Source organism: Coenobita brevimanus, chromosome 32, assembly GCF_032717465.1.
Source record: "Coenobita brevimanus isolate Jiangsu-jjx chromosome 32, ASM3271746v2, whole genome shotgun sequence".
NCBI lineage: Eukaryota > Metazoa > Arthropoda > Malacostraca > Decapoda > Coenobitidae > Coenobita > Coenobita brevimanus.
The window spans coordinates 8,653,771-8,797,949 of record NC_136985.1 but is presented as its reverse complement, the minus strand read 5'-3'; the positions used below and the strand labels follow the sequence as shown (position 1 = coordinate 8,797,949).

Below are 144,179 nucleotides of genomic sequence, written 5' to 3'. Positions count from 1 at the left end.
TACGGGACTTTCGTTCAATCGTTGATTCACTGGCGAAAGTGACAGTGTCCTGTCTCTTGGTCTCTTGGAGACCATGATGAGTTCAATGTCTGTGTCAGTGTTGATTGTGACCAAAGTGTTATTATTCTTAGAAGGGAAGGGGTATATTTGATAGACTGTGAACAGATCGTCAGTTATGAATGGTACATGAACTATTACTGATCCTGGTGTTAGGGTTGCTTCTAAATATGGATAATATAACATGAAATTCCTATCACAGAACAATGGCTTCAAACCATGTTTATGTATGCCTTGACTAATTATCTGACATAGATCATAAACTGAAAATAGGTCAGTTGTGATCTTGCCATTAGCAGCATTTGCAATTCCTTGCATAAGTGCCCTGTAACAAACTCTAGTGATATCTAACTGGAGTATAATTGTGTCAATATGTTCCGTGATGACTGAGAAGTGTTGGAAAAGTGTCATGTTTCCTTCCATGGCATTTATTTATTCCTCACTCTGGTGAGTTATACTTTCTGCCTTTTTAGATTTTCACGATTGTCATCATCGCTGTGTTATGACCGGCAACGAACTTGTTTTGATATGGTAGTACCTGAGCTATTTTATTAAATTTGTTGTTTATTTCTTGAAAGTCTTCCTCTGTAGCCAGTCCAAAGATGTTCCCCAGAATTGCAACACCCAGGTCAAATAAACCGCGCCTTTGGCGAGTACATGTGATGTTGTCGTGTCAATCAATGCCTCCGTTCCATGAGATGGGATATCTTGGACCATGATGAGCATAATTGATTTAGCCTGTTCTATCATCGATTTCGTTAACTTCACGATTTCAGTCACTTCCTTTGTGTTATGAGCTTCTGAAACATAGCCTTCTATCATAAAGTCCGGGGTCCTCAGTGGTTTGGCAATATTTTCCAAATAATTCAGTAATTCGTATAAATAATCCAAACTGATTTCAGTACTCATGACATCTTTCACGATTGACGTCCAGGCCGTTGGAATTATGATGTATCCTTGCCGTGCTATATGTTGAGGGGTAAGTGAGCATATCCTCTTGCAATGTAGAGGAAAATTCATGGTATAAGTCCCCTCATCGTTCCCTACCGAAAAAAAAAAAAACTATCAATTTGCTAATCCAATCACGCTGTGGTCAATGATAGTATGATGTGCGTTACGGTTGGCTCATGGAGAACAGTAACTTGCTTGTTGTTTCACTCATAGAAGGAGTTTAAATCGAAATCTGAATCATGTAAATGCTGTATTGTAGCATTTTTTGTAACAGTTGCTATGTGACCTTAATTTATTTTTGTAAGTACTGTTATCTCCTTCATTGGTTTTATAAGTATTGTTCGATTTTTCGGTGGTATCCAAGGTTGTATAATTGCTGGCTAATTCCCTTGGGACCCGTTTTAAATGATCAACATGAATTAGTTTTTCTTCGCCACTTGACGGTGACCTAATTAATACTTTGTTCGCTGTCTTTTTAATTACTCTGTATTGGCCTTCAAATTTCTGGGATAATATATTGTCTTTCGTATGAATGATACTATAGACAATGTCTCCTAAGCTGATAGGTGATTCTTTTGCCTTTTTATTGAATGCCTCCGTCATTTCTTCCTTGGACATCAATAATTGTTTTTTCACTCTTATATATCCTGGAATTCACGTAAACGGAGTTTAGGATAATCATCGTATTGTATATGGGCAGATTTTCACTTATGAGAATTTCATACGGTAATTTTTTATCTGTCTCATAGATAATAAAATGTGGTGTGTCTCCTATAGACTATAAAGCCATAAATTGATGCTTCTTCTCTGGGAATCCAATCATCCCATCTTGCATAATTTTCATTGAGAATGTGTCGTAGTACATCCAGTACTTTTTTGTGTTGTCCCTCTACTAACCCACTGGATGCTGGGTGATGGGGTAGAACGTTAACCTTTTTGATACTGTATTGTTTACATATTTCTTGTAAGAAATCAAAATTAAATTCATCTCCATTATCGCTTATTAGTACCTTTGGGGTCGTGAAGTGACATATGATATTATCTATTATTGCTTTTGCTACTGTTCCTGCTGTTTTATCCTTAATTGGGGCTAAAATTACTTATCGGGAGAAATGATCTGTTGCTACGAGTAGTTATTGGTTATTAGTGTATGGTAATGGTAACTTGAGTAAGACAACTGCGACAACGTCTCACAGTTGGTATGGTACAGGGTAATTACCTATAGATGCAGGTGTGATCGGGTAGCCTTTGTGTTTTGCACATGATTCGCATCTGTCTCTATGATTGTTTAGATCTTTTCTTAATGTTGGCCGGTAGTATAACAGCTGGGCTTGTTTAAATGTCCTATCTTTTCCTGGATGTCCTGCATGTGGACTATCGTGTATCGTTCGTAATACTTGTGGTATCATATCATTAGGACCCACTAATTGTTTATTATTTCTTTGGCGTTTCGATTGTCCTGGGTTGATCCTGTATAAGACATTATTGACTATTGTGAATTGTTCGAGTGGTGTATGTAGCTTTGGTAACTGTATGTCGTCTCCACCTTCTAACTTGAATATAACTTAAGACCACGTTGGATCAAGTCTCTGTGCTTTCGCAATTTCATCATGGTTTGGGATGTTTTCTTTGAGATCTAATGCCGCGACATGAATTGTCGTCGGGTTCTTGGATAATGCATCAGCTACTAAATTTATTTTGCCTTGTATGTAGTGAATATGTACACCTCCGGACAGAAATTCGTGATACACGATAATCTGCCGCCAGTGGTCAGGTTAATCGCACACGTCTACCTCCACTAACTCCCCCTCCTTACCCCCCACCAAAACACTGATTTGTTAGGCGGATGGATCGGAGATATGAAGCTTTGCTCACTCTCACGTCTTGCCGCATGTAATGTTATTTTCATTTGTCTTACTATTAAGTGTATTATCAAGTGCATAGATCCATCTTCAGTTCCATGAGAAATGATTATATCTAAGTTTCAGCAGATTTCAATACAATAACCTTAATGTATAGAGTCTGGTTTCCAAATAGTTATCCAACGTGTTCTAAGTGATAGACTAAAATCCATGTAGCAGATAAAAGCTATATGGCCAGATAAGTCCCTCTCTTGCCTTGTCATGCGGACAGCCACATATACACTCACCTACTTATCCACCTACCCACTCAACCCATCCAACACAACCCACCGACCTCACCCCTGCCACCCAGACAGCCCATCGATCCCTGCTATCCACTCTGCTAACACACGATTGCCACACACGAAGTTCACCCAACAATGCCACTCAACTCATTCACTCATTCACTTCTTCACCCTGAACCCATCCAGACACCCAACCCAACCACCCACTTAGATAATTCCGACCACGCAATCGTCTCAGCCACCCTGGTGACCAATGGTGCCAACTCACCCTGGTGACTCACTTTGGCCACACATCCCGACAACGTATCTTGCCCACCGACCCCTTCCACCCACCCTCACCACTCACAAATTCCACCCACCCTGGTCACCCAACAATGACATCCATCTCATCCATCCACACAATCCTCTCACCTCTCCCTGAACACTCCCTCCCTGCCCATCCTCCCATCCTGTCCACCCATTCCTCCCACCGACCCACCCACCAATCCACCCCTCTTACCCAACCCCATTCACTCCGCCACCCCATTCACCCATTTGAACCCGACTTATCCATCAAACTCATCTTATCAAAATCTAACTTACCGACCCCTCCTCGACCACCCACACATCCAGCCACCTACCCACCCAGCCCACCAAACGCATCCATTCACTAACTCACTTACCCCTACAACCCACCCAAAACCACTCCACACACCACACCCAACAACTGTCCCCCCCCCCTCCACCATTACCACTGTCCACCCACCCTGTCGATGCACCGCACTACCACACCCACCAACTCAACCTCATCAACTCCAACCACCCTACCAACTTACTCACACACACACACACACACACACACACACACACACACACACACACACAGAAAACATGCATAAATAGACAGAAACACACCTATCTCCCGAATGTGATCCTCGAGATGACCTCCCATTATTTTTCGATGTAAGGGTATAAAGTGAGAGTTGATGTTGAGTAATTATTGTAACTAGAGAATGTTATTTTTTTTGAGTAATCGATTGTAAGGGGAAAGACATCACACTGAGTCTATCACGAGTCTGTAATAATTAAAATCTTAAATTACGTATGCCGTCATCCCCCCCTCCCCTTTGCATCACTCACGCAGTTTTGGCGTCTCACTCGCTCACCGGCCGTGATAGATGGCAGTTGGTCGGTACTGTCGTCATCCTCACTCCCCCCCCCTCCAAGGAATTCTGTAAGTAATTTGATATTAATGATATGTCTGATATGTTGAAGTGCGAACAGTGATATCTCACGAGTGATAATAGTGACGAAATTAAGAAACTGACTTGGGTAGAATCAAGTGTTGTCATTCCTCAGGAAATGTAACGGTGACGCCATTAGCCTTTGGAGGAGCGAGTCCTGTGTTCCCGCTCACCTCCCCTACATTTTTGAGCTGGATAGTGAGGTATTTCCTATATATTTGTGTATTGTACTTTATATTATTATTTAGTAACTGGAATACGAGAATGCTAGTTAGTTCTGTCTGAACCTCAGATAAATGTGTGATTTTTGTAGGCCAAGTATCAAGTACCCAGGAACTGTGAATTATTTATTATTGTGTTGAAATGACTTGGTAATTCAGAACTTATTAGGGCTATGTTGTGAGCAGATGTTCAATAGTTACTTTGTGAGGCACAATGATGTTGATGCAGTGATGATTTTCATGGTTAGAGTTACAGTTATTCATGCTTACTGTATTTGTTACAGTACTTTTTCTTCCATGTTATCCCTACAATAAGTATTATTTTGAGCAGACCTATGTGTCTGTAGTGCCATGTGTTATTCTGTTATTACTTGACATGCCGAGTGTTGTAACTCATGTTTCTTTATTATGAGACCTTCCTGATCATGTGAAGGGATTACTTGCATTTGGGAGAATAGTTATACATTATACATATTAACTTCTAGGGGGTCCCAGTGTGGAGGTCGAAGTACCTGAGTGAGTCAAAGTTCAAGTGTGGAGGTCTAAGCACCAGTGGGTGAGTCAAGGTCCCAAGTGTGGAGGTCAAGGTCGGCAGTGGCAGAGGACTGGACCAGTGAAATTTGTGCTCAGAGGGACGATTATGAAGAAACACATTGGACTGGAACAGAGGAGTTAAGTTTTGTGGATTTGATATTAGGACCATATAGAGATATATTTTTCGAACAATGTGCCAACTGGTTCATGTTTAATCTGTAAAACAAGTAGCTGGGGAAGATTTCTACTTTTTGGTCTTGTTAATACACATTCCCTCCCACTCGAACTTTATTGTTTGTATAACCCTTGAGAACTGGTGGTATAGAGCTTACCTAGTAGTTTATTAATGTACAACTTAGAAGCATTCTGGGAAACTGCGAAGGTTGGGCTTGGGTTGGCCTAGTTGGAGACTGGCCCCGTCATTTTGACATGCTACTACTCTTAACTTAGCCACTTGAAATGTAATAAACGCAACCGAAGAGGCCGCTAATGGGAGAGAGTCTCCATCAATCTGAGTTCTTGACCGTTCCAACACACAGTGGTCATCAATAGTGACCTGTTTTTTGCCCCTTTTGACCATGTAAAAGTCTGGATCGCAGAGGTGTCGATACAGTTAACCATCACGATTCAGGGCGTGGAGTGCCACCAGCTGACTGGATATACTGCCAGCACCTTCATGAAACCCTTTGAACTCACGACCATTTTCTATGACAACCATAAGGCAGTAGGTACCCAAGGTACCTACTGACACATGGCTCAGTCTGTACACAGCACTGGTAGAATTTAGACTGATGTCTTCCTTAACTTCCTCATCTTATTCCGACTGCATCATCGATCCCCACGAAAGTTCTGTCTTTACCGCCAGGGAAAGGGCTCAGTGAATGAGTAGGTGTGTGGGAAACTGTAAATAGTAAACAGATATGCATAAGTGTGTTTTTTTTATACCTAAGTGAAATGTAAGATATAAGTTATATCTAATGTTATGAAATAAGTATTTTATAATAAGTTTTGCAAGTGCATTGAAATAAATGTTACTGTTTATGGTTATTTGTGAAACAATGATTGGAATTACCTTGAGTAACCTTATCTAGTACAATGAAAGAAAACGAAAAGAGCATTGGAGAGAAAGATCACTTGGTTGTCTGTAAATAATTTTTTTCCCTCGTTACTCAAAATAATGGTGAATATGTGAGCATTAGTGTATTAGTAAGTTGTGTATAACATTAGTAATATTTTCACGATGCCTCTGATTAGTACAAATTAGTTATAGTTTCTGTACAAGTAGTTACCTCATACTCAACCATACTTCGTGAAAGAGCCAGAACATTTACTTCTCGAAGTGCAATTACCCGTAATCATGATGTCAAGTGCAAATATAAGTTCTGTAGTAGTGGGAAATTATTATAATTGACGCAAGAAGCGAGTACAGAAAATATAGAGGTATTCTTTTCCTATACATCTACGGGGCATAATGGCACTATGAAACGGGCGGAAAAAACTATGGGGAGCCACATAGATAGGGTGATGACTCATCCTTTCGATGGTGAGTAAGGAAACGTCAATAGATTGAGTGGAATATTCCAAGAGGCCGAGCAGTTTTACGATCACCACTCCAGTCAGTGTTGCCTTTGCTAGCCAGCGAGTCCAAGGTCACTGGCAGTGGCGTGCACCCGGATTAGCCCGCCAAAACACGGAAAGCAAGTAATCTTTAACGTATCCCTACTCACTGACGGGACCACCTGCAGACTTTGAGATAATTTCATTTGAAAGTGGAAGAGTTGAAGAGTCTTGTGTATACTTAGTTTCTTCTCTAGTTGTAATAATTTGGAAGATATCAGGGTTTGAAATAAGGGTACTTTTCCCAAAATCTCGGAAATTCCCTGTAAGGAGGAGTGGACAATGGTGGGAAAGTCCCGGTGGATAAGGGTTAATACAGACTAAAATAGGTCATGGCGACCAATAGATGTAAATACTGACCTCAACTTCTGATTCTCGATCCCTCGTCACCCCCCTCCCCCCAAAAAAGTTCTCGAAGATCAGTAGATGAATTAGTGGGTGTGTTATTTGGTGAAGAAATATGTGTGATTGCTGTTTCGTCCATCCACGAATATGTCTACCTTTAAGGATTTCTAAAATACCGTCGTCAATTTTCCATAATATGGCTAACCCTAGCAAAGATGGGTAGCACTGCTATGGTCCATTCACAGCAAGAAGTCCGTTCAGGGTGTGGCAGAATTTGGAATTCCCCCGAGTGCGACGTTGCCAATTTGACCACCAATTATCGGATTCACTCTGTCTCCCTACCTACCCCCATCACACCTGCTTCTCTCTCTCTCTCTCCCCCCTCTCTCTCTCTCTCTCTCTCTCTCCCCCCCCCTCTCTCTCTCTCTCTCTCTCTCTCTCTCTCTCTCTCTCTCTCTCTCTCTCTCTCTCTCTCTCTCTATATATATATATATATATATATATATATATATATATATATATATATATATATATATATATATTATTTATTTCCAATTTTTTTCCACACCACTTATGAGGTAAAAGTCTAGGCGCGTTTTATTTTTAAGAGGTTTCCCCTGTAGGCCTAATCCTCTCTCTGATCTTTAATCATAATTTTCTTCGTCATCAGAACTTTCTGTTATATTGACGAGAGAGAGAGAGAGAGAGAGAGAGAGAGAGAGAGAGAGAGAAAACAGGTGGGATGGGGGTAGGTGATAATCCGATAATTGGTGGTCAAATTGGCAACTCTACGGCGTGGCAACATGGGAAAAAAGCACTGCCACGTGTCATAGAATTCATTCAAATCGTTGTTATAATTCTAAAAAGTGATACTCAATGTACTATATAGCTTCCTTTACTATATACAGAATATAAAAAACAATTTCAAATAGCACATAGATGGGAAATAAGAGAGAGGCATGTACTACGGCTGATTTGACAGCATCGCTAAAGGTGATTCACCAGGTGGGCCCCACCCTGAACGGACTTCTTGCGGTGAAAGGACCATAGTTGCATGTAAGCACAATTTGGCTTAACATTACAAACAGAGGGAGGCTTAATGTTGATTTTGTTGTCAGAGGCTCATCTTTAGGTAAGTCCAATGGACTGCAGAGTGAAGGTGCCCTTCTCTTGTAGTCCACAATCTTCCTTCCTAGTGAAAAGGAGTGAGTTGCAAGGTATTGTATACACAGAGTGTGGATCCTCAGTGTCAATGTGTGAATGTGTCCCTCTCCATTCTCTTTCGATAAAATGATATTAATGACGAGGTGGGCGAGTCAGCATTTAGTTACCTTTAGAGTTAGCTTCTTTCACTTCTGTTGGATGCAGCAGGGAACTATACCCCCAAAATCGTGGAAATAAATGCAGCCTAAAAAAAGTGAACGCTGGCAAACGTGAGTACAATCCTCCCATATCCTTACCCCATTACCCCTTCTCTGTCCTTCCTTTGCTCAATGCTGGTGTCGGCAAGGCAAATCATTCTCTCTCACCGTGCAATGCATGAGCAACCCGTGCACCAGCATCTTCTCGAGTCTGTGCTACTACTTTCACGGTTGCATCATAAGCCTGCATCTTGGAGGAAGTGCCCTTGTTTCATTTTTTTTGTGTGTGTGTCATTTGTCTTTCCTGGCTTCACTATATAAATTTCTGGTTTGCAGCCCCACACCGTGCACAGTTTTTCAGTCGATATGACTGCCGTGGTTTGCTTCCGCCATGCTAGGCTGTCGGGGATTGGACTGCTGCCTTACTATACAACATCTGAAAATATGGATTTTAGTGTGGCTGCTGGCTCCTCATGGAGCACAGATTTCATCAAACAGGGCAAGCTTCCTCTATTGCATGGTGCTCATCCTAGACTTTACTCTCATGGAGCTACGACATGTTTTGTTCCATTTGTGTTATTTTTCGTAGTTACAAGCTTTTTGCTTAATTCCCTTAAACCCCAAGGTCCACACAGTGGTCTGTTTGTCCAAGGATGACGAGCAATTTCCATCACGCTATACTTTTCCTCTCAGGCCAGATTTTAGTTTTTTACTCTTCATAATGTCAATATAGTGTAGTTTTTAGTATGCTGTTTGAGAATGAGGTTCACAACTTTTTCACTGTATTCTAGCTGGGCAGAATTCTCCTGTAATGCTATGTTTACCGAGGCCATAACTGGTCTAGCATAGTATGTAGTGTGTGGCTTGCAGAACTGCACAGTTTTCAGTCTGAATGGGCACGACGAGCTATTTCCATCATGCGATGCTCTCCCTTGTTTTCCCAAGGCTCCATTCATTGTTTTCTCCTGACGGATAATACAGTATTTAGCATTAATTTCAAGTTCATTTGGTCTTTCTGGTCCATGTGGCACACAGTGTTTACACTGAGCAAGTACTGTGAACTGCTGTCACTGCTTTAGCCTGGGGGTCAGGCCCCAGCCATCACAGACGCCTACAGTGGTGAGGTAATTGCCGTACCTTCCACTGAAGAAGACAGCATTGTGCAACGAATTGTTTCAACATTGATGGTGATGCTCTCCTTTTCCTGGGCCAAGTGGGAACTTGACAACCACGACATTTGGAATGGGTCATTGTCACCAGCCTACTTCCTGCCATGCCTGGAGGAATGGACTGACTCTTACAAAGTTCCTTAGAGGGTCATGCTTATTCAGTTCCCAGTGTCAGTGAAGAGCAGTGGAACTGTCATCTAACTACTCAGGTTCTGTGCTGGTACTCTCATCTCAGTTTCAACAATAGTTTAAATGACTTGCTATTATTCTCCATTGCAGACAGTGACAAACTGCATTAACGTGAGAAACATTGCGTTCATCAGGACGGAGTGAGTGGCAAGGGAAGCAATCATCTGGGAGGCTCCCTTTTCTCCTAACCAGGTCCTGGATGCATACTCAGAGGAGGCATATACTCGCCTCCCAGATACCATATACCTCCCGTTCTCTGCTCTAAGCTTTCTCATCCAGTGGAGATCTTCTTCTTCTGATCACTACAAGCTCTCCAAGTGCACCAGACTGGACGAGAAGGCACCACCCTCATCACTGAACACATTCGGCATGATAAAAAGGCACAAAGGCCCCTACTGTTTAAAACTTCACAGTAGCAAAGGAGTGTCACACAACAAGCACTGAACTAGAAGGCTTACCCACCAGTCAACATACTGGCCTATTGGTCTTTACCTAGCTCATCGTGCCTTCCTCAGACTAACAAAGGTGCTGGTGCATCATATGGTGACAGAGGGGGGTAAACATATTAATGCATCTCACCATCTGGGTTCTCACAGCAGCCACCAAGGAGGAGTGTCCAGAAACTTCAGGCTAAGTAATCAAGTCATCTGGGGAGCTCGGCTTTAAAATCAATATGGAAAATCTTTGTTGAACCCTGTGAAGCAAGTAATCTGGTTAGGTCTGGAGTAGAACACCAGGCAAGTATGAGTTTGTTTTTCACCGGACAGTGCATGTTGCCTTCGGGAAAACTGTTTAAGACAGTTCACGCAAACCTGAAGTCATGAAGACATGGAGAGCCACTGCTGTGGGCACTAAAATTGGCAGGTTGTGCCACTACCACCTACCACGGGAGGTAAAGGTGATCCCAGGAGAGAGGATGTTGCACAGGAGACATGCTCCATCCAGTCCCTGCCAGCCCCAGGAGGCTACTTTGATGATGGATGGTGCCAGACTCCTACAATTGTAACCAATACCTAAGGCTTGGGAGGGCATTCTGTCATGAGTGGGGCACCAACAACTGGGAGCTTGGACAGAGACATAATGTGTCAAGCACATAAGTATCAGGGAATTAGGGGTAATGCAAAGGCACAACATACTGGCGGTGCATTCCATGAAATAGTATGGCATGTCAAGGCCTGAGCCCTTCCTGGCACAGTCAGAACAAATCCAGTGGCTAACTCACCATTGCCGTTGTTCCCTTTTGGCCCAGAATTTTCTGGGGAGAAGAACCAGAAGGCCAATGCACACTCCAGGTTTAAGTTAGCCTCAGTTGAATCGACTGTCCGGAGGGTTATATTCAACTCATTGGTTCTCAGGTATGGCCACATGCAGGTGGACCTCTTTGTCACCAAAAACAGTGCAGTTACTGCTCCACCTACCCAAGGTGCACTGTATGCCGACAAGTGGCCCGAATGTGATAGAGGAGGACTGAATGAATTCGACACTTATATACCTGTTTCCCTCACCTGCAACCAAAGTTTTCCTAAACGTAGTTAGCGATTTCAGCCTTGATTGTGAGAAATCTGGTCCTAGTACCAGAGTGCTGCAAAAAGTAAGCCCCAACCTATTGCCTCTGGGGACAAAGTGCCTCACCAACCCCTAACAGAGAATCTCCGAGCAACACTGAATTTTTATGCATGATATTTCTCTAGTGGGTTCTATCCTCTGCCGAATTTCCTGGAGCATATGCTATGAACATTGTGAGCCTCCACCAATCCCTCTGGACTACTTTCCTCGGTTTCTGAGCCGAATACTGAGGCCCTTTAATAGCAGAGGCCCAGGTCCTGTCATTACCTCCACCAAGGAGGTTATGTTTTACCATGCATTGGTTTGTTGGTTTGTCTGTCTGTTTGCCTGTCTGTTAGCAGGATTACTCTAAAAGTTATCAATAGATTTTGACGAAATTTTGTGGAACTATGGGCCATGGGCGAAGGATTAAATGATTAAATTTTGGTCCAGATGCGGATCCAGAGTATCCCATACAAATTTCTTTAAAAGTTCTCATTGAATTTCAATGAAATTTAGTAGAAAGGTGCGTCAAGGACCAATAAAGATTTTATTAAATCTAGGTTCGTATCCGGATCCTGTATCCACAGATCCGGATCCAATATTACTCAGAAACTTGTGAATGGATTTTGATGAAATTTAGTGGAGGATGGGCCATTGGCCAAGGAAGAAAGTGTTAAATTGGGGGCGGATCTACATCCGGATCCGGAGTATCCCGCACAATATCTCCAGAAGTTCTCAATTATTTTCAGTAAAATTTTGTGGAAAGGTGGACCAAAAAAGAACTGATTAAATTTTGTGACGGATTCAGATCCGGATCCTATATCCACGGATCCGGATCCAGATCCTTCTTAATGGCAGTGGCATTGGCGAAGGTATGTGATCTGTGAGCGCTTTCTAGTTTCTATCGAGTTTGGTGCAGACAAAAGGCAGAGTAGGGACTGCCTTAAATTTATACACTGTTCCCAGCATGCACTAACTTTGCACAGGATGGATTGGCGGTGTCCCTAGTGCCATCTCCAAGGACGCTTTCAAAAAACGAGGAAGAAGACATCAGGCTTGCTCCTCTCAGAATCCCAGACTGTAAGATACCTACTGTCCACCATCATCTATGCCCAGTAGCAGTGCTTAAGCAGTGCCCGGAAGTTTCAATAGGTGAGGACTGGAGAAAGACATTGTTCTGTGCAGATACGGGTGCCCCCTTTTTCAGTGAGGGCACTCTTTGCTTAGCAGAAAGTCTACTAGTAGAGTCTATTATCACCCATGAAATAATAGCGGAAGTAGACCTGGTAAGTGATCCGTGAACACACGGTCTTCGGGGAATAGTGGCATCCCTGGCATTTCTTCATACCAGTTAGGAGACGCCTGCGCAATGTGCACCAGCCCACCACTGGGTGAGGAGGGCAGTAGGCATCCAGTCATCACCAGAGGTAGAGCGGTGCACCTCCCTTGTGCTCTTTATCACAAGATTATTTCTCTGGTTCGTTTTTTATCTTGGCAGACAAAGAAAAAAAGAATTAAATCAGTGCAAGCGAATGACAGTGAAAAAATAAAAATAAATTATGGGTGATATAATGTGAAAAGGTGAAAATTAATGTGTACCAACTGTACGTCTCTTGTGTGCTATGCGATCCATCAATGTGATGACTTGGCCGTAGGACCCCTTACCATGCACATACCTTCTGTCATATCAAGCACTGAAAAATTTATCTTTTACACATGTTATCCACATAAAAAAAAGAAACCTTGGAAAAAAAAAAAAGTGAACATGTCAGATGAAATGTCCAGTGCTATACCTAGCCTCCGAGCTATAGTCCGTGATCCTCAGTGTACAGTATGTGTTCCTGTCAAGCATTAAACTTTACAGTATAGACACTGTGTTGTTTTATTACCTCTTTCCATCCTTTTGGTATGGAGCTACTGTAACTAAACGCAAACTCCCCAGCCTTGTCTTAACACCAGCTTTGAAGATGAAAAGACTCTTTATGTCAGGGGCGAGGGAGGTGTTCGCGTTTATCATGATTACCCACCCCACTTCACATCCTCCTCAAAGGTGCTCTGGTGTTATGACAATGACCTGTCTTGCAAACAGCTGCATTGAGCAAGCGAAGGACAGAGATGGGTTGAGAGGGTAAGAGTATGGAGGGGATTTTACACGCATTTGTTAGTTTTGTCAATGTTTTGGCGAACATCCTCCTTGGCATAAATAGGGATTTCGTCTTCAGCTTCAAAGCCAGTATTTATATAAGTGACAGCAACTAGAGGAAAACATAATTATTAACTTATTACAGAAGTGCATTACTTGGATATGAACCTTTACTTAAGATACAACAGCCGTACATTAACATACAATGGGAGCCCTTTGAAATGTTTCTTAATATATTTCCAACGCGATATATATTTTATATAAACTATATGGTAGGTGGGCGTGGCCACCATCCATTTCCTCCATGTAATGCATCTTTCTGGTGACTCTAACTGAGTGACAAGCCAAATAGTTTCTTCTAATCTAGGGGAACATATACCATGATGGGTGGTAACTGTTTAACCAAATCAACGCTTTCTGGTCTATTGGATTTTGGACAAGAATCATAAGGGTTCAAGTTTGAGGGTTGTTTCGGGATCACTGCTAAAACAATGCCTCTCAGGCTTATCAGAATTTGTCACCCTTGCCTTAAATGCCTGTACTTAGTATCGTGGCACCAGACCCCTATCTACTGATGATGAAAGGAGTATTGTATGACAGATACAGGAACTTTCCACATTGTTAAAAGGCTGATTGCCCTCACAGGTATTGGCCCTAAGGATGATAAAGCTTGGTCTGCTGCTGATCATCTTCTTTGACGCTGCATGTGATGCAAGGAGCTCTTTGTTTACACCTCTTGCAGATACATTTGCTTAAAATATGCACATTCAGTGCACACATATACCCTAAGTCTACTAATACCAAGGCGGATCACTTCCATCTAAAACGGGTCCAAGCTGGCGCAGGGGGCGGAGCATCGGAGTGACGTCAGCTTGCACGAAACCCAAGTTCATTTGACGCCTGACCGTGGTGGTGAGTGGATGTATGCTGCACTCTCCAGATCATGACACATTTCCAGTCCGAAGTGAGGGAAGGGACTGAAATGTGTGAAGGAAAGTGTAGGGTGTAAGGGTACCTACTGCAATGTTATGCGGTTAAACGAGTCCACACTTCCCCTTCTTCGTTTTCCCTTATTATAAATGTTTAATTTGAGTCTGCCCTTTTATACATTTTCTGTTACTTAATCTGACTGACGTCACACACAAGCTACGCCTCCCTGCGCACTGAGAGAAAGTGAACCGACTTGATATTACTAGACTTGGCACATACCTATATGCATATATAATAATTATTACATGATAATCAAGTAATTTTCACTCACATATGAGTCGGCCTCACACTATACCTTCTTGGGCTCAACCAACACATACCTAATTTCCCTTGTGAACCTGTTCATTGGATCCTTTACCCCCACTGGCCTGTTTCCTCAGGAGGTTTTTTTTTCCCTCATGGCTCAGTTATCTGCCTCTTACTCACACCTGTTTTTTTTTGCCACTAACTCATTTGAACTTATGTTTCCCTTTTACCTGATCAATCTCTGGATTAATTTTCGTCATGGAATTATTTAAATTATGACCTGTTTACTACATAGAACTATTTCTGACCTGTGGGGACATTTTTCCACATTCATATTATCCTGAATGGACTTTTCTTTCGCAAGTAATTAAGGGTCCATAAGAGATCTTTATTCCCATAGGTCAATTTCCTTTCCACAGAATAATAGTAATGGTAATAGTAATATTAGTACTAATACTAATTCTGATGATGATAATAATAATAATAATGATAATAATAAAACTAATAATAAGAAGAAGGAGAACGAATAATAATCATAATCTATCTGTGTATCTATCTATCTATCTAATGCCAGACGCCTTAATCCCGTAAGCGGTGCCCACAAATAAATAGCCTCCATATCGCCCTGTTCTCCGCCATTTCATTGCCCTGCTTCCAGCTCACACACCCCCTCTCTCATATACCTCTCCACTCCATCCCTCCATCTCATCCATGGCGTCCCCATCCCTCTCCCCCCTCCATCTCACTCACACACACTCTCCTTGTCAGTCTCTCGCTCTCCATCCTCTCCACGTCCAAACCACCTCATTGTGTTTCTCCTAACGCATCTTATCACATCCACATCCACACCACAACGCTCCTTCACTTTCTAATTTGCTAGTCTGTCTCTCCACGTGACTCCATATAATCCTTTCAAATAACTCATTTCCCCTATTCTCACTCTTGACTTCTGTCCTTCCAAAAAGGTCCAAGCTTCACTTCCATACGTTAGAGTTGTTATCACAATACTGTCATGTAGTAACTTTTTCACTTCCACGCTCACTTCCCTGTTTCTTATCACTGCTTTCAAGGAACCAGCAACCTTTCTTCCTTGTTGTACCCTTTCAAGCACTTCAGCCTCGAAACTTCCATCCGTACTCATCACACTACCCAAGTACTTAAATGAACATAATAATGATAATATTAATAACAATAACTAGGACATGGCAAAATTGTCCAAGGAATATTTTGATAAAGAATGACTTCCCATAACCATTACCTACTAGAATCCGAGATATAAAGGAACCTTGAAGTCAAGGTCACTGATATTTTACCAGTTTTGGTGGCTGTACCTTTAATCCTTCATGGAAAATCAAGTGACATGCAAAATATAGGGAAAAACTCCGTTTTGTTTTGTTTTTTTACCCCAGCCGATCTCAGAGAATAATCAACCGAGTAGCATCATATTTCTTTCTGCACAGTGCCTGCCTTCAGTCTATGTTTCAGTAAAATTTTAGCTTCCTGGCTTAAGCGGTTCTTGAGATAGGATGGCTAAATCACTTTTCTATGTTCGGGGTAACTTCCGGAGAGCCAGTTGACGGATTGCCGCCGTTTTTGCACAAAACAAGTGCAGAGCTCTTTAAGCTAACCAAGGTACAAGACTCTAGGCCAAACAGAATTTGAAATACCGACTTTCCACTAAAGTGACAATAATAATAATCACTAGAAAAATAAAACTTTCCACAGGGTTGTGGAAAGTCCTAATAAAAATCATTTGCCACCGGGATCTATCTTTAATATTTTATAGACTTATGTTTGCATTTGGGCCTAATTACCGAAAAACCTATTACTTCACGGGCCAGTTCCAGCAACGAATCATTTATCCACGATTCTCTTCCAGACTGGACCAAATATACAGACACACACACACACACACACACACACACACACACACACAGATATATATATATATATATATATATATATATATATATATATATATATATATATATATATATATATATATATATATATATATATATATATATATATATATATATATATATATATATATATATATATATATATATATATATATATATATATATATATATATATATATATATATATATATATATATATATATATATATTGTTACATAGCCTATGATTTCATCATCCTTTGTGTAATTCTAACGTACAGTATGCTGCATGTTTGATCACGAGCGTGTTCTACCTCACTCCCCCCTTCTACCCTTAAAGTAGAGTAAGTCGTTCTTTCTGTTGTTCAGAGCAGGATTGTCAACTCTTTGTCCCCTGTGGCTTCATTTGCGCGTCCTTCTTACAAGTTGTATCAAGCTCTGCCGGCCCCTATATAATGAGCTCAGTCTCTACATTAATTGCCACTTAGATCTACTCCTCATTTTGTTCACATCTCTGTCCTCCCCTGTACAGTTGTTATTATTGTGAGTGCTCAGGAAGTCTCCAACCATCTAGCAGCTGTGTAATTTGAGTATAACTGTTATTGCATTTTTTCTTGTACTGTGTAGCATAAGGTGTTAATTCTTAGGACTAGTGAGGTTTTTGTGATTCATGTGTTTTGGGTGTCAGCCATTATTGATAATATTTTGTATCTGTAATAATATATCTTGCATTCACTGAGCATTATCCGGTTTTCTCATTTTATCAAGGCTGACTTAGATAAATTTACTCTTGCTAATTTCGTGTTAATAGAGGCTATTGCAGTTAACCTTATATTTAACCTGTTTTTTGCCATTACATTATCCTTATGAGTCCTGAATGTTTAGTTGTTAGTTTGAGCATTAAACTTTAACTTGTAATTTTACCTAACTCTTTTGTTTTGAACCTGGAACTTTGCGGGACAGTTTTCTCTGTTCCGCAACATAAATTTGGCGACTTCTTATCAGGATATTATCATAAGGATATTGCTTGATATTTTGTGACTGTGATTTATTCATGATGTCTACCATTACTACGCTTGATGAAGCCAAAGATTTTTGTCAAATGTGCAAACAGTGTGTGATGTAGAAAACAGAACAAAGAATGAACTTAAGCTTGTTGCTCAACAATTGGGAATTGCTGTTCACTCTCATCATTCTAAAGATCAAATTGTTGACATGATTAATGAAAGCTTGTTTAATGTAACCCCTCCAAATGAGCAAACGCAGATTGAATTAGCTAAATTACAGCTAGCCCTGCAGGAGGCTCGTGCTAAGGAGGCTGAATTTCAGGCAAATGCTAAGGAGGCTGAATCTCAGGCTCGTATTCAGGAGGCACAGGTACAGGCTCAGGCACAAATTGAACTTGCTAGGATTCAGGCAGACCATGAGTATCGCATGAAACAAGGTGGAACTGGATCATCTAGCTCTGATGATTTTGATGTGGCTAAAAATGTTAAATTTGTCCCTCCTTTTAATGAATCTGATTTAACAAGGTATTTTCAGTTGTTTGAGAGGGTAGCTACAGGTTTCAATTGGCCCAAAAAGTATTGGCCAGTACTCCTTCAAACTATTCTCACCGGTAAAGCTCATGTAACTTATGCATCTTTGCCTCAGGATCAATCTGATAATTATGATGTAGTTAAGAGCTTGATTCTTAAGGCCTATGAACGTGTTCCTGAAGCCTATAGAGTAAAATTTAGGACAACTTATAAGCAAGATAAGCAATCCCATGTTGAGTATGCAAAAATCAAAGAAGATCTGTTAGAGCAGTGGTTAAATTCTAAGAATGTGGATTCTGATTTTGACAAATTTAAGCAGATGATTTTGCTGGAGGGCTTCAAAAGGTGTATTAATAAAGATGTAAGCCTATATCTTGATGAGAGAAGAATAGATAATATGTCTGATGCTGCAGTTTTAGCTGATGAATATGTTCTCACTCACAAGAGATATTCTAAAGAAAAAAGGAAAGCTGAGAGTAAGTACGTTGCCTCTACTCGGAGTACAGGTAACAGGAAAGAGAATAAAGATGATGTTTCTCGGGAAGTAAATACCAGCTTCACCTCTAGATTTCAGAAAAGTAAATGTACTTATTGTAGTAAGCTTGGTCATACTACGGAGAAATGTTTCAGAAGACAGTGTGATGTGAACAAAAAGGAGTCTTTAAATATTCAGTCAATTGGTCTAGTGTCCACCCTTGAGAGTTCCCAGAATTCTTTAACTGAGTTAACTGAACCTGCTTTGAGGGGTAAATTAAATTCTCATGATGGAGCTCCTCTTTTGAGCAGTAACGTGGGTGACACTCTCAAGAGTTCATGTGCTTATTTCCTGTCTGATGGTTTTGTCAGTCCTCTGGACAGTAATGACAGGAAATCAGTTAAAATATATCGTGATGCAGGTGCTTGCCAATCCCTTATGCTGACCAATGTTCTAGGCTCTAATGTTAATTCCTCTGATGAAACTGTAATCTTACAAGGTGTTGGGAATAATTACTTCTCTGTCCCTCTGTGCAGAGTGAATTTAGAATCTGGTTTTGTTAATGGTTCCGTTATGGTTGGGTTGGTTGAGACACTCCCAATGTCAGGTGTAACTTTCTTACTTGGAAATGATATTGGTGGAAGTCAAGTGTGTCCAGCTCCTCAGTTGTCTAGTGAGCCAGTGGCTGCGGCCCAGGATTGTGATGTCCCTGATGTGTTCTCTGCATGTGCTGTCACTAGGGCTAAGTCTAAAGTTACTGGTGACTTAGAGGATAATGATGATGATGATGATGTTATCCTAGCTGACACTGCTCTTGCTAATTTGGACCACTCACCAGATGAGGCAGTACCCCGTAGTGTTGATAATTTGTCTCGTCAAGAGTTGGTTGAGTTGCAGGTTGCTGACCCTGAGTTGAAAGGTCTAGCTAACTCTGCTTGCAGTGAGGAAGAGTCAGCTGGTGCTTCTACTTGTTATTATATAAAGTCAGGAGTACATATGAGGAAGTGGAGACCCCAAACAGCATCAGCTGTCTGTGAATGGGAGGTTGTACATCAAGTTGTCATCCCTCGTGTTTGTAGGCAGGATATCATTAGAGTTGCTCATGATTACAGTTTGGCAGGACACCTTGGAGTGAGGAAGACTGGCACGCATTTTGAAACACTTCTACTGGCCAGGTATCTTCAGGGATGTTTCCTGGTATTGTAAGTCTTGTCACACCTGTCAAGTTGTGGGGAAGTGTAATCAGACCGAAAAGGTTGCACCTCTAGTTCCTATTCCTCCTTTTGAGGCGCCATTCACCCGTGTGTTGGTGCATATTGTGGGCCCTCTTCCTAAGACTTCTTCAGGATTTTCTTATGTGTTGACCCTGATTGATATGGCTACTCGTTATCCTGAAGCCATTCCACTTAGAAATATCTCAGCAAAGAACGTGGTTAAGGAAATGCTAGGGTTCTTCACAAAGTTTGGTCTGACCAAGGAGGTACAGTCAGACCGGGGAAGTAATTTCATGTCAAATGTTTTCAAGCAGTCTCTGAAAGAGTTGGGCATCACCCAGATCACGTCTTCAGGTTACCATCCCCAAACCATCTTAGGACCTACTTACAGATCTTCAAAACTAGAGGAGATAGTAAATACATTTGGAAGGAAATTAGGAAAATGTCACAGTCCAGCCTAGTAATAATTGGAGGGGATCTTAATCTGCCAAGGATAGACTGGCAAAATCAGACAGGGGATGCAGAGTCAGTAGAATTCCTAGAGGTAGTACAGGATAATTTCATTTATCAGTATATCAGGGAGCCCACCAGAGGAAATAATATACTAGATTTGATTTTAGGTAAAGAAAATGTCATAACTGTTATGGAGGTTGGTGGACGACTTGGTAATAGCGATCATAAAGAAATTAAATTCACATTTATTTGGGATGTCTGATATACCGAAAATCCCCCCACCGTTCCTAATTTTCGTGTAGATTTTGATGGATTAAGAGCTTAATTTAGAACGGGATTCCATAGGGAGACCAGCTACTTTAGGGACAGCCAGGTTAGTGGGGAATCCCAAGTCATAGGTGAGGGTCAGGAAACGATTGGGAATCTGCGCCAGGTCTCTGGGAAAAGTGAGAGTGTAGTTCAGGTGACGGGGATTAATGCAGGTCCACTACCAAGCAGCAGTTCGGCCACTGAGAAATATAACGAGTTAGTAAATATAATACATGGAGGCCAAGATAGATATTTCCCTTCAAAACCGTTAAGAACGAATAATTCAGACCCAAGATGGTTAAACAACAGATTAAAATCTCTCATAGGCCAAAGGAAAGGAATATGTAGAAAAATTAAAAGTGGAGAGGAACATTTATGTAACTGGTACGCGATTTTGAATAGAGAAGTAAAGAGGGAGTTATGGAAAGTAAAGAGAAGTTATGAAATTATGGTTGCTAGTGAATCAAAAGAACACCCCAAGGGTTTTTATCACATATACCGTATGAAAAATAAAGATAGGATACGACCTCTCGGAAGAGAATCAGGTGTCATTATCAGTGAAGGAAGAGAAATGTACTTCATCTTAAATTATTTTTTATCAGCATTTACCAAGGAAACTGTAGACCTTGTCCCTCAAGCAGCAAATATTTACATCCACTGCAAATTGACTTAGGCCCTACACACAGAATTGCTATGGGAGAGTTGTCCATCTTTGCTTTGTGTTTCCACCTCTACCAAGTGAATTTTTTGGGCAAGAAGTAACTGGCAACTCCTCTGGGGTTGGAGGAGGTGGTGAAACACTCAGCACGTCAATGCTTGCCCAGAAGCGAGAGTCGAAGTATTTGTTCCCGTTGTTCAGAACTTGCACCTCCCTCTTTTTTCGTATGCATTATTGTTTGTCCTGTTCTTTTCCAAGAGCCAATTTGTAATGCCTGGAAAGTACTGCTTGAGGGATGAGAGGGTCCATGTCATTGCACGGAGGCAGGATAATGTCCCTGTCATCAAGATTTGTGAATGTACTGGACGCACAAAGTCGACCCTCATGAAGATTCTTGCTGTAGTGCATGGCCTGCCACCTGATGTCGTACCAGAGCACAAGCATGGCGGTGGTAAGAAGAGGACGACTTCTGAAGAGGGAAGTAATCAAGAATCCTCGACTAACAGCATTAGAATTGAAGAGAATGCATCCCCAGCTGTTACAAGACGTCTCAATTCGAAGTATCCAACACCGCTTGCAAAAGGAGCTGGGTTTGCCGAGCCACACCACAGCCAAGAAACAGCTTCTCACTGATCACATGAAGAAGCAGCGCATTCAGTTTGCGAAGAAGTATGCACACTGGACATCGGATGAGTGGAGAAAAGTCATGTTATCCGATGAAAGCACATTTCAAAGGTTCCATGTGCATTCTGCCAAGGTTCATCGTCCTGCCTCCCGTAGTCGATATGACCCTGCTTACACAGTGCCGACTGTTAAGCACCCACAATGAGTAATGGTATGGGGGTGTTTCTCTGGTGAAATGGGAAAGGGAGGCCTCTGCTTTCTTCCTGGGAACTTGATGATGAATGGCGGCTTGAACATTAAAGTTCTGAAAGATCATTTTTTAAACTTTTTTGTTATTCATAGGTGTGACTTTTTCATGCACGATTCAGCTCCACGTCACAAGTCAAGAAAGGTAACAAAATGGCTTCAGGATAATCGGATTGAGGTCCTCAAATGGCTGGGCAAAGATGAAGAAAATCACGGCAGAGAAGAAGACACCCACTCCGGACAACCTCAGGACTGAACTGATAAATGTTTGGTGCAAAGAAATGTCCTTAAATTACCTTAGAGATCTAAGTGACTCCATGCCAAAACACGTCCAACTGGTTCTGAAAAACAAGGGTAACATGATTTCATATTAACCCACTGAGAACAATAGGCCTCATTTGGGACTTACCAGAGTCGAAAGCGATAGGCCTCAAATGAGCGCGATTTTCAAAAGCGTACCAAACTGCGCCACGAGGAGTAGGAGGCTGAAATTTGTATGGGAAATAGAGGCAGGTGGCAACTCTCCATACCATGCTTGCACTGCCCCATATATGATCAGAATACGCGTGCGCGGACACCATGGAGCGCAAAATAATTTCCCTTCCATGACGCCACCTACCCCGCACCAGGCACTAGGGGATCCACGCATACAGACACACATACACACACACGAGAGAGAGAGAGAGAGAGAGATAAACGGGATCTGCACACACACACACACACACACACACACACGAGAGAGAGAGAGAGAGAGAGAGAGAGAGAGAGAGAGAAAGAGAGAGCAAGAGAGATAAAGGGCATTTTTCTGAGAGACAGAGAGAGAGAGAAAGAGAGAGAGAGCAACAGTGATCAAGGGCATTTTTCTGAGAGAGAGAGAGAGAGAGAGAGAGAGAGAGAGAGAGAGAGAGAGAGAGAGAGAGAGAGAGATAAAGGGCATTTTTCTGAGAGACAGAGAGAGAGAGAAAGAGAGAGAGAGCAAGAGAGATCAAGGGCATTTTTCTGAGAGAGAGAGAGAGAGAGAGAGAGAGAGAGAGAGAGAGAGAGAGAGAGAGAGAGAGAGAGAATAAATATAGGAATGGCAAAGGATCTTCCCTTTGAGTGAAGAGACAAGGGATAAACATTCGTCCCTCTTCTCTCTCTTATTCTCAACTCCCTCCCTCCTCTCCGGAGAGAGAGAGAGAGAGAGAGAGAGAGAGAGAGAGAGAGAGAGAGAGTTACGGGTAGGTCTAAATTGTATAATAACGTATGCTTTGTCGGCAGTGCGTAAGGTAAAGGTAATTTATCGTAGTTTGAGAGAGAGAGAGAGAGAGAGAGAGAGAAAGGGTTAACGATACGTTAATCACATGATCCTTGCCAAGGCCATGGTAAATATAGGCTGTTTTTCCCATACAATGACCTACCTCAATCACCGCGGGTGGTGGGTGGGTTGCTGCGCCACCAGCTGTTCATCTTCTGGCCATTTTATCTCACCACCATGTGACTTTATGTGGTCATATATATATATATATATATATATATATATATATATATATATATATATATATATATATATATATATATTGCCGGATGCGCACGAACATGTCCAGGACAATAATGTGTGTTTTATTCAATTCTGTGAGACTCGAAATTTCAGCCAAATCGTCGCTTGGTGCCTGGTACCTACAGAAGCATGGTCGCTGTCCACGGGTTAATGAATGGCATTTCATGAACAAAAATTGTGATATACCATGATTTTTGTGTTTTTTAATACCTTGTGGGGGTAGGTCCTAAGTCAATTTGCGGTAGCCGTACGATGATAAAACGGAAAATAATCTTAATAAAATAACCATTACTAAGGAGGATGTGTTGAAAGATATTAATAAGTTAAAATATCAAAAATCGCCAGGTCCGAATGATATATACAAAAAAATTATAAAAGAAATCAAAGAAGACTTATGTCACCCACTTTTAATGTTATTTCATGAATTTTTAATTCCAGCAGAAGTTGCAGAGGCGTAGAAGACTGCAAATGTAGTGACCATTTTTAAAACGGCTGATAAGGCATCTGTGTCGAATTATGGTCTGACAAGTCTAACGTCAATAGTAGGAAAAATGCTACAGTAGAGTCAGTTTTGGCAAATATGATTAGAGGACAGTTAGAAAGACATTATCTTATAAATGAAAGTCAGCACGGATTCAGGCAAGGACGATCCTGCCTCACAAACTTGTCAATCTTCTTGGAAGTCTATCAGGTAGTAGATAGCAACAAAGCTTACAACATTATTAATCCAAACTTTAGTAAAGCTTTTAATAGGGTCCCACAAGAAAGGTTAGTTAGAAAGGTTCGAGCACACGGTATAGAGAGCGATATCTTAAAATGGATATAATCCTGGCTGAAGGGAGGAAAGCAGAGAACATTAATCAATGGAACTAAGTTCATTTGGGGATTAGTAACTAGCGGTGTACAACAGGGCCCAGTACTGGATCCGTTATTATTTATTATATATATAAATGATCTAGACTTAGGAATCACTGTCGGAATTAGGAAAATTGCCGATGACACTCAAAAAAGGCCGGATCATTAACTCGATTAACTGTTGCCATAACTTACAAAGGGACCTGAATATATTGTCCAAATGGTCTAAAACTTGCCAATGAAATTTATCGTTGAGAAATGTACAGTGCTTAATGTAGGGAAGACCATTGGAGATACTAATAGCGCTTGGAGAACAAAAATATTAGTAAATCGGAATTAATACACACACACACACACACACACACACACACACACACACACACATATATATATATATATATATATATATATATATATATATATATATATATATATATATATATATATATATATATATATATGTTGATGGCCAGGTAGTTGAAGTACTTAGAGCAAAGTACTGGAGTTTACATTCTGAAGTAAAAAGACTCGTTAGACGTGATAAGAGGAGACTATATGATGAAAAGGCGATAGAGACAGAAATTAAATTAAGTAAAAATGACGGTCAGAGCACAAGAGTAGCGTATCAGGCCATAAAGGAGTTAACTGGGACTGAAAGGAGAAGGAAGGAAATACCTGTACGAGATAGAAATGGTAATTTGATGACTAAAGATTTGGATATAAAAGGAAGATGGAAAGAGCACTTTGAATCTGTTCTAAATAGACCAATCCCAGCTGAAGAGGACATTTTGCCAGCCGAGAGAGATTTGCAGGTAGCAAAATCTATAAAGGAGTTAAAGAATTTTAAGGCTCCAGGTGAGGATGGAATATTCCCTGAAATGCTTAAGATGGAAAATGACGAGTTGATGAATGCGCTTTTGAAACTTTTTAATGTGGCTTGGGATAATGGTGGAATTCCAGAAGAGTGGAAAAATGGAGTGATTATAAAAATACCAAAAAAGGGAGATTTAAGTGTGTGTGGCAATTGGAGGGGGATAACTTTGACACCTGTAGTTGCAAAAGTCTTTTCCAAAATCTTGTTGAACAGAATAGAGCCAGTAATTGATAAAATTTTAAGAGAAGAACAAGCGGGATTTAGAAAGGGTCGAGGTTGTAATGATCAGATTTTTATTGTAAGGCATCTAATGCAACAAGCTAATGAGATGAAAATGCCACTTAACATGTGTTTTGTGGATTTTGAAAAGGCGTTTGATAGTGTTTGACGTGGAGCTATGTTGAAAATTATGAGATTCTATGGTATACCGGAAAAGTTTGTAAATATTATTAGAAGCCTGCATGAAGGTACTTTTTGTAAGGTAATGGTGGGTGGTTCTTTGAGTGATCCATTTCAAGTTAGGTCAGGAGTGATTCAAGGAGTTGTTCTTTCGCCATTGTTGTTTGTTTTGGTTATGGATTATGTTATGAAAAAGGTTGTAAGGAGAACAGGTGCAGGAATTAACTGGAAAGAAAATAAGAAGCTGATGGATTTGGACTATGCTGATGATATTGTACTGATTTGCGGAAGTATTTACGAGATGCAGAGGGTGCTCGATTGTCTGGTGGAGGAAGGAGAAAAAGTGGGATTGGTAATAAATTGTGGAAAGACTGAAATTATTAATATGAACGTGGAGAACCAAATCGATTGTGTAATTGGGAATAATGTGGTTAGAATGTAGAAAACTTTAAATATCTGGGAACGATTGTATCATCTAATGGATCATTAAACAATGAAATTGAGGAGAGGATTAGACAGGCTTGGCGAGCTGTTGGAATGTTAAAATCTGTTTGGAATAATAATATGCTTTCGGTACATACTAAAGTGAAAATTTACAAGTCCATGGTTAGACCAATTTTAATTTACGGGCATGAGTCATGGTACAGTACAATTGCAACAGATCAGAAAGTATTAGGATTTGAGAATAAAATACTGAGAAGGATTCTTGGGGTAAAGTGGCAAGACAGAGTTACAAATGAAAGAGTAAGGGATATTACGAGAGTGGAACCAGTTAATGAGTATGTGAGACTGTCTCGCTGGAAGTGGCTGGGGCTCATATACAGAAAAGAAGGTTGTTTAATACAGGATGTGCCAGAGTGGATTGCTAGAGGAAGAAGAGGTAGAGGTAGGCCGAGGGAAACCTGGTTGAGGACAATGAAAAAAGAAGAGGGAGAGGAGTGTTGGTGGGACCTGAAGGAGATGGCAAGAGACAAATATTGGTGGAGAGAGTTCATTGAGGCCCTATGCATCCCGTGGGGTGCCACAGGCAATGATATATATATATATATATATATATATATATATATATATATATATGTATATATAATATATATATATATATATATATATGGCGGGGGGGACACAATCTGGCCGCACTATGGAGTGGTACTACTACTCTGCGGCCAGGTTGTGTAGGAAGAATACTGCCACCGTATTCCCTGCGTGTCGTAAAAGGCGACTAAAAGGGGCGGGGTGAGGGGACTAGGGACCTCCTCCTCTGTTTTTTAGTTCCGAAAAAGAGACAGGCCAGAGAAAGGGATGGGGGATTGAGTTATCCCCGTACCTTATTCTTTACCAACATCCACGGCCTTACCACAAATTTAAACTCAGTTTATTTTTTCCTTCAGTCCATATCCCCTTTGGCCCTTTTCCTAACAGAACCACAAATCTCACCCTCTACCGATATATCTCCATTATGTTTTCCCGGTTACCATCTCCTTACAAACTTTCGAAACAAGGGCGGCACCTGTTGTTATATCAAATCCCAATATGCAGTTGATACTATTTTAAACTTCACTTTATCCAGTTTTGATTACTCATTATATAAATTAAATTGCCAAAACATTACCAAATATATCTGTGTAGTTTATCGTTCCCCCAATGCTTCTTCGGAACCCAGTGTATTTGATTCCATATCCACTCAGTTGAGTAACCTTGACCTTGCCCTTGGCAATGAAATTACCATTTTGGGTGATTTTAACATACACAATGTTGAATGGTTATTGCATTCTGCCCGGACTGACGACGCTGGTCTAGAATGCGAGCTGTTTACGGAATTGTTTAATCTCACCCAGTTGGTAAAGCAACCAACCAGAATACCTGATAATCCTGACCATAATGCCCATCTCTTGGATTTATTCTTGACATATAATCCAGATCAATACAGGATAGAGGTACTGTCACCACTTGGATCCTCTGACCACAATCTCATCAAAGCCTCATTAGTTAACCCTCCTACACCTCCCCATTCCGAACCTGTCAGGGTGACCCGATGGCACTTTGACAGGGCAGACTGGGATGGATTTAGAAATTATCTTGCTGATGTTCCATGGCAGTCTTTCTTCTCTAGTGATCCCAATTCTACCCAGTCCCACATTTGCGACTTGATGCTAGCTGGTAGGGATTTATTCATACCAAGTCAGCAATTCACTAAAACATCAAACTCTCCAAAATGGTTTGATGGCAATTGTGCCAGAGCAACAGCCCAAAAGTCATTAGCATATAACTCTTACTTAAAATAAAAAACATCTGAATCACTCTCCCAATTTAAAATTGCTAGAAATCATGCAAAAGCTGTATTAAATCCATCTAAATCAAACTTTCTTCAAAAGCAAGCATCAAAACTACTTAACAACCCTAATGACAATAGAATATTCTGGTCAACTCTTAATTCTTTCAATAATAACTTTAACAAGTCATCTTCCATTCCCCCACTAAAATCTTCACATGGTAATACTACAAATGACCCACGTGGGAAAGCAGATATCTTTGCTAGTACCTTTGCAAGAAACTCTACCATAGATGATACCAGCCAGAATGTCTCAGTACTGGAACTTGATTCTCCCGAAATTGCCCCACTTAAAATACAGACAAGATTCGTAAAATCCATCCTAGACAATTTACCTACCAACAAAGCTCCAGGCCCAGATGGAATTCCGCCAATTGTTTTGAAAAAGTGTTCCCCTGAACTTGCCTCTGTCCTAGCTAAATTATTCAGACTATGCATACGTACTTCTTTATTCCCAAATTCATGGGAAGAAGCAAATATCCACCCAGTTCCGAAGAAAGGAAGTTCGTCTGACCCCTCCAATTACAGACCAATAGCTGTCACATCTTCTATTGGTAAGGTATTTGAAACTTTAATTAATAAGCATACTGTTAAACATCTTGAATCCAACAACTTAATTAGTGATAGACAATACGGTTTTCGCCACGAAAGATCCACCATTGACATACTCAATCTCTTAACTCATACCATCCATCAATCAATTGATCTTTTTGGAGAAACTCATGCAGTAGCTCTTGATATCTCTAAAGCTTTCGACAGAGTATGGCACCGTTCCCTGCTGTCCAAACTCCCTTGCTATGGACTAACGTCTTTTGTTCCTTTGATTTCTTCTTATCTTAGTGACAGGAAAATAAGAGTAAAAGTAGATGATGTATAATCGAATTTCCACTCAATTAACGCCGGTGTGCCGCAGGGATCAGTTCTGGCGCCAACCCTATTTCTGGTTCATATTAATGATCTCTTATCTGTCACTCACAGTCCCATTCACTCATATGCAGATGACTCAACACTACATAGTTCATTCACACTCAGACATCCATTTACAAAGTCTAATATCTCTACCTCTCAACTCAGTACAGCCATCTCCATAAATCAAGATCTATCTACAATCAGTGAATGGGGACAAAACAACCTTGTCTCTTTTAATGCAAGTAAAACTAAATATATACAGTTTACTAATAGACAGATATTACCAGATTCGTACATTACCTTCAGTGCTACTAATATTCCCATCTCCAAAAGTATTGAAATTCTTGGTGTCTCACTTAACAGTGCCCTCAGCTGGACCTCCCATGTCAGATCACTTGCTAAAACCGCCTCAAAGAAACTTGGATTATTGTACAGAGTCCGTAACTTCTTTGCCGACGAGCAGTTAGCTATAATTTATAAGAGTCATGTGCGCTCTCAGCTTGAATATTGCTCACCCTTGTGGAATGGTTGTGGAGAGGTTGCATTAAGACAACTAGACAAAATTCAGAATAAAGCTGTTAGAATCATTAACAACCCTGCCATTACATATAAACTACCTCCCCTGCAAGTAAGAAGGAATGTTGCCTCCCTTGCATTATTTTACATATATTTTTTTGGCAAATGCTCAGACGAAGTTGCGTCCATGGTGCCACCTCTCCATGCCTTCCCTCGTGCTACACGGGCATCTGGTAGCGCTCATGACTGGAATGTCACTCAACCATATTGCAGAACTTCTGCCTATCAGAATTCTTTCATTCCCCGAACTGCATCTCTCTGGAACTCGCTTCCCCAGAGTTGTTTTCCTCCAAATTTCAACCTACAACTGTTCAAGTCTAACTGTTACAGATATTTTATGAACAGAGGACACCAGTAATCTGGTGTATGGATTTTTTTTTTTCATTTGTTTTTCCTTCCTCCGTTCTGTTATTAAAAAAAAAAAAAAAAAAAAACTGAAGATTGGGCCTATGAATGTGCGTGGATGTAGTACGAATGAGGCTAAAAGGGAGGAGATTGGGAGAATGTTTGTGAGGAAAAAGTTGGATGCGTTAGCTTTGAGTGAAACAAAGATGAAAGGGAAGGGTGAGTCTATGTTTGGAAGTGTGAATGGAAGATTGTCAGGTGTTGATAGAGGAAGGGCAAGAGAAGGTGTGGCCTTGTTCGTGAGTGCGGAAGTACAGCAGTGTGTGACTGAATGGAAGGAGGTGTCATCGAGACTGATGTGGGTGAAAGTGAAATTTGAACGTGAGTTGTGGGTGTTTGTGAGTGCATATGGGCCTGGTAGTGAAAGGGATGAGGAAGAGAGGGAGTCTTTCTGGAATGATGTTGATGAGTGTCTGCAGAGTTTTGGAGAGAATGTGAATGTGGTAATGATGGGAGATCTGAATGCTAGAGTGGGAAATTTAGCATTTGAAGGTGTAGTTCGTATGCGTGGTGTGCCTGGAAGAAATGAAAATGGGGAACGAATGATAGGGATGTGTGTTGAGCGAGAGATGGTGATTGGAAATACCCTGTTTGAGAAGAAAGATATTTATAAGTATACATGGGTGAGACAGGAGGGTGGAAGGGTTGTTGATAGAGCTTTGATGGACTATGTGGTTGTGTCCAGGAATGTAATAGGAAGATTGTTGGATGTGAGAGTTCTGAGAGGGGAGGGTGGAGGTATGTCTGACCACTACCTGGTGGAGGGAAAGTTAAGAGTAGGTAAGAGATGGGTGAGAGCTAGGAGGGTTAGGTGTGGCAGGGAGGTTTTGAAAGTGAGTGAGTTGGATAAAAGAGAGAAAATGATAGGGTATCAGGAGAAATTGAAAGATGAGTGGAACGCAGTGAAAGATCAGGAAAATGGCAGTGTGGAGGAGGAATGGAAGTTGTTTAAGAGTGCTGTGGTGAGGCATGCAGAAGAGGTGTGTGGTGTGAGATGTGTGGGTGGTGGTGTAAGAAAAGGAAGTGAATGGTGGTGCGAGGAAGTAAGTATGGCTGTGGCTGAGAAGAAACGTGCATGTGAAGTGTGGCTGCAGAGGAAGGATGAGGTGTCATATGATAGGTATACGGAAAAGAGGAATAGGGCAAGAAGGGCTGTGCATGATGCTAAAGTGGCAGCAGATGAGAGGTGGGGTAGGCGGCTGACTGAGAATTTTCAACAGAATAAGAAAATGTTTTGGAAGGAGGTGAAAAGGGTGCGAAAGGGAGAGTCTGGGAAGGAAGAATGAGTAAAAGCAGAGGATAGAAGGATGTTAATTGAGATGGATGCAGTAAGGAAAAGATGGACAGAGTATTTTGAAAGACTGTTAAATGTAGAGGAGGAAAGAGTGGCTGAGATTGTGGCGGATGGAAGGGTGCAAGGAATGAATGTGTTGGGAGAGTTGAAAATTCTTTGATTACGAAGGAGGAAGTGGAGAAGGCAGTAAAAGAGATGAAAACAGGGAAAGCTGCAAGTATGGATGGGTGTGCTGTGGAATGCCTGAAGGGTGGTGGAGTAACTATTGTTGACTGGTTAGTAAGATTGTTGAATGTGTGCTTTGTGAAAGGTATGGTGCCAATTGACTGGGCAAGTGCTTGTGTGGTCCCGTTGTATAGAGGCAAGGGCGATAAGTATGACTGTACTAGCTTTAGGGGTATAAGTCTCTTGATTGTTGTAGGTAAGGTGTATGGTAGAGTGTTAATTATGAGAGTTAGAGAGGGTACAGAGGGAGTGATTGGTGATGAGCAGTAAGACTTTAGGAGAGGGAGAGGATGCGTGGATCAGGTGTTTGCTGTGAGGCAAGTGTGTGGAAAGTATTTAGCAAAAGCAAGGATGTGTTTTGGGAATTCATGGATTTAGAGAAAGCGTATGATAGAATTGATAGGGAGGTTTTGTGGACTGTTTTAAGATTGTATGGACTTGATGGTAGGTTACTAAAAGGGGTGAAGAGTTTTTATGTAAATAGTAGAGCGTGTGTAAAAGTGGGAAATGCTGTGAGTGATTGGTTTCCTGTTAGAGTGGGGCTGCGACAGGGATGTGTGATGTCGCCTTGGTTATTTAATATTTATATGGATGATGTTGTAAGGGAGGTGAATGCAAGAATTTTTGGTGGAGGTCTGAGTCTGGTGAATGTTGATGGTGGAGAGTGGAATCTGAAGCAGGTGCTGTTTGCAGATAATACTGCACTGGTGGCTGATTCAGAGGAGAGATTCAGACAGTTGGTAGAGGAGTTTGAAGGGGTGTGTGAAAGGAGGAAATTGAAAGTAAATGAGAATAAGAGTAAAGTGATGACGTGTACAAGGTTGGTAGATGGTAGGGTGATGAATATAGTTTTGAATGTTGAGTTGCTTAAGGAGGTAGAGTGTTTTAAATATTTAGGGTCACATGTTGCTGTGGATGGAAGAATAGATGCGGAAGTGAAGTTCAGAATGAGAGAAGTAGGAAAGGTGCTGGGAGGAATGAAGAAGGTGTTTAGATGTCGTTCGCTTAGAATGGATGTAAAGAGAAGGCTGTATGAGGGTGTTGTGGTACCGACTGCATTATATGGGGCTGAAACATGGAATATGGGTGTAGCAGAAAGAAAAAGTTTGAATGTAATGGAGATGAGGTGTCTTAGGAGTATGTGTGGAGTGACGTGTATGGATTGAGTGCGAAATGATGAAGTGCAAAGGAGAACTGGAGTGTTTCAGGAGATGGCTTATAGAGTTGAGCAGAGGGTGTTGCGATGGTTTGGGCATATGGAGAGAATGGACAATGAGCGATTGGTAAAAAAGATAACTAGATCTGATGTGAGAGGTGTAAGGCTGAGAGGGAGACCACGAATAGGATGGATGGACAGTGTGAAGAGAGCGCTGGATGTAAGAGGGATGTCTGTCGAGCAAGGAAGATTGGCTGTGGGTGACAGAAATAAGTGGAGAGAAATTGTGAATGATAAATGATGACGCAGCCCCGAGGGGATATTCTCCCGCATTTGGTCTGATCAGCTAGTCAGGTCAGGTGCAGGTAAGGGGATGGGTCTATTATGATGTGGCAGGGGTAAACCAGCTCTGCTGTCGGGCCCTACTGCGGATGTCACTGATTGCACTGAGCAGTTGACCCGTGTGCGGTGTGGTGCGGTGAGGATCTGTCCCTTCTCCCCTTTGGGTCTAAGATGTGAATGAATGTGTTTGAATGGATGAGTAAATGGGGAGTGTGTCGTCCTGTCTCGGCTACCTCCCTTTCCTTGAGGGAAGCAGCCTAGGTATATGTATGTATGTATGTATATATATTGCCAAACACCTTAATCCCTTATACGGGGTGGCCATAAACAAATCGCCTCCACGTCACCCTGTTCCCCGCCATTTCACTGCCCTGCTCCTAATTCACACCCTCCTCTCTCATATACCTCCCCACTCCATCCCTCCATCTCATCCTTGGCCTTCACCTCCCTCTCTCCCCTTCCACCTCACTCACATACACCCTCCTCGTCAGTCTCTCACTCTCCATCCTCTCCACATGGCCAAACCACCTCAGTGTTTTTCTCGTAATGCTTCCTGTCACATCCACCACCACACCACAATGCTCCATCACATCCTCATTTGTCAGTCTGTCTCTCCATGTGACTTCACTTGCTCCTCACAAAGAACTCATTTCCACTGCTCTCACTCTTGACTTCTGTCCCTCCAACAACGTCCAAGCTTCACTTCCGTACGTTAGAGTTGGTGTCACAATACTCTCATGTATTCACTTTCATGCTCACTTCGCTGTTTCTTATCGCTGCCTTCAAGGAACCAGCAACCTTTCTTCCTTGTTGCACCCTTTCAAGCACTTCACCCACCAAACTTCCATCCTTACTCATCACACTCCCCAAGTACTTAAACGTTCTCACATTTTCCATTTCCTCATCATCCAACCTCACTGTACATTCACGGACTTCATCTCTCTCGAAGACCATAACTTCATTCATGTTCAGTTTCTGTTTCTTACACACTCTCCCAGACTCATCCACCATGCCTTACAGCCGTCTTCAGTTAACAACACAGTATCATCTGCAAACAGCAGTACAGGGAGTTTCCAAACACTGCCCTCTCTCATTAGGGCCACTCCAACATCCACTGCCCTACCTTGTATCTCTTTAATAACCCCATCCAAATACAGATTGAACAAGCATGGAGACATGACACATCACTGTTTCAACCCAACCTTCAGATAGAAAAACTCACTCAGCTAACCATCCACACGCACTGCAGCCTTAGCACCCTCATACATACTCTTCACAACACTCAACAACTTCCCATCTGCTCCATATATTCTTAATGCTTTCCACAATCCTTGTCTATCCACCCTGTCATATGCTTTATACAAATCCATGAAGGCCGCAAACAACTTCTTTCCCTTCTGTAGAAACTTATCTACTAAAGATCTAAGAATGAATATCTGATCTACACAACATCTTCCCTTCCTAAAGCCTCCCTGTTCTTCGCCAACTAATTCATCTGTTATTTCCCTAACTCTGTCAGTAAGTATCCTACCGTAAAGTTTTCCTATTACACTTTTTCCCCTTTCCCTTTGTACAAGGGAATAATTATACCTGACTTCCAATCCTCCGGGACTCTACCTTCCTCCCAGGCCAATTTGCACGTCTTCCACATCCATTCTACTATTATCTCTCCCCCATGCTTCAGCATTTCACCACACACTCTATCAATTCCTGGGGCTTTCCCCATTTTGACTTTATTGCTTCCACAACTTCCATCCTACTGATTTCTTCCTGTCTTCTCACGCCGCTCCTTCTCCCAGCCATTCCCCAGCCACTTATCCTATCATTACTTTTATTCCCTATGTTCAACAATTCCTTAAAGTGTTCTCTCCATCTGCTCACTTTTTCTCCCTTTTCCACTATTAATGTGCCATTTTTATCTTTCACTCCTCTACTAACTTCACTGCCACCCTGTCTAACTATTTTTTCCTCTTTTCAGAACATTTTCTTACATTCCCTCCACTTTACACTCAAATTCCTTCCAAATTCCTCATCCACTCTCTTCTTACTCTCTCTTACTAATCTTTTCACCTCTCTCTTCCTTTCTACATATAACTCTTTCTTCCGTCTCTCAACTTCCATTCATTATATGTTTTCTTCTTTTGTCCTACAGCCTGTCTCACCTCTTCATTCCACCATGCTGTTCCTTGCACCCCCTTTCGTCTTTTCTTCACCCCACGCACCACCTCACATGCGCACATATTTCTTCTGTGAATATCTTGCACAAACCTTCCACGTCCCCCATCTGCTCCAATTCACATTTACCCAATCGTTCCTCCACTTGTCTCTTACATTCTGCCTTTTTTCTTCATCCTCTTGTAACCTTTCCACTCTCATTACATCTACTCCTTCCTCCCGTCCTCCCCTTCTTCTATTTCTCCATTTTACTTGGACCTTACTTACCCATTATTTTCATCATCTTCTTCCAAACCAATGGTAAAAGAGTGGATAAGGTGGCTGAGAAGACATACGTACTCCACAAGGTTAGATGTGAGCTCTTCAGAACCCACTGATAACAGGCACGAGCTTTCGTAAACCGAATTTAAAAGAAGACATCTTTATTTTTCGTATGGTTCTCACAAGCAGCATTGTGGACACACCTACCTAAAGCACACTCCTCATCCCATCAAGGCATATGTCACCCGCAAAACTTTCCAGACGTTCGTGGAATTGAGGAAAGGCCTGATATATAGTTGTGAAATACTGTTCTGCATCATCAGCCTTTTGAAACTTGGGAACACTACAGTCGAGACGACAGTGTTCTGCAAACTCTCCCGTCAGCCGAACCCAAACACCATGGAGGTACACGTTTCATTAGCACAGAGTTGCATGCTTTAACCACAATAGGGTAATTATCAATACCATTCAAGTAAGACAAAATCTCACATGAAAAGTTCTGCGAAGAATCACGGGATACTAGTGAGATCAATAACAGATAGAATACCAGTTTGAACATAAAATGCGTCAGGTCTCCCGTGCTCAGAGGAACCAGATCCAAATCCTCGGCTAATAATGCCATGAGATCACTAAAAGTGTTACATATATCTTCACCCCACAAAGCATGACGCCCATTTACGTCCCCTAGAACAAATGGCCAAGGAAGCTGGCGAATGAAGCAGTCAAAACACAGAGGGGCGTGGAGAGGGTGGGGGGATAAATAAAGAAAACAGAATATGTAACTCCTCCCCAGGTGTATTTGAACAGCCACAGCCTGAAAGAGAGACCAGACAGTACAGCAAAGTAGAGGACAGCCACCTCGAGTACCACAGTCAATAATAGCCCCTATGATTACCACACACTTCTTTTTCCCATTTCCCTTTGTACAAGGGAATAATTATACCTGACTTCAACCTCCTTTGGGACTCTACTTTCTTCCCAGGCCACTCGGCACATCTTCCACAACCAGTCTACTACTATCTCTCCCCCATGCTTCAGCATTTCACCACACACACTCCATCAATACCAGGGGCTTTCCCCATTCTGACTTTCTTCATTGTTTCCACAATTTCCATCCTACTGATTTCTCCCTCCTTCTCCCACCCATTCCCCAGCCACTTATACTCGCATTACTTTCATTCTCTATGTTCAACAATTCATTAAAGTGTTCTCTCAATCTGCTCACTTTTTCTCCCTTCTTAACTAGTAATCTACCATTTTTATCTTGCACTCCCCTACTAACTTCATTGCCACCCTGTCTGACAGTCTTGACCTCTTTCCAGAATATTTTCTTACATTCCCTCCACTTCACACTCAATTTCCTTCCAAATTCCTCACCCATTCTCTTCTTACTCTCTCTTACTAATCTTTTCACCTCTCTCTTCCTTTCTACACATAACTCTTCTTTCTCTCAACTTCTTCCACGCCCCTGTTTCTCATCCATTCATTATATGCTTTTTTCTTTTGTGCCACAGTCTGTCTCACCTCTTCATTCCACCATGCTGTTCCTTTTTTTTTTTTTATGCGAGGAAGAAGGAACCAAAGGCCATGAGCCCGCAGTAACAGTTCCCTCCAAGAGAAAAACAAAATATAATAGAGAGCCAAATTCAAGATCTGATCATTTTGAGATGCCTGGACACACTGCGTTTGAAAGACTGGAGATCATAGGCAGCAGGAATTACAGACAGAGGGAGACAGTTCCAGAGCTGACCTGTTGCATAAATGAAAAACTGGGAGTAACGGTTAACTCTTGCATTAGAGAGTTGGACAGAAAAGGGATGAGAGTTTGCTGCCAGACGGGTGCTACGCGCCCGTTGTAGAGGTGGAGGAATGCAAGCAGACAGTTCAGAGGAGCAGTGACCATTAAAGTAGCGATAGAAAAGAGATAAAGATGCAACAGTGCGGCGAAGAGACAGAGGTTGAAGGGAGTCAGTAAGAGGAGAGTTAATGAGACGAAAAGCCTTTGACTCCACCCTATTGAGAAGAGCTGTATGTGGGGAGCCTCCCCACACATGAGAGTTGTACACCACACAGGGGCGGATAAAACCCCTGTATAAAGTCAACAATTGTGCAGGGGTAAAGAAAGAGTGGAGTCGGCTTAGCACACCCAATCTCTTGGAAGCAGATTTTACAAGAGATGTAATATGATCTTTCCAAGATAAGTCCCGAGTAAATGAAACCCCAAGCATGTTCAAGGATGATGCAGGATTAAGCTGAATATTATTAAACATTAGTGGGTATACCTGTGGAAGATTTTGTCGGGTTGATAGGTGTAAGAACTGAGTCTTAGATGCATTAAAGACAACTATATTATTTTTACCCCAGTCAGAGATACGAGCCAAGTCAGACATTAGGTGTGCCATAGCCTCATCCCTTGTTTGTTGAAGTAACTGTTGAGATGGGCGTTGCGGGAACCGAATGGAAGGGTGAAGGGTGGAGTCATCAGCGTATGAGTGGATAGGGTTAGATGTACAGCTTAGAAGATCATTGATGAATAAAAGGAAGAGAGTTGGTGATAGGACAGAGCCCTGAGGAACACCACTGTTGATAGATCTAGGAGAAGAACGATGGCCGTCTACAACAGCGGCTATAGAACGACCAGAAAGGAAGCTAGCGATGAAGGCACAGATAGAAGGATAGAAACCGTAGGAGGGCAGTTTGGAAATTAAAGATTTATGCCAGACTCGATCGAAAACCTTTGAGATGTCAAGTGCAATGGCAAAGCTTTCGCCAAAGTCCCGAAAGGAGGATGACCAGGAGTCTGAAAGGTAGGTGAGAAGATCGCCAGTGGAGCGTCCCTGACGGAACCCATACTGACGATCGGAAAGAAGGTTGTGATAGAAAAGATGCCTTAAAATTTTTCTATTAAGAATTGACTCGAAAACTTTTGAAGTACAGGACGTTAAAGCAATTGGATGATAGTTGGAGGGTTGGGAGTGGTCACCCTTCTTTGGGACTGGCTGAATGAGAGCAAACTTCCAGCAAGAAGGAAAGGTACAAGTTGACAGACAAAGGCGAAAGAGTTTGCCTAGGCAGGGTGTAAGCACAGAAGCACAGTTCTTGAGAACAACAGGAGGGACCCCATCAGGCCCATATGCCTTGTTAGTACTGAGGCCAGTGATGGCAGAAAATACATCAACTGAAGAAATTTTAATGTCAGCCATGAGGAAGTCAGAGGGGGGAAATGATGGAGGAACAGCACCGGAATCATCTAAGGTGGAATTGGAGGAGAAAGTCCGTGCGAAGAGATCTGCTTTTTCAGTAGAAGAAATAGCTACAGAACCCCTTTCGTCTTCTCTTCACCCCACACACCACCTCACATGCTGCACATAGTTCTTCTGTGAATATCCTGCACACATATTCCACATCCCCCATCTGCTCCAATTCATATTTTCCCAATCGTTCCTCCACTTCTCTCTTATATTTTGCCTTTTTCTCATCCTCTTGTAACCTTTCCACTCTCCTTGTAAATACTCCCTCCTTCCGTCCTTCCCTTCATCTATTTCTCCATTTTACTTGGACCTTGATTCTGGTGGTGGTCAGAAAGTCCAGTCCCCCAACCTCTATATGCTCTTGCATCCATTTCACATCTTTGCATCATTTCATTCACACACACAAAATCAATCATTGCCTTCATTTCATTCAGTTCACCGTCCACCCTTCTCATCACTCGCCATGTATACCTGTGGATCATTTTGTGCCTGAAGAGGGTATTGGCTATCACCGACCCCCTCCCGGGACAAATGTCCACTAAAGCACTGCCATTCTCATCTACCTCAGCAGGCACACCCCACTCACCAACTACTCCATCCACCTTCACATTTGCTACGTTACCATTCATATCTTCAATCAAAAACACTCTCGCATTCCTTTCAAACTTTTCCATGCACACTTCCACATTTGTCCAGAACTCTTCTCTCACTCTGCTTGCATGATCTTGCGTTGGCGCATGCAGGCACACAATCGCCCAAATTTCAGTCTTACCCACACAATCCTTGAGCCAACTGATACATACTCTCTTATATTCTCCTTCCATCTGTTACTCACAACAATGCACACTCCTTCTTTTCCCCTCTCATTCTCACCTACTCCTGCACATATACCCCATCCATACTCCCATTCTCTCACACTCTCACCTCTCCATCTAGTTTCAGTTAATCCACATACATCCACTTTCACACCCTCAAGCACCTTGACAATCTCTCTATTTCACCTCATCATTTGCACCCCTTACATTCCACGTTGCCGTTCGTATCATGTCCTGTATATATATATATATATATATATATATATATATATATATATATAGATAGATAGATATAGATATAGATCTATCTATCTATCATCTATCTATATCTCTCTATGTATCTCTCTCTCTCTCTATATATATATATAATCATCATCATCATCATCAGCCATTTCAGTATCCACTGCAGGACCGACTTATCCCGACCGAAGTCGGGACGATACAGCCAATGTACCTCTACCAAGTGGCTTAGGCTGTCTGGTAGAGATTGTATGTAGGGTTAGAAGTGCTTGTACGTGTAATTGTGGTGTTGGAGTTGCTTTGGATGTGTATGTAGTCTGTGAACCAAGTGTAATCGGCCCACGCAAGCCGATTAGGTGCAAGCATACTTTATAGTAAGCGACACTGGTTCAACCACAGCACCCCTTGTGTCCGCCAATGCAGTACGTGGCCGGGTGAATACTCCCAAAGTTTATTACCCTGGCGGGGCGCGAACCATGGCTTACCCACGTACGAAGCGCACACTCTACCATTGTACCACAGAGGCTCCATGTGTGTGTAGTCTATGACTGCTAGATGGAATTTATTCTCAGTTTCATTCCATAAATGCTGGCGTACCTCAGGGATCAGTCTTGGCACCAGCCCTCCTTCTCATTCATATTAATGACCTCCTATCTGTCACTCACAACCCAATACACTCTTATGCTGATGACTCGACCCTTCATAGTTCTTTCACATTTAGTACCTCCTTTACACAATTTGATATTATAAATTCCCAAATAAACACAGCAGTTTCTCTGAACCAGGACCTTTCTAAAATTAATCAATGGAAACAAACAAATCTGGTCTCATTTAATGCTCAGAAAACTAAATGCATAAATTTTTCCAACAGAAAGAATCCCTAAGACTCTCACATAATTTTAAATGATGTCAGTATTCCCATATCCACTACAATTGATATCCTAGGTGTTACTCTAAACCCCAACCTAAGCTGGACAGCTTATATTAAATCCCTTGCTAAATATGCTTCTAAAAAACTAGGACTTATTTACAGAGTTCGTGAGTTCTTCACTAACGAGCAGATGGCCACAATATACAAAAGTCATGTGCATCCTCAGATCGAATACTGTTCACCACTGTGGAACGGATGTGGAGCGGTTGCATTGAGGCAGTTGGACAAAATTCAAAATAAAGCCATTACATTAATCAATAATCCTGCCGTGACGCAGGACCTTCCTCCATTATAAGTACGTAGAAATATTGCTTCTTTAACATTATTTTATCGATATTTTTACCGTAAGTACTCTGACGAACTGGCTTCAATTGTGCCTCCCCTTCACATTTTCTCCCGAAATAATCGGGCACCTGGGAGCGTTCATTAACTCACACTCTCTCCCACAATGCAGAACCTCTGCTTATCAAAATTCATTTAACCCCAGAACTACTACTCTCTGGAATTAACTTCCTGGGAGTTGCATCCCACATACATTTAATCCTCTCGAATATAAACCCAATTGTTATAAGTATTTTGTGAATGGAGGATGCCTTTAGGCACATGGACTTACATATTTTTTTCCCTTGTTTTCCTTCCTCCATTCATTAGTTATAAAAAAAAAAAATTACACCAAGTGTAATCTGCCCAGGCAAGCCGAGTGGATGCAAGCATACTATATAGTATGCGACACTGGTTCAACCACAGCACCCCTTGTGTCCACCAATGCAGTACAGTACGTGGCCGGGTGAACACTCCCAAAGTTTATTACCGTGGTGGCGCGCGAATCCTGATTCACACGTGTATGAAACGCACACTCAACCACTGTAAGACAGAGGCTCCATACATATATATATATATATATATATATATATATACTTAACCAAGATTTCTGGCAGGGTTAAGTGTCCCAAAGATTCCCCTATCCAAAATCACTAACTCATGGCAGTCGTTTCAGAGAGCCTCGGAGGGCCCAATCCCTGCCCAGGGCCCCAACCAAATGAGCAGACTCGTGTGGCCATGTGAAATGTGAGAGGTGTGAATGAGGGGAGCAGGAGGGTCGAAGTGGTGAATGTGTTCAAGAGTGCGAGATATGCTCTCATGGGATTGTGTGAAACGAAGATGAAAGGGTTCTAAGTGGAGGAGTGGGAGGGTGTGAAATGTGTAAGATCGGGAATGAATGGGAGAGGAAGATGTAAGGAAGGAGTTGCCTTGTTGATGAATGAGGTGTGGCTGAGTGGAATGAGACACTACAAATGTCTCAGCTTGAGGTGTATATATGTCAGTCTCAAGTTTGAGAAGGTGAAAGTGGCAGTGACAGTAGCGTATGCACCGTGTGAGGACAGGAGTGAGAAAGATAGATTTTCGGATGAACTGGGTGAAGTAGTGGGAGAAATGCCCAGGAGCTATAAAGTGATCATGATGGGGGATATGAACGGAAGAGTAGGCACTGGTCCAGAGGATGACATAATGGGTTCTTATAGAGTACCAGGAGAAAATGATAATGGGTATCGACTAAAGGATATGTGTCAGGAGAGGAGGTTGTGCATTTGTAATTCGTATTTCAAACTCAAAGATGCACATAAATATACATGGTATAGAGGAAACAGGGATAGTATTGAAAGGAGCCTGGTTGATTATGCGCTCGTAGAGAGGTCGATGATGGGAATGGTTGCTGATACAAGGGCTGTGAGAGGACGATGTGGAGGTCAGTTAGATCATATGATTGTGATATGCAAGATCAAGCTAAGAGGAATGAGGTGGATCAGGAGAGAGAGAAGAGCAGTCACAGAGAAAAACTGAAAGTTGAGAAGCTGAGGATCAAAGAAGAGGCAGATGATTTCAGGACCAAAGGAGAGGACAAGTTAGAATCAGTGAACTGGAATGAATTGGATTTGGACAGCCAGTGGAATGCATATAGGGATTGCTTAGTTTGGAATGCTAAAGAAGTGTGTGGTGTGGCAAGAGTATCAGCAAAAAAGAAGGGTACAGCATGGGGGGGTGAGGAGGTTAAGAGAGCGGTGGAGGAAAAGAGGAAGAAGTGGCTAAAGTGGTTACAGGATAGGTGTTGAAATAAGAACTGAGTATATCGAGAGCAAGAAGCATGTAAAGAGACTAGTGAAGAGGAAAAAGAAGGAGGTAAATGAAGATCTGGGAAGAAAAATGAATGTGAACTACTGTGAAAATAGGAAGTTATTCTGGAAAGAGGTACGAAAATGTTGAAGTGAAAGTGGAAGGAAATGTGATAGTGTGAAGGATGCAGGTGGTAGGTTACTAACCCATGAAGATGAAGTAAGGATCAGATGGAAAGAATATTTTGAAAGCGTGATGAATGGGAATAGAAAGAGCAGAGCGGGTGTAAACATGATTGGGTTTGGGGGTGTGCAGAGAAGGAATGCAGTGCCAGGAGACGTGACACTCTCACAGGTGAAGAGCGCTGTGAAACGGTTGAAAAATGGGAAAGCAGCTGGGGTTGATGAGGTGTATGTAGAGATGCTTAAGTGTAGTGGAGAGAGTGGAATGAAGTGCTTGTTGGAGATATGAAAGAAGGCATGGATGAGAAACTGTGCCTGCAGAGTGGAAAAAGGCTGTGATTGTACCCCTGTACAAAAATAAAGGTGAGCAAAGTGAGTGCAAGAATTATCGTGGCATAAGTTTATTGAGTGTGGTAGGGAAGGTATATGGAAGAATTATTATAGAAAAAGTAAGAGAGATATGAGAAGTCCTAGTGAGTGATGAACAGGGTATCTTTAGGAGTGGCAGAGGATGTGTGGATCATGTATTTGCAGTGAGACAGATAGCAGAGAAGGCTTGTGAGAAGGACCACAAGGTGTTTATGGCATTCATGGATCTGGAAAAAGCATACAACAAAGTAGACAGAGAGGGATTGTGGAAAGTTCTGCATATGTATGGTGTAGATGGTAAGCTGCTAGGTGCTGTCAAGAGATTCCATAATGGTAGCGAAGCATGTGTAAGGGGTTAATGGGCATCTATGTGACTAGTTCACAATCAGTGTGGGCTTACGACAAGGTTGTGTGATGTCCCCATGGTTGTTCAATATATATATGTGGATGGGGTGATGAGAGAAGTGAAAACACGAGTAATGGAGAGAGGGATGGCGTTGGTAATGAATGGTGATGGGTAGAATATCTCAGATTTGTTGTATGCTGATGATGCAGTACTGCTTTCAAATACCGGACAGGAACTTGGCAGGCTAGTGCAGAGTTTTGCTGATGTCTGTGAGCGTCACGACTTGAGAGTAAATGCAGAGAAGAGTAAAGTGATGGTTACTGAGAGAGAAGGTGACTCCCAGTGTGATGTCACAGTGAATGGAGAGAGACTGGAATTAGTGAGAGAGTTTGAATACTTGGGTACAGTGATAGAAAAGAGAGGAAAATGTGCAAAAGAAGTTGAAAATAGAGTGACACAAGGAAGAAAAGTAGCTGGTGCAATGAAGGCCTTGATAAGAAACAGAGGCTTCAGTGTTGCAGCTGCACGAGGCTTACATGAGGGAGTGTTAGTGCTAGCTCTAACATATAGGTGTGAGACTATGGTGTGGCATGAAAATGAAAAGTCAAGAGTAAGAGCAGTGGAGATGGAACTGCATGGGAAATGTATGTGGAGTACAGAGGATGGATAGGATACGAAATTGTATGATTCGTGAAAGGTGTGGAGTGAGGAAGTCGGTGGACACCAGAATCGAAAAGAGTGTCCTGAGATGGTATGGTCATGTGGAAAGAATGGATAAGAACAGAGTGGTGAAAAAGGTTTATCTGAGCGAATTTGAAGGAAGGAGGAGGCAAGGTGGGCCAAGGAGAAGGTGGAGAGATATGGTGGATGAGTGTTTGAGGAAGAGAGGTTTGGAAGTCGATGAGGCTAGGGATCTGACAATAGATCGAGCTGGCTGGATAAATGTTGTGAGGAGAAATGTATGCTCAGGGATTTTGGCACCCCTTGTAAGCATGGCAGCGTCCGGATTGACTCAGCCGGATACGTTTGTGTTAAGCTGCAGAATGTGGTGAATGTCTTTTGGCATATCCGGTAGAGCCAGGATTCCGTGGGCTTGAATGATGAGTGAATGGAAGTGTGACCTATCTGGATTGGGCAAGTTTGAGCAGTCTGGACATTGCTATTCCTCACCCTGCCCCTGGATGGGAAAGGAGGTCCGGATGATGATGATGATGATATATATATATATATATATATATATATATATATATATATATATATATATATATATATATAAAATGTGTGTGTGTGTGTGTGTGTGTGTGTGTGTGTGCGTGTGTGTGTGTGTGCATATGTATGTATATTCATTCTGATTTACTAATTTCTTTGTTATCTAAGCTGTATTAAGTATCTCCAATGGTCTTGCCTACATTAAGCACTGTACATTTTCCAACGTTTAATTTCATTTGCCAAGTTTTAGACCATTTGGACAATATATTGAGGTCCTTTTGTATGTTATGGCATTCGTCAGCCGAGTTAATGATACGTCCTATATTTGTGTCATCGGCAAATTTCCTAATTCTGATAATGATTCCTAAGTCTAGATCATTTATATATATAAATATTACGGGACCAAGTACTGAACCCTGTGGTACACTGCTAGTTACTTATCCCCATTTCGATATAGTTTCATTTATTATTACTCTCTGCTTTCCTCCCTTCAGCCAGGATTATATCCATTTTAAGATATCTCCGTCTATACCGTGTGCTCGAACCTTTCTGACTAACCTTTCGTGTGAGACCCTATTGAAAGCTTTACTAAAGTCCAGATGAATAACAATGTAAGCTTTGTTGCTATATACTGCCTGATAGACCTCCGAGAAGAATGACATGTTTGTGAGGCAGGATCGTCCTTACCTGAATCCGTGCTGATTTTCATTTATAAGATTAAAATTTTCTAAGAGTTCTCTAATCTTATTTGCCAAAATTGACTAGATCTAGCACTTTTCCTACTGTTGACGTTAGACTTATCGGACCATAATTCGACGGAGATACTTTATCACCGATTTAAAAATGGGCACTACCTTTACAGTCTTCCAAGCCTCTGCAACTTCTGAAATTAAAGAGTCATCAAGTAACGTTAAAAGTGAGTGGCATAATTCTTCTTTAGTTTAGGTTATTTTATAAAGATTATTTATCTGTATTATCATCGTAAATCTTTGCTGCTTGAGGGACCAGGTCTAGAGTTCCCTTGGTAAATACTAATATGAAATAATTATTTTGGATGGAGTGCATTTCTTTATCTTCACTGGTAATGTCACGTGATTCTGTTCTGAGAGGTCCGATACCCATCTTTATTTTTCGTACGGTATAATTGATAAAAACCCTTGGGGTTTTCTTTCGATTCACTAGCAACCATAATTTCATAACTTCTCTTTACTTACCGTATGTCCCTCTTTACTTGTCTATTCAAAATCGCGTACCGGTTACGTAAGTGTTCCTCTCCATGTTTTATTTTTCTATATACTCCTTTACCTTGGCCTATGAGAGATTTTAATCTGTTATTGAACGATCATGGATCTGAATTATTCATTATAAATGATTTTGAAGGAATGTGTCTATCTTGGCCTCCGTCTATTATATTTACTAACTCGTTATATATCTCACTGTAAAAACGGCTGTTTGGTAGTGGACCTGAGTTAATCCCCATCACCTGAACTACACTCCCACCTTTCCCAGAGACCCGGCACACATTCCCAGTCGTTTCCTGCCCATCACCTATGACATGCGATTCCCCACTGACCTGGCTCTCCCTAAAGTAGCTGGTCTCCCTATGGAATACCGTTCTAAAATAAGCTCTTAATCCATCAAATTCTCCTACACGAAAATTAGGAACGATGGAGGGATTTTCAGTAGAACAGACATACCAAATAAATTTGAATTTCTTTATGATTGGTATTACCATGTCGTTCACCAAACTCTATATCAGTAATGACATTTTCTTTATTATGTAAAAGCAAATCTAGTATATAATTACCTCTGGTGGGCTCCCTGATATACTGATAAAGGAAACTATCCTGTACTACCTCTAGAAATTCCTCTGACTCTGCATCCCCTGTCTGATTTCGCCAGTCCATCCTTGGCAGATTAAAATGGTAAAAAGAATTAGGGTCATATCGTTTTCACTTTGTAGTATACCCATTGCCTAGGAATAGCGAGAATAATTATGATAAGAGCTTTCTGTTACAAGCTGTCAGAGACATCAAAAAAATCATGTGAATTACTTCGAGTAATTCACATGATTGGCTGCGCGAGATGGAAATAATTGAAGAGAAATTATGAATGAATAAATGATAACGCAGCCCTGAGGGGATATATTTCCGCATTTGGTCTAATCAGTTGGTCAGGTCAGGTGCGGGTACGGGAATGGGTCCATTATGATGTGGCAGGGGTAAACCAACTCCGCTGCCGGGCCCTGCTGCGGATGTCACTTATTGCACTGCGCAGTTGACCCTCGTGCGGTGTGGTGCGGTGATGATCTGTCCCTTCTCCCCTTTGGGGCTAAGATGCGAATGAATGTGTTTGAGTGGATGAGTAAATTTGGAGTGTGTCGTCCTGTGTCGGCTACCTCCCTTTCCTTGGGGGAAGCAGCCTAGGTATATAGATAGATAGAATTTCATTGTTTTTATTTTTTTTCTGATTTTGACTCTACATTCACCTCATCAGAGTATATGGACTTGTGAACTAGACTTTTTTCTTTGGGTTAAAAATACAATATTATTACACAGTGTACCCCTGCACGCCCTTTCTGCATTTTTCTTGTTTCCTCCATATGATTACTAATAGTATTAATTCAACAGTAATGATGCCCTTAGGCTGAAGAGGTCAGATACCAAGTTATGTTATGGGCCTGTTTTATATTAAAAAAAAAAAAAAATCTGCCTGAGGGAGTCATATGGAAAAATAATCAGTCTAATGTTAGTCTCGTAGGTCCTGGTGTAGAAGGGTGAGGCTTCGACACCAGCAGCCTCTCCACTACAAAGGCCACACTGCCCAGGGTGATGCCCACCAGGAGAAGCAGCAGAGGTCCCTGCACATGGATAACAGACAGACTCCTGAAATTAGTTTGGCTGTGTTCTGTTCCATCCTGCCCTTGCTGTTTTATTTCTTCCCTCTGTTTCATTCGACTTTCACGTGCAGCAGCTTCCAGTGTTTCCTTTTTCCACTGCTCATACAGACCAGCCTGAAAACAGCAAGTCGTCAGGTCCCAATGTAGTAAATGTTCTAGTTTTTATGTAAACCGTGTAGGAATCCCTTAGCCAATAGTGTTCTAGTATATTTACTCTCCTGTATTCTAATACACTGGACATACTAAATTTATGCATAGTCATCCGTTGTATGCATAGCGGTACATGCACAGTGTATAATGACAATACAACATGTTATGAATCGAGTTAACCATTTATTCTACAACTCTGATACAGCAAAATCATTAAATATGATGCATCACTCAAGGCTGGTCACTCCTGTCTGTCATTCAAAGTAAAGTGGCTGGGTTGGCTATGGTTAAGGCGACAGCTAAGAATACCGTGGCGCCCCCTCGTACTCAGTGGTACCATCAACACATTTTATCGGGCTGTTTGGACTATTTCGACATATCGTAACGTGGCCTAAAACAATATGATCGCAGCTTGTCCCTATGTAGCATGCTACTGAACAGTCAGGGCGCACCGTCAGGAATTACTTCTTTATTTTGTTATTAGAAACGTACTCTTCATCCTCAATTTATCCTCTTTATTCTCTGTGGAAAGTGGTACGGTGCATGTGAATCGTACAGATACGAACATTAGAGCAGTATTTCGCAAAAGAAAAAGGATATCCTAGTGTAATGAAATGGGGGCCAATACTTTTTGATGAGGCAGACTTCTACATCAGATACTGTATAATACATCTGAAAAGGATGTTTGCTACATTGTTACAGGGTGAAAATATAAATAAACACTTTTTAAAAATATGAATCGTAATATAATTTAAAGTAACATTCAGTAAAGATATGTAAAACACTGGTGTTCAATCGCTGAACGGAGTCTTCTTTGGAACATTATCTCATTTAAGTCATATAGCTTTGGTTCAAGCATGAACCGTATCACATTATCTGTAATAAGTAAATGCTAATAATCCTCAAAATTTTTAATAATCTTTTAATTTAAAGCAATATTTTCATGTTCTGAACTTTTGATATTGATCATTCTTCAGTACACAGGCCGATATTGGACTAATGTGGTTTATAAAGCCGTCTAATATATTCCTATGTATCGCCACTGTTACTGGGGGGATACAGGTAGAATATCAATGAACAAGACGTTTGGGCTACATTTGAAGTATATGCCACGTTTTCAAGGGCCACCTACCACAGACTGACAAAACTATCTGTTTACAAACCTGCACCTACGGGCACATGAACAACCACTGGAACAATCATTTAATACTTCTTGCAAAATCCGTCATGTAATAGTTTATGCTAATAAAATGCCCATATAAAGCATAATAAATGCCTGTGCATAACAATTGCATATTTTGGTCATCAAAGAAAACTCTTCACCTGTTACACTTCCCAAATGTAGTCATCATATAAGCAGATTTCACCGATTTTCGCCTATAAGATCCCTGGGATAACACAATACAGGAAATGTTTCTTAAGCAGACACAGAAAGAGACAGGGGGGAGGGTTGATTGATTTATTGCTGGAGTATAATCAATATCTGGCGGCGCAACTGCCAGGGTTATATGCTACTGGACAATAATGTAAAAGACGTAGCAAATAAAGTTAATACCCGTTAGGAGGAATAATACACTGAAAGTAAAAGTATAAAATATCAGTTACTTATAAAAGTAACTGATATTTTATACTCTATTTTTCGGGGTAGCTCTACATTGAGTGGCAAGCCAAATGATTTCCTGTAAACCACGGAACCATTTACAACGCTGCATGGTAACCTTATAACCAACCAACACGAGTTCCCTGCGTGACAGCAAGTAGGTTGGCGAAGAGTTAGTGCCCCCTCCCTGGAAAAGAACTAACTAAAAATACGAACAAGAAGTCTAGGACCAGGACGGACCAAAAGATGACGACTAAGGACCGAACAAAGGACGTGATACGGATGGCTACGTGGAATGTAAGGGGTGCAAATGATGAGATGAAAGAGAGATTGTCCAGGTGCTTGAGGGTGTGAAAGTGGATGTATGTGGATTAACTGAAACTAAATGGTGAGGTGAGAGTGTAAGAGAATGGGAGTGTGGATGGGGTATATGTGCAGGAGTAGGTGAGAATGAGAGGGCAAAAGAAGGAGTGTGCATTGTTGTGAGTAACAGATGGAAGGAGAATATAAGAGTGTATGTATCAGTTGGCTCAGGAATTGTGTGGGCAAGACTGAAAGCTGGAATACAAATGTGGGTGATTGTGTGCGTGTATGCACCAACACAAGATCGTGCAAGCAGAGTGAGACAAGAGTTCTAGACAAATGTGGAAGTGTGCATGGAAAAGTTTCAAAGGAATGAGAGAGTGTTTTTGATTTGTGATATGAATGGCATAGTAGGGAACGTGATGGTGGATGAAGTAGTTGGTGAGTGGGGTGTGCCTGCTGAGATAGATGAGAATGGCAGTGCTTTAGTGGAAATTTTGCTGGGAAGGGGTTGGTGATAGCCAATACCCTTTTCAAGTACAAAATGATCCACAGGTATACATGGTGAGTGATGAGAAGGGTGGGTGGTGAACTGCATGAAAGGAAGGCAATGATTGATTATGTGTGTGTGGATGAAATGATGTGAAGGTGTGTAATGGATGCAAGAGCTTATAGAGGTTGGGGGAGTGGACTTTCTGACCACCACTTGGGTCCAAGTAAACTGAAGAAATAGAAGAAGGGAAGGACTGGAGGGAGGAGTAGGGGCAACGAAAGTGGAAAGGTTACAAGAGGATGAGACACGGCAGAATATAAAAGGGAAGTGGAGGAGCGATTGGCTAAATATGGATTGGAGCAGATGGAGGACGTGGAACGTGTGTGCAAGATATTTACTGAAGAAATATGTGCAGCATGTGAGGTGGTGTGTGGGGAGAAGAGAAGACGAAAGGGGGTGCAAGGAAGAGCATGGTGGAATGAAGAGGTGAGACAGGCTGTGGCACAAAAGAAGAAAGCATATAGTAAGTGGATGAGAAATAGGGGTGTGGAAGAAGTTGAGAGACAGAAGAAAGAGTTATATGTAAAGAGGAAGAAAGGTGAAAAGATTAGTGAGAGAAAGTAAGAGGAGCGTGGATGAGGAATTTGGAAGGAATTTGAGTGAAACGTGGAAGGACTGTAAGAAAATGTTCTGGAAAGAGGTAAAGTTAGACAGGGTGGCAATGATGTTAGCCAGGAAGTGAAAGATAAAAACGGTAAATTACTAGTGGAGAAGCGAGAAAAAGTGAGCAGATGGAGAACACTATCTATCTATCTATCTATTGCCAGACGCCTCAATCCCGTTTGGGGTGGCCACAAACAAATCGCCTCCAAGTCGCCCTGTCCCCCGCCATTTCACTGCCCTGCTCCCAACTCACACCCCCCTCTCTCATATACCTCTCCACCCCATCCCTCAATCTCATCCTCGGCCTCCCCCTCCCTCTTCCCCCCTCCACCTCACTCACATACACTCTCTTCGTCAGTCTTTCACCCTCCATCCTCTCCACATGGCCAAACCACCTCAGAGTGTTCCTCATAACGCTTCCTATCACATCCACATCCACACCATAACGCTCCTTTATATCCTCATTCGTCAGCCTGTCTCTCCACGTGACTCCACAGGCTCCTCTTAAATAACTCATTTCCACTGCTCTCACTCTTGACTTGTGTCCTTCCAACAATGTCCAAGCTTCACTTCCGTACGTTAGAGTTGGTATCACAATACTGTCATGTAGTAACTTTTTCACTTCCATGCTCACTTCCCTGTTTCTTACCACTACTTTCAAAGAACCAGCAACCTTTCTTCCCTTCTGTACCCTTTCATGCACTTCACCCTCCAAACCTCCATCCTTACTCATCACACTACCCAAGTACTTAAACGTACTCACATTTTCCAATTCCTCACCATCCAACCTCTCTGTACATTCACTAACTTCACCTCTCTCAAAGATGGAGAACACACTTTAATGAATTGTTGAACATAGAGAATAAAACTAATGCGACTATATGTGGCTGGGGAATGGCTGGGAGAAGGAAGGATGTGAGAAAATAGGAAGAAATCAGTAGGATGGAAGTTGTAGAAGCAATGAAGAAAGTCAAATTGGGGAAAGCCCCAGGAATTGATGGAGTGTGTGGTGAAATGCTGATGTATGGGGAAGAGATGGTAGCAGAATGGATGTGGAAGATATGCAGGTTGGCCTGGGAGGAAGGCAGAGTCCTGGAGGATTGGAAGTCAGGTATAATTATTTCCTTGTGCAAAGGAAACAGGGAAAAAGAAGTGTGTGGTAATCATAGGGGCATTTGTCTTCTTAGTGTAATAGGAAAAGTGTATGGTAGGATACTTATTGACCGAGTAGAGAAATAACAGAGGAAATAGTTGGAGATGAAGTGGGAGGCTTTAGGAAGGGAAGAGGTTATGTAGATCAGATATTCATTCTTAGATCTTTAGTTGAAAACTTCCTAGAGAAGTGAATGAAGTTGTATGCGGCCTTCATTGATTTGGAGAATGTATATGACAGGGTGGATACGCAAGGATTGTGGAAAGTACTAAGAATACATGGACTGGATAGGAAGTTGTTGAATGCAGTGAAGAGTATGTACGAGGGGGCTAAGGCTGCAGTGCCTGTGGATAGTGAACCGAGTGAATGTGTGTATTTGAATATAGAGAATATAGAGAAGAGTAACGTTCTGGTCTTCGAGAGAAGTGAAGTCAGTGAATGTACAGTGAGGTTGGATGATGAGGAAATGGAAAACGTGAATTCGCTTAAGTACTTGGGTAGTGTGATGAGTAAGGATGGAAGTTTGGAGGGTGAAGTGCTTGAAAGGGTACAACAAGGAATAAAGGTTGCTGGTTCCTTGAAAGCAGTGATAAGAAACAGGGAAGTGAGCATGTAAGAGAAAACGGTACTACATGACAGTATTGTGATACCAACTCTAATGCTTGGAAGTGAAGTTTGGACCTTGTTCGAGGGACCCAAGTCAAGGGTGTGAGAGTGGATATGAGTTATTTGAAAGGAGCATGTGGAGTCACATGGAGAGTCATACTGACACATGTGGAAGTGAAGGAGCGTTGTGGTTTGGATGTGGATGTGAAAGAAAGCGTTAGGAGAAACATGTTGAGGTGGTTTGGCCATGTGGAGAGGATAGTGAGAGACTGATGAGAAGAGTGTATGTGATTGAGGTGGAGGGAGAGAGAGGGAGGGGGAGGCCAAGGATGAGATGGAGGGATAGAGTGGAGAAGTATATGAGGGAGGGGGGTGTGAACTATGAGCAGGGCAGTGAAATGGCGTGGAACCAGGGCGACGTGGAGGCGATTTGTTTGTAGCCACCCTGTATCGGTTTAAGGCATCTGGCAATAGATGGATAGAGAGATAGAATTATAAAAGTGAAAGGAGACCCACGTCCTGAAGAAACTCAATAACAACAGTATAATTGCCAGAGGCTACGCAAAACATTGATAACAGATAGTGGGCACCATCTGCACCCCTATGCCTATGAAGGAATCTCTGACTGAGGTCCCCCCGACTTGGACACTTGACCAGCAAGTGACGGACAGTAAAGGCAACAAGGCAATCATCACAGTATGGTTGGTTCCCACTACTCATCAGGACTCCATGAGAAAGTCAAGAGTGCCCAATACGAAGCCTGGCAAGAGCCACCTCCATAGCCGAGGCATTAAGGGGAGAACCTTTGCCACAACCACTCTCTGAAAGATTTTCTTTTAGATTATTATGAGGAACACCATCCCAGTTTCTCTGTCACCATGTATGAATCGTGTACTGCAAGTGAATTGTTACACCAGAAGCAGGAAGCAGGTAGTCGGTTGGGGGCTGTTGAGATGACACAGCTTTAGCTAATGTAACTGCCCTTTCATTGCCTACCACACCAACGTGTGCGAGAATCCAACAGAAGTTCACATGACGGCCACGACGGCCAAAAAGAAAAACCCACTCTAAAATTGATAAAACCAATGGATGGGATGCATTAAAAGACTCCAGTGCAGAGGGAGCACTATGGGAGTGACTAAAAATCACAAAAACAGATTGGGGGGTAGTAAAAATTATTCTGAAAGCATATAAAATTGCAGTCAGCTCCGCCATATACACTGAAGTAATACGAGGAAGGACACAGCCCCAACAAAGAGAAGACAACACCAAAGTCTACTCCAGTATCAGTCTTAGACCTGTCAGTATAGACGGGGATGGAACTCTCATGAGTGGAGGCATGTTCTAAAAAGGGACAGAGACACCTGAGAGGGAAGCAATCCCTTTTTACCAACAACAGAGCTACAAAGTGTCACACGAGGGAGTAACCCAAAACTCACCCTTGGAATCCGATGTGCACAAACTAGCAGTCTCAGAACAGAGAGGGCTAACGTAACAGACCGGACCCTGTAACCTAAGGGCTTCGGGAATCTGGGATGGGTGTCATAGACAGAAGATCGTGAATCCTGGGAGACGATTGCACAAGAAATTGAGTCCGGAATGCGGTGAAGATGATACCAATGCCCTATCATCAAAGACTGGTGCTGCAAATCCAAGGGGCGTACACCAGCAGCTACCAACAAGCTTGAAATCGGGGATGACCTGAATGCTCCGGTTTAAAGACACACACCAGCATGATGCAGAGAATTTAACAACCAGACATGGGCATTTGCTGCAGAGGAGTAGGCCTCACACTCATATTCAAGTTTAGGAAGAATAAGAGACCCATGCAAGAGGAGGAGGGTCTGACGATCAGCACCCCAAGAGATATGGGCCAAAACCCTCAAAAGCCTCAAAGCTTTAAGACAAGCCACCATAACTGAACGATAATGAGGGACCCAGAAACTACGTCTCTTCCACACAAGATATTCTAAGACCAAAGAGATACAAGTCAAGGTCTGGGTGAACCCCCGAAGATGACAAAAACGCATTGCCATTGTCTTTGTTAAAGATAAACGGAAGTTGCGAGGCTCTGCCCAGTCAGAAATTCTATTAGGAGCCAGCTGCAACTTCTTATCTATCAGAGGCATTCTAGATTCTGTGAAGGAAATTGAGAGGTTATCAACATACAGTGAGCCTCATACACCACCAGGTAGTACACTGATTATGCTGTTGATGGTCACAGCAAAGAGAATAACACTAAGGATACTCCCTTGTGGTACTCCATCTTCTAATGCACAGGCATTAGAAACCACTCCTTCCACTCGGACCCTGAAAAACGGTAAGATAAAAACTGTTGAATTAAAATGGGCAAGCAACCACAATGACCAAACTCATGAAGAGAAAGTAAAATGCCATTATGTCAGGCAGTGTCATATACCTTCTCCACATCGAAGAAGACCGTGACCTGGTGTTCGTTAGTGGAGAAAGCCTCACAGACAGAAGATGCCAGGGACAGTAGTGTATCAGCGGTAGATCTCAGTTTACGAAAACCATACTGGGCAGGGGATAAGAAGTCACCTCTCTCCACAAACCACACAACCCTAACACTGACCATCTTTTCCAGAACTTTACATATACAAGAAGTCAGAGAATAGGCTGATAATTCGTTGCCTGTAGGAAGTCCTTACCTGGTTTGGGGATGGGGATGACCATAACAACACCCCCAGCAAGCCAGAAACTCACCAGAACACCAGATCTTATTAAATAATTAAAGCAAAAAAGAAAAGGACTCATCAGACAGGTGATGTAAAAAGGCATAAGGAATATCATCACAACCAGGATAGGAATCATGGCACTGAGACAGAGCAGCCTGGAGTTCAGAAATAGAAAAGGGGACATGAAAAGGTTCTATCCCAGAAGAGTCAAAACTGAGATGCTGACGGTGGCAAGCCGAAGGCGTATCTGTATCCTTCTGTGACATGCTGGCAAAATGATCAACAAATAACTCTGCAACAGTGAAAGGAACAGCCACAGTTCCACATACTGCAGATAAAACATGAGAGGAAGGAACAGTAAATTTTCCTGAACTTTTCCTTACCCGGTTCCACACCTGAGTGAGGGAAGTCCTCGAATTGATGGAGAAAACATAACCCTTCCAGAATGAATACCTGGCCTCCTGTAAAACCCGTCTCATATGAGTTTATGTCCTCTGATATGCCACCAAATACTGAGGATCCTCACTGTGATGACGAAGATGACAGACAGCAAATTATTTGGCTCTCACTGCGGGACTGCAATCAGAGTTCCACCAAGGAACTAGACGTTTAGGAAATTGACCTCTCGTTCCTGGAACTGATAATTGGGTTACAGAGTGCAACACATCATTGAAATAAGACAGCCAAACTCACTGACAGAAAGAGAAATGGAATTTAATTCCCTGAAACGTGCCAGCCAGCCTTACCCAGAGGCCACCGAGGAAGACGAGGCTGAGGTCCACCTGCACTAGCAGGTAATGGAAAATGGTCGCTGCCATAAAGGTCTGGCAACACATCCCAGGTAAAATCTAAAACAGCATCAGTTGAGCACAAGAACAAAACAATGGCCGTAAAAGTTCCAGTTTAGCTATGGAAAAAAGTCATTTTATTGGAGCTGCAAATGCCCAACTCCTCATCTTCCACTAAAGAGGCCAGCATAACACCCCGGGGGTTGGCCTCACTGCTTCCACGTAGTGCATGGTGACTATTCATATCTCCTAGTAACAGAAAGGGAGAAGGCCATGAATAAGGTACTCCAGATCCACCCATTCAACAGTAGGACTAGGAGGAAGATTAAAGACTGTAAACTGTATGCTGCTGATTTTAAAACATTTGGACAGCAACTGCCTGCAGGGGAGTGGAGATGTCCAGATGACTGTATGGAATCGAAGGAAGATAGTAGCACCTCCATGATGAACTTGGCCTGGCACAGGATCAGAATAAAAGGCATGGTAGCCAGAGGGAACAGGATCTCCTACCATGGTCTCCTGGATGCACATGCATAGAGGAGTAAATTGAGAAACAAGATGACATAGTTCCTCATAGCTAGCACGTAAACCCCAACAGTTCCACTGGATGACAGAACCCGTAGTGGAGGGATGATAATTAAGTGCGGGACTGTACACCTCCTGACAAGCAAGTGTGTTTTGACTGATGCTTAGTAAGGCCCTTGAGAAGAGACTGCAAAGCACCAGGAACCCGCACTCTATGTCGATAATCCATGGGCAAACGTGAGGACGAGGAAGAGGAAAGTTTTACAACACTCTTCCTCTGAGTTGGAATAACACTTGGCTTGGAAAGTGGCTTGGAAAGTGGCTTGGAGGCCGCCCTGGGTGATGTAGGACAGCCAGTGCCGACATCAGAAGCCCCAGAAGTGGAAGGAGTGTCCACAGGATTAGAACCCTATGAGGATGACATTGTTTCAGAACTGAAGCACCAACGGTCTGTCCAACACCATCCCAAGGTGAGGACCTGATCACAGGCGAACCATCAGCTGCAGCTTCTGCCTGGCTAGACATCTCAGCCAGCGGGGCAGAGGGAACAGGAGAGAGGTCGGTACAATGTTCGACAACAGAGACCTTTGGAGGCCGGTCTTCAGGCTCAGAGGACTCTGAAGAACCATGGTGACGTTTGCTGGATGCTGATGGAGTGTCAGGCATACTGGACAAGGCAGAAGAAGGAGTCACGTGAACGTGTACTTTCGCCACCACCACAGAAGTGAGCAAACCGTCAGTCACTGAAATGGGAAAGGAAGCAGTCGGAGTAGCAGGCAGGCTAACATCAGTTTCACCACCAGTACGAACCATGGGGACAGCATCCCACAAAGCACTAGATGATGAAGTGTTCACTGTATTGGGTCGAGGAAGTCTCTGAGACACCGGGCGGTGGACTGGCATTCCAGAAAGGACAGCAACATAAGAAACCCCAGGCTGGAAGAAGCAAGTCTGAGCTCTTTTCTTAGCCTCAGGAAATGAAACATTTTCAAGTGTTTGAATTGACAGACTCTCCTTTCCAGGCAATTTCTAGAATTTACAGCATAAGGACCCACACAGTGATAGCATTTAACCCACTGACTGCGGCTGTAGCATATATGATATCTGAGTCCAAATGGCTCTCATTGCGGCTATATCATATATGATTTCCTGTTTTCAAAAATCCCGCCATCAGAAATGGCACGAAATAAATCAGCTAGCAATTCATAGCACCCTATAGAATATTGCCATACACAGATTATGCATTTTTAAGAGGTGCAGAGGTCAGCTCAGTTACCTACAAAATGCCGAAGGTAAAGGTACAAAATCTTCTCCATGTCGCCGGTAGCAGTAGCCCAAGCAAATATTTGATGAAATCTCTGGATGAGTGTAGTAATGACAGTGATTTGTTGTTAGATGATGACAAGGATGGTTCAGATGGTGTTTTACACCTTATCTGATCGCAAGATTGACACTGATGATACAGTGCAACCATAACACATTGTTCGCCTGGCACCACTGCACAGGGAATATTTATTACTGCACGGACCTGTATCAGAGGTTATTTTTTTGTTTGCTATATTGTGTTCCTCCTTGTGGCAGGGGGGACACAACCTGGCTGCACTATGGGGTGGTACTACTACTCTGCGGCCAGGTTGTGTTAGGAAGAATACTGCCACCGTATTCCCTGCGTGTTGTAAAAGGCGACTAAAAGGGGCGGGGTGAGGGGACTAGGGACCCCCTCTTCTGTTTTTTAGTTCCTAAAAAGAGACAGGCCAGAGAAAGGGATGGGGGATGGAGTTATCCCCGTACCCTGAAGATTGGGTCTATGAATGTGCGTGGATGTAGTACGATTGAGGCTAAAAGGGAGGATATTGGGAGAATGTTTGTGAGAAGAAAGTTGGATGTGTTAGCTTTGAGTGAAACGAAGATGAAAGGGAAGGGGGAGTCTATTTTTGGAAGTGTGAATGGAAGATTGTCAGGTGTTGATAGAGGAAGGGCAAGAGAAGGTGTGGCCTTGTTAGTGAGTCCGGAAGTACAGCAATGTGTGACTGAATGGAAAGAGGTGTCATCGAGACTGATGTGGGTGAAAGCGAAATTTGAACGTGAGTTGTGGGTGTTTGTGAGTGCATATGGGCCTGGTAGTGAAAGGGATGAAGAAGAGAGGGAGTCTTTCTGGAATGATATTGATGAGTGTCTGCAGAGTTTTGGAGCGAATGTGAATGTGGTAATGATGGGAGATCTGAATGCTAGAGTGGGAAATGTAGCAGTTGAAAACGTAGTTGGTATGCATGGTGTGCCTGGAAGAAATGAAAATGGGGAACGAATGATAGCGATGTGTGTTGAGCGAGAGATGGTGATTGGGAATACGCTGTTTGAGAAGAAAGATATTTATAAGTATACATGGGCGAGACAGGAGGGTGGAAGGGTTGTTAATAGAGCTTTGATGGACTATATGGTTGTGTCTAGGAATGTAATAGGAAGATTGTTGGATGTGAGAGTTCTGAGAGGGGAGGGTGGAGGTATGTCTGACCACTACCTGGTGGAGGGAAAGTTAAGAGTAGGTAAGAGATGGGTGAGAGCTAGGAGGGTTAGGTGTGGCAGGGAGGTTTTGAAAGTGAGTGAGTTGGATAAAAGAGAGAAAAAGATAGAGTATCAGGAGAAATTGAAAGATGAGTGGAACGCAGTGAAAGATCGGGAAGATGGCAGCATGGAGGAGGAATGGAAGTTGTTTAAGAGTGCTGTGGTGGGGCATGCAGAAGAGGTGTGTGGTGTGAGATGTGTGGGTGGTGGTGTAAGAAAAGGAAGTGAATGGTGGTGCGAGGAAGTAAGTATGGCTGTGGCTGAGAAGAGACGTGCATATGAAGTGTGGCTGCAGAGGAAGGATGAGATGTCATATGAAAGGTACAAGGAAAAGAGGAACAGAGCGAGAAGGGCTGTGCATGATGCTAAAGTGGCAGCAGATGAGAGGTGAGGTAGGCAGCTGACAGAGAATTTTCAACAGAATAAGAAAATGTTTTGGAAGGAGGTGAAAAGGGTGCGAAAGGGAGAGTCTGGGAAGGAAGAACGAGAAAAAGCAGAGGATAGAAGGATGTTAATTGAGATGGATGCAGTAAGGAAGAGATGGGCTGAGTATTTTGAAAGATTGTTAAAATGTAGAGGAGGAAAGGGTGGCTGAGATAGTGGCGGATAGAAGGGTGCAAGGAATAAATGTGTTGGGAGAGTTGAATGATTCTTTGATCATGAAGGAGGAAGTGGAGAAGGCAGTAAAGGAGATGAAAACAGGGAAAGTTGCAGGTATGGATGGGTGTGCTGTGGAATGCTTGAAGGGTGGTGGAGTGACTATTGTTGACTGGTTAGTAAGATTGTTGAATGTGTGTTTTGAGAAATGTATGGTGCCAATTAACTGGGCAAGTGCTTGTGTGGTCCCGTTGTATAAAGGCAAGGGTGATAAGTATGAATGTACTAGCTTTAGCGGTATAAGACTGTTGAGTGTTGTAGGTAAGGTGTATGGTAGAGTGTTAATTATGAGAGTTAGAGAGAGTACAAAGGGAGTGATTGGTGATGAGCAGTGTGGCTTTAGGAGAGGGAGGGGATGCATTGATCAGGTGTTTGCTGTGAGACAAGTGTGTGAAAAGTATTTAGCGAAAGGCAAGGATGTGTTTTGGGCATTTATGGATTTAGAGAAAGCGTATGATAGAATTGATAGGGAGGCTTTGTGGACTGTTTTAAGATTGTATGGACTTGATGGTAGGTTACTAAAAGGGGTGAAAAGTTTTTATGTAAATAGTAGAGCGTGTGTAAGAGTGGGAAATGCTGTGAGTGATTGGTTTCCCGTGAGAGTGGGGCTGCGACAGGGATGTGTGATGTCGCCTTGGTTGTTTAACCCCTACACCGCGGGCTTGTTTACCAATAACTTGCGTGTGCCGCGGGGTTATTTGGGCTCCGACAGACTCTCAAAAAATATTTGCCAAAAATCAGTTATTAGTCCTAGAATAATAAAATTACATATGCTTATGGCACATACCTTCAGCTTTCTCCTGGAATGATTGTTGAGCCTTCGTCGGTTACCGTAGGACTTGTGGAGACCTCTGAAGTAGGGTAACGAAGTCTCCACTTTACACTTCCCGACAACCCGTAATATGATTACCACAGCCAGATACAAACACTATAAACACTATTCTACAATTTTCAAGTAGTTTGGGATCCATACTAAAAAAAAAAAACACTTTGAAAGCAATGGAAATTACGAGCGCGTCTGATCGTCGCACTGGCACTAGTTCGCTCATGGTAGCCTGTCATTTATTATTCATAAAACCCCTCACACTTTATATTTCTATTACTATATAACACTTATATATATCTACAGTCTTTATCCATAAGTTTCCTTCAGTAGTATTAGTTTATTGTCACTGTAGGGATTCAATTTCTTTCAGTAAAATACGTAGCATTCACTTTCTCGTCCTGTATACTGGCATTGAGAGTGAATGTCACTTTCATCTTCACTCTCATAACTCATAGCATTCAGACATGTTAGAGTGAAACTTTCACTTTCATTACTCCTAGGGTATATACTCGTAATCTTATAATACTACTCATTTACATTTCTATTTACGTTCTCTATTTTATTTACGTTATTTACATTTCTATTTTATTTACACTGTGTTGTGCACTGTCACTTGAAATAACTTATAAAACTATTTTCCATTGTTCACGTATATTTACATTCATTACTTTCACTTGCTGTTTACACATTATTTACACATTATTTACAATTCCACTTGCACTGTTTTACTCAATAGAAAGATCATAGTCACTCTTTTATCAATTGTCAGCCCTTTACCTCTTTCCACACGAGGTTTAGTAGGGGGTAAAGGTCACAGAGCCATTTGCATGGGGGTGAAAAAAGGCCTTGAAGTCAGCAAGATGAAACGTACGTCCTCTCACTTCGGAAGATGAGAGTACACTGATAACGCAGGGGCAGCCTAGAGGCCTGCTTTAGGGGTTATTCAGAGTTACCAATATTACTTCTTGAAACAGCTAAGTCTAGCACTGATATGATTGGCAGGAAATCTAGACAATACATTATAAATCTGGTAGTTCCAGGTGAATGTAAATATTCTCCCTTCCCTCCTTACATGTATATTTATTACGAAAATAGATTAGAGGCCTACTTAGGAGATATATAATCAGAGCTACCAATGTTAAATCTTGAAACAGCTTTGTGTAGCACTGATATGATTGGCAGGAAATCTAGACAATACATTATAAATTAGGTAGTTCCAGGTGAATGTAAATATCATTTAGGCTTCTCCCTTCTCTCCTTACATGTATATTTATTACGAAAATAGATTATACGGCATATTTCAAGGGGAAAAAAACAGCGAAAATTAGCGAACGAGTGCACGTGAGGTGTTGTCAGGTGATAATTAGCCAATTCCAGGTGTATGGCACTCTCACTTACCTGATTTCTTACTTGTATATATTATTTGGTATAAGGATACGACATAGGGCTTATTTCAATGGATGAAATCAGTGAAAAATTCCAGGGAAGATTTACTTAGCGTAGCATGGCCGGGCAGGCGAGAGCATAGGGTAATGGAGGGGGGGTAGGGAGGGGAGTCAAGAACGGGGAGAAATGGCTAAATTGTCAACAATGGATGGGAGTACAGATGAGATTAGGAGTGCTGACTAGTGTTGGACATTGTCAGTACTGATAGATGATACAAGCCCCCACTGGAAAGCCCGGGTGAATTCAAAATAACACAGAATCACAAAAGCGACGCCCCGCGGTATGATCCCTTGCTCCCAAGCGTCACGAAAGTGACGCCCCGCGGTTAAGGGGTTAATAATTATATGGATGGTGTTGTAAGGGAGGTGAATGCAAGAGTTTTAGGTGGAGGTCTGAGTCTGGTGAATGTTGATGGTGGAGAGTGGAATCTGAAGCAGCTGCTGTTTGCAGATGATACTGCACTGGTGACTGATTCAGAGGAGAGATTGAGACAGTTGGTAGAGGAGTTTGGAAGGGTGTGTGAAAGGAGGAAATTGAAAGTAAATGAGAATAAGAGTAAAGTGATGAAGTGTACGAGGTTGGTAGATGGTAGGGGGATGAATATAGTTTTGAATGGTGAGTTGCTTGAGGAGGTAGATTGTTTTAAATATCTAGGGTCACATGTTGCTGTGGATGGAAGAATAGATGCAGAAGTGAAGTTTAGAATAAATGAAGTAGGAAAGGTGCTGGTAGGAATGAAAAAGGTGTTTAATTGTTGTTCGCTTAGAATGGATGTAAAGAGAAGGCTGTATGAGGGTGTTGTGGTACCGACTGTGTTATATTGGGCTGAAACATGGAATATGGGTGTAGAAGAGAGGAAAAGTTTGAATGTAATGGAGATGAGGTGTCTGAGGAGTATGTTTGAAGTGATGCGTATGGATCAGGTGCGAAATGATGAAGTGCGAAGGAGAACTGGAGTTGTTCGGGAGATGGCTGGTAGAGTTGAGCAGAGGGTGTTGCGATGGTTTGGGCATATGGAGAGAATGGATAATGAGCGATTGGTGAAAAAGATAACTAGATCTGATGTGAGAGGTGTAAGGCTGAGAGGAAGTCCACGAATAGGATGGATGGACAGTGTGAAGAGAGCGCTGGATGCGAGAGGGATGTCTGTTGAGCAAGGAAGAGTGGCTGTGTGTGACAGAAATAAATGGAGAGAAATTGTGAATGAATAAGTGATGACGCAGCCCTGAGGGGATATTCTCCCGTATTTGGTCTGATCAGCTAGTCAGGTCAGGTGCGGGTAAGGGGATGGGTCTGTTATGATGTGGCAGGGGTAAACCAGTTCTGCTGTCAGGCCCTGCTGCGGATGTCACTGATTGCATTGCATAGTTGACCCTTGTGCGGTGTGGTGCGGTGAGGATCTGTCCGTTCTCCCCATTGGGTCTAAGATGTGAATGAATGTGTTTGAATGGATGAGTAAATGGGGAGTGTGTCGTCCTGTCTCGGCTACCTCCCTTTCCTTGGGGGAAGCAGCCTAGGTATATAGATAGATAGATATTGTGTTATATACCATTGAACTCGGGATTTTTTTCTTAAACTTTTGACAATATTATTTTATTTCTAATATTTTTTTCTAAATATTTTAAAACTGCCGCACACGGGATGTACATGTAACCAAACACTGACGCAGTGAATGGGTTAAGGGGTCCTGGTATGGAATGGTCCAACACAGGAGACACAGACACCAGGAAGGCCTGCCAGTGCACAGCAGCAAAATCAGCTGACATGTCTATATCCTTGACAATGGAAACATCTCTTTGGGATGGGCATGTATGACTCCACATGAAGTAACAGGCAAGCCAGCTTCACAGATGTAGGTAAGGTCAACCTGTTGAAAGTAAGAAACAAGGTAGGAGTTGAGGTTAGGACACCACTGATTTTCTTCTGCAGTCGCTCAACAGCTCCCCACTGGGGGGGGGTCACCTTGACGTGGTGGTGGGGCTTGAAGCGTGGCTGGTAATGCCACCTACTCGGAAGGCCTGCCTACCTTTGTAGGGTTCGGTATTTGTCGACCTCATGGACCACGCACCCCCTACATCACTGGTGGAGGAGGCCTGCTGGTGATGTTAGTCCCTGCCCATTTACCATCTAGGGCAGGACTGTTGCCTCCCCATTTGTTTGCCATGCGTGGCGTCCTATAATCCTGGGAGACGGGAGTCCTGGAGGTTGAACGATGCTGCACAATACGCCCAGCAGCTAGCAATACACCTCTTTGGTCCCTTATTCTGGGTAGACAGGCTGCCTGGTTGAGCCCGACCAGGTCAATCGGCTGGTCATGCGTTGGCTACGGTCAAGTGGGCACTGGGGAACCCAGTGACTCCTATCGCCCTGGAGTCGCCCTTGCCAAGGTCCCCCGGTGGTTACCCGCCTATACTCTCCTGCTGCCTCTGGGGTCGTCAGTGGTGTTGGCCCTGGCATACGACCTCCTCTTGTTGGGCTCCATGGTGGGTGGAGCAGTGGAAGAATGAAGTTAGTTATAGTCATATTATGGGTGAGTCTCCCCCCTATTTTGGTACTCATGTGGCAGGTGGGCGGGCCCACGAGTCCCTATCAACTGGTCACGTTGGTGCTCCTGTCGGCCCTGTACCACATAAGAGGAAGGAGTGCTTTCGAGGGAGCAGCACTCAGCCCTCCAAGAAAGCTCTCTCACCCTTCACTGAGATAATACCTGGCTTCTTTCTACCTGATCAGTATAAGAAATTCATAGTTTTGAAGTTGGCTGATGGTTTCTCTTTCAGGGACCACAATGCTGATCAAGGCTTGTGGGTCATCCACAAAGGTTGTTCCACAGGCAGATGGGTCACTCCTTGTAGAGGCCAGGGATGCAGACCAAAGCACCTGCATCCATGCCATCAAATGTTTAGCCTCCTGTGATGTTACAGCCACCAGTCATTCCACCCTGAACCAGGCTCGGGGTGTTGACTTCTCTAAGGAGTTCCCTAGGTACTCAGAGAAGGACCTCCTGGATGGGCTGAAAGACCAGGGAGTAGTGAAGGTGGAGACGATAAAGAAAAAGGTAAATGGGATACTGACCGGCACACCATCACCAATTGTCACCTTTGATCGGTTGACATTGCCTGATGTCTTAGAGGCAGCTTACTACCACCTTCGGGTTAACCCGCCCCGTCCTGACCACTTTTTCACTACTGGTACCCCCCAATCCCGACCATTTTTGGACCCAAATTTTTTTTGCTAAAATTTTCGCTATTGGTCAGAAACAATGGTCAATCACCAAGAAAGTGTTCACCGGGGTCCTTAAGTGGCCTAAACAGGTATACCTTCGTTACACCTGGTACCGTGTTCTGTGGAGGTGGTCTGAGGCTCTCACGTTTTCTATGGTATTATAAGCCTGGGAAACCAATAAAAGTAAGTAGATATGTATTTATTACAAACATAAAAACATGTGATACAAGAGTAAATTGGATTTTATACAAAAATAGAGGTGAAATAAGCATTGTACCATAGGGCGAACCGAGCGAAATTGGCCAAACTGTTCACTGATGAATCGCTAACATTGCTGAATCATGATACATATCATTTTTTCTACTTACATAATACATCTCCAATAACATTATACCATTTTACATTTTATTGAACTGTTTTTACGTATTCACAGGCCTTTCAATAACATTTAGCGTAATGTTAGCGCTTATTTACGTAGTGAGTGAACTCGCTGTGACTGTTGTTTCAACTTGCATTGTGTTTTTTCAACTTACATAATACTTTCCTAATAACATTATACCCTTTTCCACTTTAGAGAACTGTTTTCAGATAGTTTCAGGCCTTACGATAATATTTAGCATAATAATATAACACAGTGGGTGAAGTCGCTATGACTATTATTTCAACTTACAACCTATTTTTGTACTTATATAATACTTCTCCACTAACATTACACATGTTTCCACTGTATAGTATTGCTATCACATAATTGGAGACCTTACTATTCTACTGAGCATCATATTCTCGCATATTTACACAGTGAGTGTTATCGCGATATCATTTGTTTCATCTTACACTAGTATTCAACTTATAAATTACTTTCCTACTAACATTACATCCTTTTCCACTTTATATCATTGCTATCACATACTTACAGACCAGAATGTTCTACTGAGCGTAATATTTTCGCAGATTTACACAATGAGTGTAATCGTGATATCAATTGTTACAACTTACACTATTTTTCAACTTCTATATTAATTTCCTGCTAACATTACACCCGTTTCCACTTTATATCCTTGCTATCACATATTTACTGACCAGACTGTTTTACTGAGCATCATATTTTCGCAGATTTACACAGTGGTTGTAGTTTTGATATCACTTCTTTCAACTTACACTATTTCTCAACTTATACATTACTTTCCTGCTAACATTACACCCGTTTCAACTTTATATAAGACTTATCACATACTGACTGGCCTTACCATTATACTGAGCGTCATATCGCCGTCCCACACAGTTTCAGTAGTGTAGGAAGTTATGGTACTCTTTGAAACAGGGCTGAAGGCACAACGCAACATTGCACTCTGCACACTCGTACCTTGTGTCTTTTCTTTGAGTGGCTGGGCTGACTGTCGAGTGCTTGCATACATGGCAGCGGCACTGGGGTTTACGACGGTTTGGTTGGGAAGGGATTGTGCTAGGGTAGTGGCGTCCTGCAGGCGTAGGGGAGTCTGGGTAGCCATGGGGGTGTGTGTGCGGTGTGTGGGCCTGTCCTGGGCGTACCTGGCGATTATTTCACGTGACAGCTCCCTCACAAACCCCTCAAAGGTCTCAGATATTCCCGTTGTCATGGCGTGGAGGTAGTGTGCGTTGAGGACCGTGATGTCAAGCAGGTGGAAAAAGAGCTTTCTGTACCACTTCATCGTGGTCCTGGCACAGTCCACACTGGAAATCATCGAGTCTGACTGATCCACTTGCCTCATAAACAGATTATAGTCAAGTACAGACTCAGGTTTCCATACGTTGCGCCTCCTCTCGCTACGGTGATCAACGGAGTCTGTGCGGGGCACCAGGAGGATGTCTACAGTCGATAGGAGACAAACTTCCCTGTTGTGGTTCCACAGGGTAGCAAGGATGTTATTGGCCTGGAAGAAAACCACCTCGTTCTTGTCAAGTTTCCTCCCTATCTTGACCATATGGCAACGATTTCTCTTTACTGTACCACAGACTCCGGTGTTGTGTTGGTGGAGGAACCGAGTGAGAAGAGGGCTAGTGTACCAGTTGTCCAGGTACAACACATGTCCACAATGAAGGTACTCCTCTATCATTGTCTTCACCATGGCCCCTGAGAGTCCAATACTACGATCTTCTGTTATGTCTGTCTGTGCGCCCGTGTACAAGACTGTGTCTTGCACATAACCAGTCTTACAGTCACACATAACAAAGATCTTGAACCCGAAATGGTGTCTCTTGCTGGGTATGTACTGGCGAAAGGAAATATTGCCTCTCCACAACACAAGACTCGTCTATGACGAGGTCTCTGTAAGGATAAAATGACGAGCGGAACATTTCCCGTAAATGATCAAATACCAGCCTAATTCTCATTTTATCAGTGTTATTAGCATTAGCTGGATCTTCTGCATCAAAAAAGTGGAGGCGGCTGAGAATCTGCTGAAATCTATTACGACTCATCACCTTTCCAAAGAAAGGTGTGATGGTCATTGGGTCAGTGGTCCAGTATGCCCGAATTTGATTTTTCCTTACAACACCCATCAAGAGAACCAGGGCAAAAAATAGGAACATCTCAGAAATTGTCACAGGATAGTCATATTGCTGGGAGTGCCTGCTAGTTGTACCCAGACGTTCAGTTTCACGGCACTGTGTTCGTGAAAAGAGGTTTGTCTGCTCCACTATGCGCCCCACAAACGCCTCCCCAAAGAACAGGTGGAAGAAATCCACCCTAGTGGAACCCGCATGCACACCTGGAGCCGTGCAACCAGACCGCTACTCCTCTGTGAAAGGGTGAATGATGGGAGTAAAATTACTCCCATCTTCCCAGTTCCACGAGACACTACCGTCTCCAGCCACGTCCCCATCGTCGCCTTCGTCAGGGTCGGGAGGTGAGGGTGGTGGGGGAGGTTGGGGAGGTGGAGAGCAGCGCCCTTCATCACTCGCACTTCTCATCCCTCTCCTTTTTCCTTTACCCTTTCCCTTCCCTTTCCTTCCTTTCCCCACATCCTGGGGCTGTGGGGAGGAAGTTTGGGAATATTGTGGAGCGAAAGACGTGCTGGGGAGCGGCTCCACCTCCTCTCCCCTATGCCTACGTACACCACGTGCTCATGCTGCCTCCCTCACACCACTTTCCCTTTCACCCCGCACTCCCGCCACACCACTTTCCCTTTCACCCCGCACTCCCGCCACACCACTTTCCCTTTCACCCTGCACTCCCACCACACCACTTTCCCTTTCACCCCGCACTTCCGCTGTCATAAAAGACTAGTAATTGTATGTCATCTCCACTTTCTAACTTGTATATTATTTTAGACCATATTGGGTCAAGTCTTTGTGCCTTTGCGATATCATCGTGGTTTGGGATATTTCCTTTGAGATCTAACGCCGCGACCTGAATTGTGTTCGGGTTCCTAGATAATGCGTCAGCTACTATGTTCATTTTACCTTGTATATAATGAATTTGTACATTGTAGTTTTCAACTGTACATTTCCATCTTGCTCTCCTCCCAGAAAGGAGTTTTTCTTTAAACATACCCACCAGTGGTTTATGGTCGGTGAATAAGTGGATTTCGTAACCATATACCAAATCTCGAAACTTTTGTAATGCAAAAACCACTGCAAGTGCCTCTAAGTCTGTAGTGCAATAATTTTTCTCCGCACCTCTTGTTTGTCTGCTGCCAAATGCAATTGGTTGATTCTTTCCTCTTTTATCTTCGTGCATCAGTACAGCCCCTAATCCTTTAACTGATGAGTCTGTACAAATAAGAAATGATTTTGTATAATCCGGATATGCTAAACAAGGTGCATTTGTTAGTTTAATTTTTAGATTGTTAAATGCCCTTTTTTGTTCTTCTTCCCATTTGAATACATCATCTTTTTTGAGTAGTTGGAATAGAGGAAAGGCTATATGAGAGAACTGTGGTACGAATGACCTATAGTACCCAGCTAGACCTAAAAATTGTCTAACTTCGTCAGTCGTAGTGGGTTCAGGAAAATCTCTCACTGCCTGTATTTTGTCATCAGTGGTCTGAATACCATCAGAACTTAATTTGTGGCCTAAGAAATTTATTTCCTTAAAGCAAAATTTGCATTTAGAAAGTTTAATTTTTAATCCAGCATCACTAAGCTTTTGTAAGAGTAAGTCTAATTTCCTGAGATGATCCTTAATATTCTTCGTTGCGATAATAATATCGTCAAGATAAACAAATATTCCTTGTCCTAAAATTCCGGACAATACGTAATTCATAAGACGCTGGAATGTGCCTGGGGCTGTCCTCAGTCCCATTGGCATTCTTGTATATTGATAATGGCCTCTGTTTGTTGAAAAGGCAGTGTATTTACGTGACTCCTGAGATACCGGAATCTGATAGTAGCCGTTTAGGAGATCGATGGTCGAGAATATATTATTCTCAGGACCAATATTCTGTAGAACATCGCTTAGCAATGGCATGGGAAATCTGTCTGGGATTGTGTGATTATTTAGTTTACGGTAATCTACTACCGCATGCATTTCTCCATTTCGTTTGGGCACGAAGAATAGGGGGAGTTCCACGGGGAAACTGAAGGCTCAATAATTCCAAGTTTTAACATTTCATCGACATACTGATTTGCAAGTGTACGTTGGGAGTGTGGTATGCGGTAAGCTGGTACGAAAATTGGTGGTGTTTCTGGGTGCACATTAATCATGTGATTAATCAAGTTAGTACACCCTAATTGTTCTCCGGACAATGCTACGGTGTCCCTGTGTGTTTCCAGCAGGGTTAACAAATCATTTTCTTCGTCAAATTCACCTGAGTGAATTAAATTCTCTTTTATTCTTTCTCTGTCCATAGATTTTATCTCACTTGTTACTCCAGCTATAACTATTTCCTTCACAGGGGCGGAACATTTTTCAATATTAACTATGCAAGTTCCCTTTTTCAACTGAACTTCCCCATTCATGTGATTAATTATGAATATCTGAGTTTGCCCTTCGTCGTTCGTATGACATAATGCGTTTTCTACTGACAATCCCTTTACTTTACATAATTCTTCTAAGACAAGAACAGTACTATTCCGTAATTTGCTCTTTATGGTAACCTTCATGTATGAATTAGGTGGTATAACTAAATCATTAGTGAGATGGGCTGGAAAAATTGATAAATCAGTACTGTTATCTGGGTCACTAATTCTGGAGGATGGGGTTGGTGGTGCGAGTAGATCTATACACTCATCTGTTTGTGTATGTTTGTTTAAGCCTTTAATATTACCAATTCTTTTTGACTCTCTTCTGCCAATCGGTGAGGGCTCTGAAGTTATTTCCTCTATGAATTCATTATCAAAGTCTATTCCATTCATTTGTGGGAGTATAGTTATGTTCTCAGCTCTCATGGATCTTAAGCCCAGTAACATATGAGCTTTAATTGCTAAGTTTTCAACGATATAGAAAAATGCAGAGAATGGTCTTGTAGTTTCTGTGAAACTGAGATTTAATCTTATCATACCCTTCACTGTAATCTCTTGTCCATCTACTGTGTATAAATCTAAATCAGCTTCATCCAGAAAAGTTACTTTCTTTTTATTTTTAAGAATTCTATTTAGTTCTTCATGTGTTATTAAGTTCACTGGAGAGCCTGTATCTAAAAATAAGGAAACGTTTTGATCCTCACATACAGCTGGTATCAAGATACACTCATTGCCCAACATGCCTCCTATGTGAAGTTTAGCCTTGTTCTTCTTCTTTACGTTTGTTCGTTTTTTGTCATGACTTGGTCTTCCCCCGATTTGAACATAGACACAATTTTTTCTACTGTTTTGCAATCGCTAGTCCAGTGCCCTTGGTATCTATGATGCCTACAGTAAGGACCAAATCCTTGTGTCTTTTGTTTGTCCTCTTTTGCCTTGATAAATCATTCATACCTTGTGTGTCCTGGTTTTGCACAATAATGACATAGAATGGACCTATCCCTTGACTGTGACCTACGAGATGATTTCCCATAAGAAGTGTTGTTTATGGCGCGAGACCTGCTCGGGCTGCGCGAAAACTTATGAAACTGCCTGTAGGAAGGCGTCTGGGAACGAGGTCTAGGCATCTTTGTTTGTTTGGGCTGCCTCATTTCTGGTCGCGATCGATTTTGTTCTCTGTTTGGGGTCGGTGTAGATGTTTTCACAGCTGATGCTGTCTCAGGTACCCTGATTCTACCAGAATGTGCATGTGTGTCGACCACACCTGCTTTACTGCACTGCATCTCTACCTCGTTCATTAAGTCTAGCAAGCACATTCCTGGGGTGTACGCGATCGTCTTGGTGATCTTAAGGGTCCTATCAGGTAATTTACACAAGGCAGCTACATAACCAATGATGTCCACGACGAGGTCTGGGGACATCTTTCCATCATCTGTTATCCAATTAGAATTCTCCAGAGTAGCTAACAAAGTTCTTTTGATTGTGGAGACATCAGCAGTTATTTCACTGAGCACATGGTTTGTAGTGTGCTCCCTTACAAGATCTACAATTTTATGTAATTCTGGAATTATACCTGGCAAGAAGTTCATACCTCCAGAAAATTTCTTCAGAAATTCAGTTTTAAATTCATCATATGTCTTAGCACGATGGAGCTTATCTGAGCACAATAAATTGCTTGCTGGACATCTTTCCTGGCTTATGCAAGATGAAAAAATAGCAATTTTCTCTTGTTCATCTAGTATGTGGCGCTTGATGAACATTTGTTCGCACTGACTGACTAATGAAATGACATCAATGCGATCTTTGTCTGTGCCAGAGAATTTTGGGGCAGTTTTATCCTCGTGATACACAAACACGTGAGGTGTGGTTGTTAGATCAGTGGTATTTGTTTCTTGGTCCATTTTTAATGATTGCCCTGTTAATTCAACTTGTACATGTTTATCGTTGTGTTAGGGAATGGTGGAATATGTACGACCTGATCGGTGAACTCTGTTAAGTGTATTGGCATACGTGTGCAAGGCAGCGGCAAAGTCCGCACTTCCTACGTCAGAGGTGGTTTCCCACTCATCATCTGAAACTGCCGTATTTGTTTCTCGATATTTAGTGTGTGGTGAGGGTTGCACAAGGGGTGGGCTGCATTGAGGCTCTCTTAATTGTGAGTCTGATGTTGTGGCAAATTGTGTGTCATCTGGTATTAACGTGGGTGGTGGCGAAAATATTCCTGTCATTAAGATATGGTGTTATGAAATACGCCTCTTGTTTATTTATGTCCTAGCAAAATAGATGAGTAAATAAGTTGAATATAGCTAATTTTAGCACTGAGAAGAAATGAGCAAGTATAATTTTACCCACTTGATACAGATCGTAGAGGTGTGTCGATACAAAAGTCGATCTCGGAAGAAAAATACAGGTTTGATTGAAGATCTCTTGATAATTCTAGTGGTGTGTTGATGGACGATATTACTCAGGAAATTCCATGGTGGTTAACGGCTGTCCCAGGCAAACCTCAGCATAGAATGTCGAATTTCCAACTTAACTGTGAAAATAAATGAGTATGAGTAGGAGCTATGTGAATTATGAGTAATGAGTAGTGGATGAGAAGTGCCTGGTGTCAGTCACACGTTGCTTGGCATGGCAGACTCGCGTTGTGATGTCATCTTAGCACATGGTGACGTCGGCTTCCCACACTGGTACCTGTGGTGAGTGAATGAGTAGCGATGAGTAACTTGAGTGAAGACTGGTGAGTAAGACGAGTTGTGAATATGGACTTGGTGTTTTGCTGTGTGTCTTGACCTCTGGGTCAGCATAGGCGGTAGGGAGTGGTGGGGGCTTGTGTGCTTGTTGCTTCGGTGTTTCCTCTTCTTTACTTGCTTTCTTTTATATTCTTCTTGTTGCTGCTTGAAGTTATGTGAAGATTATAGAGTTGTTTTGTAGACTTGTAGACTATTTGCATTGTAGGCTGTATTTTGTAGGGATTCACTGTAGAACTGAAGCTAATCTTGTAGAGTCTCGCCTGCTTTTGTAGAAATTTGCTTTTAATTCGGAGACGATGTCCGTAGATTCGCTGGTTCGTCGTAGAAGTTGCAAGATCGTATCAATATTTTGTTAAACTACTTGCAAGGCGTCGTGTGATCTCTTGACCTCTGCATCAGCATGATGATCGGGAAGACGGAGGGGGCTGGTTGGAGAGAATACTGTCAGGAGCTGTTTGTGTTGTTGGTTGTGAGAGGTATTCTTTTTGTTTTCAATCTTGATATTTTGTAGGAATTCAATGTTGATTCGTAGACGAGGTTCGTATACGTTCGATGCTACCAAATGTCATAAATGACTTTGTGTCATAAAAGACTTTTGTGGTTCCTTTGTGGTTGAGTTACTGTATATATATATATATTTTAGACTTGTGGACGAGCGGTCTTTATATCTAGGAGTAGCTTTCCATTTGTCATGTAGTGACAGGAGAGGTAAAGAATAGTATGGGACTATTTTTATTTGTCTTGGAAATATTAACAAGTCTCTCACACAGAGCGGAATATAGAGTCCAGTCCCGCTAGCTATATCTCTGTCTGTCTCTCTCTCTCTGTCTCTCTCTCTCAAATTGCCAAGCCCTTCTCCCTGTGACCTGTCTCTTCTAAGGCCTGTCTCCTTCTGAGCTCTCTTTCCTAAATTCTGGTGAAACAGGAGACGTATCACGTGTGTTCCTCGTGGATGGAAAGTATAAGAAGCCTGTGTGTGAGTATGTGTGTATATGTGCGTGTGGTCACCAGGGCTTTGTTCCCGGGTGGTTTGCTGACAACTAACTGCATCATCTCCTTACTGGCCGCTGTCGTCAGCTTTCCTCAGTATAACTTGCAAACTCATTTCCTTTTCCCAGGCTCGCAGAGGGCTGTCTATCTATCTATTTATCTATCTATCTATTATGATTTGTAATTATAATATGTAGTCCTGACACCGCCACACCACTTTCGCCTTCCCCAGACAAAACACTAGGACCATACCTTATTTGCCTTCTCGCCCCACCTTCTGATCCTTGGGGTGATTTTTTCCTTCCCCAACCACAAGGCAACATCACGTCCTAAGCCGCCGTCCTCGTCCTCGTCCTTATCAGAATCTCTCTCTAGGGGATGGAGAGAGGTCCGTGCAGGTGTTTTGGGTGCAGGCTGGCCTTCCCTTGCCTTATGATACGTAACATACCGCTTTTTCCGGGGCGAAGGGACCTCCTCATCACTGCTTGTTATTTCCTCCTCAGGCTGCACATAATCTCGATCCACCACATCGTCATCAAGTGGAGAATCACTATCTCCAGTGAAGGCATCCAGGGCGGATTGTATCTCGTCGTCTGAGAGACCTTTACGCCCCATGTCTGACCTGGGTCACTGCTAACAGGTTAGTGACTGAGACAGGGGCGCGTGCAGGTCACGCGGGGTCTGGGACACTGCCCGCCTGGTGGCAGGTAGGGGAGGCTTGGGTAGGTGGGCGAATCGAAAATCTCGCGCGAATTTTGAAAATTGTGGAAATTATGGACCTTGCAATTGCAGCAAGTTAAAGTACGTCGACGGGATTGGCAGTGTCAAAACGTGAGGACATTGAAGAACGTCGACGGGACGCCACGGGTTAAGGCATATGTGTCAAGACCTAGGTGGTGCTTTCATTGCCAGAGATTTGGGCATGTCAACAGGTCTTGTCGTAGGAACATGCAAAGTCTCCCACAGGTGTGCATTAATTGTGGTGGCGATTCGCATGGTGAGATGAACTGCCTGAATCACCCCTCGTGTATCAACTGCCATGGAGCTCACCCATCTTCATCAACACAGTGTGACCAGTACAATTTGAGAAAGAAGTCAAGTCAGTTTGAAACCGTGAGAATATTTCTTTTGCAGAGGCAAAGGAAAGGGTCAGAGAGATGTTTATGTACCTCGGGGTCACTTTTGCTTCAGTTCTCTTATGTCGTAAGGAGGTCCCACAGTACAACAAGACAACACTTTAGGCTGACCCGCCAACTTCTTGGGATAATCAGTCAACACAGACGTCCCAGTTGGGGGATGCTGCTGTGACAGCAACGCATGGGAGAGGTCCCATTCCAATAACCACTCCTTGAACTTGTGATATGCAGAATGCTGTTCCCATGGTTAGTACTGTTTGTGAGAAAGATGGTTGCCCAACCACTACTCTGACTGTTTATGCCCCCACTTTGGTGGCTGACAACTTACAGTACACACTGTGGTGGTGATGGATGTCCGCGTTGGCCGGCTCCTTCTCCTGTACCTGGGAAACGTCACCGTTGTTTGTCAGAGTCCTCTGAGCATGACGACCGGTCACCTAAGGTCTCTGTTGTTGAACCATCTGTCGACACCTCTCCTGTTCCCTCTGCCCAGTAGGCTGAGGGATCTAGTCAGGTCACATCTGAAACTGATGGTTTACCTCTGGTTCCATCCCCACCTGGAGATGTTGGTGGAAAGCTCGATGGTGCTTCAGATTTCAAGCATGGGATGGTCCCCTCAAAAGATTCGAGTCCTGTGGACTCTATTTCCACTTCTGGGGCGTCTGGTGGGAGCACCAGCTGTTCTACATCTCCAAAGGTGGCTCCCAAGCCGCCTTCCAAACAAACTGGTATGCCTACTCCAAGGAGTGTTGTAAAACCTACTTCCTCATCCTTACATTTGCCTTTAGACGTTCGACAGAGGGTGCAGGTTTCTGGTGCTGGGCAGGCTCCTCCAAAGGGCTTTCATATGCACCAATCCAAACCCAGTCGAGAGGCAAGGTTGTCTCTCCCCTCATCCTGATTCTTCCTTCACTATGGGTACTGTGGCATTCTCAGCCAGTATACTACAATGGAATTGTAGAGGTGCCATGGCAAATTGGGAAGAACTGCAGTTATTACACTCTTCTCTGAACCTGCTATGTGTCTGTCTTCAGGAGACGATGGTGGGGGACAGACAGTTCCCTTCTATTAGGGGTTATGAAGTCTTCCATGCGTTTCCTCCTGGTTGTCACAGTGGTGGATGTGCAATTTTGTGCTGTTCTGATGTCCCCTTTATATCCTTTGTGATACAGTCTCCCTTTCAAGTTCTAGCAGTACAGATGCACGTTGGGAGGTGCTATACAATCTGTTGTCTGTACCTTCCACCTTCCATTCCTGTTATGCATGCTGATCTAGAAACCCTTATCAGCCAACTTTCACCTCCTTTCCTACTCCTTGGTAACCTTAATGGCCACCATCCTTTGTGGGGTGACTCACTTTGAAATCCCCGGGGTGATCTTCTTGCCTCTTTGGTTGGGGATTTAGATTTGGTTGTCCTAAATGACGGTAGACCAACCCTTTTTCATGTTCGGACTGGCATGTATTCTGTCATGGACCTTACCATCTCCTCCTCTGACTGTGCCCTTGATTTTTCTTGTGAGGTTTTGGATGATCTACATGGTAGTGACGATTATCCTGTGATGGTCCAGTTTACTCACTCTGTTCCTGCAGCCTGTATGCCATGCTGGTGTCTAGATAGGACTGATTGGTCTCTCTTTGAGGAACTATGTGTATTTGCCAACAAGGTTACTGATTTTTAAACTATCCATGATGCCAAACGTTATTTTACTAAGACCATTTTCTCAGCAGGGGTTCATTCCATCCCACGAACTTCTGGTGTTTTTTCCTGGATACCTGTGCCATTGTGGAATGATGACTGCTCCATAGCAAAGGGAGCTTACATAGCAGCTGCCCATCAGTTTTTTGCCAATGGCAATGTTGTTTTTCTAAAAATCCAGTTTCGCAAAGCACGTGTGCACTATAGATTGGTCATGAAGAAGCTCGCCGTAACTCGTGGAGGTCGTATGTTTCTACAGTTAAATCCTCGACTCCAATGCCTATGGTGTAGAAAAAGGTGCGCAAAATTTCTGGCAGGTTCTTGCTCCCCCTCTCCACTGGTGTTGCAACATAATGGAGAACTTGTGTCTGCACCAGATGCAGTAGTCTCCGCTTTGCAAATCAGTTTTATGCTGTCTCAAAAAAGGATCCTTCTCAGCCGTTTGCTAGCTTTCATAGGAATCAGGAGAGGTTGGGTCTTGACTTTAGCTCTCGTGGTGGAGAACCATATAATTTAGACTTCAGCCTCCGTGAGCTGTGTACTGCCCTCTCAGAGTGTCGTGACACTGCTCCTGGGCCTGACGACATTCCATACGTTCTGCTCCATCATCTGCCGACTGATTCACTTCAGTTTTTATTGGACCTCTTTAACAGGGTTTGGAGTGAGGGCTCTATTCCCATGAGTTGGAAGTTGGGTATTGTCCTCCCCATTCCCAAGCCTGGTAAAGACCATTCCCAGGTCACCAACTATCGCCCTATCACTTTAACATTATGTGTGTGCAAGCTGTTAGAGAAGATGGTCAATGTCAGGCTTATGTGGTTTCTGGAGAAAGGTTGCTTTCTCTCTGTCCATCGCAGAGTGGTTTCCGTTAATTACAACGCACTTTAGACAACATTATCAGGCTCAAGGCGTCGATCTGTGAAGCTTTTGCTTCTAAGCATCATATTGTGGCTGTGCTCTTTGACCTTGAGAAGGCTTATGACACTGCTTGGCGCCATGGCATCCTCCAACAAGTTCATGCCTTTGGGTTACATGGTCGCCTGCCTGTGTTGCTTGGAGACTTCTTGTCTGATCATGTGTTTCAGGTCCGTGTGGGTTCTACCTTCTCTGCGCCACTGTGCCAGGAGGAAGGTGTCCCACAGGGGAGTGTCTTAAGTATTTCCCTGTTTGCGGTGGCCATCAGTGGTATCGTTGACACTGCCTGCTGGGGTATCTTCATCCCTTTATGTGGATGACTTAGCTATATGGTTTTTATGGCTCCCACATGTCTGCTATTGAGCGGCGTATGCAACCTGCCTTGGACAAGATTTCTGCCTGGGCCACTTCCAGGGGTTTTCAGTTTTCCCCTTCTAAGAATGTGCCTATGCACTTCTGTAGGATGAGAGGGGTACACCCGGACCCTGATCTCCAGCTTTGTGGCAGGAGACTCCGTTGTGTGACAGACGAAATTCTTGGGCCTGACGTTTGACTGCCGTTTGACATGGGTTTCACACTTGGCAGATCATAAAACATCATGTATAAAGGCTCTCAATTTATTGAGGGTTCTGTCCCATACCTCTTGGGGTGCTGACTGGAGGACGCTCTTGCATTTGTTTCAGGTTTTTGTAACTTCCAAGCTGTCATATGGCTGCGAGGTATACTCCTCTGCCACAGAGTCCAGACTAAAAACTCTAGATGCTGTCTATCATGCTGGTCTTCGCTTTGGAACTTGGGCTTTTCGGTCGTCTCTAATTCCCAACTTGTTGGTGGAAGCTGGTGTGCCTCCCTTAGATCTACTACATCAGTCTCTTGCAGCACAGTGCTGGCTCCGGATTCGTCACTTTCCAGATTCACTTGTCTGTGAGTGTGTGATGAAACAGTCTTGTTTTTTGTATTATAGAAGACACCCTCACATACCTCGCCCGTTTGGCTATAGGGTTCGGGATATTATGGAGGAGTTTGGTTTGTCAGCAGTACCTGTCAGTCCCGTTCAGATCCCGAGGGTCTTTTGCAGGCTCTAAGGATTCTGTCGCTCCTTAGTATCTTTTACAGTTATTTTTAGAACATTCTTCTAGTCATGGTCGTTCTGTACCTGTATATACTGGTGGCTCTAAATCCGCAGCTGGTGTTGGTTTTGGAGTGATATTTCCCAATTTTAGCCGTGGAGGTAGTCTTCCTTTGGTTGCCTCAGTTTTCACTGGAGAGTTGTCAGCTATTGTTTTAGCCCTGGCATTGGTGTTTGTTCACCCTGACAATCATTTTACTATTTTTAGCGACTCTCAAGGGCCACTTTTAGCCCTGGACTCTTTTAACTCTTCCCATCCTATAGTTTTAGTTATCTTGGAGTGGCTGATCCTCATTTGTCGTCAGGGAAAAAGAGTGGATTTTTGCTGGGTTCCCGCACATGTTGGTGTGGTAAGACATGAGAAGGCGGACGCATTGGCCAAGGCTGCTGCTTCTCAACAGCCCCCAACTGAATATCCACTTCCTGCTTCTGATGTAACACCTTACTTGCAGTACAGAATTGATATGTGTTGGTGAAGACGCTGGGATGGTGTCACTCATAATAAGCTGAAAGAGATCTTTCAGAGTGTGATTGTGCCAAGGGTTCTCTCTTCCATGCCTCAGCATTTGGAGGTGGCTCTTGCTAGGCTTCGCAATGGGCACTCTCATATTACACATGGGTTCCTGGTGAGGGGTGACACTCAACAGTACTGTGATGATTGCCTTGTTCCCCTGACTGTCCATCACTTGCTGGTCAAGTGTACAAGTTTGGGGGACCTGCCTCAGAGATTCCTCCACAGGCATAGAGGGACAGATGGTGCCTACTATCTTTCCTCAATACTTGGTGGAGCCTATAGGGATTTTACTGATGTTTTTTGTTTTCTTCAGGAGGCGGGCCTCCTTCCACTTTTATAAGGAAGTGATATTTTCTGTTAACTATTCTTGTATTATTTATAGTGTTTTATTTCCAGTAATAGTTATTAACTTTATTTTGAATATGCACTATTTATTTGCTGCGTCTTTTAGCTTGTTGTCCGGCGGCATATGATCCTGGCTTTTGCGCCACCAGTTTCTACTACAATCAATCAATTAATCAATCACTCAACAGCTACCATACCAGCAGATCTCAGTTCCTCCAACAGCTGTGCCTCAGGGTAGCAGTGGAGGTCAGGTGGAAAACAACACCTTTCCATCTGTAAAAAGCAGCATGCTTAGCACAGGCAACTGCAGCACCAGAAAAAGAAGTCACAGCTTGTAAGCGGGCACTCTCATCTGGGGAGGACACCTCAATAAGGATGCTTCCATCCCCTTGAGAACAGATCTTAGGTTCCCTACCACAAGGTGAGATGATACCACGGTGGAGATTGAAAATGTCAATGTCAAGTGTGCCGCCCACAGGATTATTCATTACCAGATACTTTGCATAGGATTCTGGCACCGTGTCTTTTGGGCCGAACCCCAGAGCCAAACCAACCCTACATGACCCCCTCCTAGTCCCATGAGGAGGCTGAGGAAGAGAAGGAAAGTCTCCAGGGGTCTAGAACGGCTCCAGAGTGGCTATGAGAGTGGAGGATCCTAAAGAAAGTCCAGGGACAGAGGCCGTGTTGTCAACATTTTGATTTAAGGAATCTATATATATTAACAAAAAAAAAATCATTTCCCCACCCTTCAACCAATCATGGAGCCCAACAAAGGGAGGTCTTATGCCAGGGACAACACTACTAGCAACCCCAGAGGTAGCAGGAGAGTATACGTGGGTAACCACTGGGGGACCTGGACAGGGGTGACGCTAGGATGATAGGAGCCACAAGGCCTCCGGTGCTCACTTGACACGAGCCAACGCATGACCAGGCGACTGACTTGGTCGGGCAGAACCAGGCCACCTGTCTAGCCAGAATAAGGGACCAAGGGTGCATCGTGCAGCATCACTCAACACCCAGAACTCCCGTCTCCCAGTATTACAAGATGCCACGCATGGCAAACACATGGGGAGGCAACACTCCTGCCCTAGATGGTAAATGTGCAGGGACTACAATCACCAGCAAGCCTCCTCCACCAGTGATGTAGGGAGTGCTTGGTCCACGAAGCCAACAAATGCTGAAACCTACAAATGTAGGTATGCCTCTAAAGTAGGTGGCACTGCCAACAAAGCTTCAAGCCCAGGACCGCGTCAAGGTGACCCCCCCCCCCAGTGGGGAGAGGGGGAAGGCCTTTCCAAGAAAAAGTAGTACCTCAGAAGGTCTTACGACCTGTATCTGAGAGGTACCATGAATGAATTTACCAGATATACGTTGTTACTCACTTAGTGAGAGGAAAGTATAGCAGATATGAAGGCTCTCTCCACCCACCTCCTCCACCTGCGAAACGGGCACGTAAAATGAAGTACACCTAACCCAAGGTAAAAAGAATAGGCTATGAAACTGGAAGAAATAATCAGTCTACGACACTGTCAGGTCGGGCATACCGCTGGACTGCTCTGTCGATGAAGTGTCAACTGCCTGTGCTGGTAGATGATTCCAGATAAAACAGATCTTATACATGAATAAAACTGCCTAATGTTTCACGTGGAATCGTCACCGGAGGGTTATCAACAACCGGTTCAGATGGAGTAACAAGGCTATTATAATAAAAGTAACTTAATCACTGGGTAGTGTTGAGAGGAAAATAACACAAAAATAGGTCAGTTATATATCTGTTTTACAATATGCTTTTCTCTTTACATGCTGGTTATTTAACATAATTATGGTATTAGAGGTTGATATTCATACTTCTTCATATCACACACTGTTACCAGACCCATAAACAGAGCTGGGATGCTACAGACAAGTAATGATTTTTATCGTCCGGTTTTAGCAAGACGAGGCGATTGAGAAGGTGTGTGTGTGTGTGTGTGTGTGTGTGTGTGTGTGTGTGACAAGGTATACGGATAACAAGGACGAGTACAACAACCCCAACATCATCGTCAACCCTGTCACAATAAACTTCGAGAATGAGTCAGCAGGGAAGTCTGATAAGAGATCAGGGGGAGGTACTGCTCGTGGAACGAGTCAAGCTCGTACTGTCCAGTGTTTTCAACTATTTTTATCATACATGTCTTTAATTTTATGAATTGTTTTGGCACACACTATTTCATTCGGCAGTGCATTCCACTGATCAACTGCTGTATTTAGGAAACTGAATTTTCTTTTTTTTATCACCTCCCTTTTTGTACAGTTTTCTACAGTGTCCACTTAATGGTGTTTCCCCATAGGGTATATACTCATTTACGTCTATTTTCTCCCTTCCTGTGATGCATTTATATAACATAATCATGTTTACTTTTTACCTTCTCCCCTGAAATATTGTTAGGTTTAATTTTTCGAGTCTTTCTTCAAAGCTTAGGTCCCACTTGGTGCCCATCTTGTAGCAGCCCTTTGTACCTTTTCAGTCTTATCTATGTGTTTTTTGGGGATGTGGATTCCAGACTGCTGATGCATACTCCAAACTTGGTCTGAGGAATGATGTTCTTATCTTTCTCAGCATGTCTTCATTTATGGACGTGAATCCTATTCTCATAGTAGCAAGCAATGTGTACTTATTCCTTACTTTTTCATTTATGTGGTCAGCAGGTGATAGAATGTTATTGACAATCACTCCTAAATCCTTTTCCCTTTCTGATGTGTGTAGGGTTGAACTTCCTAACTGACCGTCTCAGTCTGGTCTTTTTTCTCTTTTACCAAATTTTATTACATGACATTTGTCGACACTGAATTCCATCTGCAACCTATTGCTCCTTTCATGAAGCTTATTTAATTACTCTTGCAGCTCTGTGCAAGAGTCTGTGTTTGTAATTTCCTTTACATTTTTGCATCATCAGCATACATATTTAGGTAGCTTCCATTTCCAATGTTGCTGTCTGTGTCATTTATATATACTAAAAACATAATTGATGCCAGCACTGAGCCCTGTGGAACTCCACTTGTCATTTCTCTCCATGGTGAGTAATTTCCCCCTAGCACTGTTCTCATTCCCCTTTTACTGAGAAAATCTTTCATCTAATCGTACAGTTTACCTTGGATTCCTACTTGATTGTACAGTTTCCATAAAATTCTTTTGTGTGGTACTCTATCAAATGCCTTCTTGAAATCCAAATACGAGGTGCTACCCAAAAGTTCCAGTAATCTGAAAAGAACGAGCCAACCGTTTGCAGTTTTGCCTGCCAACCGTTTGCAGTTTTGCCTCTTGGTGCTAGGAGGAGTCAGCAGCACCCCTTGTGCGTCAGTGTGGTCCCGGCCGTGTCTGTGAGCGAACGTTTTGTTGAGCTACGCTTACTACTGTAACGTGGTGTGTAGGTGGTTTGCAGGTTTGCAATGGTGGACCAATGGTGCACCAATATCAAGTCGATGTTGATCGTTTTCTTTGATATCCAAGGGATTGTTCACAAGGAATTCGTCCTACCCAGTCAATCTGTCAGCAGAAAGTTTTACTGTGAAATTTTGCAGTGTCTGAGGAAGAACGTCCTCCAAAACGTCCAGAACAGTGGAAGAACAAGGACTGGGTCCTGCATCATGACAATGCCCCCATGCCCATACATCAATTGTTGTCCAGCAGTTCCTGGTTTCTGCTAACACGGCAGTCATTCCCCACCCACCCTATTTGCCTGACCTTGCCCCCTGCAACTTTTTCCACCCACCCTATTTGCCTGACCTTGCCCCCTGCAACTTTTTCCTGTTTCCCAAGCTGAAATTACGACTGAAAGGGAGTCGATTTGACTCGATTGAGAAGATCCAGAGTTGCAGGAGGTGCTCAAGACCATCATGCCTGAAGCCTTCCAGGGATGCATGGACTTTTTTAAAAAATGCTGGAACCACTGTACACATGCCCGAGGGGACTACTTCGAGGGCGAGAGTGAGAACTAGGAGGTAAGGTAACTTATTTTCCTACAATATTCAAATTATTGGAACTTTTGAGTAGCACCACGTTCTGTCTACTCAGCCATCTTTTTTCTGTATTATTTCTGCAACTCTATCATAGTAATGTAATAGGTTAGTAACACATGATTTTCCCTTTCTAAAACCAAATTGTCTTTCTGTTATCATAGTGTTTTTCCATGTTATTTACCATAATTCTTTGTATCAGTTTTTCTAACATCTTGCTTACGACGCTGGTAGGTGATACTGGTTGGTAGTTAAGTGGATTTGGCTATTTCCTTTCTAGAAAGGAGGCAAAGTGTTTACTTTCTTCCAAATATCAAGCAGTTTTCCTTGTCTTAAGCATTCTCTGAATATTAAATGTAACGGATTACTTAGCTCTTTTGCACATTCCTGTAATACCCAACACAAAGTCTCGTCAGGGCCTTGGCTTTTCCCATGTCTAATTTCCTCATCTTTTCCTGGACTTCTTGTTTTGTTATACATATATTTGTTAACATGTGTGGGCATGTTTGTTCGTCTTCATCTATGCAAATTTACTTTCTTTAGTAAAAACTGTTGGGAAATTTTTGTTTAGTACTTCACTGATATTTTCATTGATACAGATTTTCCCTTCATCCATGATGGATAGCATTTTATCTTTAACTCTTGCCTTGCTTCTTATGTTGCTGTTAAACAACTTCCGCTGATTAGGACTTTTATTTACAATGTTTTCCCCAAACTGCCTTTGAGTTTCTCTCCTTGTCCTTGTATAATCATTTCTTGCCTGCTTATTGTTGTTATATGCTCCCTCACTTTTATGTCCTCTGTATCTGATCTGCAGCAAATCTGTTTTATCTTTTGCATTTTTACAGTTAGTATTAAACCAGCTCTTTATTCTTATTTCTGTGTCTTTGTGCAATGGGACACAATTATGGACTCCTGTTTCATACAATTTACAGAATTTTTTATATATAACATTATTTTATATCTTGTCCTCTTAGCTTCTTTTCCCAATTTGTATTGTTAAAGTACTTCTTTAGGTGATGATAGTTGCCCTTTTTGTAGTTTAGCCCCTTTTTGTAATTTCCATTATCTCTAACTATATCATATGCTATCCTGAAATTGTAATCTAGTACTGAATGGTCGCTTTTGCCGAATGGGGAGTGACAGATAATATTGTCAATATCATTTTCTTGCCTATTAAATATGAAATATAATAATGAGGGGTCTTCTGGCCCTCTATTTCTGATGTTCTCCTTGACATGTTGTTAGGAAAAGAAATTCCTGTATAAGATCCAAAAGCTTTTGATCCCAAGAACTTTCATGGTTTTGACATCTAGAGTACTCGAGTATATATTTGTGTTAATATCTCCCGTTTGTGTAATTCTTTCAGATTTTACTTCCATTCTGTATTGTAGGGTTCTTAAACTCTGAATTGTCTTTCCCACCAGGTCTTCATATTCACCTCTATCCCATGTGATTGTTTTGGGTGGCATCTGTAAGTTTGCCACAGTTATTATGCCTTGTGATGTACTAATCTCTACTGCAACTAATTCTGCTTGTGAGGGTATGTCTATTTCTATCTCTTTTACTTGGAGTATTTTCTATGTTACTATCATAATGCCTCTTCTTTTTTTTTTTCTTTTTCTTTTTTTTAATTTCTGTGTCCGCCAGATATTGTACTCATCCAAATATAAAGAGTTGCTTGATATCCTTGAGGTTAATTCTGTTTCTGTTAGACAAATAAAATGAGACTCATTTTCTATGATATAGTAGAGAAGGCTTGTAAGAAGGACCACAAGGTGTTCATGGCAATCATGGATCTAGAAAAAGCATATGACAAAGTGGACAGAGAAGGACTGTGGACAGTTTTGCGCGTGTACGGTGAAGATGGTAAGCTGCTAGGTGCCGTCAAGAGTTTTTATGATGGTTGTGATGCATATGTAAGGGCTAATGGGCATCTAAGTAAATGGTTCACGATCGATGTGGGCGTGCGACATGGTTGTGTGATGTTCCCATGGTTGTTCAATATATATATATATATATATATATATATATATATATATATATATATATATGGATGGGGTGATGAGAGAAGTAAAAACACGAATAATGGAGAGAGAGATGGCGTTGGTAATGAATGGTGATGGAATATTTCAAATTTGTTGTATGCAGTACTGCTCGCAAATACCTGACAAGAACTTGGTAGGCTAGTGCAGAGTTTTGCTAATGTCTGTGAGCGTCGTGCCTTGAGAGTAAATGTAGAAAAAAGTAATGTGATGGTTACTGAGAGAGAAGGTGATTTCCAGTGCGATGTTACAGTGAATGGAGAGAGACTGAAACTGATGAGAGAGTTCAAATACCAGGGTACAGTGATAGAAAAAAGAGAGGAAAATGTGCAAAGGATGTTGAAACTAGAGTGACACAAGGAAGAAAAGTAGCTGGTGCAATGACGGCCTTGATAAGAAACAGACGCTTCAGTGTTGCAGCTGTACGAGGCTTACATGAGGGAGTGTTAATGCCAGCTTTAATCCACCCTGTCCCAACCGATTTTCCACCACTGACTCCCCCCTATCCCGACCAATTTTGGAATAAAAATTTTTTATTCAAACCTCCGCTTTTGGTGAAAAACATCGAAAATTCATAGAGAAATCGCTCACCTGAGGTTTAAAATACTGGATACAGGTAGCTACCCTTTACCTTACTGGGTTTTCTATCAGGCTGGCTCCAAAGAAAACGAGTTCTGTGGGAGGGTAACTATTCCACACCACTCATAAACGGTATTTACTTATTTATTTGGTACGAATTTATATGTAGTACGGGAGTATATTGGTTTTCACACAGTAATATAGGCAATATAAGCATTTACTCACCAAACACATCAACATACCTGAACTTTTTTGGCGACAATACCTGATCATCATTTCTGACTGTTTCTTCCTCTTATGCTACGTAAACTTTGTCCTCCACGTTGTCATCGATTGGGGAATCACTCTGGCCCTGAATTTCCTACCATGGCACAACATGTCCTTACTGGCCAGGTCACTGGTAACAGGTGAATTGCCAAGACAATGGCATGTATGGGGGGGGAGGTCATGCGGGGTAAGGCTTTGTCCCTGCCTGGCATTTTGTAGAGGAAGGTGTCCTGTGTATAAATACCAAAAATTATGCACCAAAATTGAAAATTGTCCAAATTAGGGACATTGCAATTGATGCGCATTTATATACAAAAATGGGACTGACAATGACAAAACATGTGGATGTATATATACTTCAACAGGATGCAGCGGGTTAACATATGGATGCGAGACTATTGTGTGGCATGAAATTTAAAAGTCAAGAGTAAGAGCAGTGAAGATGGGACTGCTGAGGAATGTATGTAAAGTACAGAGGGTGGATTGGATACAAAATAATGTGATTCGTGAAAGATGATGTAGAGTGAGGGAGTCGGTGGACACCAGAATCGAAGAGAGTGTACTGAGATGGTATGGTCATGTGGAGAGAATGGATCACAATAGAGTGGTGAAAAAGGTATATCTAAGCAAATTTGAAGAAGGGAGGAGGCAAGGTAAGCCAAGGAGAAGGTGGAGAGATATGATGAATGACTGTGTGAAGAAGACAGGTTTGGAAGTCAGTGAGGCTAGGGAACTGACAAGAGATCGAGCTGACTGGATGAATGTTGTAAGGAGAAGTGCATGATTAGGGATTTGGCACCCTTTTTTAACCCGCCTCGCCCCGACCACTTTTCCACCACTGACTCCCCCCAGTCCTGACCATTTTTGGACAAAATTTTTTTTGGCTCAAACCTCCACTTTTGGTGAGAAACAATGGCCAATCACAAAGAAAGTATTCACCGGGGTCCATAAGTGGCCTAAACAGGTATACCTTCGTTACACCTGGTACCGTGTTCTGTGAAGGTGGTCTGTGGCTCTCACGTTTTCTATGGTATTATAAATCTGGGAAACCAATAAAAGTAGGTAGATATATATTTATTACAAACAAAAAAACATGTGGTACAAGAGTAAATTGGATTTTATACAAAAATAGAGGTGAAATAAGCATTGTTCCATCGGGCGAACCTAGCAAAATCGCCAAAACTGTTCACTGATGAATCGCTGACATTGCTGATTCATCATACATTTCATTTTTTCAACTTACATAATACATCTCCAATAACATTATACCCTTTTCCACTATAGAGAACAGTTTTTACATATTTACAGGCCCTTTGATAATATTTAGCGTAATGTTAGCGCATATTTACGTAGTGAGTGAACTCGCTGTGACTGTTGTTTCAACTCGCATTGTCTTTTTTCAACCTACATAATACTTTTCCAATAACATTATACCCTTTTCCACTTTAGAGAACTGTTTTCAGATAGTTACAGGCCTTACAATAATATTTAGCGTAATAATAGCACATAATAAGACAGCGGGTGAAGTCGCTATGACTATTGTTTCAACTTACAACCTATTTTTCTACTTATATAATACTTCTCCACTAACATTACACATGTTTTGCACTTTATACAATTGCTATCACATATTTTGAGACCTTACTATTCTGCTGAACATCATATTATCGCATATTTACACAGTGAATGTAATCGCGATATCATTTGTTTCAACCTCCACTATTTTTCAACTTATAAATTACTTTCCCACTAACATTACACCCGGTTCCACTTTATATCATTGCTATCACATATTTACAGACCCGACTGTTCTGCTGAGCGTCATAATCGCAGATTTACACAATGGGTGTACTCGTGATATGACTTGTTTCAACTTACACTATTTCTCAACTTATATAATATTTTACCACTAAGATTACACACGTTTCAACTTTATATTATTCTTATCACATACTTACTGGCCTTACCATTATATTGTGCGTCATATTATCGCATACAGTATGTACAAGCCTTCTACAGTGAGCGTCATATTATCACCATCACACACAGTGTCAGTAGTGTAGGTAGTTGTGATATTCTTTGAAACAGGGCTGAAGGCACAATGCAACATTGCAGTCTGCACACTCGTACCTTATGTCTTTTCTCTGAGTGGCTGGTCTTACTGTTGAGTGCTTGCATACATGGCAGCGGCGCTGGGGTTTACAACGGTTTGGTTGGGAAGGGATAGTGGTTGGGTAGTGGCATCCTGCGAGGCGTAGGGGAGTCTGGGCAGCCATGGGGGTGCGGGTGCGGTGTGGGGGCCTGTTCTGTGCGTACCTGGCGATAATTTCACGCGAAAGCTCCCTCATAAACCCCTCAAAGGTCTCGGAGATTCCCGTTGTCATGGCGTGCAGGTAGTGTGCGTTGAGGACCGTGATGTCAAGCAAGTGGAAGAAGAGCTTTTTGTACCACTTCATCTTGGTCCTGGCACAGTCCACACTGGAAATCATGGAGTCTGACTGATCCACTTGCCTCATGTTGAGATTGTAGTCCAGTACCGACTCAGGTTTCCAGACGTGGCACCTCGTCTCGCTGCGGTGATCAACGGAGTCTGTGTGGTGCATCAGGGGGCTGTGTACAGTCGACAGGAGACAAACTTCCCTGTTGTGGTTCCACAGGGTGGCAAGGATGTTATTTGCCTGGAAGAAAACCACCTCGTTCTTGACAAGTTTCCTCCCTACCTTGACCATATGGCAACGATTTCTCTTTACTGTACCACAGACTCCGGTGTCCTGTTGGTGGAGGAACTGAGTGAGAAGAGGGCTAGTGTACCAGTTGTCCAGGTACAACACATGACCACGATGAAGGTACTCCTCTATCATTGTCTTCACCACGGCCCCTGAGAGTCCAATACTACGATCTTCTGTTATATCTGTCTGTGCGCCCGTGTACAAGACTATGTCTTGCACATAACCAGTCTTACAGTCACACATAACAAAGATCTTGAACCCGAAACGGTGTCTCTTGCTGGGTATATACTGACAAAAGGAAATATTGCCTCTCCACGGCACAAGCCTCTCTTCTATGTCGAGGTCTCTGTAAGGATAAAACGACAAGCGGAACATTTCCCGTAGGTGATCAAAGACAAGCATATTTCCCCTCATTTTATCTGTGTTATCGGCATTAGCAGGGTCATCTGCATCATAAAAGTGGAGGCGGCGGAGAATCTGCTGGAATCGATTACAACCCATTAACTTTCCAAAGAAAGGTGTGCTGGTCATTGGGTCCGTGGTCCAGTATGCAGGAATTTGATTTTTTCTTACAACACCCATCAAGAGAACCAGGGCAAAAAATAGGAACATCTCAGGAAGGGTTACAGGATAGTCATATTGCTGGGAGTGCCTGCTTGTTGTACCTAGACGTTCACTTTCACGGCGCTGGCTTCAAGCAAATAAACTATGCGGCCCACAAACTCCTCCCCAAAGAACAGGTGGAAGAAATCCACCCTAGTGGAGCCCACGTGCATACCTCAAGCCGTGCAACCAGACCGCCACTCCTCAGTGAAAGGGTGAATGATGGGAGTAAAATTACTCCCATCTTCCCAGTTCCACAACACACTACCGTCTCCAGCCTCGTCCCCATCGTCGCCTTCGTCAGGGTCGGGAGGGGAGGGTGGTGGGGGAGGTTGGGGAGGTGGAGAGCGGCGCCCTTCCTCACTCGCACTTCTTTTCCCTCTCCCTTTTCCTTTCCCCTTTCCCTTCCCTTTCCTTCCTTTCCCCACATCATGAGGCTGTGGGGAGGAAGTGAAGGAATATTGTGGGGTGAAAGACGTGCTAGGGAGCAGCTCTACCTCGCCTCCCCGATGCCCATGTACACCACATGCTTGTGCTGCCTCCCTCACACCACTTTCCCTTTCACCACTCACTCCTGCCACACCACTTTCCCTTTCACCCCTCACTCCCACCTCACCACTTTCCCTTTCACCCCTCACTCCCGCCACACCACTTTCGCCTTCCCCAGACAATAAAGAAGGACCATACCTGATTTGGCTTCTAGCCGCACCTTCTGATCCTCGCGGTGAAATTTTCAGCCTCCCAACCATGAGGTTACATCACGTCCTACGCCGCCGTCGTCATCCTCGTCCTCGTCCTCATCAGAATATCTCTCTAGGGGCTGGAGAGAGGTCCGTGCATGTGTATGGGGTCCAGGCTGGCCTTCCCTCGCCTTACGGTAGGTAACATACCGCTTTTTCCTCGGCGAAGGGACCTCCTCATCACTGATGGTTATTTCCCCCTCAGGTTGCACATAATCCCTATCCTCCACATCATCATCCAGTGGAGAATCATTATCTCCAGTGAAGGCATCCAGGGTGGATTGTATTTCGTCCTCAGAGAGACCTTTACGCACCATGTCTGACCTGGGTCACTGCTGACAGGTGAGTGACCGAGACAAGGGCGCAAGCAGGTGACGTGGGTTCTGGGAGGCTGCCCACCTGGTGGCAGTTAGGGGAGGCTTGCCTGGGTGGGCGAATCGAAAATCTCTCGTGAATTTGAAAATTGTGCAAATTATTGACTTTGCAATTGAGGCGTGTTAAAGTACGTTGATGGGATTGGCAATGACAAAACGTGTGGACGTTAATTCACATCGACGGGATGCCACGTGTTAATGCGGCAGCATCCGGATTGAGTCTATCGGATACGTTTATGTGACGCAACAGAATGTGGTGAATGTTTTTGGCATATCCGATAGAGTTAGGATTCTGGGGCTTGAATGGTGAGTGAATGGAAGTGTGGCACATTGGATTGGGCAAATCTGGGAAGTCTGGGCATTGCTACTCCTCACCCTGCCCTAGGGTTGGGAAAGGAGGTCCGGATGATAGTGATGATGATGATAGTCATTTTCCTCTAATAATTGAGATACCATTCCATCTACATTTGAGTACATTAAGATGGCCGTATTGTTCACATATTTGACATTGGTTGAGTCACTATCTTCCTTTTATTTAGTCACTGCTGTTTATGTGCCAGTTTTTTAGTTGCAATCCTACTGCACTAAAAAAAAAAAAAAAAACTTCTTTCTTCATCTGATTGTGCACCTTTCTTTCTTTTTGCTTCTTCCCTCTTTTCCTTTAGTAATACCCATTCCTTTTGAGTTAGGCACCTTTTCATCCACACTTCTCTGTACTCTTGTGATTCCTTAAGATTGTTAGCATTTTTTGATACCTCTTCTGCTTTTCACACTTTGGAAGGTAACTTTAAGGAGCCTTGACCTGTTTCTCTCATATTTCCCTAATGTCTTAAATTCCTCTGCATCATTCTCACAGGTTACGTATGATACTACTTTCAATACGTTTATTATAATTACCATCTCTTTGTTATCTCTGGTGATTTTATTCTTTATTTCTTCTTCACCTTTATTAGTGATGACGATAGATTTGTTGATCCAAGCTGTTTCCTTTATCAGCCTTGGGTTCTTCCTTATGTTGTCTTTCACCTCTTTTTGTCATGGCTTTTGCTTCAGCCTTGTTTTTTAGATCTTGTCTTGTTTTGGCTACTTCTGCCCATGTATTTTATACTTCCTCTGAGTAGTTTCTCATCATTTCATTTGCCCGAGTTATCTTTCCATCAGTGTCTCTACTTTGCTCTGTCAGATTACCTGCTTGTCTAATGATGTTGTTATCATCACTGTACCTCTTCAAAACTCTTTCATGGGTGACTACTGTATTTTCCATTTCATTCATTTTCTTCCTCAGAATGTCTACCTCAGTTGTAGCTCACGTATTGGTGCATCTTTTCTCTTAAATCCCTTTACCAGTCCCTAATTTTCTTCCTTTTGTTGGTACAGTTTCTTCCCTATTTCCTCCAATTCCAGTTTGAAAGTTTCTTCCAATTTGTTCACTTTCTTATAGCTATTTTATTAAATGTAACCAGCTCCACCAGGTTTGTGTAGTCATTTTTTTTTTTACTGTTTCCCTTCCTCTTTCCTAGTTGCACTTCTTGAAAGTACGCCATCTTATAGAAATATACTTTCTACTTACAGTTTAGCATCTCCATTCCGTCAGTGTTGGAATTTACCCAGGGCTCGTCTGTTTACCCGACACAGCACCTGTCGTCTGCTAATGCAGCAAACTCTTCAGGGCTCTGACCACTTGATATACTTCCTTTGTGTGTGTGTGTGTGTGTGTGTGTGTGTGTGTGTGTGTGTGTGTTCCCGAAATATCTCTAAAAGTCGTGGAAGAATTTTCACCAAACCATGATGAAACAGCAATTATGTGAATGGGCAGAAGTGATTAACTTTTGGTTAGGAGTTGAACAAAGGCACCCATATACCATCTGCCATACATCAAACTGGATTTTGGCCAATATCTCAGCAACGGATAAAGATATTTTCTTAAAATCAGGTTTGTAGGTAGCTTGTACCTTAGCCGATATATTTTGCTGCTGAATAGCATTTAGCCCCCTGAATGCTTTTGTTTTTCATTTCACTAAATGTTTAAACAGACTTCACAGGACCTGGAGCAGTGGCTTCTTCATCGCAGGTCTACCCCCCAGAGGCTGTCGAAGAGAAGAGGACAGCATGGGGGCCAAACCACCGCAACCCTCCCCGGCCCCTCACGGGGCCCGAGTAACTGAGAGTGGCTTCGGTCGCCTGGGTAAGTACCACATCTCCCAACACAACACACACAACAACACCGTTTTTTCTACACCGAGAAATGACTCCCCGGCTGTCATTTCTCGACGACTTCTTCTAGCCAGGGACATTGAGAGCAAGCCAGGACCCACCAACAAATACATATATCCAACATGCTCAAAACCTGTCACGTCGAGCTGACTGACAAAGGGTTCAGTTCAGTGTAATTCCTGCAAGAACTGGACCCATTACACCTGCACAACACGTGCATCCAGAAAACATTACACAAACACCTGGACCTGCTCCTTATGCTCCTTCCCCCCACCCACTAAACTCCCCACCAATCCTATTCCTACTTCCTTCACACCTCCACAGCCAAACCCACCGATCCCTCCCACACCATCCAGTCCCCCAACGCCTCTCATTCCAACCCATCCTAATCCACTTCAACCCTTACCTCCATCACAACCTCGTCCTACCCCTTCCCCTCCCCCCACACCACCTCCCCCCCGTGCTGCAGCAGCCAACACACATCGCACACACAACATAAACATCCTTCAGTTAAACATAGATGGCATAAACACCAAAAAACAAGAACTCACACAATTCATCAAACAACAGAACATACACATTGCCATCTTACAAGAAACAAAACTACACAGAGCACAGAAAACACCATTTCATAACCTCACCACCATTCGACAAGACCGGGCCGACGGCGGTAACAGTGGACTCATCACCCTGGTACACAAATCTATCAACTTTGCTGCAGATACCAGTGCACACACAAAGTCATTTCTCCCCCCACATGACACCACAACAGAAATACAAGCAATTAAAATACGCACTGGTAACAAATCACACATAACAATCGCTAACACATACATTCCTCACCAATCGTCCCCAGCAGTACCACACAATTATTCACCACAGATACACCACATTACTAACGTACCCAACATCATCCTGGGTGGTGATTTCAATGCCAAGTCGTCGGCCTGGCATGTCAACAACCCTGACACAGACAGAGGGCTTGTACTACAATCCCAGACAGATCATCTTTTCATACTGAACAATCTAGACCAACATACCCATATCCCACACCAAGCCCTCTTCCTCCCATCTTCCCCAGACATCACCTAGCTTCTGCTCCCCAAACCTCGTCCCCACTACATCCTGGAGAGTGATCAAAACCCTAGGTTCTGATCACCACCCAATCATCATCACTACCAAAACCAGAATCACCCCAGCTGGCCATAAACACACATACACTAATTATAAGACAATCAACTGGGAGGCCTTTGTAACTGAAACAGAACAACATTTCGAAACACTAAACAGTACACTCATCAAAAACATCAACACTCCTGTGCACACTTTCAATTCAATTATACAAAACGCAGACAAAAGACACATCCCTAGAAGCAACAGAAAGAGACACATCCCCAACTTCACACCAGAAATTCAAGGCCTCATCAGACAACGAGACACACTGCGACACTCCCCAACACCTCATACACAAGACACCGTACAACAAATACAAGAACTCAACACACAAATAAACAATAAAATATCAGAACAGCAAACACTGAACTGGAAAAATTAACTCCAAACACTTGACCACAAAACAAACATCAGCAAACTCTACAAAACACTAAACAGCATCACACTTTCCAACAGCAACATCACAGTCACACTCTGCCATCACAACAACAGACACCATACCCTCAAGCAAACAACAAGCAAATACTTTCATCAATCACTTTTCACAAGTCACCCATCTAAACCCCCATCCCGAAGACTGACGTATCATCCGACGTAAGAGACAGTTCCCCACAGACCCAGACTATGCACCTTTCACTTACAACCAGACGAAGCACATCATTAACAACCTTAAGCACTCATCTGCCTGTGGACCAGACAACATAAGCAACATTCACCTTAGACACGTTGGACCACAGGGCATACAAGCACTCACCAACATATCAAACTACAGCTACTCACACAACATAATACCCAACGTCTGGAAGCATGGCATTAACATCACTATCCCTAAACCCAACAAAGACCCAACGTTACCTTCCTCGCACCGCCCCATCACACTCCTCTGGACCCCCTCTAAAGTCACTGAACGATTGGTACTACAACTAGTCACACCTCACATTCCCCTAGCCCAGTCACAATATGGCTTTAGGCCACTACACTCCACAAACACCCTTCTTACAGACCTTACATAGAGAGTTTTTGATGGCATAAATTCAGCTAGGCCACCACACAGAACACTCCTAATCACATTAGACATCAGCAAAGCTTTTGATGCCATCCCCCGCTACAACCTCGCAAACAAAATACTCAACATAAACATGCACAATAACAGAAAAAGATGGTTGGCAAACTACTTAGCAGGCAGATGTGGACACATAACATTTGCCGGTCAGTATTCTAACATCAGAAACTTCACAAACGGCGTCCCCCAAGGATCTGCTTTGTCCCCTAAACTCTTTAACTTATACATGCACGACATACCCACACCCCACACACCACAGATACACATAGCTTCCTATGCAGATGATATTATAACACTTACATGTACGCACCAAAACGCAATCACAGCTTCACACATCATCCAACCTTACCTCAACACACAACACGAATGGTTCACCACAAATAGGCTCAAAATAGCCCCTGCCAAATCTACAGTGACCCTTCTCACAAACTGGACAGCAGAACACAGTCACATCCCACACCTCACCATAAACAACACTTCCCTACCACACACACACACACACAGTCAATCGAGGCAGACGTGCGACATCGACGCTCTGTACTGAACCAACACGGCCAGTGGCATTTCCTAAATTAGTATCTTTGTATGAGTCAAACTCTGTATCAGGTTAGACTAAATGATATTTCATTATTAAAAGAAAAGAAAAAAAAGTTTAAACAAGACTTGTTCAAACAGAAAAGGGAACCAAGACGAAAGAATGCGCTGAGTCAGCTGAGGTTTGTTTAGACTACAGCAACACGGGAAACGTAAGTACATACTCTGGACTTTTAGTATTGCAAAATGGATACATACTTTAGTAAAGCAAATTTGGAAAAGAAAAGGGATAAAAGTAGAAAGCCAAATGATGATTTCTACCAAGAACTGGTTGAAGTAGAGACCCACAATAGACTGGTTGAACATGTACACAAACTAAAAATGGCTTTCAAAAATGAAATTGATGAAATAAAGAAGCAGATGCACTTGCAAAAGGAAGAAATAGAAAAACTAGGAAGGGAGGCCAACAAGAAAGACACAACCATCAGTGAACTAACAGTGCAACTGAGTACACTTAGGAAGAAAATGAGTGAAATGGCAAGTACAGTAGTCAATCATGAGAGTGTTATGGAAGAGTTCAAAAATGACACAGAGACAATTAGGCAAGTAAGCAGTCTTATAGATCAGAGCAGTGATATTGAGGAGAAGATAACACAGGTGAATGAAGCTGTGCAAAGCTACAAAAATGATGTGGAAACCACGTATGCTGAAATGGTGAAAGTAAAGAAAGACTTAGAAACAAGGGTGGAGGAAGAAAGCATTAAAAAGGAAGTGAAAAGAATAATCCAAAACAATCCAAAGTTAGTTAGAGATTCAGTAGATATAAACAAATCTATAGTAATCACTGGTATAGAAGAGGAAGAAGTAAAAAACAAGATCACAAGAGACAAAAAGGAGATGGCAAATGTAATTCTGTAGTAAAGACATAGAGGAACACAAAAGGTTAGGGAAATACGAGAAAAGCAAGACAAGACCTCTAAAGGTGACTTTCCGGAGTGTTAACACTGTGGAAGAGATACTAAAAAATGCAAAGAATCTTATGGAAAAAGAGGAGTTCAAAAATGTATGGATAAAAAGATGCCTAACATAAGAGGAACTGGAATTACTGAAAGAGAAAAAGGAGGAAGCAAAAACAAAAAATGAGGGAAGATCAGAAGAGGAGAAGAAATTTTTTTACAAAGTAATAGGATTGCAGGTACGAAAGTGGTACACAAACAGGATGGAACAAAAAGGAGGAAGGTAGTAAAACCACGTCATGAGAAGTATATAAACAAAATGATAAAGTTGATGTACTCAAATGTGGATGGAATGGTATCTAAATTACTAGAGATGAATGATTATGTCAGAGAAAATGAACCACAAATAATATGCCTAACTGAAACAAAATTAACACCAAGGATATCCAATGACATACTAAACTTAGAGGAATACAATATATGGAGAAGAGACAGAAATTTAAAAAAAGGAGGAGGAATTATAATATTAACTAAAAAAATCTAAAAGTCAATGAAATAAAACTAGATATACCATCACAAATAGAACTGATTGCAGTAGAGATCAACACATCTGAAGGGAAAGTAATTGTAGCCAATTTGTACATGCCACCCAGATCAAACACATGGGAAAGAGATGAATATGAGGACCTGGCGAGAGTACAATTCAGAGTTTAAGATCATTACTACATAAAATGGAAGAGAAATCGGAAAGAATTATACTAACTGGGGATTTTAATACAAATATAAATTGGAATACTCTAGATATAATTAGCCGAGAAAGCTGTTGGGACCAAAAGCTCCTGGATCTTGTGCAAGAGTTTTTCCTAACGCAACATGTGAGGGAAACCACCAGAAAAAGAGGACTTGATGTACCTTCAGTGCTAGATCTAATATTTACTAGGCAAGAAAATAAAATTGACAGGTTAATATATCACCCTCCACTCGGCAAAAGCGATCATGCAGTACTAAAGTATAACTTCAGGATAGCATATGATATAGTAAACAGCAATGACAGTTACAAAAAGAGCCTAAACTATAAAAAGGGAAATTATCAAGACCTAAAGAAGTATTTCTTAGAAGTTGATTGGGAAAATAAGCTTAGAGGACAAGATTTAAATGCTGTATATAAAAAATTCTGTGAATTTTATGAAATAGGAGTCCAGAAGTACACCCCACAGCACAAAGAAGCAGATAAGAAAATACAGAAATGGTTCAATACAGAATGTAAAAAATAAAAAGAAAGAAGAGATTTGTTGTGGAACAGATACAGAAGACAATAGTGAAAGGGCATATAATAATTACAAACGGGCAAGAAACGATTATACAAGAATAAGGAGGGAAGCCCAAAAACAGTTTGAGGAGGATATAATAAATAAAAGTAGTGATCAAACAAAGCTGTTTTACAGCTATTTCAGAAGCAAAACCAAAGTAAAAGATATAATACAATCCATTACGGACGAGGGAATCACTTATACACAAGAGAAAGATATTTGTGAAACACTAAATAAGAATTTCCAATTAGTTTTTACAGAAGAAAAAAATTTTGAGAGGGACTATGTGGAACACGCATGTCCACACGTACTACCAGATATACAAATAGCAGAAAAAGTAATACAGGAGGAGTTAAGTAGATTAGACAGAGGAAAAGCAAGTGGTCCTGATGAAATTTCATGTTGGGTACTACGAGAATGTGCAAAGGAGTTAAGTAAACCATTATTTATAATCTTCAAGAAATCATTGAGTCAAGGTAAACTACTTGATATTTGGAAAAAAGCAAATATTGTCCCCTTATTGAAGAAAGGAAATAGACAAAATCCACTCAACTACCGAACAGTATCACTGACCAGTGTTGTAAGCAAGGTATTAGAAAAGCTTATAAGAAAAGCTTGGGTAAATCATCTAGAAGAACACAGTATGATAACAGAAAGACATTTTGGTTTCAGAAAAGGAAAATCATGTGTTACTAATCTGTTGAGCTACTATGACAGAGTAACAAACACAATACAGGAAAGGGAAGGATGGGTGGACAGTATCTATTTAGATTTTAAGAAAGCTTTTGACACAGTACCACACCAAAGACTTTTATGGAAACTGTACCATCAAGGAGGAATTCGAGGCAAACTGTTTTGTTGGATGCAAGACTTTCTCATAAAAAGAGAAATGAGAACAGTGCTAAAAAGAAATTACTCATCATGGAAAGAAGTGACTAGTGGAGTACCACAGGGTTCAGTGCTGGCACCAATCATGTTTTTAGTGTATATAAATGATATAAACAGTAATACTGGAAATGAGAGCTATCTGAATATGTTTGCAGATGATGCAAAAATACAAAGGAGAATTACTAACAGAGACTCTTGTAAAGAGCTACAAGAAGAATTAAATAAACTTCATGAATGGAGTAGTACATGGTAAATGGAATTCAGTGTGGACAAGTGTCATGTAATCAAGTTTGTTAAAAGTGGAAAAAGACCTGATTGGGATTATAAGTTAGGAAATAAAACCCTATACACATCAGAAAGAGAGAAAGACCTACAGTAGGTGTGATTATCAATAACAGACTATCTCTGGCTGACCACATCAGCGAGAAGGTACGGAACATGTATACACTACTTGCAATTATGAGAATAGCATTCACATACATAAATGAAGACATGCTAAGAAGGATAATAACATCATTCATTAGACCAACCCTGGAATATGCATCAGTAGTCTGGAGTCCTCATCTCAAAAAACACATAGACAAGATTGAAAAAGTTCAAAGGGCCGCTACAAGATGGATACCAAGCTTAAGGGACCTAAGCTGCGAAGAAAGACTAAATAAACTGAATCTACCAACACTACAGGAGAGAAGGAAAAGAGGTGACATGATAATGCTATATAAGTGCATATCAGGGAAGGAGAAAATAGACATAAATGATTACTTAACATATGGAGAAGCATCAGCAGGAGGACACTGCAAAAAACTGCACAAGAAGAGAGGTGATAAAGACGTAAGGAAATTCAGTTTCCCAAACAGAGCAATTGATGAATGGAATGCACTACCGAATGAAATAGTGTGTGCCAAAACAATTCACAAATTTAAGGATATGTACGATAAATATGGTTTAAGACACGGGACAGTACGAGCTTGACTCATTCCTGTAAAGATACAATTAGGTAAGTACAATTAGGTAAGAACACACACACACACACACACACACACACACACACACACACACAAAATACTTGATGTAACATACAATACATCAATGTCGTTTAAATAACACATCACAAACATTGAAAATAAAATAACACCAAGACTCAATGCCTTGAGGTCACTTGCCCGTACAACACTCGGACACAACAAAGAAACCACCACCAAAGTATACAAACAATACATACGTTCAATGATGAATTATGCAAGACCTGCCTGGGCTCCTAACCTCACCAAAACACACTACAACACTCTACAGACCATACAGAACAAGGCCCTGAAAATAATCACAGGCTGCACAGTTACTACACCCACAGACCACCTACATCAAGAAAGCAAAGTCCTCAAAATCAAGGATCACCTATTGTAGACATGAGAGGCACCCAGTTTCTTGCTGCAGCCTCCACAAACCCACAACATCCACTATATTACATGGCAGCACAACCGCCCACACCAAGGAACATCAAAACAACACCCAGCACACGATACCATACACAAATACTGTCATCTCTCCCCTCTCGGCCACCTCAGACCAGCTTTCAGAAGCATATCCACACTCAGATCACTCGCCACTCTATTCAGTCACTTAAAGACAACACACAGCTGCATGGATGGCCTTCTGACATCCCCCCTTCTCAATCCTGTCTCCCTCGTGAGGACAGGGTCCACCTGGCCAAGCTGAGATGTGGGCACCATCCAGGCCTCTTAACCCACGCCGTCCCGGCGACGTGAATTAACGTCCGCACATGACGTGCACTCATGTCCCGGCAACGTGAATTAACGCGGCAACATTGCAAGGTCCCTAATTTGCACAATTTTCAATTTTCGCGAGTGATTTCGCGAGTGATTTTTGGCACGTATACACGGGACACCTTCCTCTATTCATCTACAAGATACCAAGCAGGGACAATGCCTTACACCGCATAACCTCTCCCCCCCCCCTGCATGCCATTGTCTCGGCAATTCACCTGTTACCAGTGACCTGGCCAATAAAGACATTCAGGGCCAGAGTGATTCCCCAATCTATGACAATGTGGAGGACAAAGTTTACACAGCATTAGAGGAAGAAACAGTCAGAAATGATGATCAGGTAATGTGGGAAAAAAAAAGGTCATGAATGGTGATGAGTTAGTGAGTGAAACAATGCTTATAATGCCTATATTACTGTTTGAAAACCAATATACTCTTGTACTACATATAAATTCGTACCAAGTAAATAAATAAATACTGTTTATGAGTGGATAAAATAGTTACCCTCCCATAGAACTCGTTTTCTTTGGTGCCAGCCTGTTAGAAAACCCAGTCAGGTAAGGAAATACTAACCTACATCGAGTATTTTAAACCTCAGGTTAGCGATTTCTCTATGAATTTTCGATTTTTCTCACCAAAAGCGGATGTTTGAGCCAAAAAAAAAATGGTCCAAAAATGTCGGGACTGGGGCGTACCACTGCCCAGAAAACGTCGGGATGGGGCGGGTTAAGCTACCAGAAGAGGCTGGATGACTCCGTCGCTGATGCCTGTCCAGGATGCAACACAGCACCCCATACTATTAAGCACCTTATGGAAAACTGCATTGCACACAATCACCCACGCCAACAACACAACATACACTCTTTGAGAGCTCTGTGGAAAAACCCGGTCTCGGCCATGGCCTTCCTAAGGGATTCTGGGCTTTTCGGCCAGATTGCCTAGGGAACAACTACTAGTACTACTACAGACTTCAGAATGAGATTTCTAACTTCAACCCAGTAGAAACCATTCTTACCCTGGGGTGACGGTTTGGCACATTTTAAAAACATAAAAAAGGAGGGAACCCTGATTGGGTCCTATGATCTTTGAGACTATGACCTGATAGATGAATGGTAGTAAGCCAAGAACCTTCCTCACAAAAGCCCACCTGCAGCAACTCAGAGTTTTGGAGGGTTAAGTGTCGCAGTAGAGAATGTAGCCCATCTTTCATGACATTCTTTAGAAGCTGCAGCAAAATTCTGTTGTCATTTGTGCAAAGATAACCTGCCATGCCTGCTCCACAAGGGAACTGTTGAGGTGTTTGAGTAGATTGGGAGGAACTTCACCTGCTCGTGTCTGAGTTTCACCTTCTCCATTTGCCTTGAGGACACTATGGTCACAAACAGGACTCTTCCTGCTCTAAGAGGATATACAGTTCTCCACCCACCAGCTATTATTGACTGTGGTACTCGAGGTGGCTGTCCTCTACTTTGCTGTACTGTCTGGTCTCTCTTTCAGGCTGTGGCTGTTCAAATACACCTGGGGAGGAGTTACATATTCTGTTTTCTTTATTTATCCCCCCACCCTCTCCACGCCCCTCTGTGTTTTGACTGCTTCATTCGCCAGCTTCCTTGGCCATTTGTTCTAGGGGACGTAAATGGGCGTCATGCTTTGTGGGGTGAAGATATATGTAACACTTTTAGTGATCTCATGGCATTATTAGCCGAGGATTTGGATCTGGTTCCTCTGAGCACGGGAGACCTGACGCATTTTATGTTCAAACCGGTATTCTATCTGTTATTGATCTCACTAGTATCCCGTGATTCTTCGCAGAACTTTTCATGTGAGATTTTGTCTTACTTGAATGGTATTGATAATTACCCTATTGTGGTTAAAGCATGCAACTCTGTGCTAATGAAACGTGTACCTCCATGGTGTTTGGGTTCGGCTGACGGGAGAGTTTGCAGAACACTGTCGTCTCGACTGTAGTGTTCCCAAGTTTCAAAAGGCTGATGATGCAGAACAGTATTTCACAACTATATATCAGGCCTTTCCTCAATTCCACGAACGTCTGGAAAGTTTTGCGGGTGACATATGCCTTGATGGGATGAGGAGTGTGCTTTAGGTAGGTGTGTCCACAATGCTGCTTGTGAGAACCATACGAAAAATAAAGATGTCTTCTTTTAAATTCGGTTTACGAAAGCTCGTGCCTGTTATCAGTGGGTTCTGAAGAGCTCACATCTAACCTTGTGGAGTACGTATGTCTTCTCAGCCACCTTATCCACTCTTTTACCATTGGTTTGGAAGAAGATGATGAAAATAATGGGTAAGTAAGGTCCAAGTAAAATGGAGAAATAGAAGAAGGGGAGGACGGGAGGAAGGAGTAGATGTAATGAGAGTGGAAAGGTTACAAGAGGATGAAGAAAAAAGGCAGAATGTAAGAGACAAGTGGAGGAACGATTGGGTAAATGTGAATTGGAGCAGATGGGGGACGTGGAAGGTTTGTGCAAGATATTCACAGAAGAAATATGTGCGCATGTGAGGTGGTGCGTGGGGTGAAGAAAAGACGAAAGGGGGTGCAAGGAACAGCATGGTGGAATGAAGAGGTGAGACAGGCTGTAGGACAAAAGAAGAAAACATATAATGAATGGAAGTTGAGAGACGGAAGAAAGAGTTATATGTAGAAAGGAAGAGAGAGGTGAAAAGATTAGTAAGAGAGAGTAAGAAGAGAGTGGATGAGGAATTTGGAAGGAATTTGAGTGTAAAGTGGAGGGAATGTAAGAAAATGTTCTGAAAAGAGGAAAAAATAGTTAGACAGGGTGGCAGTGAAGTTAGTAGAGGAGTGAAAGATAAAAATGGCACATTAATAGTGGAAAAGGGAGAAAAAGTGAGCAGATGGAGAGAACACTTTAAGGAATTGTTGAACATAGGGAATAAAAGTAATGATAGGATAAGTGGCTGGGGAATGGCTGGGAGAAGGAGCGGCGTGAGAAGACAGGAAGAAATCAGTAGGATGGAAGTTGTGGAAGCAATAAAGTCAAAATGGGGAAAGCCCCAGGAATTGATAGAGTGTGTGGTGAAATGCTGAAGCATGGGGGAGAGATAATAGTAGAATGGATGTGGAAGACGTGCAAATTGGCCTGGGAGGAAGGTAGAGTCCCGGAGGATTGGAAGTCAGGTATAATTATTCCCTTGTACAAAGGGAAAGGGGAAAAAGTGTAATAAGAAAAGTATATGGTAGGATACTTATTGACAGAGTTAGGGAAATAACAGAGGAAATAGTTGGAGAAGAACAGGGAGGCTTTGGGAAGGGAAGAGGTTGTGTAGATCAGATATTCATTCTTAGATCTTTAGTGGAAAAGTTTCTAGAAAAGGGAAAGGAGTTGTATGCGGCCTTCATGGATTTGGAGAATGCATATGACAGGGTGGATAGACAAGGATTGTGGAAAGTACTAAGAATATATGGGAAGTTGTTGAATGTTGTGAAGAGTATGTATGATGGTGCTAAGGCTGCAGTGTATGTGGATAATGAACTGAGTGAATGTTTCTGTTTGAAGGTTGGGTTGAAACAGGGATGTGTCCTGTCTCCATGGTTGTTCAATCTGTACATGGATGGGGATATAAAAGAGATACAATGTAGGGCAGTGCATGTTGGAGTGTAAAGTTATGGTCTTTGAGAGAAGTGAAGTCAGTGAATGTACAGTACAGTGAGGTTTGATGATCAGGAAATGGAAATGTGAGTACGTTTAAGTACTTGGGTAGTGTGATGAGTAAGGATGGAAGTTTGGAGGGTGAAGTGCTTGAAACTGTACAACAAGGAAAAAAGGTTGCTCGTTCCTTGAAAGCAGTGATAAGAAACAGGGAAGTGAGCATGGAAGTGAAAAAGTTACTACATGACAGTGTTGTGATACCAACTCTAATGAATGGAAGTGAAGTTTGGACGTTGTTGGAAGGACACAAGTCAAGAGTGAGAGCAGTAGAAATGAGGTATTTGAGAGGAGTCTGTGGAGTCACATGGAGAGACATTCTGACAAATGAGGAAGTGAAGGAGCGTTGTGGAGTGGATGTGGATGTGAAAGGAAGCGTTAGGCGAAACACACTGAAGTGATTTGGCCATGTGGAGAGGATGCAGAGTGAGAGACTGACGAGGAGAGTGTATGTGAGTGAGGTGGAGGGGGAGAGAGGGAGGGGGAGGCCGAGGATGAGATGAAGGGATGAAGAGGAGAGGTATATGAGAGAGGGGGGGGGGGTGAATTGGGAGCGGGGCAGTGAAATGGCGGGGGACAGGGCGACGTGGAGGTTATTTGTTTGTGGCCACCCCGTATGGGAATAAGGCGTCCGGCAATAGATCGATAGATAATCACTGTTTCCTCCCTTGGTGCTTAAAATTCAGGGATCTTTTTTATCCAGCTCCTCTGAAGTAGCTTCAACCCTTGCAGAGCATTTACAATGTTTTTTTTGTTCAGATCCCTTCAAGCTATTTAGCTTATTCCGGCGTCAACAGGAAAGGTTAGGTATTTTATTTATGTACACTGAATGGGAACCTTATGTTTTCTTTGCCGTCTGTGAACTTAGGGCTGCTCTCCAGCAGTGTAATGACACTGCTCTTAGGCCTAATGACATTCCTTATGCTATGATTTACCATTTATCGTACGATTCTTTGTTATTATTAGTAATTAATAAGAGAATAAGGGATGAAGATAAAGTATCCACTGATTGGGGGATGGGTATGGTTCTTCTATTTCCTAAGCCACTTAAAAACTATATTTTTAATGAGTCTAACTGTAGTCCCATTTGTTTGACATCTGTATGCTAACTGTTTGAGAAGATAGTTAGGGGGAGGCTGGTTAAGTAACTAAAGAAGATATTTCTTCTTTATGTCACAAAGAGGGTTTCATAGGATAAGATGTACATTGGACTACCTCATCGGATCTGAGTCAGCAATCTGTGAGGCTTTTGCATCTGAACATATTGCAGCTTTGTTCAATGACCTGGAAAAGTCATATGATACGGCATGGCACCATGGCATTCTGAATTAACTTCATAGTTTGGGGCTCCATGATCACCTGCCATTGTTCCTTAGTGACTGTTAGTTGAACCGCAGGTTCCATGTTCGTGTGTTCTCCTCACTCTGTCCTATGAGTTCAAGCGGAAGGTGTTCCACAGAGGAGTGTGCTAAGTGTTCCTGTACATGCTGTTGCCATCAATGACATATATACTTGATTCCCTGCCACAGAGGGTGTCTTTTTGCTTTTATGTGGATGACCTAGTGATATGGTTTGCTGGATCCTAGATGTGTGCTGTTGAGAGGAGGATGCAGCTGGTGCTGGAAAGGATCGCCAGCTGGGCAGACTGGAGAGATTTTCGTTTTTATCCAAGCACGAGTGTAGCAATCCACTTTTATAGATTAAAGGGGCTGGCGCCTGCTACAGTGCACGGTGAAGACTAAGCTTTCATATTCTGCCCGATTCCTTGGTTGTCGAGGCTGATGTTCATTCCCTTCTTTTATCTACAGCACAAGTCGCTAATCAGTTGTTGCTGGAATCGTGTAAGATATAATCCAGAGTCATTAATTGCTGCTTGTGTATCATGGCAGCCATTTTTTCAGTATCATGTTTCTCATCCTCGCACTCCACATTCCTTTAGGTACAGGGTCAGGCAGATTATGGGGAATTTAGGTCCCTCTGCATAGCCTGTCTGTCCTGCTTGGCAACAAAGAATTGCACCATGGTACCTTGCCGAGGTGCAGGTGTGCAGGGATCTTTAGGATACTAAATCTTCTTTCTCTTCTCTGGCGCTTCAACAGCCATCAGTTATTTTTGGATCATTCGTCCATTCACAGAGCACCCCTTCCTGTAGATAAAGATGGTTCAAAGTCACACACTAATTGTTTCTCATCCTCGCACTCTCCATTCCTTTGCATACTGGGTCAGGCTGATTATGGGAGATTTAGGTTTCTCTGCAGTGTGTCTGCCCTGTCCGGCTCCCCAAAATCGCCCCATGGTGCCTTCCTGAGGTGAGGCTGAGGTTACGAAGTCTTCTGCCTCTTCTCGGGTTCTCCATCAGCTGTTTAGGAACATTAGTCAGTTCACGAAAAACTGTCCTTGTACTGTATATACAGATGGTTCAGAGTCAGAAACTGGTGTCGGGTCTGGGGTGAATTTCCCAGATTTTATAAGGGTAAGAATTCTTTTAAATTCCACTATTTTATCATCAGAATTTACTTCAGCTCATCCCCTGCCCGCGCATGTCAATGTGTACTGGAATGAGATGGAAGATACATTAACAAAATCCGCTTCTTCTCGATGACCCCTGCCAACTACTCCATTCTTGCTTTTGATATGACACCATAGTTGAAGTATGTGATTCTTATTTGCTGGCAGAGTCTGAGTGATGCTGTTGTTAATAATAAATTAAGGGATGTTTTTCATAGGGCTCTAGTGCCGTGGGTTCTGCCCTCCATGTCTTAGCGATTGGAGGTGGCTGTTGCCCAGCCACGCATTGCGCACTCATGGCCTAGTCATGAGTCCCTAATGTGTGGTGGGACTCAACCGTATTGTGATGATTGTTTTGTTCCTCTTCCTGTCCGTCACTTGCTAGTCCTGTGTCCGAGTCTGGGGGACCTGCGGTGGAGGTTTCTCCATAGGCATAGCAGGCCGGATGGTGCCTACTCTCTGTCCTTCATACTTGGAGGAGCCTTTGGCTATCTAACTGATAATTTTATCTTAAGGAAGTGAGCTTCATACACCTTTTATTGTTGATTGATGGTTTACTTACTTTGTTGTCATTTTTTCCTTGATAGATGTATCGATTTTGTTTTAGTACTCGGGTTTTAACGTTTATTCGGCGTCATATAATCGAGCTGTTGCAGCGCCACCATTTTTATTTCCAATAATTCAGTTCAGTTCTCTTGTCATTTACAGAAAATGTTTATTCATCTCAGGATATAACTCATCGAAGACTTGGCATTAGTGATAACTCGTTTACTACTACAGATTTATTCACAACTAGGTAAAAGCGCTTGGAGGTTGCAAAAACACAATATGTAAGATATCATCTCTCTGAAATAAATAACTTCTTTACTACAATAATATCAATAAAAATATTGCTATCTGCAGTTATTGTTACTCAGATAAGGGGTGAGTTTGCTATAAAAAAAAAAAAAAAAAAAAAAAAAGCATTAAGCCAAGAAATTAAATTCCCTTACTCACCTGCGATATAATCCTCAGACATTTATCAATCTGAGGTGTGTAGGGGGCATCATGAGGCACTGGCCAGGCTAACGAAACCTGTAGCAGCTTTTCCTTGCCTAGATACAAGGGGGAAGTGCCATCTAGTTTAGCAAAGTTCCGGGATATTATCAGCTGCATGTTCAGAGGGGCACCAATATAAGCACTCCTGAAGTAAACACAAAAATAGTAAAATGTAATAATTCACCCAGACGCTTTCCCCACCTAGAAATTATATGAGGTAGGATAAATATGGACGGAATATTCGATACTGGGAGAATAAAGAATAGCATGACCAATAGAATGGGCCACACAATCATTCGTACATCATTCAGTCCTCTGGAATCCTTGCTCCTTGTCACATGCCAAACCATCTACACGTTTTTCGCTCCTTCAAATTCAGCTGACAAATGTCTTTTCAACTGACTGTTGATATAAAATTGTTCCGCTTAAAACTGTTCCACTTAGAATACAGACAAGAACGTAAAATCCATCCTAGGCAATTTACCAACCAACAAAGCTCCAGACCCACATCGAATTCCTCGAATTGTTTTGGAAAAAGTGCTTCCCAGAACTTGCTTATGTTTTAGCTAAATTATTCATGCTATGTTTACGTACATTGTGGCAGGTGAGGGCGCTCACAATCCACTCACTTGATGTAGTGCTGCTCTCGAGTGCCTGCCCTTTGCTCTCCTCCATCCTTCTTTCCTTCCATCCTTTTCTGTCTTTCTTTCCTTCATTCTTTCCTCGTCCTTCTGCCTACGGATTACTTTACACTCCCTCTTCTGTCTTTTTCCTTCGTTCTTCCCTCTTCCTTCTGCCTGTAGGTGACTTTACACTGAGTGACAAGCCAAATGGTTTCCTGTACACCAGGAAACCATGTACTATGCTGGGTGGTAACCATATAACCAAATTTTGGCGCCTGGTGGTTTAGTGGGTAATTACGGCGCTCCTATCGGATTGACCTGTGAAGGTTCATATCCAAGGGATGGTTGGGGTTAATTGCTCAAGTAATGCCACTCAGTGATTAGTGAGGCTGGTCATTCTCATCTTAAATGTCAGGACCAACTTGCCTAGCTCCGGGCTCCTACGCTTCTCATGGGGCAACGTAGGATTGGATGATGGATGGATGGATGGATGTTTACGTACTTTTTCATTCCCTAATTCTTGGAAAGAATCCAATATCGACCCAGTTCTGAAGAAAGGAAGTTCTTCTGACCCCTCCGATTACCGACGAGTATCTATCATGTCTTCTCTTGGTAAAGTATTTGAAATTGCAATGAATAAGCACATAATTAAACATATTGAATACAACATCTTAAGTAGTACAGGCAGTTTGGTTTTCGCCACGAAAGATCCAGTAGTGATATACTCAATCTCTTGACTCACACCATCCATCAATCAGTTGACCAGCATGGTGAAAATGATGCAGTAGTCTTTGATATATCTAAAGCTTTTGACAGAGTGTGGCACCATTCCCTGCTATCCAAACTCCCTTGCTATGGACTAACATCTTTTGTTCCTCTGATTTCCTGATGTCTCAGCGACGGAAATATGAAAGTAGATGATGTATATTCAAATATCCTTCAGTGACCAACGGTGTGCCACAAGGATCAGTTCTGGCTCGAACCTTATACCTAATTCATATTAATGATATCAGTCACTCATAATCAGTTCACTCATACACAGTTGACTCAACACTTCACAGTACATTCACACTTAAACACCCATTCACAATGTTTGATAATCTCTAACTCACAACTCAGCACAGACATCTCCATAAATCAAGAGTTATCTAGGATCACTGAATGGGGACAAAATAACATTGACTCAATGTAGTAAAACCAAATATATACAATATAATAATAGACAGATAATGCCAGTTTCCTATATTATCTTCAATGCTACTAATATTCCCATCTCCAAAAGTATTGAAATTCTCGGTGTCTCACTTAACAATGCCCTCAGCTGAACCTCACAAGTCAAATCACTTGCTAAAACCGCCTCAAAGAAACTTGGATTATTGTGCAGTGCCCTTAACTTCTTCACTGACAAGAAGTTAGCAGTAATTTATAAGAATCATGTGCACTCTCAGCTTGAATATTACTCACCCTTGTGGAATGGATGCGGAGAGGTTGCACTAAAACAACTAGACAAAATTCAGAACAAAGCTGTTAGAATTATCAGTAACCCTGATATTGCAAATAAACTTCCTCACCTACAGTTAAGAAAGAATATTGTCTCCCTTCCATTATTTTACAGATACTTTTACGAAAAATGCTCAGACGAAGTTGCATCCATTGCGCCACCTCTCCATGCCTTCCCCTGTGCTACATGGGTATCTGGTAGCACTCATGAATGTCACACTGTCATATTGCAGAACTTCCGCCTATCAGAAATACTTTTATTCCCTGAACTGAATCTCTTTGCAACTCGCTTCCCCCGAGTTGTTTCCTCCCAAACTTCAACCTACAGCTATTCAACTCTGTTACAGACTTTTATGAATCGAGGACACCAGTCATTTGATGTATGGATTTTTTCTTAGTCATTTGTTTTTCCTTCCTCTGTTCTGTTATTTAGAAAAAAAAAAAAAGTATCACTGTACGTAAAACCAACTCACTTCATCTTTAGAGCTGCGTTGAGGCCATCCATAACTTCTCCCCCGACCATCATGCTCCCAAGTTCTCTATAGGCACTTGATTCAGAGTTTAAAAAGAACTTCTTGTATGAATCATCAAAAGATCTTACTGTCACCCTGTAACATGTACAAAAAAAAATTGTTTAATTAGTATTACTACTGAGGCCCCTAGAATAACGCAACACCAAAGTTTAACTTCAAGATACATTTAGTGTTTTTTGTTAACCTTAAAACTGGAAAAAGAAAAATGCCATATTTGCATCTCGAATGCTATCTTGTGACAATAAATTACTCGTAAAACCAAGATATGATGTTAGTCACGAAAAAGTGCTATGGAAAGAAAGGGAGTTGGAGTATTGTCTTTTCCTGCCACTGAGTTTCTGAAAAGAAGCTACAAATTAAAAAAAAAAAAATAAAATAACGGGGGCAAGTTAATTTGAAAGAGCTATAGTGTTTTTATTTGGTCTTTCTCTATACCGTTTATTACAGCACATTTCTTGCATTTATCCTATATGAATAATAATGATAAAGTTACACAACTGTCTGAATATACGATAAACAATGAAATGAATGATTTCCAAAGTGCTACAAGATGTGTGGATCCAGTCCATCTATTAAGGCAGACGGTGGAAGAAGCATCAGCAACAGACTATACGGCAGTGATGCCTCTCGAGAACAATGCATGTGGAAGAGAATAAGGTTACGAGCGGTGAGCACAAAAGTAATGAAAAAAGAAAAAAAGTAAAGCCGGAGATAAATATTGAGGGATGGAATATTTCAAGTATGGTTATGTGGATGATGTATTACGTGGTACTTGAGAACACCATTTGTTGATTCTCTCTGTGTTGCTCTGCTTTTGAACAATCAGGTCAGAAAGTAACGTGACGAAGGATCTGAATAAAACACCAGCTGCTGGGTGAAAACTAAATCACTGTGTGATATGTTGGCGAATGAGGGGAAACACAGAACAGAGAGTTTAGAACTTTGATGCAGTGATAGAGCAGTGATAAATAACAAATGGGCCCAGCATTAACTTACATTTCAATTTCATCCAACACCTTTGCGTCCAAACATTTGTTCTTCGATATCTCACCTGTCAACTACTTTCACCAGCTCCTCAGCTGTCTCTGGTCTGGGTGGCAGCCTTGGGAGGGTGAGGGAAGCGATGAGGCTGGCTCGATATGCTGTGCCCACCACTACACCGAAGAACAACCATGTGCCGACCAGGATGTGGTTGGACTGACTGGTTGAGAGGCGTCCGTACAGTCCCTGGCCAAACAAGGTGCCCACAGACTCCAGCACCACCGACCCAGTACTCAGCACTCCATGCCGCGTTTGCCACGTTTTCCTCCTCGTAATCTGTAAAACATACATATACAGTGATATACGTACATATACAATGATATGAATGTGTAGCTGTTTCATTATTGTGTCATAGGGGCGAGCAGTGATGTTTCGGACAGTGGAATGGTTTTGATAATACGAGCCATGATAGAAAGTGCACCTCCTCGCATCTGCTACCGTCAGGAAGACACACAATTCTAATGAGGTCATTCGAACATTTTTTTTTTTTTTTTTTTTTTTTTGCCAGCTGCTTGGTGTGTCCAGTTTCGTAAAGTAAATTTGATCTTTTTCTGCATTTCTTAATGTAATTTTTCAGCTACATATAGCACGCTGTAAAAGAGTGAAAATGTCATGGAATAGTCAGATATTGGTCATAGTGAGGGTATGATTTATTATTCATTATTTTAGAGTTCATTTGATTAGGAATGGCTAAAGTTCTTTCTTCGTCGAAAAAGGCAGACCAAATTAAAACTGTATGAAAACAAAATTAATTAACAATTCCATGCTGTGGTTTCAAGAAATCAACAAGTGTGAAGTAGCCCACCACTTACATGACAGTGGTGGCTGTAGTATATATAGGCTCGGGGTGGCAGTAACAATCCGAATCCATTCTTTACTCATCTATACCATAAATATGTATTCCAGCAAAGTGTTTAAGGATATGTTGTATAAAAACAGCAATATATATTCTTTAATTTCTTATTGCATGAATCTAACATCATCCAAGAAGAGTATTTGTACTTATAGCTGTAAAATGAAACTAATATTTTTCCATTATATTTCTTTGTTGCTCACTCTGATTTTCACCTGTGAGTCTCCTGTTAAACACTCACTTGAACCTATCGTCTGGAGTTAACTGGAACAGATAATAGAATTAATCTGACCAAGGAAGTGTTCATGGTACCAGAATAAGGACCTGTCTCCACTGACACATTCACCTAAATAAAAATCATATACTGTTGGCTCATGTGATATAAAAGGGAAGAACAAGAAAACGCGACCATGAGAGGGTTAAATGCATCATTGTCCTCGGTGAGTATAAAACAATAAAGAACAATGGCAACAGACAGATATGGCACCATACGGGACTTCGCTAAACTGAAGAACAATATTGTGCTTCGCTAGAGTAAAGCACATTTGTGTAAAAATCCTGAAGGAGCTAAACTGAAGCATTGCCTTGTGAAAATATATTTTCGTGTGCGACTAACATTGGAAGACAGCCCCGGGCTGCTGCTCGAGAATGTCCCACGTCTGAATAAATTATAATGATAAACAACAACAACAATAATAATAATAATAATAATAATAATAATAATAATAATAATAATGGTAATAATAATAATAATAATAATAATAATGGTAATAATAATAATAACAACATAAGGAACCGTTTTCTGCTACCTGTTATTACTAATACTGGATGTGCCCGTGGCTGACCTCTTGCATGTTTACCTTGACAAGTGTGAAGCAGACAGTCAGCGTACAAGCCAAGACACCGATCCACACTTGGCCACTCAGTGGGTAGTAGAAGCTCAGCCAACTGGGTGTTATGACCGGCGAGGCCATGGCGAATTTAGCAGCGGTTTGATCAAAGGCAAAAGTCACATCCCATCTGGAAACATTGTTAGAAATAAAGAGGCGACCGTTTGTAGTTGTTATAGTCATTTGTTACATCCAGCCAAAGGGAAGAATTTGTTCTTGAATGATATTAATAATATTAATAATAATAATGATATTATTAATAATAATAATTTTAATAATATCAACAGTAATTATAATTGTACAGGAGGAAATTGGCGTAAAATGACTAATATTTTGGGGTAAGAGTAAATTTGTTTGGGGGCATTTACAGTACTTAACTGATTATACTAAGTTGTGGCGCATAGCGGACATCGGCTACACTGAACAATAGAGGGCAGCAGTGTGCCGTCCAAGTCATCAGAGGTGAAGTGGACGAAAGCAGAAGTTCGGAAGTCAGGACATCACTACCTCAGCTACAGAGAACACCTGCACGCGGCAGCAGAAGGGCTCGATGCTAACAGTGGGCCATTTACCAACACAAGATATTGCAGCTGTAACTTTTGTAACCTTGCATCGTGTGACACTGTTACTTAAAATGTGGAACTGTTAAATATAGAATTTTATATTTTCGTCTGTATTTCTATAGTCCATCAGTCTCCAGGACAAAGTGGCGCTGTGGACAGGATGGAAAATTTAACTCTAGTAACGACAGTGGTGACTGATGAATAAAATCAAGCTGAAAATGAAGATGCGTATGATGTGGTTCGGTTCGAGAAGTTAAAGTTGAAGAAATCTCGAGCCCAAGCAGTGTTCACACGAGCAAGGCATAGGTTACTGCAGGTGTTGGATGAAGATGAAGCACCCAGTCGTCGGCAAGTGAAGCAAGAGTGTTCTAGATTAGAATTAGCTTCTGAAGAGGTGATGGATGCTGCATGGGAACTGTCTGGTGAATATGCAGATCGAGGCGAGCCTGTTAATATACAGAAATTGTCTTCTCTGGCCGAGGAAACAGAAACTGAGCTCAAAGCAGCCATGGGTAGAGCCCGGCAGTACCTGGATAGCAGAGTCGACGAAGCATCAAGTACTGTATCTGGTATATCGAATGGAGCTCTTCGGATGAATAAATTCGTTAGTAAGCAAGAAGAGCTTCGAGATACAGTGGGCAAGAAAGAAGAGAAAATTCTTCAGAAGAAGGCAGACTTAAAAGCAGAATTCGAGCGTCAACAAGAGGAGTTGGAGCATGAATTACGGATTGAACGAGAGAAACTATGGGGAGCTGAGAATGACGTATGGGAAGGTACCCAACGTGAGTATGATGGTGTCTCAAGTGGAGAGCTACTCATCGAAGGTTCCTGTGGAGGAGTTTGAACAGTTACCTCCTATATCCCCATCTTATCAGATAGGTAAGGATTTATGGAAACAGTTAAAACAGGTCGCTATTCCTGTCCTTAGTGGGGATAAGGCTAAATATGAGAGCTGGAAAGCTGCTTTAAATGCTTGTATTGACCAGGCACCAGCTACTTCGGAATACAAATTATTGCAGTTGAGACGGTACCTGGAAGGTGAAGCACTGAATGCAGTGGAGAATTTAGGACATTCAACATATGCTTATGAAGCTGCAAAAGATAGACTGGAGAGAAGGTTTGGTGGTTATCGTCGGCAGATGACTTTACATTTGGAAGAACTTGAAAACCTTAGACCCTTTCGTGATGAAACTGCTTTGGATATTGAAAAGTTTGCAGATTTATTAGATATTGCTATCATTAATCTTAAAGAAATGCGTCGTTATGAGGAACTAGGTAATAGTTCACTTTACATAAAGCTTCAGAAAAAAAAGGCTGAACCAATGATAGCCCGTTATCATCGCTGGATTTATGAGAACTGTTTGGATGAATCTGTGGAAACGTTGCATAAGTGGATAGTAAAGGAAGCAGAGTTTCAGGTAGTTGCATGGGAAACTGTTCATGGAGTAAAAAATGCAGGTGGTCGGAGAAAGTATGAAAACACTGGCAGAGACAGGCCAAGATCTTATTTTGGGAACACAAAAGATAAAGACGCACAGAATAATAGGGAAGTGCCAAGGCTGTGTAAAGTGTGTAGCGGCAAACATGGTGTTTGGAAATGTGACTCTTTTTAAGAGCATGGAGATCAGGCGACGGTGGAATTTGGTTGAGACTTCAGTTGTGTTTTAGGTGTTTGGGTGATGATCACATAGGTAAACAATGTACACAAGGACGAATTTGTGGGTTAAATGGTTGGAAACTGATTCATAACAGGTTATTACATCAGAAAAGTTCTTTCAGCAGATTCACCAACACTGGAAAAGTAACTAGTCGGATCTCAAACAGTCTCCCAAGTCAGACCTTGGCAAAAGTAGACACTCAGGTGCAGCGTGAACAGTGTTCGACCACGGAGGGGGATCATGAACAGAGGGCTCTCACGGTAGTAGAGAAGGAAAAGGTTGTGAACAGAAGAGAGTGTGTCATTGCGCACAGTTCCAGTTGTATTAAAGAATGGATGACGCAGAGTTGTAGTGAACGTATTACTGGACGACGCCAGTACTAAAACCTACATTAATGCTGATGTAGCTGCGGAGCTGGAGCTTCAGGGTAAAACTCTGAAAGTAACTGTAAATGTTTCGAATGAAGAAATTTCTACTTTCGACACAGCACCTGTCGAATTCGAGTTGGAAAGCCTAGATGGAAAAACCCTTCTAAAAATCACTACGTTCACAACTAAAAGGGTGACTGGTAAAATGAGAGTAGTGGACTGGAGTAAGCATTCACACAAGTGGTCTCATCTATAGAATATTAGATTCCCAACCGTAACTTCTAGACCTATTGTTGATTTGCTGATTGGACTTGATTATCCAGAACTTCATTTTTCTTTACAGGATGTTAAAGGACGGCAATGTTAACCAATGGCTAGGCTTACACCATTGGGATGGACCTGTATAGGTAATGTAGATAGCACAGAGAAAAGCTGCAGTTACTCTGCCTTTGCTCATACTTATTTCATAAATGATCATGCAGATTCGGAAGCATTAAACCTGACGTTACAAAAGTTCTGGGAAATAGAAAATGTAAAATCTGTGCAGAATCGCGTATTAAGTAATGAAGAACGCACAGCTTTGCACAAAGTAGAAAGATCTTTTAAATCTATTGATGGCCATTATCAGGTTGCCATACCTTGGAAGGATGATGTTCCTGCATTGCCAGACAACAACGAGGCTGCATTTCGGAGACTGAAAAACGTGGAAAGCAGACTTCTGAAGAGTCCTGACGTATCGGAAGTATACTGTAGCACCATCGAGCAATACCTTACAAAAGGTTATGTTCGAAAAGTTCCACCACAAGAGGTAAGTGCAAGCAGATGGCACCTACCACACTTTCCAGTGGTGCATCCTGAACAAGCCACCACAACGATCCGCATAGTGTTTAATGCAGCAGCGAGATACAAAAATGTTGCCCTAAATGATTCCATTTATGAAGGTCCAAAGCTATGTTTGATGTCATAAGATTTAGAAGGTATCCTATTGCACTGCTATGTGACATAGAGGAGATGTATCTAAGAGTAGAGATAGCACCTGAGGATAGATTATATCACAGATTTTTATGGAGAGCCTTGGATCAGTCTAAGCCACCAGAAGTGTATGAATTCCAGCGAGTGGCATTTGGGGTAAACTCTTCACCGTTCCAGGCACAGTTTGTCGCCAGGAAGAATGCAGAACTACACAAGAATCTCTTCCCACAAGCAGCAGACACTGTGCTAAACTTAACCTACATGGATGACAGCATGGACTCTGTAACGGACAACAAAGGTATTACACTATATGAACAATTGAAACAATTGTGGAAGAAAGCGGGCATGAATGCACGTAAGTGGTTATCAAATTCGAGTGCAGTGATGGATTGGATTCCTCCAGAAGACAGAGCAGCTGAGGTGGATTTAGCCCATCATCATCTGCCCAACATGGTGTTAGGTGTTGTGTGACTAGCAGACCAGGATATATTCACCTTCTCATCTATTGTGCCTGATACACAACAGCAGCTGACGAAGAGTAATGTTCTTCGGGAGATTACTAGCATATTTGATCCTTTGGGTTTTCTTGCACCTGTCATTATTACAGCCAAAGTTTTGTGGCAGGAATTTTGGGCTGCAGGAGTAGACCGGGACGATCCGATAGATGGAAGATTGAGAGAAAGAGTAGTGAGTTGGTTTAAGGACTTGGTAAATCTTGGTAAAATTAAAGTTCAACGCTGTCTACAAGTACAGGATGAGGTATTGTCAATGAACCTACATACTTTTGTTGATGCTTCGGGTGATGCCTACGGTTGTGCAATTTATGCAAGGTATGTTTATTGAAGTGGGACAGTATCAACGTGTATAGTTGCAGCTAAATCACGTGTCTCTCCTCTTGCTTCTGTTAGCATTCCTAGACTGGAGCTAATGGCAGCTGTGTTAGGTTTGAGACTTACAGAAGCAATAACCAAAGTACTAGGAATGTCAATGAATCGGCCAAGGTTTTGATCAGACAGTATGAATGTATTGTGGTGGATACGAGGCAGGGGACGAAAATACAAGCCATTTGTTGCCAACAGAAAAGGTGAAATTAAAAGTTGCTGTGATCCTAGTTAGTGGCAATATGTTCAGACTCGTGAGAATCCTGCAGATATGGTGACTCGAGGTGTATCTGTCACAAACTTGGCAAATGAAGAACGATGGTGGCATGATCCTGAATTTCTAGTAAAGTCGGAGGCAGAATGGCCAAGCTATCCAATTCAACAAGGAGAGGCTACACAAAAGGAACTACAATCAAGTGAGCAGAGAAAGCTACCCTCTGAAATGACACTTTTCACTGATAAGATGGACAAGGATTGGCGTCTAGCACCAGAGCGCTTTTCAAGTTGGGTAAAGTTAACAAGAATCCAGGCGTGGGTTAATAGATTTATAACTAACTGTAGGCGATCCAGACAAGATCGTATGACAGGAGAGCTTGTTCCTGATGAGATTAGGGATGCTGAAATAAACTTCATAAGCGAGGCACAACGGGAATCGTTCAGTGAGGACTATTCTGCTCTGAAAGGTGGAAGAAGGTTACCAGAGAATTCTAAACTTTTGTGTCTTAAGCCACGTATCGATGAAGACGGACTGATGAGATGTGATAAATATGCAAAATATTTAAGCTATGACGTAAGGTTTCCTATCATACTTCCCCGTAAGAACTGGATAACAAAGCTACTGGTTAAGCATTATCACGAAATTGGGAACCATTGCAGTGGAACAAATCATACTTAATCAGAAATGTATGCAAGGTTTTGGATAATCTCGGGTAGAGAAGAAATTAGAGAATGGGAAAAGGAATGTAACGAGTGTAAAAAACGTACTGCCAAAGTGGCAACACAGTTTTTTTTTTTTTTTTATGCGAGGAAGAAGGAACCAAAGGCCATGAGCCCACAGTAACAGTTCCCTCAAAGAGAAAAACAAAATACAATAGAAAGCCAAATTCAAGATCCGATCATTTTGAGGTGCCTGGACACACTGCGTTTGAAAGACTGGAGATCATAGGCAGCAGGAAATACAGACAGAGGGAGACAGTTCCAGAGCTGACCTGTTGCATAAATGAAAGACTGGGAGTAACGGTTAACTCTTGCATTAGAGAGTTGGACAGAAAAGGGATGAGAGTATGCTGCCAGACGGGTGCTACGCGCCCGTCGTAGAGGTGGAGGAATGCAAGCAGACAGTTCAGAGGAGCAGTGACCATTAAAGTAGCGATAGAAAAGAGATAAAGATGCAACAGTGCGGCGAAGAGACAGAGGTTGAAGGGAGTCAGTAAGAGGAGGAGAGTTAATGAGACGAAAAGCCTTTGACTCCACCCTATTGAGAAGGGCTGTAAGTGGGGAGCCTCCCCACACATGAGAGTTGTACTCCACACAGGGGCGGATAAAACCCCTGTATAGAGTCAACACTTGTGCAGGGGTAAAGAAAAAGTGGAGTCGGCTTAGCACACCCAATCTCTTGGAAGCAGATTTTACAAGAGATGTAATATGATCTTTCCAAGATAAGTCCTGAGTAAATTAAACCCCAAGCATGTTCAAGGATGATGCAGGATTAAGCTGAATATTATTAAACATTAATGGGTATACCTGTGGAAGATTTTGTCGGGTTGATAGGTGTAAGAACTGAGTCTTAGATGCATTAAAAACAACCATATTATTTCTACCCCAGTCAGAGATACGAGCCAAGTCAGACATTAGGTGTGCCATTGCCTCATCCCTTGTTTGTTGAAGCAACTGTTGAGATGGCCGTTGCGGGAACCGAATGGAAAGGTGAAGGGTGGAGTGATCAGCGTATGAGTGGATAGGGTTAGATGTACAGCTTAGAAGATCATTGATGAATAAAAGGAAGAGAGTTGGTGATAGGACAGAGCCCTAAGGAACACCACTGTGATAGATCTAGGAGAAGAACGATGGCCGTCTACAACAGCGGCTATAGAACGACCAGAAAGGAAGCTAGCGATGAAGGCACAGATAGAAGGATAGAAACCGTAAGAGGGCAGTTTGGAAATTTAAGATTTATGCCAGACTCGATCGAAAGCCTTTGAGATGTCAAGTGCAATGGCAAAGCTTTCGCCAAAGTCCCGAAAGGAGGATGACCAGGAGTCTGAAAGGTAGGTGAGAAGATCGCCAGTGGAGCGTCCCTGACGGAACCCATACTGACGATCGGAAAGAAGGTTGTGATAGGAAAGATGCCTTAAAATTTTTCTATTGAGAATTGACTCGAAAACTTTTGAAATACAGGACGTTAAAGCAATTGGACGATAGTTGGAGGGTTGGGAGTGGTCACCCTTCTTTGGGACTGGCTGAATGAGAGCAAACTTCCAGCAAGAAGGAAAGGTACAAGTTGACAGACAAAGGCGAAAGAGTTTGCCTAGGCAGGGTGTAAGCACAGAAGCACAGTTCTTGAGAACAACAGGAGGTACCTCATCAGGCCCATATGCCTTGTTAGTACTGAGGCCAGTGATGGCAGAAAATACATCAACTGAAGAAATTTTAATGTCAGCCAATAGGAAGTCAGAGGGGGAAAGTGATGGAGGAACAGCACCGGAATCGTCTAAGGTGGAATTGGAGGAGAAAGTCTGTGCGAAGAGATCTGCTTTATCAGTAGAAGAAATAGCTACAGAACCATCAGAGTAGAAAAGAGGAGGGAAGGATGATGAGGTCAAGTTGTTAGAAAGATTTTTGGCAAGGTGCCAGAAGGAGCGGGAAGAATTCGAGTTATGGCTCCACTTCCTCTACACAGATTGCAAATGTCCTTACATGCCTTCTCTTACACAGCTATTGACTTTGGGGGACCATTTTTCACGAAGCAAGGACGACGAAAACCTCGAGAGAAAAGGTAATGCTGAGGTGACAGACAAAGAGTTGATGACTGCATTTACCGGTGCTGAGGCTCTAATCAACTCTAGGCTGCTGACATACCAGGCTGCCTCACCAGAGGACAATGCTCCACTCACTCCTAATAAATTTTTACATGGACAGATGGGAGGCAGATTCGCACCGGAGTACGTGGACAGCAGTGACTACAATCCACGCAACAGATGGAAGAGAGTTCAGGAGTTGGTACGGCACTTCTGGAGTCGATCGTTGAAGGAATGGTTACCAGGTTTAAGTGCAAGAAGAAAGTGGTAAAAAGAAAACAGAGATGTAAAGGTTGGTGACGTTGCTTTAGTCATTTCTCCAGACACGCCAAGAGGTCACTGGCCAATGGGAAGGATCACCGAAGTTAAATCTGGGAAGGATGGTCATGTCAGAGTTATAAATATTAAAGTGGGAAATAGTGAATATGTCAGGCCTATATCAAGATTGTCCTTTGGAACTGGACACTGAAAACCAGTAGATAAGTACAGTACAGTATATATATCCAATAAAAGCTTATAGTTTAACTCGGTGGTTGATATAAGTAAATTATATCGAGGAGGAGGAAGTGTACAGGAGGAAATTGGTGTAAAATTACTAATATTCTGGGGTAACAGTAAATTTGTTTGGGGGCATTTACAGTACTTTATTTGGTTATACTAAGTTGTGGCGCATAGCTGACATCAGCTACACTGAACAGTAGAAGGCAGCAGTGTGCTGTCCACATAATCAGAGGTGAAGTGGATGAAAGCAGAAGTTCGGGAGTCAGGACATCACTACCTCAGCTAGAGAGAACACCTGCAAGTAAACCCTGCACTCGGCAGCAGAAAAGCTCGATGCTAACGGTGGGCCATTTACCAACGCAAGATATTGCAGCTGTAACTTTTGTAACATTGCATCGTGTGACACTATTACTTAAAATGTGGAACTGTTAAATATAGAATTTTATATTTTCGTCTGTATTTCTATACTCCATCAGTCTCCAGAAAAATAATGATAATAATAATAATAATAATAATAATAATTAAAATAACTAAGAATGAAAGTAAAGCATTCAGAATCTGAATGCTAATCGGCCGCCAAAATATGCTGTTGGCCAAGTCCAAGATTTTGGCCATATCTTGATATGCTGAAGGTTTCATGTTGATAGCTCAAGCCGTTTATGAGATATTATTGTGCCACAGGTCGGCTATAAATAATACTTGATTTTTGGCAGCCATGTTTCTGACCTAAACCTTGACCCCGAGTGCCCATTTTCAAACTCGGCCAAGATTTTGGCCATATCTTGATACCCTGAAGGATTCATGTTGATATCTCAAGCCGTTCATGAGATATAATGGTGCTAAAGGCGGGTCATAAAATGTAGTTAACCTTCGGCAGCCATTTTGGTGACCTTGACCTTGATCCCGAGTGCCCACTTTTCAACTTGGCCAAGATTTTGGCCATATCTTGAGGTCCTGAAGGTTTCATGTTGATAGCTCAAGCTGTTCATGAGATATAATGGGAACACACATGTCATAAAAAGACTATGTAGTTACTTGTAGAGAAGTTATATATATTAGAGTTGTGGACGAGCGGTTGTTATACTTGAGTTGTTTGTACGTTGATAATCTTGGTTCCCATTTGTCATGCAATGACAGGAGAGATAAAGAAGAGTATGGGACTATTTTTATTTGTCTTGGAAATATTAACAAGTCTCTCGCACACGAGTGAGTATAAGTAGAGTCCCTGTCTCTCTCTCTCTCTCTCTCTCTCTCTCTCTCTCTCTTCCAAGTTGCTAAGCCTTTCTCCCCACTACCTGCCGATTCTATGGCCTCTCTTCTTCTGAGCTCTCTTTCCTAAATTCTGGTGAAACAGGGATCGTGTCACGTGTGTTCACTGAGGTTGGAAAGTTCTAGAAGCCTGTGTGTGAGTATGTGTGTATGGTCACTAGGATTTGTTCACCTGCTGTTTCGCTGACAAACTAACTGCATCATCTCCTGACTTGCTACTTCCTAATCTGTCATCAGCTTTTCCTCAGTGTAACTTGCAAGATCATTTCCCATTCCCAGGCTCGCATAGAGCTGTCTATCTGTCTACTTATCTATCTATCTATTATGATTTGTAAATATAATGTGGACTCATAACATTGCTCGGTCCACGCAGTTGAAGGTCCTCCGACAGCAATTATCATTGACACATGCTAATGTATTAGTACATAATATTGATTATAATATTGTATACATATAATATTCATAGTAAATAGTAATTATCCAGTAATATTACATTTTAAACAAGTTGTATACATATTTGAATAGATGCATTAAAAGAAAACTATTTAACTAATACAGTATGTACTTGGGTTATTGTAGTGAAATGCATACATGCAAGAAAAAAAAATAGTTTAAAATTAAGATTATGGTAAGAGTTATTGATATTTCATTTAAAGATAATAGTACTGGTATGCCATACATGGGTCATTCTTCTTTTTGTATATATATATATATATATATATATATATATATATATATATATATATATATATATATATATATATATATATATATATATATCTTCTTTTTGTGTATATATATATATATATATATATATATATATATATATATATAATTAATACTATATACAAAATATGTATATATATATATATATATATATATATATATATATATATATATATATATATATATATATATATATATATAATTAATACTATATACAAAATATGTACACTTCATTCAGGGGGGTTAACTTGGATGTTAACTCTCCCCCCACTAAATACTTACTCCAAATTAGCAATTCTTGCATGCATTCTGTGCATTGCGAACAGCAGTACTGCAAATACAATGCAGAAGATTATAAAGACAGTAGGTGCTGGGCTATACATATAATATGGGTTGAACATACTCAAACTCAAATCTTCCCAGGGCTTCATTGTTTCATTGATCAGTTGCATAGTTTCAAACTTAGGTGAAGTCAACTTAATACTTGTGCTCATGTTTAAGTCCATATCAGGCAGTGGGTGGAAATGTTTGTGTGTATGATTGAGGATGGCGTAGTAATTGATGGTGGATAAAGTAGACATGGCTGGTGTAAATACCGCACAGTAGTCTGGTGCTATGTATAATCTTGAGGCTGAAGTACGAGATGGTGGTATATCTGGACAGACTATGTAAACTGATGTGTTATGAGTGAAATAAAAAACTGTGAGTGTCCAATGCGTTGATGGTGTGCAAGTTTATCTGGAGCAAAAGTGAAGTTGCCATGATTATGAATATTGTCATTTCTGATGATAGCCATTTCACAAGGGACTGTATCAGTAGGCTGAAACGTGAAAATGTACGCAGGACAAAGATGAACAGCATGTAAGGATGTGCGGCACTTTCGTTCAATCGTTGATTCACTTGCGAAAGTGACAGTGTCCTGTCTCTTGGAGACCATGATGAGTTCGGTGTCTGTGTTGATGTTGATGATGACCAAAGTGTTGTTATTTTTATAGGAGAAAGGATGTATTTGATATACTGTGAACAGGTCTTCAGTTATGAATGGTACATGAACTACTACTGATGTTGGTGTTAGTGTTGCTTCTAAATATGGATAATATTGCATGAATTCTCTACTGCAGAACAACGGCTTCAATTTATGTTTATGTATGCCTTGACTAATTATCTGACGTAGCTCATGAACTGGGAGTAGTCAATTGTGATCTTTCCATCACCAGCATTCGAAATTCCTTGCATAAGTGCCCTGAAACGATCTCTAGTGTTCTCTAATTGTAGTAGAATCGTGTCGATATGCTCCGTGATGATGGAGAAGTGTTGGAAAAGTGTAATGTTTCCTTCCATTTCATTTATTTTATCTACACTCTCGAGAGCTATGTTTTCTGCCTTTTTCAGATTTTTCACAATTGTCTTCATTGCTGAGTTCTGTCCTGTGATGAATTTATCTTGGTATGTTAGTACCTGAGCTATCTTATTAAATTTGTTGTTTATTTCTTTAAGGTCATCCTCTGTAGCCAATCCAAAGATGTTCCCAAGAACTGCGCCATCCAGGTCGAACAAACCGCGCTTTTGGCGAGTACGTGTGATGTTGTTCCTGTCGCTCAGTACCTCCGTTCCATAAGATGGGAGATCTTGGATCATGATGAGCATAGTTGACTTTGCCTGTTCTAGTTTCCATTTCGCTAACTTTACCATTTCATTCACTTCCTTTGTGTTATGTGCTTGTGAAACATAATTTCCTATCACGAAGTCCAGAGTTCGCATCGGCGTCGCAAGTCTGTCTAGATAAGTAGGTAATTCATACAAGTAATCTAGACTTATTTCAGTACTCATGACGTCCTTAACGATTGTAGTCGTGGCCGTTGGAGCTATGAGGCATCCTTGTCGTACTATGTGTTGGGGGTCTAAGTGCGCATATCCTCTTGCTATGTAGAGGAGAATCCATAGCATAAGTTCCTTCATCGTAACCTACCGAAAAAAAAAAATCTATTAATTTCCTAATATGGTCATGCTGTGGTCGATGATTGTGATGATGTGCGTTATGGTTGGTTGTTATTTCATTTATAGAAGGAGTTTAAATCGATATTTAATTCTCGTAAATGATGTACTGTAGATTTGATTGGAACAGTTGCACCTGTGTTCGATTGTTTGGTATATGACCTTAATTTCTTTTTATAATCATTGTTGTTTTCTTGCTTGGTTTCTTGAGGTACGTTCGCCTGTTCGGTTGTATCCGAGGCTGAATAATTATTAGATAATTCCCTTGAAACTCGTTTTAAATGGTCAATATGAACTTGTTTCTCCTCGCCACTTGAAAGTGACTTAATTAAAACTTTGCTTTTATGTTAATTACTCTGTATGGGCCCTCAGATTTTGGGGATAATTTATTGTCTCTCGTATGAATGATACCGTAAACAATGTCTCCTAAGCTGATAGGTGAATCTCTTGCCTTCTTGTTAAATGCCTCCGTCATTTCTTCCTTGGACATCGTTAATTGTTTTTTGACTCTTTTGTGAATGTCCTGGAATTCACGTAAACGGAGTTTAGAGTAATCATCGTATTTGTATATGGGCATGCTGTCACCTTCTAGGAGCTCATATGGTAATTTTTTATGTTCCATATATAATGAAATGTGGTGTGTCACCTATGGATTTATTTATAGATCCATTAATTGAGCCTTCTACTCTGGGAATCCAATCATCCCAGCTTGCATAATTTTCACTGAGAATGTGTCGTAGCACATCTAATACTTTTTCATTTTGTCTCTCTACCAACCCATTCGATGCTGGGTGATAGGCTAAAACGTTAACCTTTTTGATGTTGTATTGTTTACATATTTCTTGTAAGATCTCAGAATTAAATTCTCCTCCATTATCACTTATTAGTACCTTTGGGGTAGTAAAGCGACATATTACATTATCTGTTATTGCCTTTGCTACTGTCTCTGTCTTATCTTTAATTGGAGCTAAAATGACATAACGGGAAAAATGATCCGTTGCTACGAATAGGTATAGGTTATTATTGTATGATAATGGCATCTTGAGTAAATCAACAGCGACAACGTCCCATGGTTGATGTGGTACAGGGTAATTACCCATCGGTGCAGGTGTGATTGGGTATCCTTTGTGTTTCGCACATGATTCGCATCTGTCTATATGATTGTTTATATCTTTTCGTAATGAAGGCCAGTAATATAACAGCTGGGCTTGGTTGAATGTCTTATCCATTCCAGGATGTCCTGCATGTGGGCTGTCGTGTATCGTTCGTAATACTTGGGGTATCATGTCATTAGGTACTACCAACTGGTTAGTATTTCTTTGACATCTTGGTTGTTTAGAGTTAATCTTGTATAATGTATTATTGACCATTGTGAATTGTTCGACAGGGACATGCAGTTTGGGTAATTGTATGTCATCTCCACTTTCTAACTTGTATATAACTTTAGACCATATTGGGTCAAGTCTTTGTGCCTTTGCGATATCCTCGTGGTTTGAAATATTTCCTTTGAGATCTAACGCCGCGACCTGAATTGTGTTCAGGTTGCTAGATAATGCGTCAGCTACTATGTTCATTTTACCTTGTATATAATGAATTTGTACATTGTAGTTTTCAACTGTACATTTCCATTTTGCTCTCCTCAGAGAAAGGAGTTTTTCTTTAAACATACCCACCAGTGGTTTATGGTCGGTGAATAAGTGGATTTCGTAACCATATACCAAATCTCGAAACTTTTGTAATGTAAAAACCACTGCAAGTGCCTCTAAGTCTGTAGTGCAATATTTTTTCTCTGCACCTCTTGTTTGTCTGCTGGCAAATGCAATTGGTTGATTTTTTCCTCTTTTATCTTCCTGCATCAGTACAGCCCCTAATCCTTTAACTGATGCGTCTGTACAAATAAGAAATGATTTTGTGTAATCTGGATATGCTAAACATATCTTTTAGTTTAATTTGTAGATTGTTAAATGCCCTTTTTTGTTCTTCTTCCCATTGGAATACAGCATCTTTTTTGAGTAGTTGGAATAGAGGAACGGCTATATGAGAGAATTGTGGTACGAATGACCTATGGTACCCAGCCAGACCTAAAAATTGTCTAACTTCGTCAGTCGTAGTGGGTTCAGGAAAATCTCTCACTGCCTGTATTTTGTCATCAGTGGTGTGAATGCCATCAGAACTTAATTTGTGGCCTAAGAAATTTATTTCCTTAAAGCAAAATTAGCATTTGGAAAGTTTAATTTTTAAACCATCATCACTAAGCTTTTGTAAGAGTAAGTCTAATTTCCTGAGATGATCCTTAATATTCTTCGTTGCGATTATTAATATCGTCAAGATAGACAAATATTCCTTGTCCTAAAATTCCGGACAATACGTAATTCATAAGACGCTGGAATGTGCCTGGGGCTGTCCTCAGTCCCATTGGCATTCTTGTATATTGATAATGGCCTCTGTTTGTTGAAAAGGCAGTGTATTTACGTGACTCCTTCGATACCGGAATCTGGTAATAGCCGTTTAGGAGATCGATGGTCGAGAATATATTATTCTCGGGACCAATATTCTGTAGAACGTCGCTTAGCAATGGCATGGGAAATCTGTCTGGGACTGTGTGATTATTTAGTTTACGGTAATCTACTACCGCACGCATTTCTCCATTTCGTTTGGGCACGAAGAATAATGGGGCATTCCACAGGGAGACTGAAGGCTCAATAATTCCAAGTTTTAACATTTCATCGACATACTGATTTGCAAGTGTACGTTGGGAGTGTGGTATGCGGTAAGCTGGTACGAAAATTGGTGGTGTTTCTGGGTGCACATTATTCATGTGATTAATCAAGTTAGTACACCCTAATTGTTCTCCGGGCAATGCCACGGTGTCCCTGTGTGTTTCCAGCAGGGTTAACAAATCATTTTCTTCATCAAATTCACCTGAGTGAATTAAATTCTCTTTTATTCTTTCTCTATCCGTAGATTTTATCTCGCTTGTCACTCCAGCTATAACTATTTCCTTCACAGGGGCAGGACATTTTTCAATATTAACTATGCAAGTCCCCTTTTTCAACTGAACTTCCCCATTCCTGTGATTAATTATGAATATCTGAGTTAGCCCTTCGTCGTTCGTATGACATAATGCGTTTTCTACTGACAATCCCTTTACTTTACATAATTCTTCTAAGACAAGAACAGTACTATTCCGTAATTTGCTCTTTATGGTAACTTTCATGCAGGAATTAGGTGGTATAACTAAATCATTGGTGAGATGGGCTGGAAAAATTGATAAATCAGGACTGTTACCTGGGTCACTAATTCTGGAGGATGGGGTTGGTGGTGGGAGTGGATCTATACACTCATCTGTTTGTGTATGTTTGTTTAAGCCTTTAATATTACCAATTCTTTTTGGCTCTCTTTTACCAATCGGTGAGGGCTCTGAAGGTATTTCCTCTATGAATTCATTGTCAAAGTCTATTCCATTCATTTGTGGGAGTATGGTTATGTTCTCAGCTCTCATGGATCTTAAGCCCAGTAACATATGAGCTTTAATTGCTAAGTTTTCAACGATATAGAAAATGCAGAGAATGGTCTTGTAGTCTCTGTGAAACTGATATTTAATCTTATCATACCTTTCACTGTAATTTGTTGTCCATCTACCGTGTATAAATCTAAATCGGCTTCATTCAGAAAACTTACTTTCTTTTTATTTTTAAGAATTCTATTTAGTTCTCCATGTGTTATTAAGTTCACTGGAGAGCCTGTATCTAAAAATAAGGAAACGTTTTGATCCTCACATACAGCTGGTATCAAAATACACTCATTTCCCAACATGCCTCCTATGTGAATTTTAGACTTGTTTTTCTTTACGTTTGTTCGTTTTTTGTCATGACTTGGTCTTCCCCCGATTTGAACATAAAAACAATTTTTTCTACTGTTTTGCAATCACTAGTCCAGTGCCCTTGGTATCTATGATGCCTACAGTAAGGACCAAATCCTTGTGTCTTTTGTTTGTCCTCCTTTGCTTTGATAAAGCATTCATACCTTGTGTGTCCTGGTTTTGCACAATAATGACATAGAATGGACCTATCCCTTGACTGTGACCTACGATGTGATTTCCCATAAGTAGTGTTGTTTATGGCGCGAGACCTGCTCGGGCTGCGCGAAAACTTATGAAACTGCCTGTAGCATGGCGTCTGTGATCGAGGCCTTGTCATGTTTGGTTGTTTGGTCTGCCTGCTTTCGGGTCGCGATCGATTTTGTTCTCTGTTTGGGGTCGGTGTAGATGTTTTCACAGCTGATACTGTCTCAGGTACCCTCATTCTACTAGAATGTGCATGTGTGTCGACCATACCTGCTTTACTGCACTGCATCTCTACCTCGTTCATTAAGTCTAGCAAGCACATTCCTGGGGTGTACGCGATCGTCTTGGCGATCTTAAGGGTCCTATCAGGTAATTTACACAAGGCAGGTACATAACAAATGATGTCCACGACGAGGTCTGGGGACATCTTTCCATCATCTGTTATCCAATTTGAGTTTTCCAAAGTAACTAACAATGTTCTTTTGATTGTGGAGACATCAGCAGTTATTTCACTGAGCACATTGTTTGTAGTGTGCTCCCTTACAAGATCTACAATTTTATGTAATTCTGGAATTATACCTAGCAAGAAGTTCATACCTCCAGAAAATTTCTTCAAAAATTCAGTTTTAAATTCATCATATGTCCTACCCTTATGGAGCTTATCTGAGCGCAGTAAATTGCTTGCTGGACATCTTTCCTGGCTTATACAAGATGAAAAAAATAGCAATTTTCTCTTGTTCATCTAGTATGTGGTGCTTGATGAACATTTGTTCGCACTGATTGACTAATGAAATGACATCAATGCGATCTTTGTCTGTGCCAGAGAATTTTGGGGCACTTTTATCCTCGTGATACACAAACACTTGAGGTGTGGTTGTTAGATCAGCGGTATTTGTTTCTTGATTCATTTTCACTGTTTGCTCTGTTAATTCAACTTGGACGTGTTTATTGTTGTGTGAGGGAATGGTGGAATATGTACGACTGGACTGGTGAACCCTGTTAAGTATATTGGCATACGTGTGCAAGTCAGCGACAAAGTCCTCACTTGCTACGTCAGAGGAGGTTTCCCACTCATCATCTGAAACTGCCGTACTTGTTTCTTGGTCTTTAGTTTGTGGTGAGGTTTGTACAAGGGGTGGGTTGCCTTGGTGCTCTCTTAATTGTGAGTCTGTTGTTGTGGCTAATTGTGAGTCATCTGGTATTAACGTGGGTGGTGGCGAAAATATTCCTGTCATTAAGATATGGTGTTATGAAATACGCCTTTTGTTAATTTATGTCCTAACGAAATATATGAATAAATAAGTTGAAATAAATGATAGATAGTGAGTATATAAGTGTATATATGGAAATAAGTAAAAAAAAGTTGAATATAGCTAATTTTAGCACTGAGAAGAAATGAGTAAGTATAATTTTACCCACTTGATACAGATCGTAGAGGTGTGTCGATACAAAAGTCGATCTCGGAAGAAAAATGCAGGTTTGATTGAAGATCTCTTGATAATTCCAGTGCTGTGTTGATGGACGATATTACTCAGGAAATTCCATGGCCTGGTGCTGGTGGTGGTTAACAGCTGTCCCAGGCAAACCTCAGCATAGAACGTCGAATTTCCAACTCGACTGTGGAAATGAGTATGAGTAGGAGCTATGTGAATAATGAGTAATGAGTAGTGGGTGAGAAGTGCCTGGTGTCAGTCACACGTTGCTTGGCGTGGCAGACTCGCGTTGTGATGTCATCTCAGCACATGGTGACATCGGCTTCCCACACTGGTAGCTGTGGTGAATACTGAGTAGCGATGCTTAACTTGAGTGAAGATGAGTAACATGAGTTGTGAATATGGACTTGGTATTTGCTTCGTCATCTTGACCTCTTCACTCCTGCGTCAGCGGTGGAGGTTGGGGGACGGTAGTAGAGAGAGGAGGGTGAGGTCTGGTAGTTGTGAATTGAGTCGTGTCTCACTTTCCGTTTGTTTGTTTTGTTTTTCTTCCTTGAGGTATTCGTGGTCCTTTTTTCTTGTGATTTACTCGTTGTAGGATGAAGACTGCCGCTACTTGTAGGTGCGTGTAGAAGATTATACAGACGACTCGTAGAGTTGTTACTTGTAGTTGATTGTAGATGGTTGTAGTTCGTTGGTTGTGAGAGGTATTTTTTTGTTTTCAATCATGATATTTTGTAGGAATTCACTGTTGATTCGTAGACGAGGTTCGTATACGTTCGCTGCTACCAAATGTCATAAAAAGACTTTGTAGTTACTTGTAGAGAAGTTATATATATTAGACTTGTGGACAAGCGGTTGTTATACTTGAGTTGTTTGTACGTTGATAATCTTGGTTCCCACTTGTCATGCAATGACAGGAGAGATAAAGAAGAGTATGGGACTATTTTTATTTGTCTTGGAAATATTAAAAAGTCTCTCGCACACGAGTGAGTATAAGTAGAGTCCCTGTCTCCCTCTCTCTCTCTCTCTTCCAAGTTGCTAAGCCTTTCTCCCCACTACCTGCCGATTCTATGGCCTCTCTTCTTCTGAGCTCTCTTTCCTAAATTCTGGTGAAACAGGGGTCGTGTCACGTGTGTTCACTGAGGTTGGAAAGTTCTAGAAGCCTGTGTGTATGTGTGTATGTGTGTGTATGGTCACTAGGCTTTGTTCACCTGCTGTTTCGCTGACAAACTAACTGCATCATCTCCTGACTTGCTATTTCCTAATCTGTCATCAGCTTTTCCTCAGTGTAACTTGCAAGATCATTTCCCATTCCCTGGCTCGCATAGAGCTGTCTATCTGTCTATTTATCTATGTATCCATTATGATTTGTAAATATAATATGGACTCATAACACACACACACACACACACACACACACACACACACACACACACACACACACACACACTGAGGCAGGGAAAAACGTTATTGCTCCGCCTTGTAAGGTGGACGATAACTAGAGGACCTCCCAATGAGGGAATCACACCAGCTGTGAGCAGATATATATCTTGTGCGGCTCGGAATATGACCTTGACCTTGACCTGCTTTCACGAATTTCAAACTCGTTGATTTCATCCCTACTGCACACCTGTAAAATTTTATGATGATATCTTGAACGGTTGCAAAGTTATCATGTTAACAGACACACAGATTTCGACCTACTTTCACCAAAGTCGAACTCGTACAAGATTTTCATCCCCACTACATTCCTGTAAAATTCTGTGGTGACAACTTGAGCGGTTGCGAAGTTATTGTGTTAACAGACACACAGACCTCCTACTTTCACCAATTTCAAATTCGAAGGAGATTTTCATCTCTTCTACACACCTGTAAAATTTTGTGATGATATCTTGAGCGGTTGCGAATTCATCATGGAAACAGACATACCGAGCTTGACCTACTTTCACCATTTTCGAACTCGTGACCGATTTTTTTATCTTCTACAGACCTGTAAAATTTTGTAATGACATCTGGAGTGGTTGCGAAGACAGAAGGATGGACGGATTGAAATCAATACCAGCTTCGCTATCGCAGCTAATAATAATAATAATAATATTATTATTATTATTATTATTATTATTATTATTATTTATCATTATTATTATTATTATTATTTTATTATTACGACTGCAACTGAAGTCCCATCTGGAAACCGTACCGCAATAGTAGATTTTCTTTTTCTTTATTTCCAGCTTCCCATAGCTCCATGCATACCCTCCAGATCATTTCCTTTACCATCGAACATTGTCAGATTACAAGAAGCTACGGTATATTATTTACAACTCCATCATCACCTTCCCATTCATCTGTTCTTCCCAGATCTGTTGATTATGTTGGGAAGACGAAAATTACCAAGAATTAGGCGCAGGTAATATTTTTCTTGTAGATGAATCTATAGTCCTTCTTGGACGCACTGCCAGAATATAGCATGTTGGTACTGACATTTTTCTTCATCGACTGACATGAATATCTTTTTAAAAGATGAGTTAACCAAGCCAGCTTCTTACTCCTTCATTATGGGATGGACTTTCATAGGCTTACTAATGTTGCTTAGTAACATAAGTGAACCAAAACAAGTGTCATTATTGTGAAAAAGCAAAAGAAGGTAACATGTGCAGAATTCGGTTCCACATTTGTAGGCAGTCATTAGAAGAAAGCTCTTGTCTTTTGTGCATTGACAGGTTCATTTTCTAGTTAGGCTACTCCATTCCAGCAAGTAAAACAAAATTCAAAAAATATTTTCCGCATCACTTACATTATCTATGATCAATAAGTCATTAGGCAATTTCAGATTAGATAGGCTATCTCTATTTTTTGAGAATGTATAGCTTTTCTTTGCTGCAAAAAACTATCTGCAGTTAAACCGGTTTATCAATAAAAACAGTGAACACTGCAGTGTAAAGGTTACCCTTAGCTCTCTAGCTCTTGTGGAATAACACCATATATCACTGTTGCCATGAATGATTTACGAATCTGGACCTGATCTGTCACCTGCAAGTAAATATAACATTAAAATAAAGAAATGAAAGCCCCAGTTAATATATATATATTTTTTTCTCGTGTGTCATTTTTATCATAAATTCTTTCAGGGGAATGTTTTGAACTAAAAGTTTTGATGTAGCGTTCGTTAAAGCTTACCAACAAGATGCCCTTCCTAATTTGAAAGAAACTGATCATTTTAGTGCATAATAAAGAATAAGCCAACGGCCCCAAGTATAATAATGTATTGTTCTTCCTATTAAAAAAAAAAAAAAAAATCATCACCTGTACTTTGAGATGTCTAGATTGAACACAGTTAAAACCTTCAGAGGTCATAGGCAGTGACAGTTCCTAATTTGATCATTTGTATACATGATGACTGAAAATACCCGGTAACTCTTGCAAGAAAGAGCTGGACAGGAAAGGTACTAGGGTTCACTGCTTGGCGGATGCTATATGGCTTTCATTATTTGAGAGGGACAGAGGCGTTCACTTCAGAAGAGTAATGATCTTTGAAATGTCAGTAAATATGGCAGGATATGCAATGCAACGCTTTTAGTGAAATGCGAGAAGGAAGGTGCCACAAAGAAGCAGGGGGATGGAGGGAATTTATTCCTTTACCTCCACTGTCTTTTAAATAACAGAGAGAGAGAGAGAGAGAGAGAGAGAGAGAGAGAGAGAGAGAGAGAAAGTCCTAACAAAGTCAAACTTATCCCATGGACAAAGCCAGCAAACTGTCCAGGGATAATGGACCAGCTATGGCATTTTTTTTTTTTTTTTTTTTTTTTGGTTTACCAGTTAGAGAATAAATAGAAACGTGAATTACTGATTTCGGTAGCAAACTTGTTGAAAAGAAATCTAATAACATCCCGTAAATAATAAGAACTATAATAACATCCTGTAAATAATGAGGTATATCAAAACAGAGTGTTAATTTTCAGAAAACTACATTTCTCAAGCCAGGAAATCTGACACAGCCACGTTGTAGACTACGTTATTCTGAATCTATTCCACAATACATTTGTTTTCGGAAATGTATATTTAACGTAAAAATCCTATATAATATTACCTTGGATCTCCCCTCAGCTTGAAACTTTCGCCTCAGTCCTTCTCGGTCACGGGAGTCACGGGCGTGACGTCTTACCACTACAAAGCATGCTCGGATGTCACGGCCAGTGAAAGTAATATCCGCCATAAGGCGGGCCAATCAAATCAATTATAGCTTTAGGAGACTTTCAGATTTCAAACATCCCTTACTTTAGTCAGATTGCGTTGGCTTACACTTGTATTTGGTGTGCTGTGGCTGAATACGAGGCCATTGCTCATTTTTTAAAGAATAATCAGGAAACTGAATTTCCTACGCACTGTGTTCTGCCTTCCTCTCCGAAGTCTAAGAAGTGTAGAAGTGACCTACATTATAGACAGGACCTTCCTGGGTGGTACTGTAAGAATGATAAAAGTTATGCAAACTCAAAGCAGAGGGTATGTGGGTTTAGTGTATCAGACCTTTCCACCTCCTCCTCCTCCAACGACATTAAAGGTAAGGCTACGTTAGGTTGGGTTTGGTTAATGTTAGGTTACGTTAGGTTAGGTTAGGTTAATAATATGGGGGGATCTGGGGGGGCAAAACCCCTCCAGTTAGGGTATACGGTTCAACCAATATCCTCAATTTCGAAACCAAAAATATTATTTCTGGTCATTTTGTGTGATTTGAATGAATTTGACCTATGGTTTTTGTTGGAAATCACCCGTTTTGGACATAGGCTTGGGTAGGCCTATCTCCAAATCGACTGATTTCCGACAAAAATGAAAGTCAAATTCGTTCAAATCACACAAAAATTTACCAGAAAAAAAAGTTTTTGTTTCGAAACGGAGAAATGTAGTTTTCCAAAAATTGACCAAACAGAGACAGAGTCGAAAGAAAGCCATTGGTATATATCAAACAACAAAAAACGTCACTCACAAACAGTGGTGCACTATGGTTGAAATTATATATGTACATACTGGGGGTTCATTGAAAACACCAAATAGGATATCGCTGGGGTTTATCATGCAGTTTTAGGTGGCACTGACGAGACCGATGCCAGCGACAGTTTGTACTGTACGTTTCATTGATCGACATCAGTCATCACTGAGGGCAGTGGAAAGGTTAAAGTGCTGTTTCAGTATGATGACACTTTTCATCTAGGGTGATACTGTAGAACAATGATATGCTGGAGCTGAATCGAGTTTGAATAACACCTTAAAAAAGATGACATGTTATTTGAAATTATATTCTGGCGGTAGCAGCCAAATTGAAATCAAATCTAAACCCTTGCAGTGAATACTATCTGAATATTAATTTTGTGAAAAACAATGCAGTTTCTGTAGAGATAGCATTTTAATCGCTAACATCACATAAGAAAGTGAGTGGGCTACTAAATATTGCAAAACGATCCTGATATTATATTCGGATGTAATATTCAGATTAATTACTTTACAACAGCAACAGATAGTGACATCAAAAGGTTGAATGCATACAAGCATATAATAATTCTCACCTCGATCCAGCTGCGTGAAGGAAGGACACGGAAAGTAAAATTCAGAGCCTGGGCAACCGCATTCAGTTGGTTGTAGTCAGTGCCTGAGTACCTGGTGGTGTTGCCCTCGATGGACTCTTGCCAGTAGGGTTCAAATGTAAGTGCCGTCACGTTTATCGTCGCTCCATAGAAACTGCAAAGAATAATTATTCTGAACGCACGGAAGTTGCAGTGCAACATTAGGTGGAAGGGACTTTTTATTCAGCCTATGAAAATCCTGCAGGAATAAAGGCTATTGCATATTATTCAAAGCAATTATAGGTACTCCATGACAAAATTTGATTATTGCTGGATTACTAATATTAATTTCTATCTATCTATCCATCTATTGCCAGACGCCTCAATCCCGTTTGGGGTGGCCACAAACAAATCGCCTCCACGTCGTCCTGTCCCCCGCCATTTCACTGCCCTGCTCCCAACTCACAACCCCCTCTCTCATATACCTCTCCACCCCATCCCTCCATCTCATCCTCGGCCTCCCCCTCCACCTCACTCTTCCCCCCTCCACCTCACTCTTCCCCCCTCCACCTCACTCTTCCCCCCTCCACCTCACTCTTCCCCCCTCCACCTCACTCACATACACACTCTTCGTCAGTCTTTCACCCTCCATCCTCTCCACATGGCCAAACCACCTCAGTGTGTTCTTCATACCACTTCCTATCACATCCACACCACAACGCTCCTTTATATTCTCATTCGTCAGCCTGTCTCTCCATGTGACTCCACAGGCTCCTCTTAAATAACTCATTTCCACTGCTCTCACTCTTGACTTGTGTCCTTCCAACAATGTCCAAGCTTCACTTCCATACGTTAGAGCTGGTATCACAATACTGTCATGTAGTAACTTTTTCACTTCCATGCTCACTTCCCTGTTTCTTATCACTGCCTTCAAAGAATCAGCAACCTTTCTTCCCTGCTGTACCCTTTCAAGCACGTCACCCTCCAAATCTCCATCCTTACTCATCACACTACCCAAGTACTTAAACGTACTCACATTTTCCAATTCCTCACCATCCAACCTCGCTGTACATTCACTGACTTCACCTCTCTCAAAGACCATCACTTTACTCTTCCCTACATTCACCTTTAGATTCCGTTTCTTGCACACTCTCCCAAACTCATCCACCAAGCCTTGCAGCTCCCCTTCGTCTTCACTCAACAACACAGTATCATCTGCAAACAACAGTACAGGGAGTTTCCAAACACTGTCCTCTCTCACCAGGGCCACTCCAACATCCACTACCCTACCTTGTACCTCTTTTATTACCCCATCCATGTACAGATTGAACAACCATGGAGACATGACACATCCCTGTTTCAACCCAACCTCCAAAGAGAACAATTCACTTAGTTCACCATCCCCACGCACTGCAGCCTTAGCACCATCATACATACTCTTCACAGCATTCAACAACTTCCCATCTACTCCATATATTCTTAATATTTTCCACAATCCTTGTCTATCCACCCTGTCATTTGCTTTCTCCAAATCCATGAAAGGTGCATACAACTTCTTTCCCTTCTCTAGAAACTTTTCCACTAAAGATCTAAGAATGAATATCTGATCTACACAACTTCTTCCCTTCCTAAAGCCTCCCTGTTCTTCTCCAACTAATTCCTCTGTTCTTTCTCTAACTCTGTCAATAAGTATCCTACCATACACTTTTCCTATTATACTAAGAAGACAAATGCCCCTATGATTACCACGCACTTCTTTTTCCTCTTTTCCTTTGTACAAGGGAATAATTATACCTAACTTCCAATCCTCCGGGACTCTACCTAAGTCTTCCTCCCAGGCCAATCTGCACATCTTCCACATCCATTCTACTGCTATCTCTCCCCCATGCTTTCCCCCATGCTTCAGCATATCACCACACATTCCATCAATTCCTGAGGCTTTCCCCATTTTGACTTTCTTCATTGCTTCCACATCTTCTATCCTACTGATTTCTTCCTGTCTTCTCACCTCCCTCCTTCTCCCAGCCATTCCCCAGCCATTTTTACTCGCATTACTTCCATCCTGTATGTTCAACAATTCCTTAATGTGTTCTCTCCGTCTGCTCACTTTTTCTCCCTTCTCCACTAGTAATCTACCATTTTTATCTTTCACTCCCCTGCTAACCTCATTTCCACCCTGTCTTACTCTCTTCACCTCTTTCTAGAACATCTTCTTACAGTCCCTCCACTTAACACTCAAATTCCTTCCAAATTCCTCATCCACTCTCTTTACTCTCTCTTACTAATCTTTTCACCTCTTTCTTTCTACATATAACTCTCTCTTCCGCCTCTCAACTTCTTCCACGCCCCTATTTCTCATCCATTCATTGTATGCTTTCTTCTTTTGTGCCACAGCCTGTCTGACCTCTTCAGTCCACTACGCTGTTCCTTGCACCCCCCTCCGTCTTCTCTTCTTTGATTACATAGTCTGTAACATGTATACTGACAGCTACAAATTATATCTGTTTTACACCAATCTGCACTAGATTTTCAACGTTTCACAACATATTTCATTTACCTCAGATGCTGAAAAATTCAAAGTTTTGTCCCTACTTCATTCCCATAACACTTTCTAATGACTAGCACCATATTCTAGTGTTAACCTCTTGTTAAACCCATTCAAGAAAAAGAGATGACAGTTTTAGGCCAGGTTTGAATGAAATGGGTATAGCCCAGTCTCTACTCGTGATTAAATTGGATACATTATATACTTATATTTTTCCAGTGTTGTAATGCCAAGTAATTTCAACAGAGTACATATGATACTCCAGTTCTGAAATGGCCAGATACTCCAGTTCTGAAATGGCCAGTAATCTGTACACATTACTTGGTGTATTTCGCCGGGAAAAGGGTGGGAGATGTGAGATAGCGTAGACCTGATGTGGGGGTCCAGGAAGCCACTTGCAGCACCCGGGCACCGTCAGGACTGTACGGCAAGTGAACCAACATGCTGTACCTGCACAATACGTTTGAAGTTATCAGACAGAATGAAATATCTTTATTCCCTCGACACTACAAGGGTGTAATTTATTATTACCTTTAGTTAATGAAGGGACAGTTTCATGTAGTCTTTGGAAGTTATATCCATTCGAGGCTATAATTTAACCCCATCATTAAGAAGTATAACTAACCCCTCCGTCTGAAAATTATCTCTTAGAGAAATATTCTAGCTGTAGCAGGAATGAACGAAATATATATATATATATATATATATATATATATATATATATATATATATATATATATATATATATATATATATATTGTTACGGAACAGAGAAAGATAATGTACACTTTAAGTGAGAATACTAAAAATCACAACTGTCCCGTAAAGTTCCAGGTTCAAAACAAAAGAGTTAGGTAAAATTACAAGTTAAAGTTTAATGCTCAAACTAACAACAAAACATTCAGGACTCATGAGGATAATGTAATGGCAAAAACAGGTTAAATATATGGTTAACTGCAATAGCCTCTATTAACACGAAATTAGCAAGAGTAAATTTATCTAAGTCAGCCCTGATAAAATAAAAATACACAAGGTAATGCTCAGTTAATGCAAGATAAATAATTACAGATACAAAATATTATTTAAAATGACTGATATAAAACCCCACATCAATCACAAAGACCTCACTAGGCCTAAGAATCAACCTTATGCTACACAGTACAAGAAAAAATGCAATAACAGTTATACTCAAATTACACACAGCTGCTAGATGTTTGGAGATTTCTTGAGCACTCACAATAATAATATCCGTACAGGGGAGGACAGAGATGTGAACAAAATGAGGAGCAGATCTAAGTGGCCATGATGCAGAGACTGAGCTCATTATATAGGGGCCAGCAGAGCTTGATACAACTTGTAAGAAGGACGCGCAAATGAAGCCATGGGGACAAAGAGTTAACAATCCCGCAATGAATAACAGAAAGGACGACTTACTCTACTATAATGGTAGAAGGGGGGAACTGAGGCAGAACACGCTCGTGATCAAACATGCAGCATACTGTGCGTTAAAATTACACAAAGGATGATGAAATCATAGGCTATGTAACACCTCCCCACAAAGAAAAAAGAAATTTACAAAGGAAATTTCTTATTACTCTAAAACAGTCTGTACATGGCATTACAGAACATGCAAAAGCCTTTCCTAGTGTTACAAAACATGAGATCTCCCTAGCACGTTCAGTCATAGGTACTTGCCAGTATCCCTTTAACAAATCAAACTTACTTATGTACCTAGCCTTTCCGATCTTGTCTATGCAATCTTCCACGCGAGGGAGAGGGTAAGGGTCCGTTTTGGTTAACTGATTATCACGTCTGTAGTCGATGCAAAGCCGCTGTGACCCACCTGGCTTAGGGACTAGAGTGACAGGAGAACTCCACTCGCTCTGACAGGGCTCAATCATCTTGTGGTCCAACAGGTAGCCAAGCTCCTGCTGGATAAGAGGAACTTTCACTGGGTTCACACGGTAAGGAGGCAATTTAATTGGCTTTCCGTCTCCAACATCGACATCATGCATCAACACAGTGGTTCTTCCTGGAGTAGCACGGAACACTTGCGGGTACTCCTGCAGTAATGCCGAAAACTCCTGCCTTTCCTCGGGAGGTAAATGAGAAAGCTTAGTCTGGAGATCATTCATGATATCAGGATTCTTCCCCAAACTATCACTCAGGCTCATACTGCATGGGAGAGCTTCACTTGCAGACTCGGGTGGAACAGCTACAGTGCAGACTGGATTATTTTTGTCCCGCCTGTGATATAACTTTAGCATGTTGATGTGACATAGTTGCTTGCTCTTTCTACGATCTGGTGTGGCGATGACATAGTTGACATCACTGAGTTTCTTCTCCACGAAATAAGGACCACTAAACTTGGCTTGAAGAGGTTGCCCATGAACTGGTAGCAGAATCAAAACCTGATCTCCTGGCTGAAAGTGGCGTAACCTGGACTTCTTATCATACCAAGTCTTCATCTTCTCCTGAGCAGCTCCTAAATTCTCTCTCGCCAACTGTAAAGCAGTGGACAGCCGTTCTTTGAACTTCATCACATACTCCAACAGGTTGACGTCATCTTCCTCCGACAGCCAGCATTCCTTGAGTAACTTAAGGGGTCCTCTTACTTCATGGCCAAACAGTAGTTCAAAAGGTGAGAAGCCCAGTGATTCATTTGGAGATTCTCTTGCGGCAAACACAACGAATGGAAGACCTTTATCCCAGTCTTTCTGATGTTCCAAACAGTATTTCTTGAGCATCGATTTGAGTGTTTGATGATATCTCTCCAACGCTCCTTGGGTCTGGGGATGGTAAGCTGAAGACGTGATCTGGGAGATGCCCAACTCTTTCAGAGACTGCTTGAAAACATTCGACATGAAATTACTTCCCCGGTCTGACTGTACCTCCTTGGGCAGACCAAACTTTGTGAAGAACCCTAGCATTTCCTTAACCACGTTCTTTGCTGACATATTTCTAAGTGGAATGGCTTCAGGATAACGAGTAGCCATATCAATCAGGGTCAGCACATAAGAAAATCCTGAAGAAGTCTTAGGAAGAGGGCCCACAATATCCACCAACACACGGGTGAAAGGCGCCTCAAAAGGAGGAATGGGAACTAGAGGTGCAACCTTTTCGGTCTGATTACACTTCCCCACAACTTGACAGGTGTGACAAGACTTACAATACCAGGAAACATCCCTGAAGATACCTGGCCAGTAGAAGTGTTTCAAAATACGTGCCACAGTCTTCCTCACTCCAAGGTGTCCTGCCAAACTGGTATCATGAGCCACTCTAATGATATCCTGCCTACAAACACGAGGGATGACAACTTGATGTACAACCTCCCATTCACAGTCGGCTGATGCTGTTGGGGGTCTCCACTTCCTCATAAGTACTCCTGACTTCATATAATAACAAGTAGAAGCACCAGCTGACTCTTCCTCACTGTAAGCAGAGTTAGCTAGACCTTTCAACTCAGGGTCAGCAACCTGCAACTCAACCAACTCTTGACGAGACAAATTATCAACACTACGGGGTACTGCCTCATCTGGTGAGTGGTCCAAATTAGCAAGAAAAGTGTCAGCTAGGATAACATCATCATCATCATTATCCTCTAAATCACCAGTAACTTTAGACTTAGCCCTAGTGACAGCACATGCAGGGAACACATCAGGGACATCACAATCCTGGGCCACAGCCACTGGCTCACTAGACAACTGAGGAGCTGGACACACTTGACTTCCACCAATATCATTTCCAAGTAAGAAAGTTACACCTGACATTGGGAGTGTCTCAACCAACCCAACCATAACGGAACCATTAACAAAACCAGACTCTAAATTCACTCTGCACAAAGGGACAGAGAAGTAATTATTCCCTACACCTTGTAAGATTACAGTTTCATCAGAGGAATTAACATTAGAGCCTAGAACACTGGTCAGCATAAGGGATTGGCAAGCACCTGTATCACGATATATTTTAACTGATTTCCTGTCATTACTGTCCAGAGGATTGACAAAACCATCAGACAGGAAATTAGCACATGAACTCTTGAGAGTGTCACCCACGTTACTGCTCAAAAGAGGAGCTCCATCATGAGAATTTAAGTTACCCATCAAAGCAGGTTCAGTTAACTCGGTTAAAGAATTCTGGGAACTCTCAAGAGTGGACACTAGACCAATTGACTGAATATTTAAAGACTTCTTTTTGTTCACATCACGCTGTCTCCTGAAACATCTCTCCGTAGTATGACCAAGCTTACTACAATAAGTACATTTACTTTTCTGAAATCTAGAGGTGAAGCTGGTATTTACTTCCTGAGAAACATCATCTTTATTCTCTTTCCTGTTACCTGTACTCTGAGTAGAGGCAACGTACTTACTCTCAGCTTTCTCTTTTTCTCTAGAATATCTCTTGTGAGTGAGAACATACTCATCAGCTAAAACTGCAGCATCAGACAAATTATCTATTCTTTTCTCATCAAGATATAGGCTTACATCTTTATAAATACACCTTTTGAAGTCCTCCAACAAAATCATCTGCTTAAATTTCTCAAAATCAGAATCCACATTCTTAGAATTTAACCACTGCTCTAACAGGTCTTCTTTGATTTTTGCATACTCAACATGGGATTGCTTATCTTGCTTGTAAGTTGTCCTAAATTTTACTCTATAGGCTTCAGGAACAAGCTCATAGGCCTTAAGAATCAAGCTCTTAACTACATCATAATTATCAGATTGATCCTGAGGC

General features: G+C 41.9%; 1 protein-coding gene across 1 annotated transcript; it reads right to left on the bottom strand.

Annotated features, from left to right (window-relative positions):
• Positions 1–47,689: 47,689 nt before the first annotated feature.
• On the bottom strand, positions 47,690–113,971 carry LOC145395586 (ionotropic receptor 93a-like). Its single transcript, XM_080269157.1, has 5 exons — positions 113,858–113,971; positions 112,155–112,420; positions 111,044–111,178; positions 108,406–108,592; positions 47,690–47,965 (listed from the first exon to the last, which is right to left on the bottom strand). Exons 1-5 carry the CDS (start codon positions 113,969–113,971, stop codon positions 47,690–47,692), a joined length of 978 nt encoding a protein of 325 aa, XP_080125283.1.
• Between the last annotated feature and the right edge of the window lie 30,208 nt (positions 113,972–144,179).

Bases quoted from the DNA above. Each gene is read 5' to 3' on its own strand.
- LOC145395586 (XM_080269157.1), bottom strand. From the start codon at position 113,971: ATGGCCTCGCCGGTCATAACACCCAGTTGGCTGAGCTTCTACTACCCA. The intron at 112,421-113,857 runs GTAAACATGCAA...TATGTTTTACAG, and splicing joins TCTGCTTCACACTTGTCAAG to ATTACGAGGAGGAAAACGTG. The intron at 111,179-112,154 runs GTGAGATATCGA...TACATGTTACAG, and splicing joins CTGGTGAAAGTAGTTGACAG to GGTGACAGTAAGATCTTTTG.